At 44.6% G+C, this 144,179-nt stretch overlaps 2 protein-coding genes and 1 long non-coding RNA gene across 3 annotated transcripts; 1 reads left to right on the forward strand and 2 right to left on the reverse strand.

Moving 5' to 3' along the window:
- Positions 1-22,530: 22,530 nt before the first annotated feature.
- On the reverse strand, positions 22,531-61,748 carry LOC138754627 (complement C1q subcomponent subunit C-like). Its single transcript, XM_069919174.1, has 3 exons — positions 61,648-61,748; positions 31,509-31,721; positions 22,531-25,181 (listed from the first exon to the last, which is right to left on the reverse strand). Exons 2-3 carry the CDS (start codon positions 31,675-31,677, stop codon positions 24,628-24,630), a joined length of 723 nt encoding a protein of 240 aa, XP_069775275.1. The 5' UTR covers positions 31,678-31,721; positions 61,648-61,748; the 3' UTR covers positions 22,531-24,627.
- LOC138754628 (uncharacterized) lies at positions 42,513-65,668 on the forward strand. Its single transcript, XR_011351860.1, has 2 exons — positions 42,513-42,600; positions 65,235-65,668. It is a non-coding gene; the product is annotated as an uncharacterized lncRNA (long non-coding RNA).
- Positions 65,669-78,039: 12,371 nt separating this feature from the next.
- On the reverse strand, positions 78,040-89,179 carry LOC138752525 (complement C1q subcomponent subunit B-like). Its single transcript, XM_069915328.1, has 3 exons — positions 89,025-89,179; positions 85,581-85,775; positions 78,040-79,540 (listed from the first exon to the last, which is right to left on the reverse strand). The coding sequence occupies exons 2-3, from the start codon at positions 85,762-85,764 to the stop codon at positions 78,996-78,998; spliced, it is 729 nt and encodes a 242-aa protein (XP_069771429.1). The 5' UTR covers positions 85,765-85,775; positions 89,025-89,179; the 3' UTR covers positions 78,040-78,995.
- Positions 89,180-144,179: the final 55,000 nt, after the last annotated feature.

The following is a 144,179-nucleotide window of genomic DNA, read 5'->3' on the forward strand; positions in this document are numbered from 1 at the left end:
TAGCAGCCAGTAGTTCCTTTTCCAGGCATGGGGTGCATCAGGTGGGCAATCTGGTATGCGCCTGTGTTGACCATGTTGTGTCGTCGATCTACCATTGGGGCCCAACTAGTCCAAGATGGCAGTGCTCTGCGGGCACACGTGACGTTGGCCTGGTCAGGCATCCTTGTCGTTTTTCTTGCTGGTGGAAGTGGCATTTCCCATACTGGCGGAATTGACGTTGGCAGTCCTGGTGGAAGTCGCCAAGGGAAGATGGCGGCGCCCGGGGTGAGCACACTGCAGCTGTGCCAGTCAGAGGCACTGCCGGAAGTGACAATGACGGTGCAGGTGGAAGTGATGGGGTGAGTGATGGCTTCGCCCGGTCTTTGCATGTGGCGATGTTGAAGGGGGCTACCGGTTGATTGCTGTGGACCACTGCGGGTCTGGAGAGGCAAACTTTTGTGTAGTGGCCTTTCTTTCCACATCGGGAGCAGAACGAGTTCCTCGCCAGGCAGCCTTTGCAGGATCGCCTGTCTGACCCACACCAGGACCCATAGTACTTACAAGGGTGTGGGGTGCCCATGGCAGCATTGGTCTCCGCCACGTGTGATCCTTTGGCTATAGCAGTCGTCTGTGTTGGCCAGATGGGGTGTTGGGGGAGACAGGAGTTGAAAACTTTGGCATGGAGGGCTGCAGCCTCCAGGTTGCAGACTACCTCCATAGCCCTGGTGAGCAGTTTCTACTGGGTGCTACTTGAGCGCAGTCTTCGCAGGCAGGCATCTGGGATCAATTGTTCGACCTCCCCTTCAGTCACCCCGGTTTCGGTCAGGCACAGGTGAGCTAACTCTCATAGGACCCCCATCTACCATCTCACCTGGCTGCTGAGACCAGATGCTGAGCAGGTACCTGTTGTAGACCACGTTCTTCGGGGGTTTGTACATGGCCTCCAAGATGGCTTGTAGTCGGTTCAGTCCTTGATGGCCTGGAAGGCTAGGGTACCTGGTTTCGTGCGGAAAACCATGAGGCGTTTCTTGTTCGTGTTGATCACCTCAGACTGCGTTAGGATGACTGCCTCAACTGCGTGCCTCTAGATCTCGAAGCATGTTTGGGCTTCTGGGTGCTGAGGATCAATCTCCAGGTTCCCGATTGATAGGAACTTCTCCAGGGTCGTTCTTTAAATTTTTACCTGAATAAATTGTGGGGTGCTGAGGTAGCAGCGAGCAAGCACAAAATTCAAAAGACTGTTAACAGGCTTTATTCAGGTAAAAGTCTGAACATCAGTGTTGGGCGCTATCAGTAGCCCCAATAATGACCTGGCAAAGACTGAGGGGAACGATAGACTTTATTGTACTAGAGAATGCTGGCTCAGGTCCAAGGCAAGGAATGAGTGGGAAGGAGAGGGGACTCGACCTTTATGGCCCAGGGTCATATGGACAGGACTGAGGGAGGAGCCAAAGTAGAAGGACACCCGGAGGGTGGGGCCAGCCTGTATATACAATCGTATCACTACAACCAATTCATGCTTCGGTGGCTTCAGGGTAACTGGCTCAGGTCTATATTCGTTTCGGCTGATTGACATCCGGTCTGTCAGGGTGATCCCTGGGGCCAACTGGTCACTGCCCAGGGGTATTGGGTTCACCTCCCGTACCGGGGCCCAGATGGAAACTGTATTTTTCTGTCTGTCCGGGTACTTCAACAGCACATACTGGGGGTTTGCATGCAGGAGGTGCTCTTCCTCGACTAGTGGGTCTGTCTTGTGCCTTCTAACATGCTTCCAGAGAAGTACCGGCCCTGGGGTTTTCAGTCCCAGTGGTTCCCGATGTTGACCTTCTAGGGAAGGAGAACAATTTTTCATGTTCCGTTGCGTTAGCTGCTGTGTAAAGTAGGGACCTGGTGCCATGCAGCACTTCTGGAAGGATCTATTGCCACTGGGAAATGGGCATCCCTTTCAACGAGGGCCAAAAGGACTGCCTTCCAGATTGTACCATTCTCCCTCTCCACCTGCCCATTCCTACGAGGGTTGTAGCTGGTGGTTTTGCTTATAGCTATGCCCCTGGAAAGGAATTATTGCTTCAACTTCTCACTCACGAAGGCCGATCACTGGTCACTATGGACATAACTGGGGTCCCCAAACAGAGTGAATACTGTGTGGAGGGCTTCAATGACCGTGGATGTGGTCGTGTCGGGGCAAGCGATGGCAAATAGGAAACATGAGTACTCGTCCAATATGCTGAGGAAGTAGATGTTCCAAATCATGGACGCGAGAGGCCCCTTGAAGTCCACACTGAGACGCTCGAAGGGGCGAGTGCCCTTGATGAGTTTGGCTCTCTCTGGTCTGTAAAATTACGGCTTGCATTCCACACAGACTGGACAATTGTGAGTCAGCTCCCTGACTTCCTCCACTGAGTAGGGGAGGTTACAGGCCTTGTGACCCTGGGGTGGCAGAGGCTATCGTGGATGGCATGGAGGCGATCAACTTGCACCCTGGTGCAGGTTCCCCAGGACAGGGCATTAGGTGGCGCATTGAGTTTGCCCGGTCAGTACAAGATCTCATAACTGTAGGTTGTCGCTCAATTCTCCACCTCATGATCTTGTCATTTTTGATTTAACCCCATTGCTTATTGTTAAACAAAAGTGACAGCTCTCTGGTCAGTCAGCAGGTGAATGGTCTGACGGCCAAGTATTACCTCCAATGGTGCACGGCCTCCACTATAGCCTGTGCCTCTTTCTCAATGGCAGAGTTTCTGCATTTGGGGCCTTGGAGGGTGTGGGGAAAAATGCCACTGGCCTGCCTGCTTGGTTCAGTGTGGCGGCCAGAGCGAAATCGGTGACATCACTTTCCACTTGGAACAGGACAGATTTATCAATGAAGTGTATCCCCGCCTTGGCAATCTCATCCCTGATGCCCTTGAAAGCCTTACGGGCCTCTGCTGACAGGGGAAAGGTAGTGGTTTTCACCAGGGGTTGGGCCTTATCTACATAGTTGGGGATCCATTGGCATAATATAAGAAGAGTCCCAGGCACCTTCTGAAAGCCTTGGGGTTCTGTGGCAGAGGGAATTCTAGAAGGGACCACATACACTCGCATCCTTTGGATCAATCTCCAGCTTCTCCAGTAGGATCGTCTTGTCCTTGGCACTTTAAAATTCTGATCAATAAATTGTGGCGCAATCACTGGCCACTCACAGACACGAGGCAAGAGTCAAAGGCTTTATTGATTAGAAGACCCAGACATGCTTCTACATGCTACTGGCTCACGTCCAAGGCAGGTGTGAGGGAGGAGACAAGGGCTCTCGGCCTTTATTAGGGGATCTTATGGGGAGTGGCTACAGGTACAGAAGGTGGGCCTGCCTGCCCAGCCCAGTGAAGACATGGTCGGACGTGCCCACAGTATTGTGTTCCATTATAGTGTAGTACGGTTGCTGCAGAGAAATGGATCGAAGGTCAATTCACAGGACCATAAGAGTGGCATCGACGTGATCTATGGGGATTGTTGTCTGAAGAGGGCGTGCAAAATCAACTGCTCCTGTTGGGGAAGAGATCCAGGAGTATCAGAGCCCACACCATCAGGCTGAGGAACAGCTTCATCCCACGGGCCGTGAGAACGTTGAACGACTAAAGGAAGGTTACACTGACACTCCGAGACTCGCATATTAATGAAACTGTATTTATTTATTTATCTCTTGTAGAGCGCGTCGAAAGAACCAAAGACTTCTTGATCCAAACCAAGGCTTTTATTAACTAAAAGACTGGAGCATATCACTAAGAGGTTGACCAGTCCAGAATGACCTGGTCATCCTACACTACCATCTGTACATATGTACATATACACATTGGTGATAGAATCTGTACTATCACATTCACCCCTTCTTTGAGAACCGACCCCAGGGTGGATGGAGGTTAGGAGCTGTATCGGTCAGGGAGCCTGACCATCTGGCGTGACCGCCGTGGTGCCGGGATTGGGGTCGCCGGAGTCGTGTCGCCGGCAGGCCCGTAGGGTGCGGCCACTGCTTCGCTCAATTCCCCAAAGGCATTGTCGACAGTCTGGCATGAGCTGGTGGGATGGTGTTGGTCCCTCTCTTCAACCACATGACCAGGTCGGCAGCATCAGGGTGACCCCGGTCGGCAGCGTTGGTTTGTCCCCGGTCGGTGGCGGCAGGTCCCTGGTCGGCAGTGGCGGCGGCCATTGAGGTCGGGGCTGGGGCCTGGTCGGACGTTGCTTCATGAGGTAGGGTGAACGTCATTGTGGCGAGGGTGGGTTGTACCTTCCGCGCTCAGCGTCAGGCGCTGCCGCGCGGTGGAGTCCTCACTCTCATTGGACGAGAACTCTGAGGAAGAAGTGTTTGAAATGGAGAGTGGTGATTTGGCTTCACACGAGGCACTGTGTTTGACGGTGGCCACTTTGGAGCGACCGACTACAGCAAAGTGACCATTTTAAGGCACTTCTGGCACCTCACTTTTCTCGCTGGGCACTGGGACCTGCTGTGCTTGTTTAGGGTTGCATCGGGCAGCATAGCGGCAGTAGTAGGGTAGAGGGAGGGCATCCTACTCACATCAGAGTGTGGGGTCCATCCCCAAGAGCGCATGTCCATACTTAAGACCACAGCCTCCATCGTCTCTGTGATCTAGATCACGTCCTCTAGGTTTTCTCCCCCGTGCTCTAGCAGGCGCTGCCTCACCTCATTCAATCAAACCCCTGCCACATAGGCATCCTGAATGAGATCGTCTGTGGTCTCCGCAGCAGTTCTGTCTGTGCAGGCACAGTCTCTGCCCTTAGTGCCTGAATAGAGGCTCTACAGGACTCACTGGGCTGTTGCCTCCTTGTAGCAAGTTTGTACCGAGCATAGACCCTGTTCACCGGTCGCTCGTAGAGCCTTTTCAGCACCTTCATGGCTGCAGCGTAAGTGGTCGCATCCTGGACACCCTGGTAGACTCTCGGGGACACCATAGTCATCAATATTAGTAGTTGTCCTCTATCACGGCAGGATCAGAGAGCAGTAAGTATGTTTCGAAGCATCTCACCCAGTGCTTAAAGTCATTTGAGGCTGTAGCTGACTGTGGGTCGAGGTTGAGGCATTCCAGCCGTAGCATACACTCCATCCCTTCAAAATTTTTTTTAGTTAATAAAATTGTAGAGCGTGTCGAAAGAACCAAAGGCTTGTTGATCCAAACCAAGGCTTTTATTAACTAAAAGACTGGAGCAAATCGCAAGTAGGTCGACCAGTCAAGAATGACCTGATCTGGCTAGGAGCAATCCTTTAAGACATGCCAGTAGGTGTGGCTACACTCTCAGCCAAATACAGTCATCCTACACTACCATCTGTACATATGTACATATACACATTGGTGATAGAATCTGTACTATCACATCTATGTAGAGGAACCCTTGTCCACATTTCTATTCTTTGTCTCTATGTGTGTTATGTCAGGTTGTGTGTCTGCGTGTTTGTACCGAGGACTATTTCGTCAGGTTGTACTTGTGCAGTGACAATAAACTTGACTTGACTTGGCCTGCCTTGAAATGTATATTTTGCTTTATTTTATGCACAGAGTGTAACAGATAAAGTAGATGAATTAACATGACTAGCATAAATTTAATTTACACTGAGACTCTGGAGGACGTGCTGAATTCTACTCCATATCCTCGGTTCAGCATGGCAGGGTTAGCCTAGCGGTAGCGCAACGTGGTTTCAGCACCAGAATCTTCCTTTGTCTGTCAGAGGTTTGTACGCTCTCTCCGAGTTGAAATTAAATACCAACTTTAAATTAAAAGGGAAGAGATATTATCTATTGGTCAAAGATATTATTAATTCAGTATGGCTCGAGCAGATCCCAGAAGGCATCTCAAATGAGGCTAGATGTGTAAAGATTGCGAACAAAAAGAGTACCATCCTTTTCTAGGGGTTTATATGAGATCTGGCAGTCAACAGAAGACAGATGTGCAGGGAGATATCAGAGAGAAGGGTGGCCCGGTTGTTGTAGCAGTTAGTAGAGATTGGGCCAAGTGTTCAAATCCCACGCTGTCTGTAAGGAGTTTGTACGTTCTCCCCGAGTCTGCTTGGGTTTTCCCCTACCATTAGAAATGCACTGGGGTGTAGGTTAATTAGGTGTAAATTGGGCGACGTGGGCTCGTGGGCCGAAATGGCCTGTTACATTTCTAAAAAAATACATTAAAAATAGAGGAATTTTGCAGATGATAGGTCCCTAAAAATGGCCATGCACGGACTATGAACAGTAAAGCAGTATGAGGTCATACTACAGCGATATAAAACTTTGGTTTGGCCACACTTTGAGAACTGAGTGGAATTCTGGTCGCCCCATTTCAGGAAGGATGTGGCGCTATTGGAAAGAGTAGATAAAAGGTTTACCAGGAGGTGGCCTGGTTTAGAGGGGATGAGTTATAGGGAGAAATTGGACAAAATTGGGTGATTTCTCTGCCACATCAGAGGCATGATAAAAGTTTATAAAGTTATGAGAGGCATTGATAGGGTGGACAGTCAGAATCTTTGTTCCCGTGTACAAACAACATCTACTGTGCCCATGCCTTTCAACATTCAAAATGTTTCAATGAGAATACTTTTACTCCTGGACTGTCTGTATTTTGATGCTGCAAACCTTTCCAGTGGAAGGAGAAAACCCTCAGAGAGCCTTCAATTCTTGGAATGCTGCTTCCTTCATTATATTACTCTGGGCCTCTGTAACCCCTCCAGGAATAAGATCAAACAGCTCGTTGGATGGTGTAACAACAAAAAAAACCTTGCACTCAACATTAGCAAAACCAAGGAGATGATTGTGGACTTCAGGAAAAAGTCAGGGAAACACCACCCTGTCCTCATCGAGGGCTGAGTAGTGGAGAGGGCCAAGAACTTCAAATTCCTGGATTTCAACATCTCCGAGGTTCCGTCCTGGAGCCTCCATGTTGATGCCATCATGAAAAAGGCCTGCCAGTGGCTATACTTTATGACCTGTTTGAGGAGATTCAATAAGTCACCAAAGATTCTCATAAACTTCTACAGGTGTACCATGGAGAGCACTGTAGCTGGTTCCATCAGTGTTTGGTACAGAGGCACCAATTCTAAGGACAAGAAAAAAATCCAGAGGGTTGTTAACTCCGCCTGCAACATCACAGGCACCAGAATTCATGAGGCTGTGCCTTAAAAAAAGGAGCCTCTATGCTCAAAGACCCTCACCACCCAGGCCATGACTTCTGCATTCTGCCACCATCGGAGAAAAGATACAGGAGCCCAAAGACGAGCACTCAGTGGCACCAGGACAGCTTCTTCCCTGCTGCCGTCAGATTCCGGAATAATCAATGAACCAAAGACACGGCCTCACTTTTCATGCTCTATTTTAAAACAAAATGATTGTTGCAAGGTGACTTATGCTGACACACAAGACTGAATTTTGTGACTTGATGGTTACAATAAATTCTGATTCTGAGATTCAAGGCTGGCTGCATGACTTCTGGGTCAGGAAGGCATCAAGTGCCTTGGAGAGAAGGCAGGACATTGGAATCAGAAGTCAGTCCAACCACGAATGATAGGATCGACACATGGGGATTCATGGCCTTGGCTGCCTCCAGTTTCTGATGTTCTTGTGGAATTCTTCAGGGACTGTCCCTCACTCATCTGCATTCTGACATCCTTTAATGTTATGAAGACTAAATCTTTTGTGACTGTGTGCTGAATGTACAGAATTGTTTCTTTAACTGAACAACCGCAAACTCTCACCAAGTGGCAGCTGATGTGGGGATTGCTTTAAATCTGCTGGTAAATCATTCTGCTTCCTCACTTGGCTGACAATGTGCAAATATCCCAGGGACTGCTTTCTCTCCCTTGTCCTTTATGTAAATGAAGGGGGAAACAGATGGCTCTAGTCGGTGGAGCGGTGACTTGAAGAATCATTTGCCACGGATGTCCTTTGACCCACGAGACACTGTGAGGAGCTGATGACTAAAAGGAGCCAAGGTGCCAACTGGCAGTCACTCTAGAACCTGATCGGCATAACAAGCCCGCGCGTGTTCAGCCATGGCCGGTGTGTGGTTGCATTTAAAGGTCGATGTGCTGAGTGTTCCTGGCACATCTCAGGACCCCTCCAGTGAAGGCCAAACACACAGTGGATGAGTGAGTGGCTCGTTGTGAACCCACAGGGGCTAAAGCCGAGTGGGAGCCCCTCAAACAACGGGGGGTGGGGGGGGGGAAGTCACGACCAGGTGCCACAGTGGGGGCAATGGCGTAAATAGAAACAAATGTAACAATACAGAGATGGAAATAAATGGATACAAAACTAAGGGACTGAACCGTTTTCCTTTTGGAATTAATTCATTGTGAAGAAAGTCTATTTTTGCTTTAAAAGAGAGTGGCGTTGCTCTGAATACCCCTACTCTCTCATGTCACTTGAAGCAAGATGATGGCAAATTCTGAAACAATAGTGAAGAAATTGGGAAGAGATTGAGAACAAGATTTAGAGTTATTGTCAGGGTCGAAGGAGAGAAAGAATTTGCAGAATGTCGAGGAAATGCATAGGTTTGCAATTAAAAGGGAAAAGTTAACCTCCCACTCCCATCTGCGACCTGATTGTTCCGGATGAGTGCTCAGGTTTAAACCCAAGTGCAGTCAACTCAGCCGCCCCTGGCCGCAGAGAACTGACCCGCTTCGACCATTGATTCAGTGTGTGATATTTTACACAGCAAAACCTTTCATTTTTCTATTCTCGTTTCTAATTCAGCCAAGAGGGGCAATTAAGGCAGTGATTGAGGAATACCCTGCCCATCAGAACAGAGTGGGGACAAAGGAGAGGTGAAATCAATGAGGGTGGATTACCAAGTTCGTGCTCACCAACCACTCCACGCCCACCCCATGATAAAGGGGCTGTGCCATGGAGTTTCCACATTTCCAAAATGTTCACTATTAAAATTGCCACCAGGTCTTTTGAATAGTGGCTGCACATTAGCGTTGTGGTTAGCTCACGTCGATACAGTGCTGGGTTTGAGTCCCGCACTGTCTGTAAGGCGATTGCACGTTCTCCCTGTGTCTATGCGGGTTTCCTCCGGGTGATCTAGATTCCTTCCACCTTCCAAAAATGGATGGGGTCTGTTGATTAATTGGTGCATTTAGATGGCATGGGTTCATGGGCTGGAAATGTCCGTTCCCGTGCTATATGTCAAAAAAATTGACTTTATGTTTGTGATTTGTATTAGTGATTTGTTACAGCAACCCTTCAAATAAAAGCACATGACAGACCACGTTAGGGAACTGCAGCTGGAGCTGGAGAAACGCTGAATCTTTGGAGAGACAGAGAGGGTGATAGACAGGAGGGAGTCACACCTAAAAGGCAGGTGACAAGTAGCTGGGCGACAGTCAGCAACAGGAAGGGAAACAGTGTCAGTGTAGTTGTTCGCCTCAATAATGCACATCCCATTTTGGATACTGTTAAAGGGGACAACTACTAGAGACAAGTCAAGTCTTTGGGATGGAGTCTGTCATGTGGCTCAGCAGGGAAGGGAGGAGAAGAGGGAAGCAGCAGTGATGGGGGATTCAATAGTTTGGGGAACAGATAAGAAGTGGTGTAGAAGAGATTGAGTTTCCTGGTTAGGAATGTTGCCTCCCTGTGCCAGAATGGGAGATCACTTGGTTGAGCACAATGGTGTGGATCTCCCAGTGACCACTGATTTCAATTCCCCATCCCATTCCCTTGCCGACATGTCTGTCCAAGGTCTAACGCACTGCCAGACTGAAACCACCCACACATTGGAGGAACAACACCTCATCTTCTGCTGGGTACCTCTGACTGGATGGCATTAACATCGACTTCTCCGAATTACGTGAGTCCTACCCCTATCTTTCCTCATGTCTCCTTTCTTCTAGCTCTGTCATTTTCCCTCAACTTCTTTCCCCCAGCTTTCCATTCACAGTGCCAACCCCCCTCCCAATTAATTCCCACCTTTCATCTTTCCTGACCTCCTCCAAAAACACCTTTTGTCTGTTGGTCTGTCCTCCTCCACCTGCCTTTTTTTTCTCATTCAAACACTTCCCTGCTTTTTACTTAAACTTCTTTTTTAAATTTTATTTTTCATTTGCAACAATACATACATATAATTCTTCATTATATAACAAAACAATGTGATAAAAATGATACAAAATGATATATAATTTATTTTCTTTTTATCCCCCTCCCTCCCTCAACAAAAGTAAATGAGAAAGAGAAAGAAAAGAGAGAAAAAAGAAAAAAATCCCTGAATTTATTATCATTCATTTTCATATAATTCCTAACATATTGTTCTATCTCTACATATTAATTGGGAGGAGCAGGTGTTATGGACAATGTGGATGGACTCTTACTGATGATATCCACATATAGTTTCCAAATCATATAAAAATTCTTAGGTTGATTCCTTAAATTATAAGTAATCTTTTCCAATGGTGTACAGTTTTTAATTTCCGTATGCCATATATCCAACCGTATAAAATTATCTGACGTTAATGTTACTGCCATACATTTCCATGTCGTCACTATTGCAACATTCAAACATTTTCATTGATAATTTGTCTAAATGCAATTTAGTATCAGTGACATATAAATATTCTGGGATCTTTTTGATAACTGTATCTTCATAATTTGTCCCAATAATATATTCAAGTCTTCCCAAAATTTTCCCACTTTTTCACAAGACCAAACTTCATGTAATAAGATTCCTGTTTCTTTGTTACATCTGAAACATTTGTCAGTACAATTTGAATTGAGTCCATGTAATTTATACGGAGTGTCGTATAATTGGTGTAAAACATTATATTGTACCATTTGATATCTAACATTAATTGTATTAGTTACACCCTCCTCGCAATCAGGGCACTCACTCTCACACTCATTTGTGAAAAACCTATTTCTCCCTTCTGGAACAAAGACCTTCAAAACTTCAAAACTTCCAGATACCTTAAGACAAAGGCATAACTTTTCTTCCATAACACATTTTTAACTACATTGAATTCTTTCCTCTTTTCAACAACTCAAAACTTATTTCAGGATTAAAAAAAAGCTTTGTTCCCATTGTAAATCATGGGTGACTCTCGTTCTTTTGCCATCTCTAAAATCTTCTCTTGCACTTCATATCGAAGAAATCTGATATCGGCTTCTGGTCCAGCTGTGGCTTTGGACTCAATGCTTCATGTGCTCTCTCAATTTCAATGTCTCCTTGAAATTCAGTCACTCCCAAAGATTGTGGAATCCAATGCTGTAAAAACTTTTTAAATTTCTTGTCCTTCATCACCTTCTTTAAGTCCAATAATCTTTATGTTGTTTCTTCTGCTAAAGTTCTCTAAAATGTCTGTTTTCAGCATTAACTGATCTTTTGTTGCAGCCTGCTTCTACTTGTGCCACTTTCATTTGCTCCTTAATGCCTTGAATTTCAAATTCATTTCCTTTAATTTTCTCATAAATAACTTCAAATGTTTTATCCACCTGCTGCCTCATTTTCTCAACTTTCTCTGTAAAAGTCTTGTCTTCAGCTATAGTCTCTCCATATCTCTTTATTTCTGCCATTAGAAACTTCCTATCTTGGTGGGAAGATTCCATGTATTTTTTTTTCATTTCTGCTGCAGAAATAAATGATTCTTTTATTTTCTCCAGCTGTTTGGCCTTGGAACTTCTTCAGATGCAGCCCTGGCTGCTACCCTTAACCAGATGGGCAGGCCGGTTGCATTATTTTCACAGACATTACAAGGCCACAAGCTCCAGAACCCATCGGTGGAAAAGGAGGCTCAAGGCATTGTAGAAGCCCTGAGGCACTGGAGACATTACCTGACTGGTAGGAAATTTATGCTCCTCACTGACCAGCGCTCAGTCGCATTCATGTTTAATAATGTCAAGAGGGGAAAAATCAATAATGACAAGACTGCCAGGGGGAGGATCGAGCTCTCCACCTACAATTATGACATGGCCTATTGGCCAGGAGCCTTAATGACCCTCCAGATGCCTTATCCAGAAGAAGCTGTGTCTCTGCACACACTGGCCAACTGCGGTCTCTGCATAATGAGCTCTGCCATCCAGGGGTTACCTGCACGGCTCATTTTGTCAAGGCGTGCAATCTGCCCTTCTTCATGGAAGACGTCAGGGAAGTGATCAAGTCTTGCCAGGTCTGCGTGGAGTGCAAGCCGCACTTCTTCTGCCCCGCAAAGACGCATCTGATCAAGTCATCCAGGCCCTTTGAATGGCTCAGTATCAATTTTAAGGGACCTCTCCCCTCCACGAACAGGAACACATTCTTCCTCTCTATCATTGATGAGGACTCCCGCTTCTCGTTCGCCATCCCATGTCCAGACACGTCCACTTTATCAGTCATAAAGACTCTAGATTCAATTTTTGCCTTGTTCAGGCATCCCAGCTATATTCATAGCGACCGGCGCTCATCCCTTATGAGTGACGAGCTACGACTGTACCTGCTGGCAAAGACCATCACATCTAACAGGACTACTAGCTACAACCCTCGTGGGAATGGGCAGGTTGAAAAGGAGAACACCACGGTCTGGAAGGCTATCAAACTGGCCCTGAAGTCCAAAGGCCTTCTGGACTCACGCTGGCAGGAAGTCCTCCCCGTGGCGCTCCATTTCATCCAGTCACTACTATGTATCGCAACCAATGTTGCTCCTCTTATTCAATTTCGAAAGATGGTTGGCATCGGGAATGACACTCCAAACCTGGCTCATCACTCCTGGTCCAGTCCTTCTTAAGAAGCACGTGAGGAGAAGCAAGACCATCCCCCCGATAGAAAGGGTGAAACTGCTCCACGCCAATCCCACGACTGCCTATGTGGAGTACCCGGATGGCAGGGAGGACACTGTCTCCATCAGGGACCTGGCACCTGCGAGTCACAGAGCTTATTCTCCCCGCCTCCAGTCAGGGGATCTGGTTCAGGAGGAGAGTGTAGCCCCTCCATCATTGAGCAAGAGACCCAGCCCACCTCTCCTCCTTCACAAGGGTCCCAAGGAGCCCAGGTACTAAGGCGTTCCACCAGGATCTCCAGAACCCCCCGGATCACTTAAATCTGTAAATTTGTAAATACTGGTGTATTTTTTTACTTTTTTCTGAATCCATGTTCTCAGTTCAGAGACCCTAAATTCGGCAGGAAGGGGTGAATACAGTGAACTGGGATTCACTGGTAGTGTGACCCCACCTCCTGGCTCAACCCCCATCTGCTCACATATAACCCTGGTTTCCCACCTAAACCCAGAACCTTTCCAAAGACTATTGTAAGACCCTACCCTTAGTTATAAGCTAAATAAAGCATTTGTTCTTCCTCCAGTCATTTATTTTATTCTTGCTACAAACAGCTGGCTTTTCTTTCTTTGGTACCATTTTAAAATGTTCTGCAGGTCATCCGATACTTCTTTCTTCTATTTTTCTTTAAGTTTTGATAACTTTTTTGATTCTTTTTTTCAACTTTTTCAAGGAGAGTAGGGATTCGCAGTCCAACCCCACGTCATCACGTGGCATGCTCCTGTGGTGAAAGGCATTTATATAGATGTAGGGATTGGCCAGTCCAAACCCTGCTGACCTTCCCTGACCTTCCCTAACCTCTCTCTTGGCTCTTTCCCAGATTTCCTAATAAAGGCTGGCTTGCCTGGACTCGCACCCTCTTGCTCCTGTACCTGGAACCTGGCCAAGTCGTGTATCAGTAATGCGCAGGTTTTTGGTAATTAAAGCTGTTTAATCACTTCATCATGTCAATGTGATTATTGTGTGCTCCACAATTTAGTTATGGAAACAAAAGCCATGGAATCTCAGCACACTGGACAAGGCAGCAGTGATCAGGAAGATGCCTGGTCAACCAGCCTACACACAGAGGAGTCGACCCAGCAACCTGGTACACTAGCGGATGCACCCCTGGGGTCTGCATCAACTCTGCAGCGGGTAATGGGAGAAGTTTGCTAGCTGACTACTGTTACGGAGTCCAGAGGACCCCAAAAACCAGCAGGAATAGATATGCACCACAACACAGGGTTATTTAAACAAAATTAGTTTTTAATTATATATGAACAAGAAAACAGAATTGAACTTTAACTTATTACTTAACCTACCTAACCTACTTAATCCCCCCTCTAATACTAAGCTCAGGTGTGTGCAATATATATTTAAGATTAGAAAAGTTCTTTGGATCACAGTCCAATCTCACTGGTTGCAGGCAATTCTTGTGCTGTGCACAGAAGTTAGCATTAACAAAGTTCACCAGACTTTGGTGCTTAACAGGCAAATGGTTACCACTCAGGTGGGTTCTTGCTGGTTTTCAGAGAGAGATTCCTTTTCCAGGACATCCGCAACTGATTCCTTCTCAATCAGATTTGCTGACGAAACTTACCCCCTTCAGGGTTCTCCAGATGATCCTCTTTCTTTCCGGTCACATTTCACACCACCAGTCTTCTCCTTTGACCAGGCAACCTTCCAGCGTTTGCCAGCTTGTCCCCCTGGAACTGATTTCTGTCTCTCTCCTCTGTTTCACTCCCTCTCTGAGAGCAAAACTGTTCTCTGCTTCCTGCAAAAATCAATCTCCCAGGCAAGCTGTATGCTGCAACTTTGATGCTTTCTGCAAAAGGCATTCTGCAAAAGTCCTGCAAAGATTCTGTGTTTTAAAATGTTTGCGAGCAACCTGTTCTAACAACTCCTCCCAAACCACCTCTAACTATTCAGTCACACTGGAAGTCTGACCCCAGGATAACCGGCACACAGTTTGAACCCAGGGAGCCCAACGCAGACGTTCCCTTCTAAAGGTGGCTGCACGGGATGCAGATGTTCATGCATCGCCACAACCTAAGGGATGTGGAAGATAAGTATGATCTCCTGTTTGCATCCATGGGTGAATGGGCGTTTCAAATAATTAGAGACGGCCGAATGTACGACAAGGCGTAGAAGCAGTATGGGACCCCGACAAACACATGGTTCTCAAGGTACAAATTAATGACAAGCCCCTGGGGAACCCTTCACACAGTTTGCGCAGGCGATGAGAAAGTTGGTTAGAGCCTGCGGGTGTACCACAGTGAGTGCCTCTGTGTATAACGGATTGCTGACAAACGTGCTATCCAGCCAGGTCCATCAAAGACTCCAGGTAAAAGGTGACTGCACATTGCGAGAAGGGCTGGACTTGGGGGAGACAAAAGAGACTATGGTGCAAAGCTGTGAGGCTTACACCGCCAGCGGTCCAGCGTCCACATGGGGAAAGAGGGGGCCGCCATGTTGGAATATGGCATTAACGGCAGTGGTAGCCGGGACTGGCAAGTACAGATTCTGTGTGCTGGCCAGGCACTCCTGGAAGTCCTGCCCAGCCAGGAATGCAGTGTGCTCAAATTGTAAAAAGAAAGGGAATTATGAGAAGGTGTGCAGGGGGCAGCCCACTACCTGTAGTTCCATGTGCGATCCGAGGGATGGGTGGCCATCTTTGGGGGAGCAGTCACCAAGATGACGATTGCTGACATCACTCCTGGCTTCAGATCAGCAATCACTAACTACACCTCCAGTCCCAGCCATGTGTGAGTACTGGGGGTAGCCATCTTCTGAGGCGTCGAGTCCAACATATTACCGAGAGGAATGGAACAATGGTGATTCTGAGTCAGACCTAACCCTGGCTTCCATGACACTGGATCAGAACAGGCCTCACAAGCTGGCGATCGAGATGAACATTGAGGCAAACGGTCGCGTCATGGATTGTTTGTTTGACACAGGAGCACCAAAAGTTTAATAAAGAGCTGTGCACTGAAGGTGTCTCTGGAAAAGTGCTGAATATCCCTAGCATCTAAAGCCCAGTCTGCAGAGATGTGTGGATACTGTTAGGTAGACTTAAGGGTGTGGGGCAGGGAGTACAGGGATTTTTAAATCATGGTAATGCCCAAATTCTGAGTGCCGGTTATCCTGGGGTCAGACTTCCAGTGTCAGCTGGAAAGTGTAACGATGCAGTTTGATGGTCTGCACCCCCTGACCACAGTGTAGAATGAGGAATTCAGCCCAGCAAATGAGAGCAGGCTGGGTAGTAGGCATGGGCTGTCCACCCTTCGGGTCCCTCCGCCCCCACAATTTGAGCACATCAGAGAATTGCAGACCAATAGCTGCCAAAAGCAGGAGATATAGCCCGGAGGGCAGACGTTTCATTAAAACCAAAGTCCAGAGGCTGTTGGCCAAAGGCATTGTCAAGCCCAGCAACAGCCCCTGGTGAGCGCAGGACTTGGTGGTAAAAGAAAGGGGGGGGAATGAGAAGAACTGGATGGTAATAGAGTACAGTCAGACTGTGACTAGATTTAATTTACTGGATGCCTACCCCCTACCCCAAATTGCTGACATGGTGAACGGGATAGCCCAATATAGGGTCTTCTCCACCACAGACCTTAAGTCAGCATACCATCAGATCCCAACCCACCCAGAGGACAGAACCTACACGGCTTTGGAAGCCGACAGCCAACTGTATTCTGCAAGGTGCCATTTGGTCTGACGAATGAGGTATCAGTGTTCCAAAGGGAGATGGGTCGCAAAGTGGATGATCACAAACTAAAGGCAACGTTCCTGTATTTGGATAATGTCACCATACACGGCATGATGTGGAGGAATATGATACGGCAAAAACCCTAAACTGGACACATAATCAGAAGAAGTGCATGTTCCGCCCCATGGCTGGTGATTCTAAGGTACATGGTGGAGGGAGGGATTGTGTCCCCAGACCCCGAGAGAATGCACACCCTTAGGGAACCCCTGTTGCCCCAGAACATGAAAGCCCAGAAAAGGTGCCTCGGGTTCTTTTCCTATTATGTCCAATTACGCAAACAAGGCCCAGCCATTAGGGCATCAAGGATGAGGTTGCCAAAGTGGTGATTCATGCGATTGATGAATCCATCCCATTCCAAGTAGAAAGTGAAGCCTCTGATGTTGCCCTAGCAGCCATGCTGAATCAGGCCGGCAGGCCAGTGGCATTTTTCTCTAGAACACTCCAGGGCCTGGAACTCAGGCACTCGGCATTTGAGAAAGGAGCCCAGGCTATAGTAGAAAGTGTGTGCCACTGGAGGCATTATTAGGCTGGTAGACCATTTACCCTGCTGACAGACCAGACAGCCGTCGCATTTATGTTTAACAACGAACAGCAGGGTAAAATAAAAAATTATAAGATCATGCGATGGAGAATCGTACTATTATGAGATCCTATACCGGCCCGAGAACCTTAATGAGCCACCCAATGCTCTGTCCCGGAGAACATGTGCCAACGCACAAGCAATCTTCCGAAGTTCCTGCATGACAAGACCTGCCACCCTGGGGTCACAAGGCTGTATTACTTTGTGAGGATTGGAAAATTACCCTACTCAGTCGAAGAGATTCAAGAACTGTGCCGTAACTGCTCGGTCTGTGCCGAATGCAAGCTGCATTTTTAGAGACCAGATAGAGCCCCTTCGATCATCTTAGTATGGATTTTGAGGGTCCCATCCCATCTAATAACAGGAATCTCTACTTCCTGAATGTAGTGGATGAGTACTCCCAGTTCCCATTTGTTATCCCTTGTCCAGATATGTCTGTAGCCACGGTCATCAAAGCACTCCGGACCATATTCACTATACTCCAGCTACATACACAGTAACAAGTGTTCCTCATTCATGAGTCAGGAGGTGCAATAGTGTCTACAGGCGGCAGGGGTAGCCACAAGCAGAACTACTAGCCACAAACCCCACAGGAATGAGCAAGTGGAGAGGGACAATGGTACAATCTGGAAAGCAATTCTGCTGGCCCTCGTTTCAAAAGGGATGTCCGTCTCCCAGTGGCAAGAGGTATTACCGGACATGCTGCATGCTACCAGGTCCATGCTGTGCACAGCTACTGATACCACCCCCCACCCCAAGAGACTCTTCTTTCCCCAGGAGGTCAGCCACTATGCCAGTCTGGCTGATGACATATTAGACCCCACAAGACAGATACCCTGGTGGAAAGATTGCATCTGGTGCACGCGAACCCACAATATGCATTTGTGCGGTACCAGAATGGGAGGGAGGAGACGATGTCAGTCTGAGACCTAACACTGATCAGGTGACCCCAGAGAACCAGGCAGTCAATTAACACAGCACCTATTCACGTCCCAGGGTTTTGCCGTACTCCCACCCCCCCCCCCACCGGGTAATCTGGTTACCCGTAAAACCTCCCCCACCAGTTCCAGTCATAAGCCAAGTACCTATGGCTTATGCTGGTGAGCATGAGGCCCACTCCAACAGGCAGCGAAGGGTCCTGTAACCGAAATTCCACCCACACAGATACACAGTCCTGCGAGCTCGGCACAGGAACAACAGGGGCCTTGCCCAGGGCCCATGAAGACAGAGAGGATCATGAAACCACCAGACACTATGAATGATGTATATATGTAATAAAGTACAGTATGTGCTCCATCTCGCCACATTTCCACGCCGGGTTTTATCTCAAAGAAGGGGAAAATATGGTGAAAGGGATTTGCATAGATGTATGGACTGGCCAGTCCGAACCTACCTGACCTTCCCTAACCTCTCCCTTGTCTCCTCCCTGGATTTTCCAATAAAGGCTGGCGTGCCCCGACTTGCCCCCTCTTGCTCCTGTACCTGGAACCTGACCAAGTCGAGTATCAGTAAATGCTCAGGTTTTTGGTAATTAAAGCCATTTAATCACTCCATCATGTCCACGTGATTATTGTGTGCTCCACATACTCATTACCTTGAAGTAGGGCTCAGGCCTGAATCATTGCTTATGCATCTTTTCCTCCTGTGGATGCTGCATTTCCATGTTTTTATTATAGACACGTTTCACTCCCAGGTGCCAGGGTCTGGGATATCTCAGATCAAGTTCACAGCATTCTTAAATGGGAGGGTGAGCATCCAGATGTTGTGGTCCCTGTAGGGACCAATGATGTGGGTAGGAAAGGTGATGAGGTCCTGCAAAGGGAGTTCAGGGAGTTAGGTGTAAAGTTGTTGGCAGGACTTTCTGGGTTGTGATCTTAGGATTGGTATCCTTGAATGGCTTATGGACAAGTTTTCAGATGATACAAAGATAGGTGGAGGAGCAGGTGGTGTTGAGGAAACAGAACAGCTGCAGAGGGACTTAGATAGATGAGGAGAATGGGCAGAGAAGAGGCAAATGAAATACAAATGTTGGAAAGTGTACGGTCACGTACTTTGATGGAAAACAATAAATGGGCAAAGTATTTTTTAAAATACAGATGCAAAAGGACCTGGGAGTCCTCATGCAGGATGGCCTGAAGGAAAACTTGTAGGTTGAGTCAGTGGTGAAGCAACCAAATGCAACGCTGGCATTCATTTCAACAGAATATAAGAAGAGGGATGTGATGCTGAGAGTTTATGCGGCACTGGTGAGACCTCACATGGAGAATTGTAAGCAGTTTAGGGCTCCTCATTTAAAAAAGGATGTGATGATGTTGGAGAAGATTTGGAGGAGTTTCACTAGTATAATTCTGGGAATGAACCGGTTATCATATGACGAGTGCTTGACAGCTCTTGGCTTGTGATTGTGAGAATGAAGGGGAATTTAATTGAAACATGCTGAATGTTGAAAGGCGTGGACAGAGTAGATGTAGAAAGGTTATTTCCCATTGTGGGAGAGTCTGTGAAAGAGGGCACAACATCATGATTGAAGGGCCTCCGCTTAGTAGATAAATATGTAGGAATTTCTTTAGCCAGAGGCTGGTGAATCTGTGGAATTTGTTGCCACAGGCAGTTGTGGAGGCCAGATCATTGGGTGTATTTAAGATTGATAAGGTTTTGATTATCCCAGGCATCAGTGTTCATAGGAGAACGCCAGGAAGTGGGGCTGAGTGGAAAAATGGATCAGCTCAGGATTAAATGTGAGGGCAGACTTGATGAGCTGAATGGCCTGTTTCTGTTCCTATATCTTATGTTCTTATTCATGCAAGCCTTATTTGAAATATTGGCTGCTACTCCCAAAGGTCCTGATTAAAGTTGCCTCACAATTCCCAATACTCCAGCCAAGTGGTTGCTAACGGACCACCACCTCATGTATCCTGCCCCAGCCATCTGGCACTGGTGACTATGGTGCAGCCAAAACAGGGTTATAATCTTCCCAGAATTCGAGCAGAGGATCAGAGGCGCATTTGCCATTATTGGTCACATTGATTAGTCTGTCTGTCTTCAGTTTTGAGCATCAGTGGACCTTATGAGTGTCTGGAGAAACGTCATTGGAAAATTGTTGTTGCTATCTGATGGCCCGCAAATGACTTCATCTATATTGGAACTTGTTGGTCAGAATATCACCCTGCACGCCATGAATATAAGAGGTCATCAGCTGACAGTCAACTTAGTAAAGATCCACAGGTGCTCTGGATGAGTGCATCAATGTGGTAAGTTGCTGTAGAGAAATAGGTCCATCCACAGGAGTGGCAGGGAGGATCACTGGAATCTTCCTCCCCCCCGTCGACATCATCTACTGGGGTCGTTGTCTGAAGAGGGCGCGCAAAATCATTGAGGACCCCTTCCATCCTGCACACAGCATCTTTCAACTTCTCCCGTCGGGGAAGAGATACAGGAGGATCCGAGCCAGCACCACCAGACTGAGGAACAGCTTCTTCCCACAGGCAATGAGAATGCGGAATGACCAGAGGAACTGCTCGCACTTAACCATTCAAGACTCTCATATTCACAAAAGAATATTTATTTGTATCTATGAATATTTGTCCTGCATATGTATTGTTTGTCTGTATGCGTATTATGTCTGGCTCTGTGTCTATATTTTACACCAAGGATCGTCGCATTTTACTTGTACAATAAACTTGACTTGACTTGAAAGACCTGAAGAAAACGTTCAATGTCATAAGAATGATTTCATGTAGATATTCAAGGTTTTGGGAGGCCTTCACAAGGGAGATATTGAGAAAGTATTCCTCTGGCAGGAGATCCCAGAGCAGGGCAGATACTCGGTGAATGGTGCTGTTTAGGACCGAGATGAGGAGAGATTTCTTTGTGCAGAATGTGGTAAATCTTGAGAATTCTTTTTGGTGGTTCGGATGGTGTCCAGTCACAGACAGGACTGAGCAAGAAAAAGAGTGGGGGCTCTGAACTGAAATGTTGGACAGGCTGGAGAGCTTTAGGAGAAGCTCAGCAAAATTCCACCGCTCCCTCACCTTGTCCATCAGGACAATTCCTTGCTAACAGAGTCACCTCCCTCCCATCTGAACATCTGCAGTGAAACTCTCTGTTCACATGTGCAAGGAAAGAAAGTTGCCCATGCTAAATGCATCAACATCTTTTGGAAGCATCTTCCTCCATGAATTCCACTGAAATGGAGACTGCAAAATCTGAAGCTTCTCTCATCCTCACTGTTCAGTAATGCAACAAATGTGTTGATGTGGGATCAGCTCCTCAGTTAATGTTTTAAAGGCCACATCGGGTATTCATTGCCATGACCTGCAATCTGCTGCACTCCGTCAAGTTTTTGTACTCTTATTTTCACTAAATATTTACCATACAGTATGACCTATATAAACCTACTCCATCTTATTTTTCCCTCCCTCACACCCATAGTCCTCTATTTTCCTTACATACCACAATAAACCTACTCCATCTTATTTTTCCCTCCCTCACACCCATAGTCCTCTATTTTCCTTACATACCACAATAAACCTACTCCATCTTATTTTTCCCTCCCTCACACCCATAGTCCTCTATTTTCCTTACATCCACGTGCCTGTCTAAGGGTCTTTTAAATGCTCCTATTGTATCAGGCTCCACCATCATCCCGGACAAATGCATTGCAGGTACCCAGTACTCAGTGTGTAAAAACAAACTTGCTTCTGACATCTCCCCTAAACTTCCCTTCACTCTCCTTGAATGGATGTCCTCTGGTATTTGGTGTTGTTGCCCGAGGAAAAAGGTGCTGGCTGTCCACCTTATCTAAGTCCATAGTAATTTTTAATAAGTCACCTCTCATCCTTCATTGGTCTAAGGAGATAAAGCCTCTGTCAACCTTCCTGCAGATGATATGTTCTCCAATCCAGGAAATATTCTGGTAAATCTCCTCTGTCCCCCTCTCTGAAGCTGATATATTTTTCCTGTAATGAGACAACCTGAACCATATGTGGTCTAACCAGAGCTTTATGGAGCTTATATCTCTTGGACTCAATCCTCTAATTAATGAAGGTCAGCACACAATACACTTTCTTAACCACCCTGTCAACTTGTGTGGCAACCATGAGGAAACCCAGAGGCCAAGGTCCCACTCTTCCTCCACACTGATAAAAATATTCCCATTAACCCCATTCTCTGCCTTCAGGTTTGATCTTCCAAAATGCATCCCTTCACCCTTCTCCGCCACTTCTCTGCTGAACTCTGCATCCTGTCTATATCCTGCGGTAACCTATGACGACCTATTCACACTCCTCCTACCTTTGAGGGAGATTTTACTATCATCCACTTGCTGACTCCTATTTTAAGACTCCAGTCAGTGTCATTTTGCACATCCTCAGTTGCTTTTATCTTGAACAATTGAACTTGGGATTTCTGAAGCAGCTGTGAATTGGATTCAGAATCATGAGACAACAAAAGAAATCCTCAATCTAAGACATTTTTATTGAACATTTTCTCTCATGTCCTCATGTATATTTCATATGCAGAAATAGAATTTGGTTATAAGCAATAAAAATACAAGTAATTATTGACCTTTTCTCCATTTCACTCAACATTATCAGAGAGAATTCCCACAGCTATTTGTGAGAACTAGCCTTTCACACACACATGATGCTTTCCTCTTGAAATATGCAGGTACAGTAATAAAAAAAACAGTATCCAGCACTTATAAGGATTAATAGGTGCCAAATAAGTGAATTTTCTGGTTGCTTGAGATTGCATGTTGAGTGGATTGACAAACTAATTGCCACCAGTAAGGGTGGCAATTGTAAGCTGCTGTATTTTTTTACCTCTTTATTTGCCACATTTTTTTTTTGCCAGTTGTTTGAATTCCAGATAACAGGGATTTTACTGCTTTCACTTTCAGAATATTCCAACATTTTATGTTCAGCAAATGACATGATTGTTCAAAAAGTTGACAGTTTGATTGAGAGGGACAGCATAGCTTGTAAATTGAACAAAGATTGGCATATTTGAGGATGGTCAAAGTTGTCACCTGCAACCATTGGACAACAAAGTGTTTCCAAAAGGTTTGCTTCCTGAAATTTAAAAAAAAATAGGAATTATGATAGACAACTTCAAGCTGAATACAATGATAATTTCACAGAAAAATGGAGAAGCATTAAATTAACTTTCATTGAATTTAGCCTGTTTAATCGCATAATGATGTTGACGCATTGCATTAATTCAACTGACCTAAACATGTTTAGTCTCTGATTTTCGTTTGTACTTGGCATCTGATGCCTCTCATGTCATAGAGTCAGCCAGGACTGATGATTCCAATTGCCCTGATATTGCATTTCCATGGTAACAATGTCCCGGTGAAACCTTTCACCGTGTTCGTCACTGACTGCACCAAGATCAGCAGGGGAAGAAGTTCAAGTGTGAATCCAGAAAAAGAATCTTCAATGACAAGTTTTTGTACGTAGACTTAAAATATGGCAGGAAACTACAAAAATAGATTATGTCTAAAAAAATTATATGTGATTGGAAAATTTTAAGGTGATTTTCTTGATCAGTGGCCCAAAATCCACAAAATACAAACAAAAGTGTTCTGGAAGCAAATTGTCCAGTGTAATCATTCCCTTCATCAGCCAGAGAAATGACTTTTAGTCCAAAAGGCAGAGGAACATTGTGTGAGGCTTACTATCCAAACCTCTGAGTGAGAATGGGAATGTATTGGCTAAATGTCGTGATTTCCTTAATCTAGATTTATGGAACAGATATTAACAAATCTATACTCTGGTCTCAACTCAGCAAGGTTCATCTAACTCCAAAATACTAAACCACAGAGCAGTCAATGCTTAGCGAAATTCAAATCTGAAGGAACTCAGTGAGTCAGGCAGCATCTATGGAGGGAAGTGGACAGTCGATGGTTCAGATATAAGCCCCTTCCCCTGGATTCAGGGAAAATTCTTCTGTAAAGTTGACAAGACCTTGATGAGATTTCATAGTGGGGCAGTTAGACGGAGGCACAAGAGACAGTAGATGTTTGCTTAATGTCTCAGCATCGGCACTCTCTTGTGCCTCCAAACTACTTCAAAGTTCAATCCCCTAGACATGGAACCTGCCATACCCTGGGCCACGGCCTGAGCTGGCTTCACGTGTCTGTATCTTGCAATGAATGATTATGTTGTTATCAGTCAGTTCCAAGGCACAATTTCCATCCACCTGATCCCATTTCTTGTGGCATATACAAAAAGGGTCAACAATGCATACTTAGACTGAGGAGGAAATGAATAGACCAAAGTGCTGGAGAGCCTCATCAGGTCAAGCAAAGGGATATAGCCAGCATTCTGGGCCTGAAATGTTTGCTTCCCAAACTGCATGATCTGCTGAAGTTCTCCAGCGCTTTTGTGCATTGCACTGCAATCACAGTGACTGCAGACTTTCCTGTTGAAATAAAAATAAGAAGCTCATATTATGGCAGCTTTAATAGGCAAATGTTGTACTGGGTAAAGACAACCCCTTATAATTTTCAACAAAATGCTTGGACAAAGATTTGCTTCATTCTTTGCATCTTAATCTGGAAACAAAAGAAACCCACTGAAGACACTGTCGTGGTTTTCTATTCCCATCATGGCATTGTAATCTGTTGATGTAATCCAGACCTTGTCACTTGCCTGCAAATGAAGCACGATGCCTCCTGAACTAACCTGATCGAACGAACCATGGCTGCAGAACATAGCTTCCTGATAACTGTTCTTCATCATAGAAACACACAAGTTATTATCTGAAGTAGCATAATAGACAAAGTAATAAAAGCCCGTGATGTTGCAGGTGAACACACCCGTGTTCATGTCGTAATGGTTTTGATCATTAGATATGACGTCACTGAATCTGATGGGTTTAGCTGCAACTGGGTACGAATATCCACCTCTTTTTGCAGAGAAGGCAGATTTCAGTGTGATCTTATGGTCTCCTGATCTTCCCTTCTCCCCCTTCAGTCCTTCCATGCCAGGAACTCCTTTGTCACCAGGCATCCCTCTGCGTCCTCTTTTCCCGATCTGGCCCAGGACTCCTGGGTCTCCCTTCTCTCCGCTTTCACCCCGTCTGCCAGTTGAGTCAGGGATCCCTTCACAAGAAATACATCATCAGATTGTTCAAGTTCATTATTCATCACATTACATCTGGTGCAGAGAGAAAAGGCTTTTATTTTCCCAGGATAAAGTCTAACAGGTCAACCTAACAGCTGTTAAAAAAAAACTAGAAGAGGACAGAGTGCCACTGGGGAAAGGTCCGTCAGTACCAAGGGACGAGCTGGTTTGCAACGTGACGAGATTTTTTTATCAATGTAAACATTTCTCCTCTTGTCAAAGACTGTCACGGAAATGAAAATTACTGTGATAAAACGGTGTATGGACACTGAGACGGCTGCTGTGAAATTTTGTTGTGCCCTTATCCTTACATGACTAATATTATGGAACCCAAGGCCTTTCCATCACACATTCACACAATCTACCCACAGTCGGGTGGCACCATGAGTGTAGCGGTTAGCGCAATGCTATCATAACTAAACTTCTCAGCAGTCTGACAAAGTTAATGATGGGGTCATCTCTAAATAATGCCCCCCTGAAGGATGATCAGTGATGCTACTCCCACAATGAGAAATTACAACAAAAGATTCCATGAGGATTTGGATTCAGGGATCTAAGCTGTTGCCAAGTCAGAGAGTTGAAAGTTACAGACTACTAAAGAAATCGCTGGTAAGAGCAGAGTTGGAGATCCTTTCATTGCAACTGTGCATTGTACTTATATATGTAACCTTCACTCATTCACCTTGAATGGATTCATTATTCTCTTGTCAGCTTGCTTTGTGTTCCTCACCATATCTTTTTCCATAGATCAGCACTGGTATCAGCCAAGAAAATTCTGCAAGAGTTGTGCAGAAGAAGATTTTGATGGGATGAAACTACACCAGAATCCATCGCACAAGATTGGATAAATTCGATTGAGAGTCTTTAAATGTTAGAAAGTTTTGAAGTCAACAGATGCTTGAAGCCAACAGACTTTGGAATTGTCACATTTACTCAATTACACCACTTTGCTGATGCAAGCGAAGGTGGTTTTGGTCCTGTCAGTTATTTGGTACTGCGAAATAACCAAGAGCGAGTACATTGTGGATTTGTAATGGGAAAAGCCAGAGTGGCTCCATTAAAGCCAGTCACCAGACCTCGAATGGAATTGACGGCCGCTACTATGGTGAGCAAAATGGACACTTTGTTAAGAAGAGAATTACAAATGGAGTTAGCAGACTCTTTGTTTTTGTCTGTTAATACATTAATAATAAAACCATGAGGTTTCATACCTTTGTGACCAACAGAGTTAATGAAATTGAAAACATTTTGTATGCTAATCAATGGAGATATGTTAAAACAGTGGATAATCCAGCTGATACGGCTTCACAAGGATCAAAAGTTCAATCTTTTCTGAAAAGAGCCAACACATGGGTGCTGGGTCCTCAATTTCTTTCGCAATCTCAGGAAGAGTGGCCTCGAAATCCAGAAGAGTTAAAAGAAATTTTAATGGAGGATCCTTAAATCCAAACACTAATGTAAATACTATCCAAATATCTAATGAAGATGACCCAATCACACAATTCATTTGCAATTACTCTTCATAGTTTCATTTAAAAAAGACTGTAGCACAGATTCTTTGGTTTTTTTTTGTCAGAATAAAAGACGTTTGATAATGAGATATCAAATTTGAAAAAGAAACTGAATGTTACAAAAACAAGTCATGTTTACAAGCTAAATCCTATTTTTGTAAATGATATATTGAGAGTAGGAGGAAGATTGGAAAAAAGCAATAATTCCAGAAGTGAAACATCCAATTATATTAGCTAAGGAATTTCATATTTCTGAATTTATTGTTCGACATATACATGAGAAAACATGTTTAGGAATGAGATAGGGCAAGTGACGGAGGTTTGTGTTGGAGAGCACTTCGGATCCAATGATCATGGTACTATTAGATTCAACATAATTATGGAAAGGGATAGGTCTGGGCCGATGATGAAGGTCTTTGAGTGGGGGAAAGCCAGATTTGATGAAATGAGAAGAGATTTGCAGGGAGTGGTTTGGGCTGATTTGTTTTATGGGAAGGAGGTAGAGGAGAATTGGAGGGCATTTAAAGGTGAGATTTTGAGTGTGCAGAAACTTTATGTTCCTGTTAGGATAAAAAGCAAGGCCAAAAGTTCGAGTGAGCCGTGGTTTTCAAGGGAGATTAGAAAGTCGGTTCGATATAAAAGGGAGGCCTACATTAAATACAGGAAGCAAGGCATGGACGAGATGCTTGGAAAATACATGGATAGTAGAAAGAAGCTTAAGAAAGAAATTAGGAAAGTGAAAAGAAGGTATGAGGTGGCTATAGTGAACAGGGTGAAAGTAAATCTGAAGGGATTTTACAAATATGTGAATAGCAAAAAGAGAGTGAAGGATAGAAATGGAGAATCAGAGCAGACAAATATGTGTGGAGCCAAATGAGATGGGGAAGATATTGAATGAGTTCTTCTCTTCGGTATTCATTAGAGAAAAGGATTTGAAATTGTGTAGGATAAGAGAGGCATAAGTGGTAATTATGGAAAATGTAGGGATTAGGAAAGAGGGGATGTTGGAACTTTTGAGGCATATAAAGGTGGATTTCTCCGTGTCCCCACGGGATTTTCCCGAGGACCTTGAGGGAAGTCAGAGAGGATATAGGGAAGATTCTGACAGTGATTTTTCAACAGTTACTGGAGGAAGGCATGGTGCCATGGGATTGGCATGTCACAAAAAGGGCGCCAGGTTTAGGCCTGGCAATTATCGGCTGGTAAGTTTGACGTCGGTGGTTGGAAAGTATTCTTAAAGATAATATGTATAAGTATCTAGAGGGGCAAGTACTGATCAGGGACACCCAACATGGGTTTGTGAGGGGAAGGTAATGTTTGACAAATCTTGTTGAATTTTTTTAGGAGGTGACTAGGAAGGTTTATGAGGGTAGAACAGGTGATGTAGTCTATATGGATTTCAGTAAGGCCTTTAATAAGATCCCATCTGGAAGGTTGGTGAGGAAGGATTAATGATGAGATAGTCAAATGGGTTCAATGGTGGTTAGAAGGTAGATGCCAGAGGGTCATGGTGGATAACTGTCTCAGGATGGAGGATGGTGACAAGCAGTGTGCCTCAGGGCTCGGTGTTGTTAATGATTTGCATGGTGGAGTGATAAATTGGCTTAGTAAATATGCGTACGATACAAAAATAGGAGGAGTTGTGGATAGTGAAGATGGTTTTCAGAGACTGCAGAAGGATTTGGACTAATTAGAAGAGTGGGCTGAAAGGTGGCAGATGAAGTTTAATGTAGATAAGTGAGAGGTGCTTCATTTTGGGAAAAATAACCAAAATAGGACATATGCAGTAAAGGGGAGGGCATTGAGGAATGCAGAGGAACAGAGAGATCTTGGAATAATGGTTCATCATTCTTTGAAAGTGGATTCTCATATAGATAGGGTGGTGAAGAAGGCTTTTGGTATGCTAGCCTTGATAAATCATAGCATAGAATATAGGAGCTGAGAGGTGATGTTGAGACTGTTCAAGGAATTGGTGAGGCCAAATTTGAAATACTGTGTGCAGTTTTGTTCCCCAAATTATTGGAAGGATATCAGTAAGGTAGAGAGGGTGCAGAGAAGATTTACTAAAATGTTGCCTGGATTGCAGTATCTAGAATACAGAGAAAGACTGAGTAGACTGGGTCTTTATTCGTTAGAGCATAGAAGATTGAAGGAGGATTTGATAGAGGTATATAAAATTATGAGGTGGATACACAGAGTAGATGTGAATAGGTCTTACCCTTGAGAGTAGGTGAGATTGGAACAAGGGGTCATAAGTTAAGGGTTAGGGGGCAAAAGTTTAGAAGTAACATGAGAGGAAGCTTCTTCACTCAGCAAGTGGTGGCTAAATGGAATGACCTTCCGGAAGAGGTGGTTGTAGCAGGGTCAATTTTGTCATTTAAGAGAAGGTTGGATGAGTGCATGGATGTGAGGGGATTGGAGGGTTATGGACTGGGAGCAGGTAGGTGGGACAAGAGGAGGTCACTTAGATTGGTGTGGACTAGATGGACAGAGATTGCCTGTTTCCATACTGTAATTGTTATATGATTATATGGTTATATATAAAGCTAAATGCTATTTTGTATACGGAGACATTGTGATTATCTTCACCAATAAATTCTTGGTTGCTGGGGAAAATCGTGGATACAGCTCCAGACAGGAAAGATTTAATTCGGCAAGTGTGGATTAAAATGTAGACTGGTTACTTAAATAGATCTATTACTAATATCTGTCTTTTACAACAGCACCTGGCCTGTGCTTGTTGGAATTCAGAAGAAGGAGGGAGGATCTCATTGAAACATTTTGAATGTTGAAAGGCATGGTCATAGTAGATGTAGAAAGGCTATTTCCCATGGAGGGAGAGACAAGGACAAGAGGTACAACTTCAGGATTGAAAGGCCTCTGCTAAAATACAGAGGAATTTCTTCAGCCAGAGGGAGGTAAATCTGTGGAATTTGTTGCCACAGGTGGATGTGGAGGCCGGGTCATTGGATGTATTTGAGGCTGAGATTGGTAGGTTCTTGATGAGCCAGGGCATCAAAGGTTATGGGGAGAGGGCAGCCAGTGGGAAAAGGTATCAGCACATGATTAAATGGTGGGGCAGACTGAATGGGCTGGTTGGCTTATTTCTGCTCCTATGTCTTAATGGAAAGATTCAGGTTGATCTTATCGAGGCTTTTAAACTGAAGAAGGTTTGATTGAATGACAAATGATTGTCTTTTACATGTAACTGTGTCATTAAATATGGCTCCTCGTCACTGCCAGATCTTGTGATTGTGTTTCAATATTACGAAAAGGAAGCAAAATAGAATAAGGAAAAATCTGTTAAAATTGTCAACAGATTCAAGAAGCTAAATCAATGCAGGTTGTGGAAATCTGAAATAAAAATAAAAAATGGGGAGGGGGTGTACAGGGAGGAAGGGGGAGTACAGGGGGGAGGGGGGTCAGGCAGCATCTGTAGGGAGAGGAATAGAGATTACAATTAAAATTTTTAATACAGACATACAGCATGGAACACAGGGAGCATGGGAATCCCATGCTATCTGTCCTCACAGACAGTGCAGGATTCGAACCATGGACCTGGTCGCCGGCGCTGTAAATGCATTGCTCTAACATCTAAATTAACTGGAGATGGTCGGTCTTATATCATTTGGCTTTACAAAGAAGTCCAACAATCAAGCAGGTTCAGTTCACAATCTCCAGAAAGAACAAATGAGGATCCGGATGAATGATGAAAGATCTTTACGGACTTTGTTGAGGTAACAGGTACACATGAGGGCAAGTTAGAGTGTATGAGGAAGAGATTCAGTTTTCAACAAGTCTAAGAACTTACCACCACCCAACCCAACTCCCCTATACACCCCCTCCCCCCTGTACACCTCTCTCCCTGTGCACACCCTTCCCGTACACTCTTCTCTCCCCAATACACCCCTCGCCGTACACCCCTTCCCCCTGTACACCCACTTCCCCCTGTACACCCCCTCTCCTCTGTACACCACCGCCCTTTGTACACCACCGCCCCCTGTACACCACCGCCCCCTGTACACCCACTTCCCCCTGTACACCCCCTCTCCCACTGTACACACCCATCTTTTATACACCCCCTCTCCCCATACACTCCCTCTCCCCATACACCCCCTCTCCCCATACACCCCCTCTCCCCATACACCCCCTCTCCCCTTGTACACCCCCTCCCCTGTACACCCCCTTCCCCATACACCCCCCTCCCCATAAACCCCCCTCCCCATACACCATCTTCTCCCCCTGTTCACCTCTGTCCCCTGTACTCTCCTCTCCCCCCTGTATACCATGCCCCTATACATCCCCTCCCTGTTCACCCCCTCTGCTGCACACCCCTTCTGCTGGACACCCTCCTCTTCCCCTGTACACCCCCTCCCATGACACCCTCCTCTCCCCTGTACACCCCTTCCCCTTTACATACCCCCTTCCATGTACACCCCCCCTCTCTCCCGTACACCTTCCTCTACCCCTGTATACCCCTCTTGCCTGTACACAACCTCTCCCCAGTAAATCCCCCTTTCCCTCTGTAAACTTCCCTGCCTCCTCCCCCCTCCCACTTCACCACCAAGGCAACTGTTTCAAGGAACCAGGAGAGGATGGGTCAGTGTGGTCCCACAGTGAGCCTGAATGGGTGAACATGGTTCTGTACTGTGGTCACATTTTTTCACTGAAGGAAGAGTATTGTGTCAGTGGGCAACAGTGCTACAGTCGTCCCTATCTCTCACTGTCTCACCAACGTATAGAGTGGAATGTCAGGCTCATTGTCTGACTCAGAGAATTTGCTGCAGACTTTACCTGGTTCTCCCTTTGCTCCTTTGATGCCGTCTCTCCCATCTTTGCCGGGTAGCCCTGGCACCCCGTGAGGACCGGGTACCCCAGGGAGTCCAGAGATCATATTGAAACCAGACACCAATGAGCCCAGTGCTGCCAACAGCGGGATCAGCCAGATGCAATTGGATTCCATGGTGTTTCTGTCAGAGTCTGCGGAATCCAATCAGATCGGAAAACCTAAAAAAGTGAACATGGCAGAAAGCACAGACATGAGGCATCGTTAATAGAGTGGACTGGGCAGCATTACATTGGGCATTACATTTCTGTGACGATAGGTGGGGAGCAGGGTATGACGGCTTTATCTGATGTCTCTCTGTCCGTGGTGCAGGAAACCGAATTCTTCCACAGAATAGGTTAAAATACAATGCTGTAAAAACTCAGCAGTACTTTATACTGCAAAGATAAAGATGCATAACCGATGTTTCGGGCTTCAGCAAGGTATGAGCGGGTGCTCGAATGGTGTCGGGAGGAGCACAGTGCCACAGACAAGAGGTGGATAAGGGAGGGAGACCACACCAGCAAACAGGAGGAGGGGAGATGTCTCTGTGAATGGAGAAGGAAGGGGGTGGGAACTGGAGGAAAGGAGACAGAGGGATGGGGAAAAGAGGGAGGCCAGGGAGTGGGCTTGCAGAAACTGGAGGTCGATGTTAATGCCATCCAGTTGGAGAGGGCCCAGACCTCCCTGTGTTCCGTGCTGTATGTCTATATTAAAAATTTTAATTGTAATCTCTATTCCTCTCCCTACAGATACTACCTGAGCCTCCTCCCCCCTGTACTCCCCCTTCCTCCCTGTACACCCCTCCCCCATTTTTTATTTTTATATAAGATTTCCATAACCTGCATTGATTTAGCTTCTTGAATCTGTTGACAATTTTAACAGATTTTTCCTTATTCTATTTTGCTTCCTTTTCGTAATATTGAAACACAATCACAAGATCTGGCAGTGACGAGGAGCCATATTTGATGACACAGTTACATGTAAAAGACAATCATTTGTCACTCGATCAAACCTTCTTCAGTTTAAAAGCCTCGATAAGATCAACCTGAACCTTTCCATTAAGAAATAAGCCAACCAGCCCATTCAGTCTGCCCCACTATTTAATCATGTGCTGATACCTTTTCCCACTGGCTGCCCTCTCCCCATAACCTTTGATGCCCTGGCTCATCAAGAACCTACCAATCTCAGCCTCAAATACATCCAATGACCCGGCTCCACAACCACCTGTGGCAACAAATTCTACAGATTTACCTCCCTCTGGCTGAAGAAATTCCTCTGTATTTTAGCAGAGGCCTTTCAATCCTGAAGTTGTGCCTCTTGTCCTTGTCTCTCCTTCCATGGGAAATAGCCTTTCTACATCTACTATGACCATGCCTTTCAACATTCAAAATGTTTCAATGAGATCCTCCCTCCTTCTCCTGAATTCCAACAAGCACAGGCCAGGAATAGAAGGAATATTAGGGCTCCTTCAATTTACAAGCAGTCTTAGTTTGACAGTGCATGAGGCCATGGACAGACAGCGTTGGAGTGAGGTGGACATTTGAAATGGTTGGCCACTGGAAGATCCCTGTCATTGATATGGGCCGAGTATCGTCTGCATCCAGTCTCTCCGATGTAAAGGAGGCCACAACGGGAGCTCCAGTGGATGGATTCTGGCCAAGAAACCATGAGCAAGGTTTCCAGTGTATCTGCGCAGACTCACAGTGAGTGCCTTTGACATTCCTTCCACAGGACTGTACACTGGAACTGAGTTTTGAGGAATTTTGAGGATGGTGCTGGGATTAGAAGACTGTAGCTTTGGAAGAGGTTGGATTTGGGTTGGAATAGACGTGATTGGGGGATTGTGTAATAATAGATGAGGCTCATGTATGGAACGAAGCCATTTCTCTTAGCTGAGTGGTCAAAAAGTAATTTGATCTCCAATAAGATGAGTGGGGAGGTGAGGAAATATGGTGAGGTCTGGAACTCACTCCTGAAAAGGTGGGAATGGCAAAGCCCGCTTCCCCCCCCTCACCCCTCCACCCCCCACCCTCTTGGCTGCAACCAGTGTTCCTTGCAGCAGAGGCTTAATGGTCCGGAAAAGAAGAAACAAGGTGGAGCTGCTGTAATGGCAGCTCTGCTGCAGACCCATGGAGAGAGAGGGGAGTGATGTCTCAAGGCATCCATCCGCCCTGTCCGACTGCCGTCAGCTCTGATCAAACAGCCTATTAAAGGAGTTGACGGTGTCTCATTTTAAAATCCCACCACCACGGGGTCAGGGCCCAAGATGGCGGTGTCTCCGATTGGCAGCACCCATGAGAGGCTGCAGACTCTGAAGAAGTCAAGGACTGGTTCAGGACACCAATAAACAGAGAGACAAACCCTCTGTTTGAGAAGACCCTATGGGATGGTGACCATGGTGACGGACTAGTGGAAGTCTCTGAGGGTGGACAACACACAGGCAGCAGAACCAAGTGTGACATGCTGTGGTAGCAGCAAGCAGACACAAAACACAAAAGACTGTTCTACAGGCTTCATCCTGCTAAAAGTCTGTACACACCCATTTCAGCTGTGGTGGCTCCTGTGTGACTGGCTCAGGAGGGGCCAGCTCAGGCTTATAGTTGGGTCGGCTGATTGACAGCTGGCCAGGTGGAGTCAGCCCCCAGGGGGTCCTTCTGCAGGTACAGAGATCGCCCCCTGTAGTCGGCTAGTGGTCATATCACCACACTAAGGCAAGTGCCCACGTAGGCTGTGGGAGACTGCAATCAAGGAACTCACACCAGGCTGCGGACTGCTGGAGATTGGCTGAAAGGGTACCAGGTATCGGACCCGGGATGTGAGCGGGTGCTAGAGGATTCCTGCTGGTGTCAGGATTGTGCAGCTGGAGCCCGGTTGCTGATGGTTTGGTCTGAAGGTGGTGTGGCTGTGGAGGCTGTGGGAGTGCTGGATGCGAAACCACGGATATTCAGTGTCTCTGGGTCTCTTTCTCTGGTTGTAAGGTGACACTGGGTAATTTTTGCTGACAGTAAATCTTTGATTTACAGAAGATGAAAGGAAATTTTGTGCAATATCACTTTTTCTGTTTTATCGCATGAGAACAAAGGAATCTTAAATTTTGAAAAGTCTCCTTGTGTGACATAACATTGCTGTGGCTCTGTGACTGTCTGCTCATTTACCAGCAAGTACGGGAGGAAAGAGACCTCATAATCAAATAAAACACTGGTTTGTGGTGCAGGGAGGTTATGTTAATGTTGTGGGGGCTGGGGGTAGTATAGTGGGTTGGGAATAGACAGTCTATGTGAGGCATCGATGTTGTCTGACTATGGGGAAATCAGTGGTGCAGAAATTACAGTGATCAGAGGAAGATTGCAGATAGATAGATGGGTGGGAAAGACATCAGGTGGTGAAGTCAGATCATGAAATCTGGTGGAGATCGAGTGGTGAAATCAGGTGGTGATATCTAGTAGAGATCAGGTGATGAAATCAGGTGGAGATCTAGTGGTGAAATAGGTGGTAAAATCCAGTGATGATGTGGTGAAATCAGGTTGTGATCAGGTAGTGAAATCAGATGGAGAGCTGTTGGTGAAATCAGGAGGTAAAATCCAGTGGTCATCAGGTGATGAAATCAAGTGGTTGAATCAGGTGGAGATTGGATGGTGGAATCAGCTGGTAAAATCTGGTGGAGATCAAATGGAGAGCAGATGAACTCAGAGTCTATGGTGTCGCGTCGTGGACATTGCAGTGATTAGGTTGGAGGAGTGGCATGGGTAAATGGGTAGAGATTGGGAATGAGAAAGGTACATCTATTACAATGTTGTATGAAATCCAAGCTGTGAAAAGAGGAGAAGGATGTCAGTAAAAGCAACTGAATGGTTGTAGTGAGAAACAGAATTCGTCCAATATTGACTGGGACTTCATGCAAGAGACTTAGAAGATGGGTAAAACTTAGTCAAAGAGGCCTAAAGCACAGAAACAGGGCCACAAGCCCACCTTGTCTATGTTGAACACAGTGCCCTTCTGCTTAAGTCCCATTTGCCCCAACAAGACCCAGACACCTCCAATCCCCTCCCATCCATGGAGTTATCCAAGGGTTTCCAAAGATCGCTGGCCGTCCTGCCTCAACCGCTTAGTTTGTTCCATGTGGCCTCCACCCTGTGAGTGAAGACCTATTCCATCTCCCCTCTAAATTCCACCCCTCACCCCAATTTTGCCCTCTGATCTTAGATTCCCCCACTCAAGGAAACAGTCTGTCACCATAATCTTATCTGTTCCTCTCATGAGTTAAGACTTGTTTTTCCAATTTCTCAACTTCCCCAATGCAGCGAACAATTTTACATAGATACATAGAAGATAGGAGCAGGAGTAGGTCATTCGGCCCTTCGAGCCTGCTCTGCCATTAAGTGAGATCATGGCTGATCTTAAAGTTCAGTATCCCGACCCTGCCTTCTCTCCGTAACCCCTAATTCCCTTATACTGAAGAAATATATCTAATTCCCTCTTAAATATATTCAATGAACCTGCCTCTACTGCCCTCTATGGCAATGAATTCCACAGATTCACCACCCTCTGGGTAAAGAAATTCCTACTCATCTCAGTCCTAAATGGTTTGCCTATTATCCTCGAACCGTGGCCCCGGGTTCTGGACTCCCCCACTATTGGAAACATCCCTTCCGCATCCATTCTGTCCAGTTCTGCCAGAATTTTATATGTCGCTATGAGATCCCCTCTCAATCTTCTAAACTGCAGCAAGTACAATCCCAAATTATGCAATCTTTCCTCATAAGTTATTCCTGCCATTCCAGGTATCAGCCTGGTGAATCGCCTCTGCACTCCCTCCATTGCAAGAACATCCTTCCTCAGATAAGGCAACCAAAACTGCATGCAATACTCCAGGTGTGGTCTCACCAAGGCTCTGTACAGCTGCAGTAAGGTATCCTTATTCCTATACTCAAACCCTCTTGATATGAAGGCCAACATACCATTTGCCTTTTTAACTGCCTGCTGTACCTGCATGCTTGCCTTCAGTGACTGGTGCACAAGAATCCCTAGGTCTCTCTGAACTTCCCCATCTCCCAATCTAATGCCATTCAAATAGTAATCTTCCCCCCGGTTTATTCACATTGTAGTGCATTTGGCATGTATCTGCTCAGTCCTCCAATTTATCCAAATCACACTGGAGCTTCCTGACCCCCTCTTCAGTGCACACAACCCCTCCTAGCTTAGTGTCGTCTGCAAATTTGGAGATATTACATCCAATCCCCTCAGCTAGATCATTAATGTAAATTGTGAACAGCTGGGGTCCCAGTACAGATCCCTGTTGCACCCCACTGGTCACCGCCTGCCACTCAGATAACGAGCCGTTTATCCCAATTCTCTGTCTCCTATCTGCCAGCCAATTCTCAATCCACATCAATACCTTGCCCCCAATCCCATGAGCCTTGATTTTGCATGCCAGTCATTTATGTGGGACCTTATTGAAGGCCTTTTGGAAGTCCAGGTACACCACATCCACTAGCTCTCCCCCATTTATTTTACCTGTCACCATCTCAAGAATTCCAATAGATTTGTCAAGCGCAATTTACTTTTTGTAAATCCATGTTGACTCTGTCCGATCCCTTCTCTGCTAGTCATATGCTCCACTATTACATCCTTAATAATGGATTCCATCATTTTGCCCACTACTGATGTAAGGCTCACCAGCCTATAATTCCCCACTTTTTCTCTACACCCCTTTTTAAATAGTGGGGTAACATTAGCTACCCTCCAATCCATGGGTACTGATCCTGAGTCTATCGAGCTCTGTAAACTTCTGTACCCTTTCCAACTTGATAATATCCTTCCAACAGCCAGGTGACCAAAACGAACACAACATTCTATGTGCTGCCTCACCAGTATTTTGTACAACTGAAGCATGATGTCCCAACGCTTATATTCAATGCATTGACCAATGAAGGCAAGTGTCCCGAACACTATCGGTAAAGAGCCATTTACCTACACTAACCACTTTACTAAAATCCACATGAACCACATCAATTTACCCTTATCTACATTTTAATGCTACTTCTTCCAAACCTTCTGCTTGGTTTGTGAGACCAAATTTCCCACACACAACCCCACACTAATATACCTTGAGGATTGATAGATTCTATCCTCAGCAGTTCTCTACCTCTGACATCAGACTAGTAGGTCTGTAACTAGCCAGATTATCCCAAGGGCACTAATTTAACAAGCTAGCATTTGCCATCCTCCAGTTCTCAGGAAACTTTCCGGTCCTCAGTGAAGAGTTAAGAATGTCCATTAAGGGCCCAATAATTTCCTTCTACTTTCCCATAATGCTCTGGGATGTACCTGGTCTGAGGCTGGAGATTTATCCACCTTGATACTGATTTAACTGTAATTTGAAAATACAGCACAGTAAAAAGCTCTTATGGCAACCGAGCCCATGCTGCCAAAATGCACTTAATTGACCGACACCCCCAGAAGGGTGGGAGGAAATCGGAGCACCCGAAGGAAACCCACAAAGAAATGGGGAGAACGTACAATCTCCTTACGGACAGCGCCAGATTTGAACCCTGGTCACTGGCGCTGTAACAGCCTTGCACTAACCATGCCACCCTTAAATCTGTTATGATCTCAAGACTGCTAACACCTCTTCACTACATAACCCTGGCTACCTTACCTCCCTTCCACCCACTCCTGCTTATCCTGCTCCACTGTAGACACATTCACAAAATATAAACTGACAAAGGCAAAACTTCTCAACTCTCCAAATGATGACTACAGTGATGCTGTCTTCGGTACATGACAGCCCATCATGAGTTCATTGACTTTATCCATTTTGCTTCCAACTTCCATCCCAAACTCAAATTCATTTAGTCCATTTCTAGTAACACATTCCCTTTTCTCAATCTCTATGTCTTTATCTCAGAAGACAAACTCACAACACACATTTTCCACAAGACCACCAACTCACACAGCTACCTCAATTATTCCTCTTCACACCCTATCCCTATAAGGTTTCCATTCCTTTCTTGCAATTCCTCCATCTCCAATGCACCTGCCCCGAGGATGAAAATTTCCATGCCAGAACATCTGAGGTGTCTTCCTCTTTCCGTTTGACTACCATCAACCTGGCCCTCACCTGCATATCATCCATTACTGATTGGTCCTGGTCCCCTTTGCCTCCACACACAAGGACAAGATTTCCTTCATCCACACCTACCATCCCATCAGCCTCTGTAACTAACATATTATCCTCCATAATTTCTGCCATTCCTCCATGGTCCAAGCTCCTTTCCCTCATCTCCTCTCTCCGTCTTCCACAGGAACTGCTCCCTCTGTGATTCATTTAACCATTCCCATCAATCCCCATACCTCCTTGGTATCTAACCCTGTGACCGCAGGAAGGGCAACATTTGTGCTCGCACCTTCTCCCTCACCACCATTTGGGGGACTGCATTTGGTTCTCCCCTTGTGGTCTCCTCTACATCAAAAAGACTGGACCCCAACTGGGAGACTGAGCACTTTCAATCTGTCTACTGCAATAGTGGGGATTCCCAGTAGCCTCCCATTTTGATTCCCCACACATTCCCTTGTTCAGGGTCTCATGTACTGCCAGACTTAGACCATCCGCAAATTGGAGGAACAACGCCTCATCTTCTGGCTGAGTAACTGGATTGCGTTAATATTGATATCTCCTGTTCCTGTTATCTCCCTCTCCCCAATCGCTTTCATTCACTATTTCTCCTTTCCTCTATCTCCATCTCTGTCTCTCTCCCTTTCCCTCTATCTCCTCTCCTCCAGCTCTGCATTCACAGTCACCCCCTCCCTGATCAATTCTCACCTTTTCTCTCCCGTCCTCCCATCAATGTCCAATTATTGCCTCTTGTCTATAGGGTTTATTAAGTTTAACTGTTGGGAAGACATATTGCATCTTTGGTGAGGCTACATTTGGAGTAAGGATCACAATTTCAGAAAGGATGTCAAGGCTTTGAAGACAGTGCAGAAGAGTTTAACCAGGATTAGTATTGGCTATAAGGAGAAAACTGAAACAAAAAACACCTTTGATTTTTACTCTGAACATCAGAAGCTGAGGATCAACCTGGTCAAAGTCTAGAAAATGATGCTACACCCCTCCCCTCCTTCTCCCTGTACACCCCCTCCCCCTGTACACCCCTTTTTCCCCTGTATTCCCATGGGGTATTGTGCTCAGTTCTGGTCACCTCATGACAGGAAGTATGTAGATGCTAAAGAGAGGGTTTACAAAGTTGCTGCTGGGATTAGAGAGCACACCCTATCATGATAGGTTGAATTAATTTGGTCTTATCCCCTTGGAGTGACGGAGGATGAGGGGTAACCTGATAGAGTTTGACTAGACGATGTGAGGCATTGATCGTGCAGATGGCCAGAGACTTTTCCCCCAGGGCTGAAATAGCTAACATGAGAGAGCAGAGTTTTAAGGTGCATGTGAGTGTGTACAGGAGTGATGGAGGAGGTAAGTTTTCATTCAGAGAGTGATGGATGCATGGAATAAGCTGGCAGCAGTGGCAGTGAATACTAGTACAATAGGATCTTGTAAGAGACTATTAGATACATATATGGAACTGGGGAAAATCAAGGGTTATGCAGTAGGGAAATTCTAAGCAGTTGATTATCAAGTCAGCACAAAACTGTGGGCTGAAGGGCCTGTACTGTGCTGTAGATTTCTATGTTCCACAGCTGCAGCGATCACGGGGCAGTGCCCACATGTGGAGTGATTAGTTAGTGGGCGTGTGCCAAGCGGAGAGGTGGTGTGTGTGGGAAGAATTGATGATGGAAGTTCAAGAGCCTTGGACGCTGGAGGATTGGCACGTGAAGAGGTAGCCAATGGACAGACTGTGAGTTCTGTTTCAGATTTTAGATTTCATATTTATTGTTAGAGTACACACATAACATCACATACCACCTTGAGATTCTTTTGTCCTGGGGACAAGGCAGAATTACCACTTATTGGTGGCGCATAAAAACTGTACTCAGGTACAAATGTAAACAAATAAAGAAATGTAAAGAATGGATTGTGCAATACAGAGAGAAAACAAAACAATAAAGTGCAAAGGTAAGAGCCCTAAAAAGAGTCCCTGATTAAGTTTGTTGTGGAGGAATCTGGCGGTGAAGGGGAAGCCGCTGTTCCTGAACCTGGTTGAGAGAGTCTTGTGGCACTGATACCTCTTTCCTGATGGTAGTAAGGGGTGGGGGGGGGGGGGGAGGCAGCAGCTAGAAGCTGAATTGAGAACGAAGTGAGGGATTGTGTAATGGAGGGAGTGGTCATCGAGCGAGCGATCATCAAGGGAGTGGTCACTGGGGGTGCAGTCAATGAGGGAGTGGTTATTGAGGTAATGGTCATAGGGGGACTGGCCATGGAGAGATTGGTCATTGAAGGAGTGAACATCGAGGTAGTGGTCATAAAGGAAGCAGTCATTAATGGAAATATCATAGAGGGAGTGGTCACAGAGGGAGTGGTCATAGAGGGAATGATCATCGAGTGAGCGGTCATTGAGGGACCAGTCATAGAAGGAGCCATCATTATGGAGTGGTCATTGAATGGGTGATCATAAATGAAACAGTCATAGAGAGAGTGATCAAAGAGGGATTAGTCATAGAGGGAGTATTCTTTGAGGGAGTGGTCATTGAGGGAGTGGTCATTAAGGGAGTGGTCATTGAGGGAGTGGTCATTGAGGGAGTGGTCATTGAGGGAGTGGTCATTGAGGGAGTGGTCATTGAGGGAGTGGTCATTGAGGGAGTGGTCATTGAGGGAGTGGTCATTGAGGGAGCAGTCAGAGGGAGTGGTCAAGGGAGTGGTCATTGGGGGAATGGCCAAAGAGGGAGTGGTCATTGAGGAGCAGTCATAGAGGGAGCAACCATAGATGGACAGTCAATGAGGGAGTGGTCATAGAGCGAGTGGTCACCTTGGGAGCAGTCATCAAGTAAGCAATCATTGAGGGAGAGTTCATCAAAGGAGTGGTCATTGAGGGAGTGGTCATAGATGGAGTGTTCATTGATTGAAAGTCATAGGGTGAATGGTTATTGATTGTATGGTCAGAGAAAGTGGTCATAGAAGGTGTGGACATCAAGGGAGTGGACAGCAAGGAACTGGTCATTGAGGGAGTGGCCATTGATGGAATGGCCAGAGAGGGAAAGGTCATTGAGGGAGCTGTCATAGAGGAAGTGGTCATTGGAAAAGTCATGGGTGAATGGTTATTGATCATGAGGTCATAGAGAGAGTCATCAGAGAGGGAATGGTCATCAAGGGAGTGGTCATCGAGGGAGTGGTCAATGAGTGAATGGTCATCGAGTGAGTGATAAACGAGGGAGTGATCATCGAGTGAGCAGACATTAAAGGACTGGTCTTGGAAGGAGCAGTCATTGAGTTAATGGCCAGAGAGGGAATGGTCATTGAAGGAGCTGTCATAGAGGAAGTGGTCATTGGAAAAGTCATGGGTGAATGGTTATTGATCATGAGGTCATAGAGAGAGTCATCAGAGAGGGAGTGGTCATCAAGGGAGTGGTCATCGAGGGAGTGGTCAATGAGTGAATGGTCATCGAGTGAGTGATAAATGAGGGAGTGATCATCGAGTGAGCAGACATTAAAGGACTGGTCTTGGAAGGAGCTGCCATAGAGGGACAGGTCATAATTTCAAGGGAGTTGTCATAGTGAGAGTGTTCATATAGGGAGTGGTCCTAGAGGGAGTGGTCATATTGGGAGTGGACACAGAGGGTGTTGTCAATGAGTGGGTGGTCATAGAGAGAGTAGTCATATAGGGAGTGGTCACTGAGCAAGTGGTGACACAGGGAGTGGTCATCAAGGGAGTGGTCATTGAGGGAATGGCCAGAGAAGGAATGCCCATTGAGAAAGTGTTCATAGATGGAGTGGTCATAGTGGGTATGGTCATTGGGGGAGTGGTCATAGTGGGAGTGGCTGTAGAGGAATTGTTATTGGGGGAGCAGTCATTGAGGGGGCAGTCATAGACGAGTGGTCGTAGAGTGAGTGTTCATCATGGGAGCGGTCATCAAGTAAGCAGCCATTGAGGGAGTGCTCATTAGGTGAGTGATCATTGAGGGAGTGCTCATCAAAAGAATGGTCATGGGGAATGGGCCTCAAGGGAATGATCATTGAGGGAGTAGTCATAGAGAGATTGGTAATAGAGGGAGTGGTGATTGAGGGAATAGTCATAGGGTGAATGGATATTGATGGTGCAGTCATAGAGAAAGTGGTCATAGAAAGAGTAGTCATACAGGGAGTGGTCAACAAGGAAGCGGTCATCGAGGGAGTGATCATCAAGGGAGCAGACATTAAGGGACTGGTCCTGGAAGGAGCAGTCATTGAGGGACCGGTAATAATCTCAAGTCAGTGGTCATAGAGAGAGTGGTCATAGGGGGTGTTATCATCAAGGAAGCAGTCAATGAGGGAGTAGTCATTAAGTGAGTGCTCATTGAGTGAGTGGTTGTCATAGAGGGAGTGGTTGTCATAGAGGGAGTGGTTGTCATAGAGGGAATGGTTGTCATAGAGGGAGTGGTTGTCATAGAGGGAGTGGTTGTCATAGAGGGAGTGGTTGTCATAGAGGGAGTGGTTGTCATAGAGGGAGTGGTTGTCATAGAGGGAGTGGTTGTCATAGAGGGAGTGGTCGTCATAGAGGGAGTCGTCATAGAGGGACTGGAATTGGGGGAGTGGTCATTAAGGAAGCTGTCAATGAGGAATGGTCATCAAGGGAGCAGTAATTGGGGTAATGGTCAGAGAGGGAATGGTCATAGATAAAGTGGTCATTGATGGAGTGGTCATAGAGGGAGCAGTCAATGAGGGAGTGTTCATAGAGAGAGTGGTCATAGAGCAAGTTGTCATCATGGGAGTGGTTATCAAGTAAGCAGTCATCAAGGGAGTGATCAACAAGGGAGCAGACATTAAGTGTCTGTTCCTGAAAGGAGTAGTCATTGAGGGTCAGGTCATAATCTCCAGGGATTGGTTATAGAGAGAGTGTTCAAATAGGGAGTGGTCCTAGAGGGAGTGGTCATATACAGAGTGGTTACAGAGGGTGTTGTCATTGTGTGAGTGGTCATAGAGAGAATGGTCATCAATGGAGCAGTCATTGTGGGAATGGCCAGAGAGGGAATGGTCATTGAGAAAGTGGTCATAGTGGGAGTGGTCATAGTGGGAGTGGTCATAGTGGGAGTGGTCATAGTGGGAGTGGTCATAGTGGGAGTGGTCATAGTGGGAGTGGTCATAGTGGGAGTGGTCATAGTGGGAATGGTCATAGAGGAATGGTCATAGAGGAATGGTCATAGAGGAATGGTCATAGAGGAATGGTCATAGAGGAATGGTCATAGAGGAATGGTCATAGAGGAATGGTCATTGAGGGAGCAGTTTGAAAGGGAGCAGTCATAAAGTGACCAATCATAGAGTGAGTGGTGATCATGGGAGTGATCATCAAGCAAGCAGTCATTGAGGGAATGATCATTGAGGGAGAACTCATCAAGTGAGTGGTCAATGAGGGAGTGGTCATCGAGGGAGTGGTCATCGAGGGAGTGGTCATTGAGGGAGTGGTCATTGAGGGAGTGGTCATTGAGGGAGTGGTCATCGAGGGAGTGGTCATCGAGGGAGTGGTCATCGAGGGAGTGGTCATCGAGGGAGCAGACATTAAGGGACTGGTCCTGGAAGGGGCAGTCATTGAGGGACAGGTCATAATCTCAAGGGAGTGGTCATAGAGAGAGTGTTCATATAGGGAGTGGTACTAGAGGGAATGGTCCTAGAGGGAGTGGTCACAGAGGGTGTTGTCAATTAGTAAGTAGTCATAGAGAGACTGGTCTTTGATGTAGTTCTCCTTGAGGGAGTGGTCATCAAGTGAATGGTTATAGAATGGTCATAGAGAGAACAGTCATAAAGGGAGTGGTCATTGAGGGGGTGGTCATCAATTGAGTGGTCAGTGAGGGATTGGTCAACAAGGAAGGGTATGGCCATAGAGGGAATGGTGATAGAGAAAGTGGCCATCGAGGGAGTGGCCATAGAGGGAATGGTGATAGAGAAAGTGGCCATCGAGGGAGTGGCCATCGAGGGAGTGGCCATCGAGGGAGTGGCCATCGAGGGAGTGGCCATCGAGGGAGTGGCCATCGAGGGAGTGGCCATCGAGGGAGTGGCCATCGAGGGAGTATTCATAGAGTGAGTGGTCAGAGGGGGTGGTCATTGAGGGAATTGTCATCAAGGGAGCAGTCATTGATGGAATGTTCATTGGGGGAATAGCCATAGAGGAAATGGTTATTAAGGGAGTGATCATTGAATGAGAGGTCATCAAGGGAATGGCCATAGAGAGAGTGGTCATAGAGGGAGTGGTCATCAAGAGTGTGGTCCTTGAGGAAGTGGTCAACAAGGAAGCAGTAAACAAGGGAGTGGTCATCAAAGGAGCAGTAATTGAGGGAGCGATCAAAGAGGGAGTGGTCATAGAGTGAGTGGTAATCAAGTGAGTGGTCATAGAAGGAGTGGTCATCAAGGGAGTATTCATAGAGTGAGTGGTCATATAGGGAGTGCTTATGGAGGGTGTGGTCACTGAACAAGGGGTCATATAGGGAGTGGTAATTGATTGAGTGGTCATTGAGGGCATGGTCATCAAGGGTGTGATCAACGAGGGAGCTGATATTAAGAGATTGGGCCTGGAACGAATAGTCATTGAGGGACAGGTCATAATCTCAAGGGAGTGGTCATAGAGAGAGTGGTCATATAGGGTGTGGTCCTAGAGGGAATGGTCATTGAGCAAGTGGTCACAGAGGGAGTGTTCATCAAGGGAGTGGTCATCAAGGAAGCAGAAATTGAGAGAATAATCATAGAGGAAGTTGTCATAAAAGGATTGGTCATCAAGGGAGTAGTCCTAGAGTGAGTGGTCATTGAGCAACTCGTCACAGAGGGAGTGGTGATCAATTGAGCAGTCATTGAGAGAATGGCCAAGAGGGAATGGGCATAGAGAAATTGGTCATAGATGGAGTAGTCATAGTGGGAGTGTTCATTGGGAGAATGTTCATAGAGGGAGTGGCCACAGAGGAATGGTCATTAAGGGAGCAGTCATACAGGAACAGTCAATGAAGGACTTTTCATAGAGACTGGTCATCATGGGAGCAGTCATCAAGTAAGCAGACATTGAGGGAATGATCATTGAGGGAATGTCAGTCAAGTGAGTGGTCATTGAGGGAGTGGTCATATAGGGAGTGGACCTAGAAGGAGTGGTCATAGAGAGAGTAGTCATTGGGTGAATGGTTATTGATGGTCCGGTCATAGAGGGCGTGGTCATAGAGGGCATGGTCATAGAGGGCGTGGTCAACAAGGGAGCAGTCATCGAGGGACAGGTCATAATCTCAAGGGAGTGGACATAGATAGAGTGTTTATATAGGGAGTGGTCCTAGAGGTAGTGGTCATATAGAGAGTGGACACAGAGGGTGTTGTCAATGAGTGAGTAATCATGGAGGGAGTGGTCTTTGATGTAGTGGTCATTTAGGGAGTGATCATCAAGAGAATGGTCATCGAGGGAGTGGTCATCGAGGGAGTGGTCATCGAGGGAGTGGTCATCGAGGGAGTGGTCATCGAGGGAGTGGTCATCGAGGGAGTGGTCATCGAGGGAGTGGTCATCGAGGGAGTGGTCATCGAGGGAGTGGTCATCGAGGGAGTGGTCATCGAGGGAGTGGTCATCGAGGGAGTGGTCATCGAGGGAGTGGTCATCGAGGGAGTGGTCATCGAGGGAGTGGTGATAAAGTGGTAATAGAAGGAGTGGTCATCAAGGGAGTGGTCATAGACAGAGTGTACATTGAATGTGAGTTCATAGAGGGAGTGGTCATAGACAGAGTGTACATTGAATGTGAGTTCATAGAGGGAGTGGTAATTGATTGAGTGGTCAAGGAAGTGGTCTTCAAGGGAGTGGTCATCAAAGGATTGGTCATAAAAGGAGTGTCATCAAGGTAGTGATCAACAAGGAAGCAGTCATTCAGGGAATAATCATAGAGGAAGTGGTCATAGAACGATTGATCTTCAAGGGAGTGGTCACAGAGGGAGTGGTCACAGAGGGAGTGGTCACAGAGGGAGTGGTCACAGAGGGAGTGGTCACAGAGGGAGTGGTCACAGAGGGAGTGGTCACAGAGGGAGTGGTCACAGAGGGAGTGGTCACAGAGGAATTTTCATTGAGGGAATGGTCATCAAGGGAGTAGTCACACAGAGAATTGTGCTGCTCTATAATAATTATTAAAGTTTGCTAGCTGTAAGCCCCCTTTTTTGTACCATTCTGTTAATTTATCTAGTGCTATCCTCGGTTTCTCCCCTTTCCATAAGAATTTCCTTATCATTTTCTTTAGCTCCTTGAAGAATTTCTCTGTTAGGTGAATTGGTAACGATTGGAATAGGTATTATATCCTTGGGAAGATATTCATTTTAATGCAATTTACCCTTCCTATCAGTGTTAGTGGTAAATCTTTCCAATGTTCTAAATCTTGTAATTTCTTCATTAATGGCTGATAATTTAATTTGTATAGATGGCCTTGATTATTATCTAGTTGAATACCTAGGTATCAGATTGGTTGTGTTTGCCATCTAAATGGTGATTCTTTCTTAAACTTTCTGAAATCCGCATTATTCATTGGCATCACTTCATTTTTATTTGCATTGATCTTGTACCCCGATACTTCTCCATATTCCTTCAATTTCTTATGTAATCCTTTTATTGATAATTCTGGTTCTGTTATGTATACTGTGACATCATCAGCAAATAGACTTATTTTATATTCCTTCTCTTTTATTTTTATCCCTCTTATTTTATTTTCTGTTCTTATCAGTTCTACCAATGGTTCTATAGCTAATGCGAACAGTGAGGGAGATAGTGAACATCCCTGCCTAATTGACCTGCTTAACTTAAATTGGTTTGATATATATTCATTTACTGTCACCTTCGCCAATGGTCCCTTATATAATGCTTTAATCCAATTAATATATTTCTCTAGTAGGTTGAACCTCTGTAGTACTTTGAATAAATAATTCCATTTTACTCTGTCAAAGGCTTTCTCTGCATCTAAGGCATGCACCACTGTTGGTGTCTTGTTTTCTTGTACTGCATGAATTAAGTTAATGAACTTACAGATATTGTCCATTGTTCGTCTTTTCTTAATAAATCCAGTTTGATCTAGTTTTACTATTTTTGGTACACAGTCAGCCAATCTGTTTGCTAATAGTTTAGCTATTATCTTATAACCTGTGTTGAGTCAAGATATTGGTCTATATGATGCTGGTGTAAGTGGATCTTTCCCCATCATTGGTATTACTGTAATTATTGCTGTTTTGCATGAATATGGCATGTTTTGTGTTTCTTCAATCTGGTTCATTACCTCCAGGAGAGGAGGATTTAATGTCTTTAAATGTTTTATAGAATTCTATTGGGAGTCTGTCCTCTCCTGGCATTTAATTGTTTGGTAGTTTTTTTAAAATATATCCTGTATTTCCTCTATTTCAAATGATTTTATTAATTTGTTTTGCTCCTCTTCTTGCAATTTCGATAGTTCAATTTTAGCTAGAAACTCATCTATTTTGTCTTCTTTCCTTCGTTGTCAGTTCGATATAATTGCTCGTAGAATTCCTTGAAGTTTTCATTGATCTCCGTTGGGTTATATGTAATTTGTTTGTCCTTTTTCCTTGATGCTAATACCATTCTTTTAGTTTGTTCTGTCTTAAGCTGGCAAGCTAATATTTTGTGCTTTTTTCTCCTAGCTCATAATACTTCTGTTTTCTCTTCATTAAGTTCTTCTCCACCTTGTACATTTGTAGTGTTTCATATTATATTTTTTTGTGTGCCAATTCTCTTCTTTTTGTTATATCTTCCTTTATTGCTAATTCTTTTTCTGTACTTGCTATTTCCCTTTCCAACTGTTCTATTTCCCAATTGTAGTCCTTCTTCATCTTATTATCTGCCCTTTGATGAAGGCTTTCATTACATCCCATAATATAAATTTATCTTTCACTGATTCTGTATTTATTTCAAAGTACATTTTAATTTGTCACTCAATGAATTCTCTAAAACCCTGTCTTTTAAGTAGCATGGAGTTCAATCATGTTCTCGGTGGGATGTCCTCCAGCCCTATTGCTAATAACAGGGGTGAGTGATCTGATAACAATCTAGCTTTATATTCCGTTTTTCTAACTCTCCCTTGGATGTAGGCTGACAACAGGAACATGTCTATCCTTGAGTATGTTTTATGTCTACCCGAATAATATGAGTATTCCTTCTCCTTTGGGTGTTGTCTCCTCCATATTTCCAAAGGTTGCATTTACTGCATCGATTTAACCATAAATTTGGTTACTTTGTTCTTCCTGCCAGTCTTTTGTCCAGTTTTGTCCATCTTTGAGTCCAAATTAAAGTTAAAATCCCCTCCTATCAGTATATTCCCCTGTGTGTCTGCAATCTTCAAAAAGATATCTTGCATAATTTTTTGATCTTCTTCATTAGGTGAGTATACATTGAGCAAATTCCAAAATTCTGAATATATCTGACACTTTATCATTACATACCTCCCTGCTGGATCTATTATTTCCTCCTCTATTTTGATTGATACATTTTTATTGATTAATATAGCTACTCCTCTGGCTTTTAAATTATATGATGCTGCCATTACGTGCCCTACCCAGTCTCTCTTTAATTTCTTGTGTTCCACTTCAGTTAGATGTGTTTCCTGCATGAATGCTCTATCAATTTTTTCTTTCTTCAGTAAATTTAACAGCCTCTTCCTTTTGATTTAGTTATGTATTCCATTAATATTTATAGTCATATAATTCAACATGGCCATTTCATACATTGTTTATCTCTCATTTCCACTTCCTCATCACCACCTTTCCTCCTTATCCATTTCTGTTTTCTTGTTTTGAACACACTGTAAGACAACACTTCTAAAACATAAAGCATTTCCACTATTCCCACATCTAAAATTCCCTTAACCCCCAAATGTCCCCCCCTCTCTGAGTTCCCCCTTGTCCCTTGCCGGGCAACCACAACTCCCCTCTCCATTTGGATTGCGAACCTGCTCGCAAGGAATTTGGAGAAGTATCGAGGTACAAGATCAACGCAAATAAAAGTGAAGCGATGCCAATGAATAATGCGGACTTCACAAAGTTTAAGAAAGAATCATCATTTAAATGGCAAACACAAGCAATCCAATACCTAGGTATACAACTAGATAATAATCTAGGCCATCTATACAAACTAAATTATCAGCCATTAATGAAGAAATTACAAGACAACTTAGAACATTGGAAAGATTTACCACTAACACTGATAGGAAGGTTAAATTGCATTAAAATGAATATCTTCCCAATGATACGATACCTATTCCAGTCGTTACTGATTCACCTAACATAAACATTCTTCAAGGAGCATGAAAATAATAAGGACATTCTTATGGAAAAGGGGAAAACCGAGGATAGCGCTAGATAAATTAACAGAATGGTACAAACAAAGTGGCTTACAGCTACCAAACTTTAAGAATTATTATAGAGCAGCACAATTAAGATACCTATCAGATTTTTATCGAACAAGGGTAAAACCAGATTGGACCAGATTAGAGCTAGTTAAAATAGGGGAGAAACTACCTGAGCATATACTATATGAGTAGGATGAAAAGCTGGTGCAACATAGGAATTCACCAGTACTGCACCATTGCTCAACATTTGGAAGAAGATTCACGTTGAAAGGAATAAAATTATCAACTTCCAAAATTAATATTGATGCAAAATCAACGAATCCCTTTCACAATAGATAACCTTTCCTTTAGAGAATGAGAGAGAAAAGGGATCAAAAGAATAGAAAATTGTTTTTCAGGAAATAAATTATTATCTTTTGAACAAATGAAGTACAAATATGATATAACTCATGGTACAATGTTTGCATACCACCAACTGAAAACCTACTTGAAGGACAAATTGGGAAGCAGGCGGAGGTTACCAGAAGGAAGCAATTTTGAATATGTGATTACAGACACAATGATAATTAAAAGATTTATAACAAACATGTACATCAAACTGCAAGAGAAAGAGAATGAGGAAACAAGCTGTAAACACAAACAAAAATGGGAACAAGATCTAAACATAAAGATAAAGAATGAAACATGGGAAAAGTTATGCTCCGGAACTATGAGAAATATAATAAACACGAGGTTATGCATGATACAATATAATTGGTAACACAGGCTATACACCATGCCCCAAAAGTTAAATAAATGGGATACAACAGTATCAGATAGATATTTTTGCTGTAAGAAAGAAACGGGGACAACAGTACATGCAATTTGGGCATGTGAGAAAGTGGAAAAGTTTTGGGAAGATCTAAACCAGGTATTAAATAAAATCACAAAAAGCAACATACCAAAAAATCCAGAGATCCTTCTAAGCAATATAAGAAGTCAAGAACTTGGGCTTGATTTGGATGGAGCACAAAAAAGATTTATTATGATAGCCTTAGCTGTAGCAAAAAAATGTATTATGTCAACCTGGAAATTAGAAGATAGCCTGAGAATACAACAATGGTACATAAAAATGAATAAATGTATTCCATTGAAAAGAAATAACATATAATTTAAGAAATAACATCACAGTATTCGAACAAATATGGGAGCCATACATGACAAACAACAGAGAAGTCCTACCATCGACCTGCACCACCTAAAATAACAGAAGGAGAAGAAGACAAAATGAACTGACCCAGTATGTAGAAGTAGAAGGCACAAATTTCTTGTTTATTTTCATTGTGTGATGACATTGTTTAATGGGTTTAATATATCATATAGATTGAATGTTGAGTGAATGGGGAGGGGGTGTGAGGGAGGGAGGGAAGGGAGGGGGAAAAGGAGAGAAAATGACACTGTGTATATTCAAGAGGGAAATGTTTGTGTGTATTTTGGTCAGTAGGGTTCATAGTGCAAAAATTTTTTAAAAATTTAAAAAAGAAAGCAGTCATAGTGGAAATGATCATAGAGGGAGTGGTCATAGAGTGAGTGTTCATTGAAGGAGTGGTCATCAAGGGAGCGGTCAATGAGGTCATGGTCATCAATGGACTTGTCAACAAGGGAGTGGTCATTGAGGGAGTGGTCATCAAGGGAGCAGTCAATGAGGGAGTGGTCATTTAGGGAGCATTCATTGAGGGAATGGCCATAGTCAATGGTCATTGAGAAAGTGATCAAATAGGGAGTGGTCAGAGTGGGTGTGGTCATAGTGGGTGTGGTCATAGAGGGAGTGTACATAGAGGGTTTGGTCATTGAGGGAGTGGTTATAATGGTCACATAGGGAGTGGTCATTCAGGTAGTGTTCAATGAGGGAGTGGTCATAGAGGAGGTGTTCATCAAGCTAGTGGTCATTGAGGAAGTGGTCATCAATGGAATGGTCAAAGAGGGAGTGGTCATCAATGGAGTGGTCATTGAGGGATTGGGCATAGAGGCAATGGTCATAGAGAAAATGATTATGGAAGTAGTGGCCAGAGAGTGAGTGTTCATAGGGGGAGTGGTTATTAAGGGAGTGGTCAATGAGGGAGTGGTCATCAAGGGAACAGTCAATGAGTGTGTGGTTATTAACAGACTGGTCAGCAAGGGTGTGGTCATTGAGGGAGTGGTCATCAAGGGAACAGTCAATGAAGGAGTGGTCATCTAGGGGGCATTCATTGAGGGAATGGCCATAGTCAATGGTAATAGAGAAAGAGGTCATAGTGGGTGTAGCATAGTGAGTGTGGTCATAGAGGAGGTGGTCATAGAGGAGGTGGTCATAGAGGGAGTGGTCATGAAGGGAGTGTTCATCAAGCTATTGGTCATCAAGGAAGTCATCAATGGACTGGTCATCGAGGGAGCATTTGTTGAGGCAATGGCCATAGTCAATGGTCATTGAGAAAATGGTCATCAATAGAGTGGTCATTGAGGGTGTGGGCATCTAGGGAGCAGACATCAAAAAGCAGTCATAGAGGGCATGATCATAGATGGAGTGATCATAGAGAAAGTGGATTAGAGGAAGAGGTCATAGAGGGAGTCATCATAGTGGGAGGATTCAAGGGAGTGGTTATATAGAGTTGTCAAAGAGGGAGTGGTCATCAAGGTAGTGGTCATTGAGGGAGTGGTCAGAGAGAGAATGTTCATCAAGGGATTGGTCATGGAGAAAGTGGACATAGAGGGAGGTGTTATCAAGTGAGTGGTCATAGAGGACGTGACCATAGAGGGAGTGATCAACAAGGGAGTGATCAACAAGGGAGTGGTCATAGAGGGAGTTGTCATAGAGGTGGTGGTATTCAAGGAGGTATCATCAAGGGGGCAGTCAACAAGGCAACAGTCATTAAGGGAATGGTCACTGGAGGAAAGACCATTGAATGAGAGAGGTCATAGAGAGAGTGGTCATAGAGGAAGTGGTCATAGAAGGAGTGGTCATTGAGCAAGTGGTCATAGAAGGAGGGTTCATAGAGGGAGTACTCATAGAGGGACTGGTCACAGATGGAACGTTCATTCAGGTAGTGGTCAATAAGGCAGTGGTCATCAATCGAGTGGTCATTGAGTAAGTAGTCTTCAATGGAATGGTCAACAAGGGAGTGGTCATCAACAGAGCAGTCATTGAAGGAATGGCCATAGAGGCAATGGTCATATAAAAAGTGGTCATGGAGTGAGTAGCCATAGAGAAAGTTGTTATAGAGGGAGTGTCATCAAGTGAGTGGTCATTGTGAGTGGTCATATAGGGAGTGGTCACAGTGGAAGTGGTCATTGAAGGAATGGTCATCAAGAGAATGGTCATATAGAGAGTTTTCATAAAGGGAGCAGTCATATAGGGAGTGGTCACTGAAAGAGTGGTCATCAAGGGAGTGGTCATTGAGATTATGGCAATAGAAGGAATACTTAGAGAAAGTGGACATAGAGAGAATGGTCATAGAGGGAGTGATCATCAAGGGAGTGGTCATTGAGAGAGTCATCATCAAATGTGTAGTCATAGAGGGAGTGGTCATCAAGGGAGTGGTCATCAAGGGAGTGGTCATCAACAGACTGGTCAGCAAGTGAGTGGTTATTGAGTGAGTGGTCATCAAGGGACAGTCAACAAGGGAATGGCCATCATTCAAAGTGTGGTCATTGCAGGACTGATCATAGAGGGAGTGGTCATAGTGATCAGCAATGGAGTGGTCATTGGGATTATGGCCATAGAGGGAATGGTCACAGAGTAAGTGATCATAAAGGGAGAGGCCAGAGAGGGAGTGCTCAGCAAGGGAGTGGTCATAGAGGGAGCAGTCATAGAGGGTTTGGACATTGAGAGAGTGGTCATAGAGGATTTTTGTATGAAGGGAGTGGTTATCAAAGGAGTTGTCATTTAGGGATTGGTCATCAATAGCGATTGCTAATGGAATAGCCAAAAAGGGAATGGATATAGAGGTAATGGTAATAGAGTGAGTGGTCAATGAAGGAGTGGTCATAGTGAGAGTGGTCATAGAATGAGTGGACATCATGGGAGCAGACATCAAGTAAGCAGTCATTGAGGGAATGATAATTGAGGGTGTGCTCATCAAGGGAGTGGTCATTAAGAGTGTGGTCATGGGGGAATAACCCTCAAGGGAATAGTCATAGAGGCAATGGTTATTGATGGAGTGGTCATAGATAGAGTGGTCATCAAGTGACTGGTCCTAGAGAGAGTGGTCAGAGGGAGTGCTCATCAGCAGAGCAGTCAATGAGGGAATGGTCATCAAAGGAGCAGTCATTGAGGGACCAATCATAGAGGGAGTGATCATGAAGTTGTCATCAAGGGAATGGTCATAGTGGGAGTGGTCATAGAGGTAATGGTCAGAGAGGGAATGGTCATTGAGGGAGTGGTCATCAATAGAGCAGTCAATGAGGGAATGGTCATCAAAGGAGTGGTCATTGAGGGTGTCATAGAGGGAGTAGTCATAGAGGAAGTAATCAGCAAGGTAGTGGTCATTGAGGTTTTGGCCATAGAGGGAATGGTCATCATGAGAGTGGTTATAGAGGGAGTGGTCATCAAGGGAATGTTCATTTTGTGAGTGGTCATTGAGTGAGTGGTAAACTGAGAAGTAGTCATTGAGGGTACTGTGTTAGAGGGAGTGATCATAGAGGGACTCTTCATCAAGGGAGTGGTCATTCAGGGAGCAGTCATAGGAGTGATCATCAAGGGAGTGGTCATAGTGGTCACAGAGGGAGTGATCATTTAGGGTGGTCAATGAGGGAGTGGTAAATGAGGGAGTGGTCATCACATTGTGGTCATTGAGGAAATGGCCATAGAGGAACTGGTCATGGATGGAGTGGCCATAGAGGTGGTCATAGAGGTGGTCATAGAGGGAGTGGACATTGAGGGAGTGGCCATAGTGGCAATGGTCACAGTGGAACTGGTCATTGAGTGAGTCATTGAGGGAGTGGTCATCAAGTGAGTGGTCATACAGAGAGTTGTCATAGAGGAAACAGTCATATAGGGAGTGGTCATTAAAGGATTGGTCATCAAGTGAGATGGTAACAAGGGTGTCATCATCAAGGGAGTGGTCATTGAGGTTATGGAAATAGAAGAAATGATCATAGATTGAGTGGTCATCAAGGCAGCAGTCATTGAGGGATATGTCACAGGAGGAATGGCCACTCAATGAGAGAGGTGGTCATAGGTGGTCATTTGGTCATCAATGATGTGGTCAGAATGAGAGTGGTCATAAGGGATTGGTCATCAAGGGAGGAACATTGAGCAAGTGGTCAACTAGGGAGTATTCATCAAGGGAGCAGTCGTTGAGGGAACTGTGTTAGAGGGAGTAATCATAGGTGGAGTAGTCATCGAGTGAGTGGTCATTCAGGTAGTGTTCAATGAGGGAGTGGTCATCAAGGGAGTAGTCATAGAGGTAGTAGTCATAGAGGGAGTGGTCATCAAGGGACTGTTCATCAAGTGAGTGGTCATTGATGAAATGTTCATCAATGAAATGGTCAACAAGGGGGTGGTCATCATGGAGCAGTCATTGAGGGAATGGACATAAAGGTAATGGTCATAAGAAATGGTCATGGATGGAGTGGCCATAGAGGCAATGATCACAGAGTAACTGGTCATTGAGTGAGTGATCATTGAGTGAGTGGTCATTGAGTGAGTGGTCATTGAGTGAGTGGTCATTGAGTGAGTGGTCATTGAGTGAGTGGTCATTGAGTGAGTGGTCATTGAGTGAGTGGTCATTGAGTGAGTGGTCATAGAGGGAGTGGTCATAGAGGGTGTGGTCATCAAGGGACTGTTCATAAAGTGAGTGGTCATTGAGTAAATGGTCATCAATGAAATGGTCAACAAAGGAGTGGTCATCATGGAGAGGTCATTGAGGGAATGGACATAAAGTCCATGGTCATAGAGAAAGTGGTCATGGATGGAGTGGCCATAAAGACAGTGGTCACAGAGGAACTGGTCATTGAGTGAGTGGTCATTGAGTGAGTGGTCAATGAGGGAGTGGTCATCAATGGAGATGGTCAATGAGGGGGTGTTCATCAAAGGAGCAGTCATTGAAGTTATGGCAAGAGAAGGAATGGTCATAGAGAAAGTGATCATCCAGGGAGTGGTCATAGAGGGAGTGATCATCAAGGGAGTGGACATAGATAGAGAGGTCAACAAGGCAGCAGCCATCAAGGGATTGGTCACAGGAGGAATGGCCATTGAATGAGAGAGGTCATAGAGAAAGCAGTCATATAGGGAGTGGTCATAGAGGGAGTGTACATTGAGGGAGTGGTCATAGTGGTTGCAGAGGGAGTGGTCATTCAGGTAGTGGTCAACAAGATAGTGGTCATAGAGGGAGTGGTCATCAAGGAGGTAGTCATAGAGTGAGTGGTCTTAGAGTGAGTGGTCATGAAGGAAATGTTCAAGTGAGTTGTCATCGAGGAAGGAGTCATCAATGAAATGGTCAATGAGGGAGTGGTCATCAACAGAGCGGTCATTGAGGGAATGGCCATAGAGACAATGGTCATAAAGAAAGTGGTCATGGAGTGAGTGGTCATAGAGGGATTGGTCATTGAGGGAGTTGTCGTCAAGGGAGCAGACAATGAGGGCATGGCCATTAATGGACTAGTCAGCAAGGGAGTGGTCATTGAGGGAGTGGTCATCAAGGGAATGGTCAGCGAGGGAGTGGTTATCAAGGCAATGGTCATTGGGGGACCTTTCATAGCGGGAGTGGTCATAAAGAATGGTAATAGAGGAAGCAATCTTAGAGGGTTTGGTCATTGAGTGAGTGGTCAGCGAGGGAGTGGTCATTGAGGGAGTGGTCATCAAGGGAATGGTCAGCGAGGGAGTGGTTATCAAGGCAATGGTCATTGGGGGACCTTTCATAGCGGGAGTGGTCATAAAGAATGGTAATAGAGGAAGCAATCTTAGAGGGTTTGGTCATTGAGTGAGTGGTCAAAGAGGGAGTGGTTATCAAAGGAGTCATCATCAAGGGAGTGGTAATTTAGGGAGTTTTCATCAATGCACTGGTGTTTGATGGAATAGCCATAAAAGGGATGGTCATGGAGGGAGTGGTCATCAATGGAGTGGTCATAGAGGGAGTTGTCATGGAGGGAGAGGTAATCGAGTGAGTGGTCATGAAGGGAGTGGACTTTGATGGAATGGCCATAGAGGAAATGGTCATAGAGGTAGAGGTCATAGAGGGAATGGTCATCATGGGAGTGGTCAAAGAGAGAGTGGTCATCAAGGGAGTGGTCATACAGAGAGTTGTCATAGAGGGAGCAGTCATATAGGGAGTGGTCATTGAAGGAGTCATCATCAAGGGAGCAGTCAATGAGGGCATCATCAACAGACTGGTCAGCAAGGGAGTGGTTATTGAGGGAGTGGTCATCAAGGGAATGGTGAAGGTAGTGGTTATCTAAGGAGTGTGAGGGAATGGCCATAGTTAATGGTCATAGAGGGAGTGTACATAGAGGGAGTGGTCATTCAGGTAGTGGTCAATGAGGGAGTGGTCATAGAGTGAGTAGGCATGAAGGGAGTGTTCATCAAGCTAGTGGTCATCGAGGAAGTGGTCATCAATGGAATGGTCAACTAAGGGGTGATCATTAATGGAATGGCCATAGAGGGAGTGGTCATAGTGGTAGTGGTCATAGAGGGAGTGGTCATCACAGGAGTGGTCATAGAAAGAGTTGTCATAGAGGGTGGTCATCAAGGTAGTGGTCTAAGGGAGTGGTCAGAGAGGAATGTGTATCAAGGGATTGTTCATAGAGAGTCATCTTAGAGGGAATGGTCATAGAGGGAGAGGTCATAGAGACAGTGGTCATGGAGTGGTCATCACAGGAGTGGTCATAGAGAGAGAGTTGTCATATAAGGAGTGGTCCTAGAGTGAGTGGTCAGAGAGGGAGTGGTTAGCAAGGGAGTGGTCATTGGTGTTATGGCCATTGAGTGAATGGTCATAGAGAAAGTGGTCATAGAGGGAGTGGTCATCAAGGGACTGGTCATGGAGTGAATGGTCATAGAGGTAGTGGTCATTGAGGGAGTGGTCATCAAGGGACTGGTCATGGAGTGAATGGTCATAGAGGTAGTGGTCATTGAGGGAGAAGTCATATTGGGAATGGTCATTGTCAGAGCCCTTATAGAGGGAGTTGTCATTGAGTGAGTGGTTATTGAGGGAGCCCCCATAGAGGGAGTGGTCATCAATGGAGTGGTCATAGACGGAGTGGTCATAGACGGAGTGGTAATAGAGGGAGTGGTCATTGAGGGAATGGTCATTGAGGGAGTGGTCATAGAGGGAGTGGACTGAGTCAGTGTGGAGTGAGTCAGAGAGGCAAGGCTTTGGCTCCCTCAATGATCACTCCCTCTATGAGGGCTCCCTTAATGCCACCCTTTCTAAGGAACAAAAAGGATTCACACAAGTAGAGACAGGTTTTAGATATCATATATTTTGTTCCTCTAGTCACAAACAGTGGGGATGGCTGCCAAGGAAAGGGGAATACTCCTCTTACAGAACATGGAAGCCAGTGGAATCCCTGATGACTTCCTCTGTGAGAAGTGCATCCAACTGCACCTCCTGACAAATGGAGTTAAGGAATTGGAGCTGGAATAGGATGAACTCTGGATCATTCAGGATGCGGAGGGGGGTATAGACATGAATTATAGGGACACTATTACAGGAGAGTAGCTGGGTGACTGCCAAGAGAGGGCAGGCAGTGTGGGTCACCCCTGTGTGTGTTGCCCTCAATAACATTTATACCATTTTGGATAATGTAGGGGGAAATGAAAAAAGCCACAGCGATCAGGTCTGTGGCACATAGTCTGGTCCTGTAGCTAAGAAGGAAAGGGAGGAGAAGAGGCGAGCTGTAGTGATAGGGGATTCCATAGTTAGGGGGATAGATAAGAGGTTCTGAGGAAGAGATTGAGTATCATGAGTGGTTTGTTGCCTCTCTGGTGCCAGGATCCAAGATATCACAGATCGAGTTCATGGTATTCTCAGGAGGGAGGGTGAGCAGCCTCCATGCAGTCATGGTCTATGTAGGGCCCATGATGTGGGTAAGAAGGGTGAGGAGGTCCTGCAAGGTAAGTTCAGGGAGTTAGGTGCTATGCTGAAGGATAGGGAATCCAAGGTTAGTGATCTCAGGATTGCTGCCCATGCCACATGCCGGTGAGGTTATCCTCCTATTTTTAGGAGGATAATGCAGTTCAACACATGGCTAAAGACATGTTGCAGGAGGGAGGGCTTCAGGTTTTTGGATCATTGGGCTCTTCCAGGGCAGGTGAGAAATATATCCGACATGATGGTTTGCATCTGAACTGAAATGCATCTGAGCCTGGACAGGAAGGTTTGCTAGTGCAGCTCCAAGGGGTTTAAACTAGATATACATGAGGATGGGATCTAGAGTTTTGGAGTAGATAGAGGAGTGGAGGAGGGAAGATGATGTGAAGATAGCATGCACCATTAGAAGTCAATGGGTTTTACGTGGTGGAAATGTTATTGTAGGAAAGGCAGACATTCCACCACAAATCTACAGAAATTTTCCAAGGATTCCAATTTCATGCCAAACCTCCACAAACTCCTAAGGAAGTAGAAGCACTGATGTGTTTTCTGCACAACGCCATTAATTTGTTGGATCTGAGATAGTGATTCCCAAGAGCTTGAATTGGCTCACCCTCATCACCACGGATCACCAAATGATCATTGGATCATACACTTCCGGTTTTATCTTCCTGAACTCAACAGTCAGCTCCTTTGCATTGGTGACATGGAGTGGGAGGTGGTTATTGGTGCACCATTCAGCCAAGTTTTCAATGGCTGGAAATGTTGGCATAAAATGATGATGGGAAGGTTGGGAGAAGTGAATGATCATGTGTGAAGTAGAGCAGATTCAAAATGGACAAGTGGTCCACTCCTGTACTACACAGATGTGTCTGTGGGGACTCTGTGCCACACAGATGTGATGTTGGAATCACAGAGCCACACAGATGTGAACTTTGGAATCTCCATGCCATACAGATTTGACCTTTGGAAACTCTGTGCCACACAGATGTGAATGTTGGATTTTCTGTACCACACAGATGTGACCTTTGGAATCTGTCTACCACACAGATGTGACTGTTGGAATCTCTGTACTAGATAGATGTGAACATTGGAATCTCTGTGCCACACAGATGTGAATGTTGGTGTCTCTGTGTGACACAGTTGTGAATGTTGGATCTCTGTGCCATGCAGATGTGAATGTTGGAATCTCTATACCACACAGATGTGAACATTGGAATCTCTGTGCCATACAGATGTGACCTTTGGTATTTGTGCCACACAGATGAGAACGTTGTAATCTCAGTACCACACAGATGTGAAGTTGGAATCTCTGTGCCAAACAGATGTGAATGTTGGAATCTCCCTGCCACACAGATGTGACATTGGCATCTCTATCCCACACAGATGTGAATGTTGGAATCTCCCTGCCACACAGATGTGATGTTGGCATCTCTATGCCACACAGATGTGACATTTGGAATCTCTGTACCATACAGATGTGACTATGGGAATCTCTGTGCCACACAGATGTGAACGTTGGAATCACTGTGCCAGACAGATGTGAATGTTGGAATCACTGTGCCACACAGATGTGAATGTTGGCATTTCTGTGCCACACAGATGTGAATGTTGGAATCTCCCTGCCACACAGATGTGATGTTGGCATCTCTATGCCAAACAGATGTGAACATTGGAATCTCTGTACCACACAGATGCCACCTTTGGAATAACTGTGCCACACAGATTTGAACGTTGGAATCTGACCACACAGACGTCAATGTTGAAATCCCTGTGCCACACAGTTGTGAACATTGGATCTCTGTGCAACGCAGATGTAAATGTTGGAATCTCTGTTCCACCCAGGTGTGACCTTTGGAATCTCTGTGCCATACAGATGTGATGTTGGAAATCTGTACCACACAGGTGTGACCATTGGAAGCTCTGTGCCACATAGATGTGAACGTTGGATTCTCTGTGCCACACAGATGTGACATTTGAATTTCTGTGGCACCCTGATATGAACATTGGAATCTCTGCCACACAGATGTGAGCTTGGGAAACTCCATGCCACACAGATGTATATGTGTGTTGCCACTTAACAGAGAGGATAACTGACTGACTTCAAGTGTAACTCTGGGGTAGAAGTCATAAAGATTTGGCGTGTTGTTGACATTCACGATTACATGCTATAACAATGAATAATCTGTCTCTGGGGAATGTATCACTTCTTGTACTGCACACTGATGAACCCCTTCTGCTTCACACCAATAAAATTTTCCCTTCTTTCTAAGTCAATATTTTCAGTTGTCGATCTTTTAAAATGGTTCAGACAAATTGTATTTTTCATGACCTATAGACAAAGTCACATTTTAATACTAATTCATGTAGCATTAGTCTGAAGTCAGATCAATTCACTCCAGATTTAACAACAACGATAAAATAAACTCTGCAAGACTTTTTTAAGTTTAACTTAACATTTCATACAACATTTTCTGAGAAAATACTTCATAGAATTTGCTCATGGGAAGGGGTTAATTTAAAAAAATACATCATGACTAATTTTAAAAGTTAATAAAATATAGGTTTAATTGAACAGCTTTCATTTTTTGAAATTTTATACAATAATTTTACTTCTTACCTGAACAATTCTTGAAGCTTTAGAAACAGAATACTATAACAGACTTGAAAGAAGCCCAGCGACTTTGAACAATTCTCAATTTTCGAGAGGAGCATGTAGTTTTTGAGAGGAAGGGGGGGGGAGGGGGAGCGGGAAGGAGGGAGGATCTCGGCTGGAACTCTGATGTAACCCAGGCTGATGAAGAATGCCAATTTTCAGTTCCCCTTTTATTCTTGGCACTTAATTTATTTATGAAACATTTATTGTCCGATGAGAGAATAGGATGACAGGAATATGAGTTCAAGCCAATCTCGTTATTTAATTGAGTAGAAATCAGAACTGATTCACACAAACAAAACATTGATTGATTTGTAAAGTGCACAGTCTGAAACCTTTAATTAACAGCAGATATTGCAAAAATGTTTGCGGAGTTTGTTATGAAACTCGGAAATAACCTTAACCCTGGTTCACAATTTCATAGAGCACAGAACACTACAGCACAGTACAGGCATTTCAGCCCTTAATCTGCCAACCTAAATATCCCTCCCCAAAAATACAAAACCCTTCCTACCCTGTAACCCTTTATTTTTCTTCCATCCATGTGCTTGCCTAAGAGTCTCTTAAATGCCCCTATTGTTTCAGCTTCCACCACTACACCTGGCAATTCATTCAAGGCCCCCACAAGTATGTGTAAAGAACTTACCCCTGATGTCTCCCGTAAACTTCCCTCCCTTCACTCTGAACACCCATCCTCTGTTGTTTGCTATTCCGCCCTGGGAAAAAGGCTTTGGCTGTCTACCTTAATCATGAATCTCAGAATTTTGTCGACCTCTATTAAGTCACTTCTCACCCTTCTTCACTCCAAAGAGAAAAGTCCCAGCTCTGCTAACCTTGCCTCATAAGACTTATTTTCCAATCCAGGCAACATCCTGGCAAATCTCCTCTGGACCCTCTAAATAGCTTCCACATCCTTCTTGTAAGGAGGTGGCCAAACCTGAACCCAATACTCTCAGTGTCAACTCACCAGAGATTTGTAGAGTTGCAATATGACCTTTTGACTCTTAAACTCAATCCCCTGACTAATGAAGCCCAGCATCCCATAGGCCTTCTTAACTATCCTATCAGCCTGTGCAGCGACCTTGACAGATCTATGCATTTGGACCCCAGTCCCTCTGTTCCTCCACACAGTTAAGTATCCAACCATTTACCATGTACTCAGCCTTCAGGTTTGACCTTCCAAAATGCAGCACCTCATGCTTATCTGGATTGAACTCCATCTGCCATGTTCCTGCCCAACTCAGCATACTGTTTACATGCTTATATTCTTTTATAACCTATGACAACCTTAAACATAAACCACAACTCCTCTAACCTTCATATTATCTGCAAACTTTCTGCTTCTTCATCTAGGTCATTTATAAAAATCACAAACCAGAACACACCCCTGCAAAACTCCACTAGATACTGACCTCCAGGCAGAATACCTTCTGTTGTCTACTACTCTCTGCTTTCTACAGGCAAGCCAATTTTTAAACTACACAGCCAAGTTTCCATGGATCCCATGCCTCATGACTTTCTGAGTGGATCTTTCATGGGGGTCTTGTCAAATGTCTTCCTAAAATCCATATAGACCACATTTACCACCTTACCTCCTAAAAAAAAACACTATTAGGCTCTCTCACAAGGCCCTACTGTCTATCCCCGAGAAGAAGGTACCTCTCTAAATACTCAGAAATCCTGTCCTTAAGAATCCTCCCCAATAGTCTGCACACCACTGATGAAGACTATAATTCCCAGGATTCACCCATTTATCTTTATTTAACAAGGAGACTACATTTCCCATTCTTCAATCCTCTGCATCTTCCCTGTGGCCAAAGTCATTGCAAATGCCTCAGTTATCTCTTTCCTCCCTTCACACAGCAACCTGGGGTATATCAGATCTGGCCTCAGGGACTAATCATCTTAATGTTTTTAAGAAGATCCAACATTTCCTCTTTCCTAATCACAACACAAGCCTGTTCTATTTCAACCTCATCCTTATTCAGGTCCTCTTGTGAATACTGAAGCAAGACCTCTGCAACCCCCTCTGCCTCCAGGCTCACGTTGCCTCTTTTATCCTTAAGTTCCCCACCTTCATTCTCGTCAGCCTTCTATTCTTCACATAAGCATAAAAACACCTTGGTGTTCTCCTTAATCCTACTTGCTAAGGCATTCTTATGCTCCCTTCTAGCTCTCCCAAGTCCCTTTTAAGCTCCTTCCTGGCTACCATATACTTCTCATGAGCCCTTCCTGTTTCCTGCTTCCTATATCTAATGTATGCTTCCTTATTCCATTAACTTGCTGCTTTAACTACCATCTTTTCCTTGTTCCAGTAGTAAAAACCTTTTCAGAGCCTAATAGCCTGAATATGCCTGAGATCGTCTGACCACAGAAGCTAAGCAGGCCCAAGCCTGGTCAATACTTGGAGGGGGGATGTCCACGGAACACAAGGTGCTGTAGGTTTCTGTGAGGGACGCTGGACAAAGAAGCAACTCTCCGTCTTCCTTACAATAGACAAAAGTTAAAGTATTCATGTATGTTACATTCTAAATGTAGTAATATGTGACAATAATGGAACCTTTAACCTTCAACACAATGTAAGTAGTCCCTAAAAACACTCTGTGCTTTCTCCTGTGAACATCTGGTCCTAATTTACTTTCGCTAGTTCCTGCCTCATTGCATCACAATTATCCCTTCCCCAATTAAACACTTTCCTATTTTGTCTGCTTTTATCCTTGTCCAAAGCTATGCTGGAGTTGTGGTTGCCATTACCGAAATATTCCCCCACCAAGAGGTCCACCACCTGATCAAGCTCATTACCCACTACTAGGTGGAGTATGACATCTCCTCTTTTCAGCTGGTCCACATATTGAATCAGAAAACTTTCTTGGGTACACCTGAAAAATTCCACCCCATCTGCCCCTCTTGCAATCGGGAGGTGCCAGACAACACTTTGGAAGGTGGAGTTTCCCATAGCAACAACCTAGCAATTTCTGCACCATTCCAAAATCTGCCTGCTTATCTGCTCCTCAGTGTTCAGGGGGCGACTTGAGGGCCTATAGATGACTCCCAACAAAGTGATAGCTCCCTTCTCATTTCTGACTTCCACCTACACCAACTAAGCGGACACTCCCTCTACAACGTCCTCCCTTTCCACAGCTGTGATACTATCTTTGACCAGTAATGCTACTTCCCCCACCTTTCTGACCTCCCACCCTATCCCTTCTAATGCACCTAAACCCCAATACCTGCATCAGCCAATCTTACCGGTTCCACCAGCCAAGTCACTGTAAAGGCCACAACATTGTAGTTCCACATACTGATCCATGCTCTGTTCATCCTCTTTATTCCTAAACAGACATATTTCACCCTCCAAATGACTACATTTATGTTTCCTCCCCTGCCTGTCCTTCTGCACAGACCCACAGCACATTACATCATCCTTTCCCGCTTCTGGTTCCCATCCCCCTGCAAAACTAATTTAAATGCTCTCCAACAGCTCTAGCAATCCTGCCTGCCAGGATATTGGTCCCTTTTCAGTTCATGTGCAATCTATCCTTTGTGTACAGGTGGACCAACCTGTGGACCAGTTATAGACCAAGCTGTGGACCAGATGTACCCATTTGTGGACCACGCTGTGGACCAGCTAAGGACCAGCTGTGGACCAAGCTGTGAACCAAGCTGTGGACCTGTTATGGACCAAGCCTGTGGACCAGATATGAACCATCTATTGACCTAGCTGTGGACCAGCTGGAAGTAGCTTTGCCTCATTGACGGAGACAGCAGAGTTTGAATCTGATGCCTCCACATAATTCAAGTTCACATTGCAGGAACATGATGGAAACTGTCTTGCTCTGAAACTGGTGGCATTAAATTCATGATCAGCATCGGATGAAAAAGGAGCTGAAGAAGGTGATATGGAGGGTCAAAGCTCAAACAACAGCACAGGTGTAATGTTTTTCAAAACTTGGAACACAAAATAAAATCCATTTATAGCCTTGAATTTTCCAGCATTGATCTGTGCTGTTGCACCTCAAGGTCCAGAGAAACATTATTAGCAGAATCACATTTGTTGCATCTGGCTGTGTAAAATATGTAGACTTGATGGATGTGCTCCCCACATTGGGCTTTGGGGAGGGCAGCAGAAATTGAATGAAACTGCTCCCCTACATATCCATCATGCAGTTCAAATCAATGGGTGGGAAATGGATAGTTTACCCATAAAGTCTGGATTCAGGTTTTCTCTGCTGCTTTGTTTGTGTGCTGCATACAGCCCTGCCGAATCCTTCACGAAGCACAAAGGCCCAAAACTGCTCACAATGCTCCGGTGCCTCAGCATCACATCCCTGCTCTTATATTCTCTTCCTCTTTAAATGAACGCCAGCATTGCATTTGTCGTCTTCACCACCAACTCAACCAGCAAGTTTACCTTGAGGCTATTCTGAGCGAGGACTCCAAGCTCCCTTTACATCTGGGTATTTTCAATTTTCTCTCCATTTAGAAAATAATCTACCTGTTTATTTTTTTCTGCCAAGGTGCGAGACCGTACACTTTCTAACATAATAGTTCATTTCCCACTTTTCTCCTCATCTATCTAAGTCCCTCTGCAGCCGCCCTGTTTCCTCAACAGTAGCTGCTCCTCCACCTACCTTTGTATCATTTGCAAATTTGGCCACAATCTAAATTATTATTATCCACATAAAAAGGAGCGGCCCCACACTGACCCCTGTCAGCCAAAATGATCCCCGTGTTCCGAAAATGCTTCCTGTCAATCTGTCAGTGTTTACTGCTACATCATGGGCTCTTATCTTGTAAAGTAACCTCATGTGCTGTAACTTGTCAAAGGCTTCTGAAAATCCAAATACACAACATCTATTGTATCTCCTTTATCCAACCTTCTTGTCAATTTCTTCAAAGAATTCCAATTGGTTTGTCAGGTAAGATTTTCCCTTAAGGAAACCATGCTGGCTTTGGCCTGTCCAGTCATGTGCCTCCAAGTTTTCCATAACCTCACCCTTGATATTCGACTCCAACATCTTCCCAATCACTAGGCCAGGCTAACTGGACTATAATTTCCTTTCCGCTGCTTCCTTCCCTTCTTGAATAGTGGGGTAACATTTATGATTTTCTAGTACTCTGGGACTGGGCCTAAATCTATTGATTCCTGAAAAACCATTACCAGTGCCTCCATAATCTCTACCGCTACTTTCAGAACCCGAGGGTGCAACCCATCTCATCCTGGAGACTTAGCCACCCTTAGACCATTCAGCTTTCTGAGCATCTTCTCCCTTGAAATAGTACCTGCCCTCACTTCCTTCCATGATACCCTGATGGGCTCATATCTACTCCCAGCTTTTTAAATGCTTTGATATTATTTGCTAACCTACTTTCATTCTTCATCTTATCCCTCCTCTAATTTTTTCAGTTATTTTCCATGTTTTTAACAACCCAGTTTTCTCTTTTTTTCCATTAATTTTTGCTTCCTTGTATGCTCTCCATTTTGCTTTCAAGTTGGCTTTAACTGCCCTTGTCAACCACATTTGTGACATTTTTCCGTGCAAATATTTCCTCTCTTATGGTATGTATTCATCTTGAACCTTGGCCATTTCTTGTAAAAACTTTATTTATTGCTGCTCTAGCGCCTTCCCTACGAGTGCCCCTTCCAATCCACTTTGGCCCATTCCTATCTCGTGCCACTGTAATTCCCTTCACTCCCCACATTTAATTTTAAGTAATGGACACAATCAGGGTCAAGGCCTGCCTGTGTGTAGATGACATCACCGTCTTCTGTTCAGACACACAATTGGCCCACAAACTGAACTGCATGTGCACCCATTTTGTGTCTGCTTCTGGTGCCAGGGTAAACTGGAAAAGTGAGGCAATGCTCTTCAGTAAGTGATCTGACCAGTCCACCATCCCCTTACCAATGGAGTCCTGAAAATGTTTGGATCTGGTTTGGAGGGGCTGAGGCATGAAACAAAAACTGGTTAGAATGAATCGCAAAAGACCACCAGAAATTGGCTCTTTGGGCACGGCTTCTCAATAACTGGGAGGAACCTGGTCATCAGGTGCAAGGTGTGTGATACTTTCAGTAATGCAGGTGTGGTCTATCTCCCACACCTCTGCCTTGGCTGTCACCAGAGTGGTTTTATAATTCATATGGGGATCCAAGATTGAAAGGATCTGAAGGATCACCATGTACAAGTCACTAGACAATGGGGGCAAGGGCGCCCTCAGCATGGTCCTCACGCAGTTGACCACCTTACAATGTGGCTGCATCAGGCTGTCTGTAGAACCAAAGTATGAGGGCACCAAGTGCTGCTATCTTCAACCTGTTCCAGGTGTTCTGAAGGGTGGGCCTGGCCCTGATGCCGCGCAGTGCCCCAGTCAGCTGGATTTTGCCACTCCAGCTATCCTTCAGACAAATGCCTTTGACCACAGGCAACAGAGTGTCCTGCAGAAATTGACAGATGAGGACTGAATGGACACAGTTCCTGGAGTGAGACATGCAGGTCATCTGGTGGAATCCCTCATCACCAGTGCTCACAAAAAATAGCACCAGGACTTGGCCTGGCTGGTTGTAAGAGGAGTCCTCCACTCCAATCCTGTCCAAATAGAATATCACCCACAAGATGAATGTGGAGACAGCCACTTGCCTCTTTGCAGAACGCAGATTCACCAAGAATGTGCGGAGAAGGATGCAAGGGTCCTGGTCAGAGGATTCTCTGATTTCTGAGCAGTTCTTAGGGATGTGCAAGAGACAGACGTCCAGCCCTGAGATGTTGATGAGGGAACGCTGCCGACTGTCACATTCTCGGCTGCAGGAGTATGTGCTGAGGGACACACTGAGGCTTGACTCAGCCGGCGCAAGCACATACTGGGGAAGGACCGCAGTCTAGACCTCTACCCCATTGAGGGTCTGAGCTGGTGGGGAAGCCCCTCAAGCAACAGAGGGTGAATAAACCTGGGATCCACTTAAGGTGTTGTGAATAGTCAATGCTACTGTGTGCCATCAGAGAAGGGGCAAAGGATGTGATACTGTGAATGTGAAAAGATGATTTTTACATTTTGTAATAACATTTATGCATAGTGTCATAGAGGGAGAGAGGACGGGGAGTGAGCACCAGAATGGCAGATCTGCTCTGGTCATCATGGCTTGTTCTATACAAGACCACTAGGCTACCCACCCCCACAGTAGCTTCATCCACACCTATACTCGCAAGCAACTCCCACCTCCCCCCACCGCTCACCACTCACTTCCCCAACCCCCTCACTCCCCACTCACCACCCCTTTCCCCACCCTCCCCCAACTCTCTCCTCTACTTAGACACAGTAACAGAATGGCCAGATTACATGTTCCAAGAAGTATTTAAAAGAGGCTGCAGAATCCTGGATAAAAGGTCCTGTGGACAGATGAGCCCGATTACCCATTATCAGAGTGATGCCCAGAACGAAGTGTGAAGCCGTAAAGGAACTGCCCAAGATCCAAAGCAATAGCACCTTTGCCGTGGTTTGCATCTGGCAGTGTAGCCTCTGCATTTTTGTTCACGAAGTCTCTGTGGACAGTGGTCATTAACACATCGCACCTAACTCCTGAAGAGTGTTTCTGACCTTCGGGGATTTTTCTCCATCACGATGAGAATTCTTCTCTCATCAGCAGTGGGACGTGTTGCTTGGCCGACCAGTCCCTGCACGATTACTGAGCTCATCAGTGCACTCTTTCTTCTTAATGATGTTCCAAACTGTTGCTTTTGAACATTTTATTTTAATATTTTGTTCAAACAAGTATCAAGAATTAACTATCATAAATTCATGGAATAAATGAAAAGGAACCATTGATACAGGTTATCCAAATTCCAAAAACAGAACAACCCCAGCCCTTATTCTCTCCGCCCTACCAATCAAAAACCCCTTGATAAGAAAAAGAAAGAAGAAATTGAAAGGAATGAAATAGGAAGAAAATAGAATGAGGGAAAAGAAAAAGCGAGATAGAAGAAAGAGACTCTCGAGGTCTGGAATCCAATTTAGAAAATCCAACTCTGTTTCTTACCTGGATCTCAAATATGGAAACAAAAAGGATAGAAATGTCAAAAATAGAATAAGTGTCTTAAGTATTAAATATTCAGCCCTGCCTTCTGCAAGTACGGCTGCAAAACCTGCAAAAACATGTTGGTCTTCTTCCTTCGACTGTAAGTGATTTTCTCCAGGGTAACACAACCCTGAATTTCCTCATTCCATCAGGTTATGAGCAGAAGGGAATGAGACTTCCAGATAACTGCAATACATTTCCTGGCCACCTCCAGGGCAACTTTAAGAAATTAAGAAATAGTTGGTACTTAGACAGCCTCATTTCATGTCTTATGTCCACAATATTTCCTAAGAGAAACGATTCTGGACTTGGTAGCAATTATTTCCCATTAATAAAATTCTTAAATTTTCCCCAAAACATTTCACTTTAGACCATGACCAGGTGGAATGTAAAAAGGTTCCCATTTCTTCATTGCATCAAAAACATATATCCGATATATTGGAATTTAATTTATGCAACTTCTGTGGGGTAAGATATAGCAGAAGCAAGATGTTATATTACATCAGTCTAGATCTTACATTAATTGTGTTGGCCATGCAGTCCTGACATAAATTGGACCAGTCCTAATCACCAATAACTAATATTCAAGTCTGATTCCCATCTTTGTTTTGATTTGTATAACTCCCACTTAGGAGTGTCTGACTGAATTAAAAACTACATTACTAATGTAAATGTCTTTGTGTTCTCCTTTTGAATCAGAGTCTCTATTTCACTTCACTCTGGTAGAATCATGGTTGGTCCTAATTCGTCTCAGAGAAAAGCTCTTACTTGAGAGTAGCAGAAGATTGTATTAATATGAATATTGTATTTAATTTTTAACTGTTCAAATGACATTAATTTCCATTGTGCATAGCAATCTTCTACATATCTGATCCCTTTATGGGACCACGCATGTAGAATTAAATGATCCATTGTGAAAAGAATTAATCTATTTTTAATCAAGGGTGTTTTTGAAGTTAGTTTTTTTTCTTGATTCAATGAACTTGTTCAATTTGTGCCAAATATTCAAAATATGCTTCATTAATGGTGCTTCCTTTCCACCAGAAATAGAGTTAGTGTCCCATTTACAGACAAAATCTTCTGTTACTTTCTGTCCGACTTTGTGCAGCTCAATTTCTGTCAAAGAGGGAAGTAACAAATTTCACCCAATAGGAATATTTGAAATTCGGGAGTGAAGAGTCGACAGAATTTAATAGATTGCAGCAGGCCCACTAACTGGAACACGACCCAGTACACAAGATGGCCGATGAACGCGACAACCGTGCAGACCCCACAGGGGCCAATGACCTTCATCCCAGGTGACAACCCTCATGGAAGGAAGCAACAAGTAATGCTGGGATCATCGACCAATTGGAGGCCGGCGCTGCCATGACATCACTCCTGTTGTCAGCAGTGAGGAGAGAATATAAGCAGAGCTGCCAGGGCAAGAAATCAGTTTTCAACTTTGGCTCTTGTGTAGGTGTCTCCTTTCCACACGTTGCGGTAGCGCGCACACTACATGGGTGATCCTTAAAGGTCCAACCAGCTGTTGGACCCGAAGATGATGGACCAGGCAACTTGACATGTGGTTTTGTTGAAGTTGCCGACCTTCTTGGAGTTGCAGCCACATGTGTGGTCCGAGGCCCAGTTTCACGTCTCACAGGTCAATGCCGACAACACACGTTACTACTACGTGGTGAGCTCGCTTGATGAGGAGATGGCAGCAAGGTCAATGTTTTCTGTGGCAGCATCCGGAGCAAGGTAAATATGATGCCCTCAAGGAGCTATTAACCTCACCTTAGGGCTCTCATGGGGCAAGCGCTCTGCCCAATTCTGGTTTGGGGGAGAGGGCCACATCTGCCCTAATGATGGCACAGGCCTTGTTCTTCGAACAGATTTTCCTGGAACAGCTGCCCAAGGATTTTTGACTCTGTTCGCTGATGAGGACTTCAGCGACCCCAGGAAAGTCACAGTCTGAGGGAACGTACTCGGGAAATCTAAGAAGGAAAGTGTCACCTCAGTGGAGCTGGTCAGTAGGCCCCACACTCAGCCAGAAACAAGGCCACAGAAAATGAAGAGGCAAGTGGACCCCTGACCCAACAGTGGGGTGCGGGTCCTATCGATCCACCCACCTTGCACATTAGGGTTAGGGTTAGGTTACTTTAAAGGGTGGTAATTGGTTCACCCCAGGACTTTTCAAACAATGCCCCTGGGGTAAGCCAAGTTACTTGCCCCCCTCACCTTGACTCCGTTACGCTATACAGCAATGCATTTCCCATTAATATTGCATTAATATTAATGCAATTCCCTTTAATCGTGGCATCACAGATTTCCGCTGCTGAGCCAAAGCATGAGGTAAAGCACCACATTATCACTGAAAAGGCCTCCCACCCCATATCAGGTAGCGCCACCTTCTTCCCGAAAAGCTCACCTTCGCCAAGGGGGAGTTTAAAAGAATGGAAGAGCTTGGGATAATGCGGGGCTCTGACAGCCCCTGGGCCTCCCCCTGCACCTGATCTGAAGGTAGCAGGAGCGTGGAGGCCATGTGGTAACCATCCCTGCCTCAATGAGGCCACCACACCCGACAGGTACCCTGTGCCCACATCCAAGACTTTAACGCTAACTTACAATGAGTAGGGGTATTTTCAAAAGTTGACCTCATCAGGGGCTATCACCAGATCCCAGTCCATCCTGATGACATCCCTAAAACTTCCTTTTGGACTCTTTGAATTCCTAAAAATCTCCTTTGGATTTAAGAACCCAGACCTTCCAGAGGTTGATGGCTATGGAGGGCTGGGATCTCCTTTTCGTTCATCAAATTGGATGATATTCTCATCGCCAGCCGCAACAACATGGAGCACACTGCCCATTTAAGGCAATTGTGCGCCCGGCATACAGGACGGCTCAGGCCGGAGGATGTCACCATTGGCCTTGGTAACCTCTGTGACGTCTCCACTGGCAAACCCCGCCCCATTATGCTGGCAGCATGGAGATGGCAGGTTTTCAATGCTGTGCACAACCTGGTGCACCCAGCCATCAGAACTACTGTCAAAATAGTGGTCAGTAGGTTTGTCTGGCACGGGCTCCGGAAACAGGTCAGTCAGTGGGCCAAGACCTGCATGCTCTGCTAGACATCCAAAGTGCCGACACATGTCAAGGTGCGCCGCCCACCCAAGACTTTTGAGCCAACATGACATATGTTCAGCCATGATCACATTGACATAGTAGGCCTGCAATTGGTCTCCCATGGAGTGAGAAACCTCATCACCATAATGGCCTGAAGCAGTCCTGCTGGCCATCACAACCACTGAGACCTGCACCAAGGTATCGAGATTTGGAGTTCTAGAGGATATGACCTCCATAGAGGTACACAGTTCACTTTGGGACTCAGGACAGCGCTGGCTAACTTGCAGGGAACTGAGCTCCACCAGACCACGGCTTAACATCCTCAGGCCAACGGCTTGGTGGAGCACCTAAAGGTGGCCTTGATGGTTCAGCTCAAGGGGCTGAACTGGGCAAACAAGCTACCCTGTATCCTTCTGGCAATCCGCACTGCACTGAAAGAAGACCAATGCCTTAACAGCTAAGATGGTGCACGGCACATCGTTAGTGACACCAGGGGAATTGTTGGCTTCTGCCAAAGACCTAGGGGACACCACAGCCTCATTGATTAAGCTGAGGGAAAGATTGGGTACTCTAGCCCCTCCACAGCCTCTACCACATGGCCAGGCCTATGTCCCCAAGAACTTAGAGAACTGTGAGTATGTCTTTGTTTGGAGGGAAGCACACTAAACACCTCTGCAAAGGCTGTATGAAGGGCCAGATAAAATAATCAGACACAGCAGGTCAACATATGTGCTGGATATCGGTGGTAAGGAAGAGACTTACATTATCAACTGCCTCAAGCCAGGAATCCGGACATTAGCCAATAGGTCTCCAAACAGCCTCCACGATGCAGAGGTAGGCCAAAGAAATTGGCAGACAGTGTTCTGATCACTGGTTCTGGGATGAGATCCAGTACACAAGATGGCTGAAGAACATGGCAGGAGCCAATGACCTTCATCCCGGGCAACAACCCGTAAGGCAGGAAGCAATGAGCAACAATGGGATCACCGACCAATCCAAGGCCGTCACTGCCGTGACATCGCTTCTGTCATCAGCAGCGGAGCGAGAATATAAGTAGAGCTGCCAGGGAAATAAATCAGTCTTCAACTTTGACTTCTTGGGTGTGTGTCATTCTTTCCACACTTCGCAGTAGTGCTTGTTACAGATGATAATATAGTTATTCTTGTATAACTGCTATTCTATATCAGATTTACTCCTCATAAGTAAGAGACATAAATTATAAGAATTTAATGTCAATTTCTGGGGGTTTGAGAGTTCAAGGTTTGCCTGCATCACATCAGATGTATGTCCGTGCATCAGCCACAGCCCATACTAGTATTTTGAATAGTGTTTTGGATTTTTTTTCTTAACGCTTATGGGGTGGGAGGGGGCGTGTAAATGTTTTTGATTGTTTTCCTATATATCTTTCAACTTTATCTTATTCTCTTTTATGGAGCTGTTACCTGGTCTGGGTCCAGTGTTGGTAAAAAAATAATATTGGGATCTCTGTGAAAAAGTGTTGGAAGGATGTGAATAAGATTACAGAAATGGGTATAATTAAAATTTGTGATGATGGTAAAGTTCATTAGTGTTAACATAAATAGTTCAAGCAACCCTGTTAAAAGGAAGTAGATACTTTCTGATATTAAAAAAAAGTGGGGGAAGACCTGGCATTCCATCAGGAAACACATTTAACTGATAATGAGCATTGGAAATTAAAAAGAGACTGGGTGGGCCAGCATCATCCTTCAATTTTATAACAAGAGGAGTGGTGATTATAATAAAGAAGAAACCTCCAGGTGTAATTCAAAATGTCACAACTGACCTGGCAGGTAGACATAAAAGGTACACTGTCAGATGTACTCTGAATCTTGGTCTCTGTTAAATTTGTATGGTCCAAGTATAGATGATGAAAAGTTTATAAAAGAAACCTTTTTTCATTTGGCAGATGCACATCAAAACATAATAGTAACAGAAAAATTTAATTCTTTTTTGAATCCAGTTTTGGATGTCAATAATAACTGTGGCCAGGACAAGGATGGCTAACGCCACTCTAGTTTCAATAAGAGAACTGAAATTTAGTAGACACTTGGAGGATATCACATCTGAGATGAAGAGACTACTCCTTTTACTCTAATAGACATGATTCATACTCCAGAATAGACTTATTTTTACTATCTGCACATTTAAAGGATAGAATCATGGAAATTAAGTATAAGTCTAGGACCCTGTCAGACCATTCACCTCTTTTGTTATCAATTCCTATGCCTCATAAGAAGAAAATGCTATAGAGGTGGTGTTTCAGTCCAATGTTGCTGAGAAGATCTGAATTCTGTAATTTTATGAGGAGACATATTGGATTTTTTTGTGAAACCAACTGTCATCTATTGCCAATAAATTTATTATATAGGATAACTTAAAAGTTTAGTTAAGGGGTCAAATAATTAGATACACCAAAAATTATAGAATGAATATATAAGGGAAATAGACAAGAAATATATTATTTGGAGAAGGACCTACGATCAAGAAGCTCAGAACAAAAGTGAATGCAATTGAAACAGAAACCAATAGGATCTCTTATAAACCACAAGAAATCAATGAGGCCTTTAAATCATTTATTCTAAACTACATAAATCGGAATCACAAGGAGATGTTAATAAAATAGATGATGATTTGTCACAATTGACTTTGCCTAATTTTGATTTGATTGAACAGACGGAACTGAATGGATCCTTTACTCAATTTGAAATAGAAGAGGCATTGATTTCATTACATATTAATAGATCCCCCAGTGAAGATGGCTTTCCACCAGAATTTTTAAAAGAATTTAAGGATTTATTAATGCCTCTTTTTATGGAGGTATTGAATCAGGTGGTTGGATCACATACTCTCAACAGCAATAATAATGGTGATTCCTAATAAACACAGGAATCCATTGAAACTGTCATCATATAAGGTTGATTTCTTTGTTAAATATAGACTATAAATATAGACAATAAATACTAACCAAAGCTTTTGCAAATAAGTTGGCAACTTTATTTCCCCAAATTGGTAAATGAGGACTAAGCAGGATTTGTTTAAAAAAAAGGCAATCAGCAGATAATGTAACAAGACTGCTTAGTATAATTCATTTGACCCAGACAGGAGATTAATTTAGTGTGGCAGTTACTCTGGATGCAGAAAATGTCTTTGATAGATTGGAGTGGGATTTTTTTTTATTTAAAAGTATTGGAGAAATTTGGATTAGGTCAAAATTTTATGTTGGATTTGAGCTCTGTATAATGAACCCAAGGCTAGAGTTGTGACCAATGGTCAAATATCTCTGACATTCCCACTCTCTAGGTCTAGTAGATTGGGATGTCCACTATCGTTGGCTCTCTTCGTATTGGCCATAGAACCTGTGGTGGAAACTATTCAAAGAGATCCAAACATTTAGGGGTTCAGAGTGGACCAAGATAAACATAAGATTAGTCTTTTTGTAGATGATGTATCAATATATATGACAGAGCCTGCAACCTCTCTACAAAGACTGCACTTGCAATTGGAAGATTATGGGAGGGTCCCTGGGTATAAAATAAATTGGAATAAAAGTGAGATCATATCCTTACAGACAGGGATTATACAAATTAGAAAAGAAATACACAATTTAGTTGGTCAATAAATGGGATCAAATACTTGAGGATTAAAGTAGATAATGATTTCATAAAAAATATGTAAATTGAACTCCCTCCCTTTGCTTAAAAAAGTTGAAGAAAGTTTAAATAAATGGGTAACTCTTCCAATAACTGTTTCAGACTCTTCTAATACCATTACCACAAAAATTATTTCAAAACATGAATACATTAATTAGGAAGTTTCTCTGGAAAGGTAAGGCAGCCAAAATCTCCATCGAAAGATTAACTTGGAAATATCATATGGGAAGTTTCCAACTTCCGATTTTGGTAATTCTTAAGGCTTGGGTGATGTCTCTTACTGGTTTCTTCATGTTTTTCATCCTCATAATGACTTTGTTGACTTTTATTGGCACAATTCTGGTCCTCATTGAAAAATTGAACTACTGACGCCAAACGTGATGAAAAGTTTAGCCTGCACCGATGAAGGAAATGAACATACCTGAGTGCTCACAAACACCTGTGAAGCCAAACATTATGGTGTCCTGAAATGGGGGAACTGTGCATAAAAGGTGATATAAGTATGCAAATAACCTTGAATATAATCTGGAATTTGCACTTTAATTACATGCAAATTGTTTGATTATAAATTTAAAACTGTGGAGCACAGGGGTTAATAACTGAAGAAAAGTATCTTTGTCCCAAACATGATGGAGGGCCCTCAATTAATTATACAATTAATGTATAATTTATCCAGCATTTGTGTAGTTGATCTTTATTTGGGTTGCACCATGGACTGGAGAAGGTGGGTTGTGGGTTGTGCAAGAGAATGACAATAAATTTAACCCCATTGCCTCCTCTCCAGCTCACTCCCCTCCCCCACCCCCTCACCCCCTCCCACTCCCCAACCTTCCACACACTCCACAATTGAACAGTTTAATTATAACCCATATCGATAATTTTCCCTGGCTCCTTGTGCATGCACCCATGACCTTCTTATGGAAGATCTCCCCTCTTACCTCAAACCCGTGTGTTCTAGTTTAGATACTCCTGCCCTGTGATGATCCAGCCTTCTCATCCTTGCCTCCTGTCTCAAGCCATCGAGCCCTAGCAACATCCTTGCCAATTGTTTCTGTGCCCACTTCATCTTCATCACATCCTTCCTAAACATCCACAGATGAAAGGAAAAGCCTCTATAACAATAACCCCCCGCTCTGACTCTCTCTTCCCTTGTCCCTCTGTCTCCTTTCACAGAGCCCAAATCAATCCTCACCTCTCCTTAGATCGTCCAATTAACACCTTTAGTTGGTCCAGACTCTGCCCCCCCCCCCATTCGTCAGTCTTCATTCTGGGATCTTCCTGTTCTTTTCCTGCTTATACCCTGAAGAAGGGCTCAGGCCCAAAAAGATGGTCATATATCATTGCCTCCCTCCTGTGAACGCTGCGAGATCAGGTGAGTTCCTCCAGCATTTCTGTGTTTTTACCACAATCACAGCATCTGCAGATACTGTTTCACTCCGTGGGTTCTGTAGACTTGAGTGATTCTTGAGGGGTGTTATTTCTGACACAAAGCCGCATCACTTCATCATGTTTTATTTAAATTTGATTTATTTTCTTTCCAAATAACACTGAATAATAAGATTTGAATTATTTAGTTTTTGAATATACTGAAGCCTTGCTTAAGTAGCAGAATCTAGCCCTTTGTAACAAGCTTGAAAGATCCTTGTTTACAAAGATAGATGTAGGATAATGAACACTGTTAATGATGGTATTTTACAATGACCTTTACTCAATGTTCAAACTGAATTATTACAATAAGATTCCATAGAATATGAGTATCTATACACAACATTTAGGGGTTGTGCATGACAAGAAATCTCTAATTTAAAACAAAATCATTTGATTAAACAAAACTTCCTTCAACTGAAGTGGTCAACAAACAGCCAGTTTTTGTGGGGTGATTACCAAGACCTTGTAATAAAATTGTGGAGGTTGGGGACAGCAGTGCTACAACAGTTAACACATTGGTGTGAAATTTCTTCACCAAAGGCACTAACTTTCCATCTTCAGCACATTTGGCATTCTCTTTAATACAGTAAAACCCCTGGTATCCAGCACCAATGGGGATTGGTAACATAACATAACAATTACAGCACGGAAACAGGCCATTAGGCCCTTCTAGTCCGCACCGAACCAAACATCCCTTTCTAGTCCCACCTCCCTGCACAATGCCCAATAACATAACATAACATAGCCGGATAAGTAAATTTTCTGGTTGCTTAAGATTGCATGTTTTGTGGATTGGCGAACGGACAGCTAGGGGGTGCCAATTTAAAAATTTCGTATTTTTTACTCATTTACTTTCTGTGATTTTTTTTGTGCCATTTGCTTGAGGCTGCTGGTTGCTTGAGCTCTGGATAACAGGGATTTTACTGTATTAGTTAGATTTCAGACATGCATTAATTGTGCACTGGGGTTCTTGTTTTTGAAATGGAATTTCCAACTCTACCTCCACAGAAACAAAGCAGATCAAGCTAACCCTCTAATCAGATGAGGAAGCCACTGAATATGCTGTCAACTCCCTGAAATCCTTGCATTGAATTGAACTTGTTTGTTTGCAGAGTGACAACATCATTGGTATTCAATTGAAGGATGACTCCCCCTGAACTGACTTGGAATGTGTTGTAAGTTTTATCACAGAACGTGACCACCTTTTCTTTGTTCAACATGAAGCTGATGCAGAGGGAACCCTTGGAGGTTGCGTGATACGTAAAGTAGTACAGGCCAGGTATTGTACACTGGAACTTCCCATCCTGGGTCATCACATTTCTGAATTCATTGTTGATCTTTCCAAACGATATTGTGGTTCCACTTTTAGGTTTATTATTTGTGGACCTAGCTACAGAAAAGGCAGCCTTCAAGGTTTGAGTGTGTTCACCTATTTCTCCTTTCTGTCCTTTCTTTCCCATTGCCCCCTTTTCTCCCTTCTCTCCTTTCTCACCATCTGGTCCGCTTCTTCCGACTGTGCCTTCGATGCCTTGCTCTCCCTTCTCTCCCTTTCTGCCAGCTATCCCAAAGGATCCGGGGACACCTGTCAAAAGCATAATTGAGGTCACCAAATTAACCAAATATTTATTGCATAGTGTTACGAGCCCAAATGACCCCAAAACCCAACAGCAATAGATATTCACCACGACAAATGGTTACTTAAACAAAAGTTGTTTTTAATTATCTTTAAACATGAAAACAGAATAAAACTTTAACTTATCTCTATTAACTTAACTAACCCAAATTAACCCCCTTCTAATTCTAAGCGCACGTGTATAATGTGTGTGTGTAAATTTAAGTAAAGTTCTTTGGTTCACAGTTCAATCTCACATCTCATTCTTCCAAATTCACTGGTTGCAGGCAATTCTTATACTGTGCACAGAATTTAACATGTATAAAGTTCACCAGGCTTTGGTGCTTGAATGGTTGACCACTCAGGAAGGTTCTTGTTGGTTTTCAGAGAGAGATTTGTTGTTCCAGGATTTCCATAGCTGAGGTACCACCATTAGTCACCTCAATGTCTTGCTGATAAAACTTGCCCCATCAGGGTTCTCCAGATGATAACCTATTTCTTTCAGACAACACAGAGTTCCTTTCTGTTCCACTTATTCCAAGAGAAACATCAGACAAATAGCACTTCCAGCCATCCACCACTTGGAGCTTTCTGCTTCAATTCCCACAAGTTTCCTGATTGCTTCAACTGTGACTGTTCACTCTCTCTCCCTCTCTTCATCTTCCAACTGCTCGAAAGCCCATGTGACTCTCTCACTTGTCACAAAACCCCCACCTTCTCCAGCAAACAATAGGAGTTAGTCTTTTGCTCCCATCTGTTGTTTTATGTGAACAAACTTCTCAGGATTGACCTTTCTGTGCACTTTGCAGAAAGGTCAGAAGCCTTGTAAACATGTTCAACACAGACAACCTGTCTCCAGTCGATTCATTTGATGAAATCATTTCAATTAGCAGCTACTTGTGGAATGTGCACAGCATTCTCCATAAAGTCACTGAATATGAATTCTTCAGTATTTCAAATAAAATCTGTTTTAAAATGTGTGTATGTATGTAACCTACTCTAATTTCACCAATATTTGTCTACATTACAATAGAGAAAACCAACACCAAAATTGGGGACTGAGTGGAAGTCTCACTGTAATGGCTCTCCCTTGTTCCAAGAGGACAGGTGAATCTACAAGGGAGAGGTCCAACAGATGGCAGAATGGCTGACCCACCGGGCAGCGCTGACAAGATAGATGTCAGGGTGAGAAACTGGAGATGGTGTCAAATGCCCAGCAGGTTGAGCAGCAGAGGCAGAGGGAGACAAGCTGACAGCACAAGGCCAAAAGATCATGAGGAAGAGTGCCCAACTTAGCAATTCCAGTGTCTGTGAAACCTGTGGCCATCATCATAGCACTGCACCGGGGCATATCACCACTAACACAATATGTTGGCTCCCATTTACTCCCACTCATACCTTGAAGAAGGTCTCAGGACCAAAACGTCAGTAATAGATATTTACCTCCTATGGGCACTGCGGCATCGGCTGAGTTTCTCCACACAGTGTCTGTAGACGGACTCAGCAACTGGTGGTGCATTTTAAAAGGGCAGCAGCGCAAAGTGGACCATTCGACTCACAGAGTGAGAGAACCACGCACAGAAGCCGGAGTGAATGTGTGTAATGTGGCAAATTGCAACAGCAAGTTTGCAGATGACATGAAGATTGGAGGCCATGTGGACAGTGGGGAAGGTTTTCCAATCTTCCAGCTGGAAAAATGGGCTGAAAAGTAGCATTGTGGAATTTAATGCAGACAAATGTGAGGAGTTGCATTTTGGAAGGAAGTACATGGTAAATAGTAGGGCACTGACAAGTGTGGTAGAAGAGGGATATTGGGACATAGATACATAATTCCCTGAAGTGGTGTCACAGATAAATAGATTGTAAAACAAAGTATTGAGTACAGGAGTTGGGAAGTTATGGTAAAGTTGTCTAAGACATTAGCGAGGCCATATTTGGAATATTGTGTGCCGTTTTGGTCACCTAACTACAGGAAATATATCAATAAGATAGAAAGAGGGCAGAGAAGATTTACTAGGATGTTGCCTGGACTTCACAGACTGAGTTACAGGGTAAGATTAAACAGATAAAGATTTTATTTCTTGCAGTGTAGAAGAATGAGGGGAGATTTGATATACAAAATTATGAAAGGTATAGACAGAATAAAGCAAGTAGACTTTTTCCACTGAGAGTAGATGAAACACAAGGCAGAAGACATGGGTTAAGGTTGAAAGAGGAAAAGTTTAAGGGCAACATCATGGAATATTTCTTCACACAGAGAGAGATGGAAGTGTGGAATGAGCTTCCAGCTGAGGTGGTGAATGTGGGCTCAATTTTAACATTTTTTTAATTTTTTTTTATTTTTCACACTATGAACCATACTGACCAAAATACATACAGACATTTTTCTCTTGAATATATACAGTGTCATTTTCTCCCATTTTCCCCCCCTCTCTTCCCTGCCTCCCTCACCCCCCTTCCCATTTACTCAAAGTTCAATCTATAAGATATATTAAACCCGTTAAACAATGTCGTCACTTAATAAAATAAACAAGAAATTTGTATCTTTTACTTTTACATACTGGGTCAGTTCATTACGTTGGCTTCTCCTTCTGTCATTTTAGGTGGTGGAGGTCCATGGTAGGATTTCTCTATTGTGTTTCACGTATGGCTCCCATATTTGTTCGAATATTGTGATGTTGTTTCTTAAATTATATGTTATTTTTTCAAATGGAATACATTTATTTATTTCTATGTACCATTGTTGTATTCTCAAGTTGTCTTCTGATTTCCAGGTTGACATAATGCATTTTTGTGCTACAGCTATGGCTATCATAATAAATCTATTTTGTGCTCCATCCAAATCAAGTCTAAATTCTTTATTTCTTATATTACTTAGAAGGAAGATCTCTGGGTTTTTTGGTATATTGCTTTTTGTGAATTTTATTTCATATCTGGTTTAGATCTTTGCAAAATTTTTTCACTTTCTCACATGCCCAAATTGCATGTATTGTTGTTCCCGTTTCCTTTTTACAGCGAAAACATCTGTCTGATACTGTTGGGTCCCATTTATTTAACTTTTGGGGTGTGATGTATAGCCTGTGTAACCAATTATATTGTATCATGCGTAACCTCGTGTTTATTGTATTTCTTATAGTTCTGGAGCATAGCTTTTCGCATGTTTCATTCTTTATCTTTATGTTTAGATCCTGTTCCCATTTTTGTTTAGGTTTACAGTTTGTTTCCTCATTCTCCTTTTCTTGCAGTTTGATGTACATGTTTGTTATAAATTTTTTAATTATCATTGTGTCTGTAATCACATATTCAAAATTGCTTCCTTCTGGTAACCTCAGTCTGCTTCCCAATTTGTCCTTCAAGTAGGTTTTCAGTATGGAAACATTGTACCATGAGTTATATTATATTTGACAGAGTAGAATAGAATTATTTATTCAAAGTACTACAGAGGTTCAACCTACTAGAGAAATATATTAATTGGATTAAAGCATTATATTAGGGACCATTGGCGAAGGTGACAGTAAATGGATATATATCAAACCAATTTAAGTTAAGCAGGTCAATTAGGCAGGGATGTCCACTATCTCCCTCACTATTCGCGTTAGCTATAGAACCACTGGCAGAACTGATAAGAACAGAAAATAAAATACAGTGGATAAAAATAAAAGAGAAAGAATATAAAATCAGTCTATTTGCAGATGACATTATAATATACTTAACAGAACCAGAATTATCAATAAAAGAATTACATAAGAAATTGAAGTATCGGGGTACAAGATCAACGCAAATAAAAGTGAAGCAATGCCAATGAATAACGCGGATTTCACAAAGTTTAAGAAAGAATCGCCATTTAGATGGCAAACACAAGCAATTCGATACCTAGGTGTACAACTAAATAATAATCTCGGCCATCTATATAAACTAAATTATCAGCCATTAATGAAAAAATTACAAGACGACTTAGAGCACTGGAAAGACTTACCACTAACACTGATAGGAAGGATAAACTGTATTAAAATGAACATCTTCCCAAGGATACAATACCTATTTCAATCATTACCAATTCACCTAACAGATAAATTCTTCAAGGAAATTCATATGGGAAGGGGGGAAACCGAGGATAGCGCTAGATAAATTAACAGAATGGTACAAACAAGGAGGCTTACAACTACCAAACTTTAAGAATTATTATAGAGCAGCACAATTAAGATACCTATCAGATTTTTATCAAACAAGGGAAAAACCAGATTGGACCAGATTACAGCTAGATAAAATAGGGGAGAAGATACCTGAACATATACTATATAAGAGGGATGAAAAATTGGTGCAACATAGGAATTCACCAGTATTGCACCATCTGCTCAACATTTGGAAGCAGATTCATGTAGAAAGGAATAAAATAAATTATCAACTACCATAATTAATATTGACACAAAATCAACTAATCCCTTTCGTAATAGATAACCTTTTCTTCAGAGAATGAGAGAGAAAAGAGATCAAAATAATAGAAAATTGTTTTTCGTGAAATAAATGATCATCTTTTGAACAAATGAAGGACAAATATAATTTTAACATTTAAGAAGAATTTGGAGAGGTACATGGATGGGAGATGTATCAAGGCCTCTGGGCTAGGTGCAGGTCAGTGGGGCTAAGCAAAAAAAAATCATTCAGCACAGACCAGAAGGGCCAAAGACTCCTGTTTCTGTGCTGTAATATTTTATGGTTCAATTAAAAGTAAATCAGGGATAGAGCAGAGAGGTCAATAGGAGTGGCCATTATGGGAGTGGGAACTTAAGTCTTTGGCTCAAGGCTTCAGCAAGGAGACATGGATGAGGAACAGGTAAGGCTTTCTAGTGGTTATATAAATGTCACTAAATTGGAGGTATGCAGGATCAGGTAATGTGTTGTAGCTGCAGGATGTGGGAGCAGATGGATATCAAATGGTTCCTGCAGACTACATCTGCAGAAGTGCTGGTTGCTCAAGGAATTCGGACTTAAAATTGATGACCTGGAATTTGAGTTTCAAACACTGCGACACATCAGGGAGGGGGTGAGATACCTGGGCACTTGGTTTCAGGATGCAGTCTCACCCATTAGACAGTACAGATTCCTTACAGACAGCGTGAGATTTGAACCCCGGCCCTGATCGCAGGTGCTGTAACAGTGTTGCACTAACCTCTATGCAAACCATGCCATCTTACCTGAGGAAGGAGATGGAAATTGCTTCATTAGAATCATGTTTCTCATACCAATCTCATTCTTGGACATTCACTGTTCATAATCTTAATGCCTTGACAAGCTCTATTTTAGAGCTTGGCAGTGCCAAGGAGGTCCACCAGATTGATTCCAGAAATGAGGCCTTTTGTCTATGTGGAGAGATTGATTCTGGGACTGTACACACTTAAATTTAGAAGAATGGGAATGGATCTTCTAGAAACATTTAAAAAATTATGAGACATAGATACGATAGAGGTAAGTAAGTTGTTTCCATTGGTGTGGAAGATAAGGACAAGGAGACATAGCCTCAACATTCAGGATAGTAGATTTAGGACAGAGATGAGATGTTTTTTCCAGAAGCTGGTGAATCTATGGTATTCTCTACCCATTGAAGCAGTGGAGGCGAATATATTGAAGACAAGGTTGGACAGATGTTAATAGAGGAGGAGTTTTAAGGGATATAGGAAAAGGCAGGTTGGTGGAGATGAGCCTATCATCAGATCATCCACAATCTCACTGAATGATGGAGAAGACTCAACAGGCTGGATGGCCGACTCCTGCTCCTATTTCTTATGTTCATGTTCTTGTTTCACCCCTACTGACTCTTCACTAGATCTTCTCAGGTATGTGCTTGGACAGTCCTCTGAGATCACACATTGCCGAAGGGAAACCTGTTTTAGATTCTAATCCTGAAATGTGCTGGTGAAACTCAACAGGTCATATAGCATCCAAGGGAAGATTCTACAGTTTTATCATTCTAGCTCAAGAAGGTTTGGAAAATTGGTCATTCATGAATTACCTGGAATTCCTTTCATCCCCGGTAACCCATCCAATCCATCTTTTCCAGGAGATCCAGGAATTCCGGGCAAACCAGGAATCCCATGAATTCTGGAAGAGGCTGGGCAAGTGTCTTGAGCTGATGACACCATCAGGAGGAAAAGGAGAACCAATCCCACGTGATTGATTTGATGTGACATCATCATGTTGGACTGCACTGCAAATATAAAATAGTTGTGTCAGAGTCTGAAGAAAACATCATATTATCACGCAGGTCCTGCCAAAAGCACATCCAAAACATTTTATACTGGCAATGCCTGGAGATTTAAATTTAACATTTTAAATAGAGCAAGGTTACAAGCCCTTTCGGCCCACAAGCCCATGCCAATCAGTTACATCCAATTAACCTCCACCCCCGGTAAATTTTGAATGGTGGAAGCAAACCAGAGTACCTGGAGGAAACCTACGCAGACATGGAGAGAACGTATAAGCTCCTTACAGACAGCGCCAGATTCGATCCCTGGTCGCTCACATGTAACAGTGCTGTACTAACAGCGAGGCTTACCGTGTCACCTCATGTCTCAGACATTGGCACGATTTCATTAACCGTAGGAGAGAGGTATTAAAATAGAGCTTGTCAAGGCATTAAGATTATGAACAGTGAATGTCCAAGAATGAGATTGGTATGAGAAACATGATTCTAATGAATTTTCATTTAAAAAAGATAGCATCCTCAGGAAAATAAGATGCTCACAAGAGTATGTGGGTTAATCTGAGAGGTCAGAGAAGACCCGTGAATCATCTATGATGTAGATTCCAACCTGATCCCCAAAGATCAGTTTCTAAGGAGCAGTGTGAGTGGCTATTACAACACAGAAAACAGGCTCATCGACCCATCTATTCTCTGCTGAACTATTCCCACTGACCTGCACCCAGTCCACATCCCTCTCTACCCCTCCCATCCACATACCTGTCCAAATTTTTCGTAAATGTTAAAATTGAGCCTGCATTCACCACTGCAGCTGGAAGCTTGTTTCACACCCCCACTGCTCTCTGTGAAGAGTTCCCCCTGAACTTTACCCCTTTCACCTTTAACCCATGCCCTCTGGTTTGTATCTCACCTAACTTCAGTGAGAAAGGTCAACTTATATTTGCTCCGTCTATCTCCCTAATAAATTTGTAAACCTCTATCAAATCTCCCCTCATTCTTCTACACTCTAGGGAAAAAAAAGTCCTAACCTGTTTAGCCTTGCCCTGTGACTAAGTTCCTGAAGTCCTGGCAATATTTCTATCATTGATATCCTTCCTGTAGTTAGGTGACCAAAACTGCACAAAATATTCCAAATTTGGGTTCACTAATATCTTAAACACAATGCTGTTACGGTGCCAGCGATCAGGACTGGGGTTTTAATCACACGCTGTCTGTGAGGAGTTTGTATGTATTTGCCATGTCTGTATGGGTTTTCCTGAGGGCTCTGGTTTCCTCCTACCATTTGAAATGTACTGGGGGTGTAGGTTAATTGGGTGTAAATGTGGCGGGGGGGGGCACAGACTTGTAGACTGAAATAGCCTGTAACTGTGCTGTTTCCCTAAAAATATAATTTTATAAATTAAAATTTGCTACAACACCCCAACTCCTGTACTAAATACTTTGATTTATGAAGGCTAATGCCAAAAGCTCTCTTTACAACCCTGTCCACCTGTGAACCCACTTTCATGGAATTATGCATCTATATTCCCAAATTCCTCTGTTCTATCACACTCCTCAGTACTCTACCATTCACCGTGTGCATCCTTTCTTGGTTTGTCCTTCCAAAATGCAACACCTCAGACTTATCTGAATTAGTCCGCCATCTTTCAGCCTTTTTTTCGAGCTGGTCCAGTTCCCCCTGTGCTGTAGATAATCTTCTTCGCTGTCCACAACACCTCAAATCTTTGTGTCATCTGAAATTTTGCTGATCCAATTTACCACTTTGTCATCCAGATGAGAAACAATAGAGGTCCCAGCACCGCTCCCTGAGGCCCACCACTAGACACAGGCTTCCAGTCTGAGAAGCATCATCCACCCCTAATCTCTGGCTTCTCCCATGTAGCCAATGTTGAGTCCAGTCCACTACTTCACCATGAATACCGAGTGTCTGAACCTTCCTGACTAACCTCCCCGTGGAAGAGCCATGTCTCTTGATGGGTTTGTCCGCTGGAGTCATTACTGTGCATCCACAATCTGGAAGGTCTGGGGAAACAGTGTTAATGGACCAGGTTGTTGGTACTGTTCAGTTGGTGATGTGAGCCTGGTGAAATGTCCAAGACAAGGGAAGTGCAAGTCCTCTGTTCTTGCCACCAGTGAGTACTCTGCCACATGGATAGACAACCTGAGAGAGACAGGTACACATGGCAACCATGAACATTGCCAAAGTGAAGCTCCAAGGATCTGGCCTGATCTTTGCACAGAGAGGGAAAGAGGTGCTGTCTCTACTGCCCACTATCATGCTTGACTCCCCCGCCCCCCGCTCACATTATCACTCAGTTCAGGTCCTGTTCAAAACCAGATTACTGTTGGGGAGAGTGAGGAGGGGACATCAGTAGGTGAGTGAACCATGTGTTATTTTAGCCCTTCGCCTGATGGGAGGTGTGAGGATGGTTCAAGCCCTCACAAATTGGTCAAATGCAAGCACCTGCAGACCTTTAGCTGTGCACAACCTGGGGAATGCCATGGCTTTTCTGGAGATTTCCATCCATGCTATTAGCTGTGAGAAACACACCAATCAGCTGCTCTCTTCCAGCAGGCAATCTCATATCGCCAGTAGAACAGATCCCTCACTTGAAGCACTTATCTCTCCAACGCCACAGAAGGAATGTGTGCAAGGAGATCGGACCCTGAAGGACAAACCAGGCCATCTTCTCCTGTTACCTGTGTCATCTCCTGACAGCTGATGGTGTGAGGGCCCCTGAAATCAGCTGTGGATCCAATTTCCAAGTCAGTACCAGAACAGGCATGATGAAGCCTCCAAATCTTCCCCAGTCAAACAGTCTGTCAGGGTTCACCCTGGAGCTCATGCATGAACAGCAGGAACTTTCTTCTTGCATTAGTCTGCAGGGAAAGGGTCTCATCCCAACCCAGTCTCAACATTACAACAGGAATAGAACAAAAGCAAAACTACTTGAAGGAAAAAAATGTCATTGCAATTATGGGTTCGGAAAAAAAAATCATTTACAAAATTACAGAATAAAGCAATTTTCATTTCATTTCTGGCTGTTTTTAGGACAAAGGCTTCTTACAAAATGTCATAGATATTTTGGCAAAAACGAAATTCTGAACAAAAGTCCGAATCAACATGGTTTTATCTATAAAAAAAACAACCAATACAATACTTCTCAGCAAATAAAGAGTTAACCCTGGATTCATTGATTAAGCTGGTGGTTTAAACATAAAATCACATCTGATGAAAGATGGAAGAGTTGGTACCTGCAAGATCCTGCCTTGTACTCTGTCCGAAGAATGAAGAAATTAATCCAGTGGAGTATCTAAATTATCTTCACAAAGAAAGACGCAGCATCGAGAAGGAATGATTGAGCTGCTTGCATGAAAAATAATCTGGCAGAGCAAAGCCTTTCAAATGAGAGCTCGCATTCCACCAGGGTCACTGCCAAGTTTTACTTCCCCATCCACTGAAGTGTGGGCTGAGAATTGAACTTCATCTGCACTTTGGTGTTGGTTTTCTTCCCTTCCAGAAAAACATGTATCACTTGAAAAGTTGTCTGAGACACAGAACCATTAACAAGTAATGATACCTCTTGCTCCACAGCAGATTCTGTCTTCATGTGGAGCTTTCAAAGAGAATCAGCATCATGTTGAAATGTCTACAAATTATTGAACTACATCGGGAAGAGATGGTCCCATGTGCTTGGGGAGAGATGGTCCCATGTGTGTGTGGTGGGGGAGATTGTCCTGTATGCATGTGGTGGGAGAGATAGTCCATATGTGTAAAAGTGGTGGGTGGAGATGGGTGTGTGTGTGTGTGTGTGTGTGGGGGGGGGGGGTGGGGTGGGGGATTGGAGATAGGCTCCAGTGCCTCTGGTGAATGGTCTCTGTGTGTCTTGAGTGCCCACGTGGTTCCCACCCTTTCCACTATCAGGACAAGCTATGTGTAGTTCTGTCCACTTAGTGGGGGGTGCAGGGTCACTCTCTATCCAGGACAAGACAGGCTATTTCTATGGCATTTCAGCCAACACTCTCTGCATCCCATGTTGTTATCCATTGAATGGCCAAATGATGTATTCTCTGGAAGATGCACCACAGGAAGTCTCTGATCCACTTCAACCATTCTTAACAAATCTACTACCTTTATTGCCAAAATCACTCTATTCACTCCCCTCCTGTAACCCATCTGTTTGCAGATGAAATACTGTCTTTACTAAGAGACCAATAGGAATATTTACCTGTATATCATTTGGTTGGTTTGTGTATTTATAACACGGTAGAAGCTGATTCCAGCTATTGAAACCTGGGCTGCCTAACTACATACAATTAACCTACAGCCCCAGTACACATTGAACAGTGGGAAGAAACCCACACAGACAGGGAAAGAGCATACAAACTTTTTATAGACGGCGCCAGATTCGAAACCAGATCGCAGGCACTGCAACAGAGTTATGCTATTTCATGAAGATCTTCATCAAAGGACAATTAGATGTGGGCATCAATTGTTGGACTCACGGTCAATGCCAACATCCTGAAAAATCAACTCTTGGCATTGCAGTACACTTTCAATTTGCCCAGAGCCAACAAGTGACACCTCCCCCCTCCCCTGCTGTCTGTGGAGACACCAGTGCCGAATCTGAACTAACAGTCCTGTGTCAAGGCCTAGACCTATTGATGAGAGAGTGCGAATCCCATCACCGCAGTAGATGATTAAATAAATCCAAACCACAGGTTAATCCGAACAATAGCGAACATGAAATCACAAGTTTGTTGTAAATCCTCACCTGGCATAATGTGTGGCTGAAGACAGGTCAGCCTTAAACGCCTTCAAACTTAGAAAGGGAATTGCTGAAAATGTCCAAATGTGAGTTCAAGAAAGATCTTTCTGATTGCAGCTGTGAATATTCTTCAGAAGCATCTCAGTGGCTGTAAAGTGCTTTGGATGTACTGGGAGAGTGAGAGATGCTGTGGATAGGTGATTCACCCTCATCATGTTCCGTTACAGGAACATAAGAGCTATTAGGGCACAGAATCACCAGAGCCCTCAGTCATTGCACGTCTGTCCATGGTCTCATGCACTGAGACCACCCGCAAATTGGAGGAACAACACCTCATCTTCCATCTGGGCGCCCTCCAACCAGATGGCATTCACATCGACTTCTCCAATTTCTGTTAAACTGCCCCCCTCCACAACTTTCCATCTGTCGTCTTTCCCACACCTCTGCCTCTCTCTCAGGGCCAGTGCCAGAACGAATATTAGAGGGGGCACAGTGCACAGTGCAGCTCTCATAACCTCGATCAGCAGGGCTGGGGGGAGGGAGTGGTGATGCTGGTCCTACATGCCAACAAACATTAACATACTCCATCCCTCCGACGTAGCAGATGAAAGAGCTTCTTTTATTGTGCCAAGTGTCACAAGCTGGACACTAGTGACCCTTGACGAGGGGCAGGGGCGGATCTGATGGTGAGTGACAGCCATAACCGTTTGGGGGGCACAGCACCTTGCTGGGGGGCAATGCCCAATAATACCCCCCTTTGGCACTGACTTTTTTCTCTCTCTCGCTCTTTCTCTCCCCCTCATCCCTCATCCCTTTTCTATCTGTATATTTCCTCTTATCATATCCAGTTAACACATTAACATCTTTTGGCTGTTTGTCTGGCCTCCCCCAGGTGTCCTTCAGTCTTTAATCTGGCACCTTTTGTTTTTCGCTCATACTTTGAAGAAGGGCTCAGGCCTAAAACGTCAGTATCTTTCCCTCCTGTGGACGCTGCGAGACCGGCTGCGTTTCTCCAGCATTTCTGTGTGTTCCAGACCAGGGCCAAATTGAATACCGTGATCTTCTTATTTAAAGAAGTATTTGAAGCAATTCAGAAAATGTTGCCCGAATGCTGGTCATCTGCAGGCTGAAAGGTCAACTGCCTTTCACTTCCTAGGGATGGTTTGTGACCTGCTGAGTTTTCGTCTTACACTTGAACCCAGCATCTGTGTTGAAGGGAATCCTCCTCTCTCAGAGTATTCGGAATTCTCTTCTTCAATGAGCCTGGATGGAGATGGAATCTTTTCAAAGCAGAATTCGGCAGATGCTTGGTAGGCAAAGGGAGACAGGAATGCAGAGGTGAGTTCCCCTCAGCTCAATGATCTACAAAACAATCTGCCAAAGCCTCCAACTGGTTCATACAATTAACACCATTACATGTAGGGAGAGAAGTAGGCCATTCGGCCTGTCGCGTTCACTCCCTCATTCCATCGTGAGCTGATTCATTCTCCCACTCAGCCTCACTCCCCTTCCCCATGGCCTTTGATACCCTGACCATCTGTCTTAAATACACCCGAAGACCTAGCCTCCAGAGAATCCTGTGGTAGCAAATTTCAGAGGTTCGCCACATCTCTGTTTTAAATGGTCACCCTTCAATCCTGAACTTATGCCCTCTTGTCCTAGACTCCCATCCACATTGATGCAAAATTTATTTATTTTTATTTTAATGACTGCTTTTTGTTTAAATTTAGACACACAGGATGGCAACAGGTCTTTTCGGCCCACGAGCCCAATTACACTCAATTGACCTAAAAGCCCAGTAAATTTCGAACGGTGGAAAGAAACCTGAGCACCTGGAGGAAACTCGAGCAAACATGGGGGAGAACGTGCAAACTCCTTACAGACAACGTTGCGCTGACCTCTATGCAAACCAGGCCACCCAAACCTAGATGCACACCAGCAAATAAAGCAGGAAATGTTGGGCATCTGCAGCAGGTCAGCCAGAATCAGTGGAGGAAGGAAAGAGTAAATGTTCTGATGTTAACTTGAGATACTAACTGCAGTGTGTTTATGTGTGGTTGAATGTGTCTCTGTGTGTGTTTGAGCATGTGTGTGTGGGCCAAGGAGCCTATATGTGTGAATATCCTGAATGATCTGCCCGAAGAGGTGGTGGAGGCAGGAAGAGGAAGACCACTTCAGAAGTATCTGGAGATGTACTCAAATGAGCAGGGCACAGAGGGACATGGAATGGATGCAACAGTGAGGTTTTTATGGATAGCACGATGGTGGGTGGATACCTGATGGGCTGTAACTCCATGCGAGTAAAGGGTTTCTCCATACCTTCAGGAAAACGTTTTCCGTTTCTTGAGAACTATCCACAATATAAAATATTAATTGCAAACAGCTGAGAGTGATCAGGAACAACATATATTGCAAAATATTTACAAAATATTGGGAGTTGGCAGAGTCTGGTAAAATGCAAGAAGAAGGAACTTCCTGTGACCAGAAAAACAGCAACATAAAAGACCTCAAGTGGCCAACGAGGAGAAAAAAAAAGACCTATTCTTGCGGGAAAGTTTGTTCAGTTGCTTAATATTTTCCAAAATGTAATGTTATATAGTCAATCATGTTTTGAAAGCAATTTGATTTATGTGGCAAGCCATTCCATGAAGTTGCAGCAAAAACACTAGTGCCAAGTGAGAATCAGAAGGTCAACCAAAAGCTGGAGCAACTTTTCAGAGGTCTTAAAGAGGGCAAGGAGAGGAAGGGGCCAGGCAATAAACAATTGCTACAGTGAGCTGGAAGGTTAATGCAGTGATTGGTGCAATGCAATACTTGGGTTTGTATGTTCTTCCTGTGATCTGCATGGGTTTTCTCCATGTTCTCTGGGTTCCTCCCAAAGTATACGGGATTGGCGGGTTCATTGTGTGGCATGACTTTTAACATGTCCCTATTGTGCCGTCTGACTCTATCATTGCAGAGAACAGCCTGGATGGTCAAGGGGAAGACAATGCAGATTCGAGGACCCTTTATTCAGAGCATCTGTACTCTATCCCCATAACCATCCTGAGCTCTCAGTGGCTATCATTTCACCTCCCCTGCTCATTCTCACACCGATCTGTCTGTCCTGGCAAAGTGCCACTGGGGAATGATTGTATTAAATACTGAGTCTTTGCTAGAGCCTTTCTCCCATTGCCAGAGTGGGGCCCAGTGTAAACCAACTCATTTTTCATCTGGGCAGTGCGCTGCCCAATCGCATGGATATTCAGTTTTCCATTTCCATCTGAGGAGTCCTCTCCCTTTTCATCCAATCTATTCCTGATCTTCTCCCTACCCCACCACCAATTTTGTCCCCTTTCCCAAACACCCCATCGCAGTTCCTCACCCATTTCCACTCCCTCTTCCTTCTTATGGTCCAATCTGCCCCTCACCTCTCCCCAATACTATCCATAACCACCATTCTCACCCACTTTACCCACCTTAGTGATGAGTTACTACCCTTTTGCCTCATCTTCCTCCACCGGACCTTCTTTCTCATGCCTCTCTGTTTGACAGCTAGCAATCAACTGCCTCGGTCTCCAAACTGCATCTCTCCCCCACCCCATCTGTCCATTATCCATCACCTCCTTCCCTGGTTCACCAATCCCATTCAACACAAGGCATATGTGGCCAAGGATCAAGACTATAACAAATCACAAGTCAACTTTGCGAATTAAGGATGACAACACCTCCCTTCTGGACGGACTGAATAATTTCTGTGCACAGTTTGAAAAGAACAGGATGATGTCAAAGAAAGTTCGGTGTCCCCCTAATAAATGGCCCCCTGCATAGCTGTAGCCAAGATGAGAAGAACCTTATCCAAGGTAAACCCACACAGTGTGCCGGGACCAGACAACATACCTGGTCGGGTACTGAAGGACTGTGCAGACCATTGACGGAGATCTTCACAAACATCTTTAACACCTCACTGCAGCAGTTCATTGTTCCCACAGGGTTCAAGGCAGCCACCGTTATCCCACTACCAAAGAGAGTGACAATAACAAGCCTCAGTGACTACCTCCCTGTGGCACTGACCTCCACCATTATTTTAATGTAGACATACAGGCCATTTCAGCCCACGAGTCATTTCCACCCAATTTATTACCCCATTAACCGGTACATTTTTGAATGGTGGGAGGAAACCAGAGACGCCGGAGAAAACCCACACAGACGCGGGGAGAATGTACAAACTCCTTACAGACAGCATGGGTTTGAACCCTGGTCCTGTCCTGATCGCTGGCACGGTAAAGGCATTGCGCTAACTGCTACGCCAACTGTACCACCCTTGAAATGCTTATGAATTGCTTCAAGAGTCTTGCAATGGAATGCATCAAAGCACACCTTCCAGACACGATGGACCCATTTCAATTCACCTATAGAAGAAAATGTTGTATGGCTTTGTCCCTTCTCTCTTTCCTGATCCACCTGGAGAATGATGCCTCATACGCCAGGTTGCTGTTCATCGACTTCAGCTCGGCATTTATTATGATCATTCCCTGGAGGCTGGTGGAGAAGCTGTTCTCGCCGGGACTCAACACCCCTCTCTGTAATTGGATCCTGGAATTCCTAACGGAAAGATCACAGTCTGTCTGAGTTGATAGCAGAATGTCAAGCACTGGCGCTCTTCAGGGCTGTGTGCTCAGCCCACTCCTCTTCACTTTACTGACCCATCACCAGATCCAGTCCCCAACATTGTCATCAACTTTGCAGATGGCACAACAGTTGTTGGCCTCATCAGCAACAACGACGAGACCACTACAGAGAAAGGGTGTAAAATCTGGTCAAATGGCGCAAGAGTAACAACTTGAGTCTCAATGTGGACAAGATGAAGGAGATGATCAGGTATGATCACCCTCCACTATGTATACATAACTCAAAGAGAGTGGAGAGCACCAAGTACTTGGAGCTCGCTTAACTAGTGACCTATCATGGACACTCAACATCTCCTCACTTCTCTGGAAGGCGCAACGGTGACTGCACTACCCAAGAAGACTGAAGCTACCGGCTACTCTCATTCTTTCTTTTCTTCTTTCCTCCTTTCTCTCAAATCCATGTCATTACTTACAAAGACAATCCAAGACACTGCAGGTCAGTGAGGCCAACATCAGTGATGGGAAAATTCCTGGACAGGATTGTGAATAACAGTATCCACTGCATTTCCAAAAGCGAGTTCTGACTCAGGGTCGTCAGCATGGCTCTGTACATGGGAAATTCTGCCTCACAAATATTTTGACAAGGTGACCAAAAGGATGAAAGAGGCCAGGGCAGTAGATACTGCCGACAAGGATATTATTATTTGACAAGGAGCTGATCAGTAGATGTCTGCAGAAGGTTAGAACGCACAGGATTCAGGATGAGTTAGCCAGCTGGATCCAACATTTCTTGGTGTCATGAGGCAGACTGTTCTAATGGAGGGTTGCTTTCAGATTAGCGGTCTGTGACCAGTGGGGCCTATGTCTGGGCCTCTGTTCTTCATCATGCACATTAATGACATGAGCAAGAATGGAGCAGATATGATCAGCAAGTTTAGTGGGACAGGGGTAAGAGAAGGTTAGAAAATCTTCTATCAAAAAGATAAATGCCATCTCACTGGCCCTGCACTCTTCATTAGATCACGTGGACACAGAACCTTTATGTCTGGCTATTGTTCATTGATTACTGCTCAGCATTAGACTCTCTCACTACTGGAAACATGCTTTGCATATCCACTCTATCCAACCCTTTCAATATTCAATATGTTTTAATGAGATCCATCTCATCCTTCACAATTCCAGCGAGTCAAGGCCCAGAGCCATCAAATGCTCCACACACATTAACCCTCATTCTCATAAACCTCCTCCAGACCCTCCAATGCCAGGACACCCTTCCTTCGATACGGGGCCCAAAACTGCTTATTGTAAACATTGGGAAGGAGAGGCTGAGGAACCAGGCCCCTATCTTCTTTGGCAAGACACCAGTGGAGAGGGTTAGTCGTAGGTGTATTGAGGGTATGGCAACAAGAGCACATGCCCTGAATGCCACTTGAAGGGGGGGGGGGGCGGGGAGGCACTCCTGTCCTTGCCTCGCCCGCCCAATATCAAACTCCCGAGCCCAACAAGGAACCTTCATCTGACAAAAGAACTTCGAGGTATGGAAATCAAGGTGGTGTCTGTGAACTGATCTGTAAGCAGGCGACTCAGAGACCCACGAAGCTAATCAACTCGTAAAGCTAATTCTAGCTATGAATAGATCAACATCCACTAGATAAAACAAAGAGCTGTGTGTCAGCGTTCCTCTGTGATTGTGCAAATCTGCACACACTTTGTGAATCACATTTATTTGTAAATATAATTGTCACAAGAGCACAGCTGAATAGGTGACTTTTCTTAAAAAGCTATTAGATTAATGACAGACCACACACTGTCTCAAAAAAGCAGTTCCCAGGGTTAAACTGCACAGCAACTCCAACTGGCCCATGCCAATAATCTAACACCCGAAGCCCGACCACCTTGGCCTTCTAGGGTCAGCAAGGCCAAGCCTGTTGGGAGTCAGGAATTAGATAGGGGAGGGAGGACGACAGACATGTTTAGGTAGAAATCCTCTTGACACCCAACTGCCTTGGCCTTACTGAACCCACTGTACTGTGCCACTGTCCCTCACTTTCTCATCTCCTGTCTCCCCCTCTATCCCTTCTCTTTCATCTCTCTCCCTCCTACCTATCCCCCTCTCTCCCCTCCCAACTTTCCCCTCTCTCACCTACATATCCCCCTCTCTCTCACCTCTCACCCCTCTCTCCTACCTATCCACCACTCTCCCCTCTCTCTTCCCCTCTCTCTCCCCCTTCCTCACTCTCTTCACCATTTATGTCGGTACCTTTCCCCCAGCTGTCAGAAGAGCATCAGTTTGTGTCAAACTCATTTCCTCGGGCCTTGGGAAACCTGTGCTTCAGAATCATCCCAGGACAGAGAAAAAGAGAAGCCCCACCCCATCCCCAGAAGCAGGTGAGCCAAACCAAACCATGCTGCCCCCAGGGACAAACACCCTTCCCACCACCCAGAAAACTCTAAAAATAATTGTTTCAGATGTTCAAGAAATGTTTCCCAAGACCTTTTGAAACATTTTTCCCTCGCTCTCAGATTTTGTCCTCCTGGTGGATCTTTTGGGACTGTTGGAGGGGGATGGAGGGTTTGGGGATGGGGAGGGGGGCTGTGTACCCAGGGAGTCGGGGTTGAAACAATCCCAGGAGTTGATCTTACAGCAAAGTGCAGACAAGCACGTGGGTCGATTATAACACATTGCACACACAGTCTGTCCGTCCTGGAATGCAGTGTTCACTCTTCTTCCCCCGTCCATCTCTCATCCTCCCCATCCCCTCTCTCACCCCCTCTCTCCCCCTCCCTTCTCCTCTCCCCTTCTTCCCCTCTTCCCCTTTCCCCTTTTCTCCTCCTCCCCCTCCCCCTCTCTCCCTTCCCCTCTTTTCCATTCTCTCCTCTCTCCCCTCTCCCTTCCTCACTCCCCCTCCCCTTCTCCTCTCCTCTCTCTCCTGACCTCTCTCCTCTCTCTGTCTCACCCCTTTTCCCTCTTTTCTTCCATTTTCTCCCCACCCCTTCTCTTCTCCCCTCTCTCTTCCCACACTCTCTCTCCCTCATCCTTCCTCTCTCCCCCTCCCTCCCCTCTCCCCCTCCCTCCCCTCTCCCCTCTCTCCCTACCTCTTTTCTCCCTCTACTCTCTCCCCCTCTCTCTCACCCTCGGATGCTGGGTGACTGGTGTCTGGGATTAAATGTATGTGGGCTTCTCCCCACTGTCTCCTGGAATTAAACCCCATCCAGGATAAAGGGTCCATCTATAAATCAACAGGTTCGTGGTTCTGTTCATAACGTCATAGTTTCGTCAAGGAGAATCATCCTAAATAACGCACACATTTTTCTTAAATGTAGCCCAAATCCCAAACTCACAGGTGTTCAGAATTTCCCACGGCCGATCTTCAAAACTATACCAATTGTGCATAGAAATTGCCCAAATGGCAACTTTATTTGCGATTTTTTTAATGGGGGAGTGCAATTTCAGTGCCTCTGGGGTTAGTACTTTCAACTTGCTGGGGATGTACATATTGAACCTCTCCTAAGTCCATCACATCAGGGCAACTGTGAAAAAGTCATATCAACGCTTCTACTTTCAATGAAGTCTGAGGAGATTTAGCAAACTTCCACAGGTGCACGGTGGAAAGTATGTGGACACATTTGGAAATTGTGTGCTCAGGGGTGCAGAATATTGCATAGAGTAGAAACGTCCGAGTCAGGTCCATCACGGACCATAAGCTTCCCCCACCAAGACTCACTGCTTCAAGACGTCAGCAGGCATTACAAAGGATTCCCATCACCCTGGTCGTAACCTCCTCTCACTGTTCTCTTCAGGCAGAGGTGCAAAACTTCCTCCCAGAGACTAAAACTAGAAGGCACAGGTCTATGTGAGGGAAGGGGGTTCAGTGACAAGTTTCCACACAGAGGGTGAAAATGAGCAGCCAAAGGATGGAGCAGAGGTTGGTACAATTCCAATGTTTAGAACATAGAATAGAACAGCACAGTACAGACCCTTCAGCCTACAGTGTTGTGCCAACCCTTAGACCCTGCCTTCCATATAACCCTTCACTTTAAATCCCTCCATATGCATGTCTAGTCATCTCTTGAATTTCCCCAATATACTTGCCTCCACCACTGACCCAGGTCATGCATTCCATGCACCAACCACTCTCTGGGTAAAATAACTGGCCTCTAATGCCTCCCTTGAACTTCCTCTGCATCCTTTCTAATGTTTTCATGTCATTCCTATACAAAGCGACCAGAACTGGACATGGTTCTCCAAGTGTGGTCTAACCACAGTTTTGTAGAGCTGCATCATTACCTGGTGGCTCTTAAACTCAATAAGCTTTCTTAATTACCATGTCTACCTGTGAGGCAACTTTCAGAGATCTGTGGAAATGGACTCCCCAGATCCCTCTGCTCTTCCTCATGACCAAGAATCCTGCAAATAACTTTGTTCTCTGCCTTGGAGTTTGTCCTTCCAAAGTGTACCACCTCACACTTCTCCGGATCGATCTCCATCTGCCACTTCTCAGCCCAGCTCTGCGTCCTATCGACGTCCCTCTGCAATCTTCTACAATCCTCTACACTATCCAAAACACCACCAACCTTTGTGTCATCTGCAAACTTGCTAACCCACCCTTCCACCCCCTCATCCAAGTCGTTAATAAAAATCACGAAAAGCAGAGGTCTTAGATCTGATCCTTGAGGGAATCCACTGGACACAACCCTCCAATCCAAATGTACTCCCACCACAAATCCCCTGCTTTCTACGGGCAAACCAATTCTAAAACCACATGACCAAGCTTCCCTGGATCCCATGCCTTCTGAGTTTCTATATAAGCCTACCATGTGGAAACTTGTCAAATACCTGTCTAAAATCTATGTAGACCACTTCCACTGCACCACCCTCATCAATTTGTCACTTCCTTAAAGAACTCTATCAGGCTTGTGAGACAAAGCCATGCTGACTGTCCCTGATTCTCTAACTGCATAGATCCTATATCTACAAATCCTTCCCAACAGCTTGCCCACCACAGATGTAAGGCTCACTGGTCTACAATTACCTGGACTTTCCCTACTGTTTTTTTGAACAAGGGGACTACATTTGCCACCCTCCAATCCTCCGGTACCATTCCCGTGGATAATGAGGACACAAAGATCCCAGCCAGCAGCTCAGCAATCTCCACCCTCACCTCGTGGAGTAGCCTGGGGAATATTCCATCAGGCCCCTGGGACTTCTCTGTCCTGATGCATTTTAACTGCTCCATTGCATCCTCTCTCTTAATATCAACATGCTCTAGAACATTTACCCCACCCATATTGTCCTCACCACCATCAAGATCACTCTTCTTGGTTAATACTGAAGAGAAGTATTCATTAAGTAAAGAATGCCTTGGGGTTTTCCTTAACCCTACACGCCAAGGCCTTCTCGAGTCCCCTTCTTAAGCTCTTAAGCTTCTTAAGTTCTTAAGCTCCTTTCTTGCTACCCAATATTCCTTAAGAGCCCAATCTGACCCTTGCTGCCTAAATCTCATGCATGCTGCCACCTTCCACCTGACTCGATGTTCCACCTCTCTTGTCCACTCTAGCATTCTTTCTCAACCTCACCAGGGCAATCCCTGACATCCTGCAAGAGATCTCTAAACATCTAAATGTCATCCCAAATCACACCTGCAAGTTCAAGCCTTGTAGCCTCATAATTTGTCCATCCCCAATTAAATATTTTCCTGTCCTCTCAGACTCTGTCATTGTCCATGACAATGTAAAAGACACGGAGCAGTGGTCACTGTCCCCCAAATGTTCTCCCACTGAGCAGTCTGTGACCTGACCCGGTTCATTGCCTAATATGGCATTCCTCCAGTCGGCCTGTCAATGTACCGTGTCAGGAATCCATCCTGGACACACTTAACAAACTCTGCCCTGTCTACCTTTGGTACTAAGAAGGTGCCGGTCAATATTGGGGAAGTTGAAGTCACCCATGATAACAATCCTGTTACTTTTGCACCTTTCCAAAATGTGCCTCTCAATCTTCTCCTTGATATCCCTGCTGCTACCGGGGCCTATAGAATACTTCTTTCTTGTTCCTAACTTTTACCCACACTGACTCTAATAGAGGACCCTGCTACATTACCCACCCTTTTGGCAGCTGTAATAGTATCCCTGGCCAGTAATGCCCCCTTTCCTCCGCACCTCACTACACCTTTTAAAACACTGAAATCCAGGAATATTCAGAATCCATTCCTGCCCTGGTGCCAGCCAGGTCTCTGTAATGGCCACTACATCATAGTTCCACATATGTATCCAAGTTCCCTTATCCCTAATGCTTCTGCATTTAAGTACATACACTTTAGCCTTTCTACCTTACAACTTATATACCCTATATTCTGCTTCTCCTTCCTCAAAGACTCTCTATATGATAGACCTGGCTTTACTCCATACACTTCCTCACTGACCTATAGCTCCAGGTCCCATCCCACTTGCAAACTAGTTGAATCCCTCCCGAACCACACTAGAAATCCTTCCCACAAGGATATTGCTCCCCCTCATTGATGTGTAAGCCATCCAATCTGTATAGGTCCCTCCTTCCCCAGAAGAAAGCCCAATAATCCAAAAATCTAAAACCCTGCCTCCTGCACCATCTCCTCAGCCACGCATTCATCTGCCATCTCCTCCAGTTCTTACCGTCACCATCATGTATCACTGGCAGTGATCCTGAGAATGCTTCACTTTAGATCCTGTTCTTCAGCCTTCTTTGCCTAACTCCCTAAACTCACTCTTCAGGACCTCGTCCCTCTTCCTACCTATGTCGCAGGTTCCAACGTGTGCCACAACGTCTGGCTGCTTTCCCTCTTGCACCAGAATGCTGTGGACCTGATCAGAGGCATCCCTGACCCTGGTACCCAGGAGGCAACATACCATGTGGGTGTCTTTCTCATGCCCACAGAATCTCCTGTCTCCCCCCTAACTATAGTCCCCTACTGCATCACAGGGCCAGACTCAGTGCTGGATGCCCTGCCACTGGGACTCCCTCCTGGTAGGTAATTTCCACTCCTCCCCACCCCCACCAGAGTTCAGGATGATTCACCTTTGCTTTCCTTTCTCTAACTTTCATCCAACTACCCACTTCTGTCAGCTTAGGTGTGACTACCTCCCTGTAGCTCTGATCTGTGAGCTGAAGATCTTCCAGCTGCTGCCACAGATTCCTACCACACTCTTCCAGTTTGCCCATCTTCATACACTTCTGGCAGATGTGGCTCTCTGGGAAAGGGAGATCTCCATTAGTCCCGGAACACCACAGGGCTGTTTTCTTAGCCCCCTGCTCTACTCACTTTACACCTATGTCTGAGTGGCTCAGTATGACAATAACACCATCTACTAATTTGGCAACGATCCCTCAGAGGTGGGTTGTATAAAGGAAGGGGATGAGTCAGTATACAGGAGGGAGATTGAAAACTTGGCTGAATGGGGCATCAATAACAACGTTGCACTCAATATCACTAAAACTAAGGAGCTGATGGTTGACTTCAGGAAAGGAAAGCCAGAGGTTTACAATCCAGGTGGAGAGGGTGAGCAAATTTATGTTCTTGGGAGTCATTATCTTGGACGATCTTTCCTGGACCCAACACAGCAAGTCCGTCAGCGTCTCTACTTCTTCAGGGGGTTTGGTGTGACACCAGAAACCCTGGCAAATTTCTGGAGGTGTGGCGTAAAGTGTGCTGACTGGCTGCATCACAGTCTGGTATGGGGACACTAATACCCCTGAGAGATAAGCCCTCCAAAAAGTAGTGGGCACAGTCCAGGACATCACAGGCAAAGCCCTCCCCACTATTGAGTACATCTACAGGTAATGTTGCCATTGGAGACTAGCAGCAATCATCAAATACCTTCACCACCCAGCACACGCTCTGTTGTCGCTGCTGCTATCAAGTAAGTGGTGTAGGTGCCCCAAGACTCACACCTCCAGGTTCAGGAACAGCTGCTGTCCCTCCACCATCGAGGACTCATTTAAGAACTCCTACTTGTGCAATTTATTGATTTTTCTACTTGTTCTCTATATGTTGCATAGTCAGTTTGTTTACAGTTTTTTGTTTGTTTACATGTTTATGTTATGTGCAGTTTATTTTTTGCTCTATAATGAGTGGTAATTCTGGGAAAAAATTACCAGAATTTTGTGCCCTCAGGGAAAAAGAATCTCAGGGCTGCATGTGATGTCAATAAATCTGAAATCTGAGGGGAGTTACCCTAGGACTGATGCATCTCACATGAAAGGGACATCATTGTCTCAGGAGTCATTTTAAATTATCTAATTACTGAGGAAAGAAAGAACATACTAGATGCTCACCTCAGACTCTCCTCACCTAATTGAGCCAGAGCCTCAACTCCCTGTTCCTATTCCAGCCCGCTCCCACAATGACCACCAGCTGGGTCTCGCAGCTGGGTCCCAACAGCCAAAAGGATATTTGGACAGGAGCATGGAGAGGAAAGGAGTAGAGGGACATGGGCCAAATGTAGGGAAATGGGACGATTCTGGATCAGAATCTTCTTCAGCAGGGATGGACTTGGGGGAATGACCGTTCTAATCTGCTTATTTCTCAAAGGCGATGACTCAAAAAATGCGATTGACATGTTCAAAGATAACGCACAAGTGATCCAAGACCCAAAATAGTGGGCAGAAGGTGGAAACGTCTGTAACCAGTGATGTTCTGCAGATATCAATGCTGGAACCATTGGCATCTGTGTTGTATAAATGACGAATGAGAATGTTGCTGATTTAATTTGTAAGTCTATAGATAATACAAAACTGAGTGGAGTCATAAACAGCAAAGACATTTGACTGAAGATAAAACTGGACATCTGGAAAGTTTGGCTCAGTGGTGACAGATGGAATTGAATCAGGACGAGTAAGATTCTGGTGGGACAGAATTGGCCTACAAAGCGAGGGCGAACACTGGAGACGGCTGTGATGCTTCATTACCTGATGAGCTGAACACCTTCTATGCCCCTTTTGAGAAGAAGAACCAAACAGTGACAACCAGAATCCCTGGAAAGGATGAGCACCCTGTGATACCTGTCTCTAAGGGCGATGTCAGAACATCATTCAAGATGGTGAACCCTTGCAAGGCATCAGGCCCTGCTGGCATACCTGGCAGGGTAATGAAAATCTGCACCAACCAACTAGCCGGAGTGTTCACGGACATTTTCAACTTCTCATTGCTGCAGTCAAAGGTTCCCACCTGCTTCAAAAGGGCATCACTCTTCCCAGTACCCAAGAAGAGTAGCGCGGGCTGCATCAACAACTACCACCCAGTAGCACTAACTTCTACTGTGATGAAATGCTTTGAGAGACTGGTCATGGCCAGAATTAACATGTTCCTAAGCAAAGATCAAGACCCACTGCAATTTGCCTTTCACCACAGTTGTCCCACAGCAGACACAATATCGCTGGCTCTCCACTCAGCTCTGGATCACCTCAAAAACAGCAATTCATAAATATGGCTGCTCTTCATTGACAACAGGTCAGCCTTCAACACCATTATTCCCTCAGTGCTGGTCAAGAAGCTACAAACTCTAGGCCTCTGTAACCCCCTCTGCAACTGGATCCTTGACTTTCTCATCAGAAAACCAGTCAGTATGAATTGGAAACAACATCTCCTCCTCACTGATTATCAACACAGGCATGCCCCAAGAATGTGGGATTAGCCCACTGCTCTCCTCATTATACACCCATGACTGTGTGGCCAGGCACAATTCCAATGCTATCTACAAATTTGCCGTTGACACCACAGTTGTCGGCAGAATCACAAACGGCAATGAGGAAGTGTACAGGAGGGAGATAGATCAGCTCGTTGAATGGAGTAATGCCAACAACCTTGTGCTCAACGTCATCAAAACCAAGGAGATGATTATGGACCAGGAGGAAGTCAGGGGAACATGACCCAGTCCTCATCGAGGGCTCAGTAGTGGAGAGGGTCAAGAACTTCAAATTCTTGGGTGTCAGCATTTCAGAGGATCTGTCCTGGAGTCTCCATGTTGATGCAATCATAAAGAAGGCTGTCTGAGGAGTCACCAAAGGCACTTGTAAACTTCTACAGGTGTAACGTGGAGAGCATTCTGGCTTGTTGCATCACTGCCTGGTATGGAGGTGCCAACTCTCAGGACAAGAATAAACCACAAGGTTGTAAACTCGGCCAGCGACATCACAGGCACCAGACTTCACTCCATAGAGGATATTGACATAAGGTGGTGTCTATCTTCAAAGACCCCCACCACCCAGGCCATGCCCTCTTCACTCTGCTACCATCAAGGAAAAGGTACAGGAGCCTAAAGATGAGCTCTCAGTGGCACAAGGTCAGCTTCTTCCCCGCTGCTATCAGATTCCTGAATAATCCATGAACCAAAGTCACTGCCTCACTTTCATGCACTTTTTAAAAAATAGTAATGTTATAATATGGTTATAATATGAATGTTTGCCCTATCATGCTGCCTCAAAACAGCAAATTTTGTGACTTGTTTATAACAATAAATTGTGATTCTCATTCTGATGTCAAAGGCAGCTCCCTTAGAAGCACTGATATACATCAGGACCTTGGGGAGCAAGTCCTCACCTCACTGAAAATAATGATGCAGGTGGATGGAGTAGTGTAAAGGCACTTGCTGTGCTTTGTGTCGGAGCTGAGGCATTGAATACATGGGATGTCATGTACAAATCATTGGGTTAGATCACACCCAAAATATTCTCCACAGTTTTGGTCTCCACACGACCAGAAGGATGTGGTAGCAATAGACAACTTGCAGAAAAGATTCACCATATTGTTTTCTGGATTGGAGAGTTATAGTTACACTGAGAGATTAGGCAGGTGGGTCCCAGTGTGGGTCCAATCGCCAATCGTGCCAAAACTGCCCGGCAAAATCCCAGTATTGCTTGAGGTGCGGCAAGAAAGGCTACTTCGCAAAGGTGTGCCTCTCAAATCCAGTTGGCAGCTCAGCGGCCCTCTACGATCTTCCACCCTTCCTCACAGCCCCCACCACGTGCGATTGCCATGCAGCGCCATTGTCCCCGTAGCCACTTCCAGCCTCTCCAGCCCCAGCATCCCAACTTCCGGCCTCGCCAGCAACAATCACCGCGTGTGTGCCATGCGCCCGGCCCAGCCCTCGCTCTCGCTAGTGCCGCCTGCCAAAGACTACAATGATGACACGTCCGGTCTATAGAATGACGTTACTTCCGTTGGCCGTGATGACATCACCCTCCCTGACAGCCACGGATGACTTCATTTCCCCCGACGCACTGAGCGAAGCCAATGAGAAGGCCGCCCATGTATCACCCTCCCATGCGGTGCCACCATCTTGGGCCAGACAGGCGCAGATGCCACATTCACCAAGGACCCCCCAGGCCTCCAGCGATGATGATGTGGTCAACACAGGCACTGACTAGACCACCCTACCAAAGCACCCTAAGCCTCTGGACACCACCAACCACCGCACACCAAACCCCACAACTACAGAGAGCATCACCGGTCAACACTCACCTCTCACGACGTCTGCAGAGGACACCAATGACCACACTTCACCTCCACCATCGGGAAACGACGACTCGGATCCCAAGATAGTCCTAGCAGCCACCACCCTGACCAGGAACATTCCTCACGACCTCAAGCGCTCCATGATGGACGTTAAAATCAATTGACAGGTAATCGACAATGGCAGCACCAAGACTTTCATTCACCTGAGCGTAGCCCACTCACTAAAGCCAAAAATCCACCCCACCACCTTCTCAATCACCTTCGCTACCAAGGATTGGACTATCAATACCCTTGGAAGCTGCTCGGCTGATCTGACTGGATTCAGACTCCTGGTTATGTCGAAACTCTGCGCCCCAATCCTCCTGGGCTTAGACTTCCAATGCCACCTGCAGAGCATCACCCTCGCATTTGGGGGGCCTCTACCCCCACTCACACTCCACAGTGTGCCTTCCAACAAGCCACAGCCAACCTGTGGCCTCTCAACCCTGCACATCACCCCTCCCACGCTCTTTTCACACCTCACGCCAGACTGCAAGCCGATTGCGGCTAGAAGTAGGCACTATTGCGTAGCGGACAGAGTTCATCAGGGTGGAGTGCAGCGCCTTCTGGTGGAAGGTGTTACAGAGCCCAGTAATAGACCTTGGAGAGCCCAGATCATCGTGGTCAAAGGGGGGAAGCAAGCCGAGGATGGTCATGGTCTACAGCCAGACCATCAACCGGTACATCCAGCTGGACTCCTAACCCCTATCAAGGACGTAGCTGGGTCTTCTCCACAATTGACATGAAGTCGGCCTATCACCAACTCCCCATACAACTGCAGGACAAGCCCTACATCGCCTTCGAGGTGGACGGGCGACTGTACAAGTTCCATTTTGAGTCATGAATGGGGTCTCCAACATCCAGCGGGAGATGGATCGGATGGTAGACCAGCACAAGCTAAAGTCAACTTTTCCATACCTGAATAATGTCACAATCTGCGGCCACAACGAGCAGGTCCACAATGCCAACCTGGAGAAATTTCTCTGGACGGCCGAGGAGCTGAACCTAACAAACAACAAAGAGAAGTACATGTTCAGCACCACCCGCCTCGCCATCGTGGGGTACATCGTGGCACATGGTGTTATCGGCCCAGATCCAGGATGGAGCTGCCCCTCCCCACCACGTTCAAAGCCCTCTGCAGGTGCCTTGGCCTGTTCTCTTATAACTCCCAGTGGTTCCCTGCTTCTCGGACAAGGTTCGCACACTGGCCCAGGGCACCACATTTCCCCTCCCACCTGAGGCGCTTTAGGCAGGACATCGCAGACACCATAATGCATACCGTGGATGAGGACTCCCCCTTCCAGGTGGAGAGCAATGCCTCCGATATAGCCCTCGCCGCTACCCTCAACCAAGGGGGGCACCCGGTAGCCTTCTTTTCCAGGACACTCCATGGCTCTGAGCTAGGACACATTCCCATTCAAAAGGAGGTCCAGGTGATCATGGAAGCAGTCTGTCACTGGCGCCACTACCTGGCCAGCAGAAGGTTCACCCTCCTCACTGACCAGCGGGCAATGGCGTTCATGTTCAACACCACATACAGGGGCAAGATTAAGAATGCCAAGATCTTGTGCTGGAGAGTTGAGCTGGCAACATACAGCTACAACATCCAGTATCATCCCTGGAAGTTTAACGACTCCCCTGACGCCCTCTCCCGTACTTGCGCATCGCTCCACGATGATCAGCTGCAGGCACTGTATGAGTCCCTCTGCCACCAGGCATCACCCGTTTATATCATTTTATTAAGTCCCTGAACCTCCCGAACACCATCAGGGATGTCAGGACAATGACCGAGGCATGCCAGGTCTGCATGGAATGCAAACCTCGTTTTTTCCGCCCGCCCCAGGCTCATGTCATGAAGGCCACTTGGCCCTTCGAGCACCTTGGCATGAATTCAAGGGGCCCCTGCCTTCCATGAATCGCAACGTCTATTTCCTCACGGTCATAGATGGGTACTCACGCTTCCCTTTTGCCATCCCTTGCCCAGACACCTCCATGGCCACCATCAGCAGGGCACTGACACAGATCTTCACCATGTTTGGCTACTCCACATTTATCCACAGTGACCGGGGGTTTAGCTTAACATAACATAACATAACATAACAATTACAGCACGGAAACAGGCCATTAGGCCTTTCTAGTCCGCACCGAACCAAACACTCCTCTCTAGTCCCACCTACCTGCACAATGACCATAACCCTCCACCTTCTTCTCATCCATATACCTGTCCAGCTTTTTCTTAAATAATATAATTGACTCTGCCGCTACTATTTCTCCTGGAAGCTCATTCCACACCACTACCTCTCTCTGAGTAAAGAAGTTCCCCCTCATGTTATCTCTAAACCTCTGCCCCTTAACTCTTAACTCATGTCCTCTTGTTTCAATCTCTCCTACTCTTAACGGAAATAGTCTATCCACATCCACTCTGTCTATCCCTTTCATAATCTTAAATACCTCTATCAATCCCCTCTCAATCTTCTACGCTCCAAAGAATAAAGTCCTAATCTGCCCAATCTCTCCCTGTACTCTAGATGCTTAAACCCAGGTAACATTCTAATAAATCTTCTCTGCACTCTCTCCACTCTGTTTATATCCTTCCTATAATTAGGCGACCAGAACTGCACACAGAACTCTAAATTAGGCCGCACCAACGCCTTATACAATCTCAACATCACTTCCTAACTCCTATATTCCATGCAATGATTGATGAAGGCCAGCATACTAAAAGCCTTCTTCACCACCCTATTCACATGAGTTTCTACCTTCAGGGAACGATGGACCGTTACTCCTAAATCCTTCTGCTCTTCTGTATTCATCAATGCTCTCCCATTTACTACGTATGTCCTGTTCTGATTCTTCTTACCAAAATGAAGCACCTCACACTTATCAGCATTAAATTCCATCTGCCATTTTTCAGCCCACTTTTCTAAGCAGCCCAAATCCCTCTGCAATCCTTGAAAACCTTCTTCATTATCCACTATTCCACCTATCTTAGTATCGTCTGCATATTTACTAATCCAATTCACCACCCCATCATCTAGGTCATTAATGTATGAGTGAATGAGGAACTACGCCAGTACCTGACAGCAAGGGGCATTGCGACTAGTCGCATGACTAATTACAACCCAAGAGGTAATGAGCAAGTGGAATGCGAGAATGGGTGATCTGGAAGGCAGTTCTTTTGGCTCTTAAGTCAAAAGGGTGGTCTGTAGAATACTGGCAGGATGCACTTCCGGAGGCGCTCCATGCCATTCGGTCACTTCTGTCCAGAGCTACCAAAGTGACCCCTCATGAACGCTTGTCTTCGTTCCCCAGGAGATCAGCGACGGGAATATCCCTCCTGGCATGGCTCGAGTCCCCAGAACCGGAGCTCCTGTGTAGACACGTGCGGGCGCATGAGGCTGAACCTCTGGTCGAGCAGGAATTCCTCCTACATGAGGTTCGGCAATGGCAGGGAGGACACTGTCTCAACCAGGGACCTGGCACTGGCAGGAGCATCCACCACAACACAGCATCCTCCAGCCCAGGACCACCGGCCTGACACACATCCTCGACCCCGAAATGCTATGGGGCACTCAAGACCTCCTTGGGCACCAAGGACTTACTACAATCGTAGGGGATGAACCCGCCCCCTGCTCACGACTCAACCCCAGCCTCCCCAGCCACCACTCCACGCTGCACCACACCAGCCGCTCCGGCCCCTGCCCCCAGCCCCCCTCACACCCTCACCGATAAGTGTCCAGGAGCCAGTCCTGCAACGGTCGCAGAGACTCCGACGGCCGCCGGACCATCTTAATCTCTAAATATTGTGTATATGTTGTGTTGGGGCTTTTACTGCAACTCCCCCCTCCCCCACCCCGGGTCAATTTTAAAGAAGGGGGTGAATGTGGTGGTACACTGCTGGCCTACTCTGGACCTGCAGAAGAGCATGGGGACAAAACAACACCTGGCTGGCTGTCAATCATCCTCTGGGATATAGGCCTGAACCAGCCCTTCGAAGTCACTCTCAGGGCTCACAGCAGCACATCTCACAGATGGCTCTGTGGAGTTTTGCGTCAAATACAGCTTGTAGTGCAGTCTTTTGGTTTTGTGTGTTTGCTTCTGACTGACAGGCACACCACACCCCTCCAGCCCCAGTTCGAACCAATCTCCAGCAGCCCAAAGCCTCCACGGGTTCCTCTCCTTGATTGGTTAACAGCCCTCCGGATGCATTGGTCTGTTAGCAACAGAGCACTCTTGCTGGTTTCTTGCTGTGGTCACCATCCTGCCTGTCTTCAACTCCACTTCTCCCTCCAGACCGGGGTGGGGGGGGACGGTTGGTTGGTGATCTTCCCATCTTCTGGCACCCTGTTCCAGTCCTCCACTTCCCCAGAGTCTGCAGCCCCTTGTGGCTGCTGCCAATTAATAGGCACCGCCATCTTGGGCGCAGACCCGGGTCACAGGATTTCAAAGAAAGCCAGCGTTGGCTCCCTCAATGGGCCATTCAAATCCTGTGGAGAGCCAACGGCAGTTGATTGGGTGGCTGGACCATGGGGGAGCGCTGCATCCCTGCTCCCTCTCACGGGCGGCACCACTGCCGCGGCAGTAGCTCCAGCAGCATCTCCTCTCATTCTTCTGAATTACAGCAAGGAAAGTCCCAGGTGATTCAATCTCTCCTCATGGACTAACCCTGTCATCTCTGGATTCGACCTTTGCACCATGTCCAAAGTCATTCTCAAATTAGGAGACCAGAACTGCACGCACGGCCTAACTAGGACCTCGTACAGTTGACGCAGAACTGCCATGCTCTTAAATTCAATCCATTCCAGCGATGAAGACCAACATTCCATTTACCTGGTGCACCTACAAGCCCACCTTTTGCAATTCATTCGCGAGATCTCCCAAGTCCCTCTGCACAACAACGTGCTGCATCTTCCACCATTTAAATAACGGGCTTCTATTTTTCCCTCCAAGATTGTTCACCATCTGTCAGACAATTGTCCGCTCACTTAAGACATCTGAATCTCGCTGCAGAATCTCCACATGCTTTTCAACTTCATTTAGTATAATCAGCAAATTTATATAAACAAACAAAATCTGAAATCACCCATTGCCAGATTCAAAGACAGTTTCATTCCTGCTGCTATCAGGCTCTTGGTTGAACCTCTCATTAGTGTAACAATGTTTCCCTTTCTCCATTCCAAATGATTCCTGCCTGTAACTCTTCACAACTTGATGGGCTGAATAGCCTTTTTCTCCTCCTCTATCTAATGGTTGCATTATGCTTAAATTCTGGAGAGTATGCAAATAGATCTTTTCACTGTCAATCAGTACACATGATAATAAAGCTGATCTTAAACCATCAGGGTGGTACGATTAGCATAGCAGTTAAAACAAGGCTGTTATAGTGCCAGAGACCTGGGTTCGAATCTGGCGCTGTCTGTAAAGAGTTTGTACATTCTCCCTGTGTCTGCATGTGTTTCCTGTGGGTGGTCTGGTTTCATCCCAGCTTCTAATCTATGCCCTCTAGTTCCAGTAGGGTGAGGGAAAAAAAGGCTATGACTATTTACTTTATTGCTGCCCTTAATGAGTTAGAACATAGACCATTACAGTACAGTACAGGCCCTCAATGTTTTGTCCTAACATAAAAGTACTAAACCCTCCCTACCCCGTGACCCTCTATTTTTATTTCATCCGTGTGGGTGTCTAAGAGTCTCTTAAGCACCCCCAATGTTTCAGCCTCCACCATCTCTGTGAGAAAAACCTTATCCCTAAACTTCCCTCCCTTCACTTTTTACAGATGTCCTCTGGTGTTTTCTACTCCCAACCTGGGAAAAAGGTGCAGGCTTATCTGTGGCATTCAGTATCTTGTAGACCTCTATTAAGTCACCCCTCATCCCCCCACCTTTATTGGTCAGCCCCATCCCCACCCCCGGACCTCCATCTTAAACTTGAATACTCCAAGTGTGGTCTAATTCTGCAAATTTTAGAATTCGAAATGTTTCCATATCAAACCGAGAGTTTGTGTTAGAACTGTGATTCATCCAAACTATTGAGATGAATGTGTGAATTTGGAGTTGATTTACTAGAAAAAGCACAGAGTCCTTTTACAGTCCTTTTCCCTGCCTAACAAATTTTAGTTTGAGAAATGCGTGGCAAAGTTAGCGTAGCGGTTGCACAACGCTGTAACGGTGCCAGCGACCTGAGTTTGAATCCAACACTGTCTGTAAGGAGTTTGTCCTTGTGTCTGTGTGGGTTCCTTCGGGTGTTCCAGTTTCCTCCCGCCCTTCAAAACATACCAGGTTTGCAGGACAATTGAGTGGGTGTAATTGGGTGGTATGGGTGGGATGGGCCTGTTATCAGGCTGTATGTCTAAATAAAAAATGTGAACATGCAAGACGCTTCTATGGATTCATTGAAAAATCACACTAACTAACTGAAGCTCAGCCAAAGAAACAAGAATAAAACGAATGGTGTGTAACTGCGATGAATTTCTTGAGAACAGACAACGTGGAGCAGAGTACACTTGGCCACATTGCAGGCAAGTAGACAGAGATCAACTGCACAAGCATATTTGTCATTGGCTGTGACTTTTCTGCACTTGTTGCCAATCTTGGACAGCAATGGTCTCCAGGAGTTCGGTGGGAATACTTTTTGTTGCAAGAGAAGCATTCCCAGAAGGAAAATTGGGACTGGGTCATCAAGCTGCAGGAAGGATGGAGTCAAACTCAAGAGGGAGCAGACAAGATTTCTGAGGACGTTGCCAGGACTCGGGGGCCTGAGCAATGGGGAGAAGTTGAGCAGGCTGGGGCTTTTATTCCCTGAAACTCAGGCGTGCCTGATCTTGTAGAGGTGTACAAAATTATGAGAGGAGTAGATCAGTTGAACACAGAGAGATTTAGCCTAGAGTCGGCGAATCAGTCATGGGTTTAAAGTGAGCTGGGAGAGACTTAACAGGAACTTTAACTACAGAGCCATAAAAAAAATTACAGCACAGAACCAGCCCTTTGAGCCTTCTAGTCTGTGCTGAACTATTATACTGCCTGGTCCCAGTCATTGCCCTCTATACCCTCCCATATATGTACCTGCAGAATTTGTTCTTAAATATCAAAATTGAGCCGGCATTCACCACTTGAATGGCAACTCGTTCCACACTCCCACCACTCTGTATAATATTCCCCCAAAACAACTGTCTGCATTAAATTCCATTTGCCATTTTCCAGCCCATTTTTCCATCTGGTCGAGATCCCTCTAATTGACCACCTCCTTCTAATCTACCCCCCTCCCTCTAATCAACCCTCCCTCTAATCTACCCCATCCCTCTAATCTACCCCCCCACTAATCTAGCCCTCCCTCAAATCTATCCCCCAATCTAACCCCCACCCTCTAATCAACCCCTACCTCTAATAGACCCCCTTCTTCTAATTATGGGTATCTTATATAATAAATAAAAATGAAAATGTGGATCCAGATATTGGACAGTGAATCTCCAGGGCACATAATAATCCTTAATTCTTCCAATTAGAATAAAATTCTAAGAATGGGCTCCATAACTTTACAAACTTTAAACTTTCTATCTTTATTATTATATATGTTTTTCTCCAAATTTCAATAGGTCATTACATCATGTATGAGTAGGGGATGAATTGTCTTTCCATTTCAGTAAGATTGCGACTGGCTATCAAACATGGTAAAAACTAAAACATTTTTCCTGAAAAACCAATAAAGGTTTATCTGAATCATGAGAAAAACCAAACAATTAATGGACAAGGTCCTAAATTAATCTTAAGAATTGTTGATAAAGTTTAGGAAATGTCTTTCCAGAATCTTTCTAAATTTGGGCACTCCCAAAACATATGGATCAGAGAAGCTTCAAAAATTTTACTTTTCTCACATAGTGGATCAATATCTGCATATAAACAAAATCATTTGAGTTTGGACATATGATATGTTAAAATTCCATCAACCACTTGCCCAACCTGAACAATATCCTTCTGCAACCTTTGACAACCAACTTCACTACCTACAATACCAGACACTTTTATGTCATCCACCAACTTGCTTGTCATCCCATGTATGCTTTCATGTTAATCATGGATATCGATGACAAACAACAATGGGCCCAGCGTCGAACCCTGTGGCACACCACTGGCCACAGCCCTCCAGTCTAGGAAACAACCTTCCACCATCACCCTCTGCTTTCTTCCATGAAGCTAATTTTCTATCCATTCTGCTATTTCTCCCTGGATCTCATCCAATCTAACCTTCCAGCGCAGCTCATCATGTGAAGCCTGATTGAAAGCCTTGCTGAAATTAATATATACAATGTCTACAGGTCTGTCCCCATCAGCTTTCTTTGTCTCATCTTCAATTAGGTTTTGTGTTTCAAAACCATGCTTAACCCTCCTTTATCTATCCAAGTGCACATACTGTATCTCTTCTACCTCAGAATACTTTCTGGTAACTTAACAACCTCACTGGCCCTTCTTGAATAGAGGGAAAACAGTGGTCATCATCCATTCTTCTGAAACCTCAATGGCAAATCTTAACTCTCAGCCAAGGCTGCTGCAATTTCCTCTCTGGCTTCTCACAGAGTGCTTGGACATCTGAGCAGGCGCAGGAGAATTGCCCACTTTTATGCGTCGGAGACTCCCTGGCTCAAAATATGCCAGATTATCCTTATTTCCCTTCTTGAACAAAGGTGCAACATTAGCTCCTCTCCAGTTCTTTGAGATATAGTGAGGATGCAAAGTTATGGTCAAGGCCTCATCAAACTCTTAGATGGTTCAGTGGGTAGAGCACTGGTCTTGTAAACCAGGGGTTGTGAGTTCCTTCCTTGCTGGGGGGCTCCTTTCTGTGAGGGGTGCTGGACAAAGAGGTGACTCTCTGTCTTCCCTATGGTAGAGAAAGTTAAAGAATTTCATGTGTGTTACATTCCAAACCTTTAGCTTTCCTTTACTTCCGTATCTGGAGATGTCCTCCATCTGGTCCTGGGGACTTATCCACCTAAGAACCCTCAAAATATCCAATCTCATCTCTTCATCTCAAACTGCTCTGACACCCAAGCTTCCTTCACATTATACCCCCCTTCCACTCTCCTCCACATCCTTCAGCTTGGTAAAAATCATTTAGTATCTCACCCACTTCCTCTGACTGTGCAAGGTCTTTACCTCTCCCGAGTTAACCTTTTGATTTCAGTATACAGTAAAACCCCCAGTATCTGGCACCTAGGGGATTGGTAGATGCCGGAGAAGTGCATTTTCCAATTGCTTGAGATTATGTGTTGCATGGACTGGTGACCAAACCCCCTGGGGAGTACCAATTTTAAATTTCATATTTTTGACCTATTTATTTTCTGTGATTTTATTGTTTGAGGTTGCCAGTTGCTTGAATTCTAGACAGCAGGGGTTTTTACTGTAAATGCAATAAAATAGAATGTAACCATTGTTTTTGTTATAAATGAACAGAGTTTGGGCTGGTGCATTAATCAGTTGGACAGGAAAATGTTTTGCTGTGTGTTTTGTTTTGTTTGGTTGTGAATCCAACTAAAAAAGTCCCACCACCCACCAGATGTTGGCAATTCTCTGTGCTCACCGGTGAGGATTAAAAGCCAGCAATTTCTGCCATAGTTATGACATGCTTAAATGACTCAAGATATTTAAATAAAGAAAAAAATATGGTAAGGATCACTTTCCGATTTACTCTTTCTTGAAATTCGGGGCAAGACGGAACAGTAAATGGAACAGATTCCATCTTACCCCAAATTTCAAGAAATCACAAAATCACAAGATCTAGGAACAGAAAGTGGCCCATCGACACACTGAGTCCGCTCCTCCATTCTAATCATGAGCTGTTCTATTCTCCCTGGCCTTCTCCCCATAACCCTAGATGCCCTAACTGATCAAATACCAGTCAATCCCTGCCTTAAATATAGCCTGTGACCTCGCCTCCATAGCCGCCAGTGACAACAAGTTCCACAGACACAACCCTTTGGCTAAAGACATTTCTCCGGATTTCTTCTTTAAATTGACATCCTTTTATCCTGAAGTGGTACCCCCCCCAAGCCAAGTTTATTTGAGAATTCAAATTCCATCATGTTCAGCTGGACTTGTCTTGCACTGAATGAGTTGTTGGCAAGACAAGCAGACTGTTTTGTTCTCTGTGGCTTAATTAAAAGTTGAGCAACTCTGGAAAGCCAGGATCATGTTTGACAATTTCTCGACAGATCAAGTGGACAGGGTCAAGTTCTTGATGAACCTTCAAAAGAATCTCACTGAAACTGAGATTTCGCACGAAAACCATAAATTGGACTGCAGAATAGATTGAAGTTTTTTGGAAATGAAGGTGGGGTGGAAAACATAGCTGAAAGTGGAATGGACATCTTGATTTGGCCAAATGCAAGATTAAATGTGAAAGTGAATTCTGCACAAGTTCATTTTGATTTAGGTAAAAGTAAAGTTTCCATATTTATATTTTGAATTTTGATTTTCAAAGACTCATTCAGACAACAATACACTTTCTTTAAACAGCTATGTATAACATACAGAGTCCTTTTTTCCCTCCTTACCCCCTCCCCCCCCCCCACCCCGTGCCCCAAAGCACACATACCAGTTAAGTCAACAACCTTGTGAAAAACTAAAGAAAGGAAACTCCAGGAACTTCAATAAAAAGGAGTCAGGGACAAAAAAAAAGACCTCGTCATCTGCACCACCATCCACTTATTTGATCCCAATCATCTCCCTGCTGGGACGGATCATTTCATTTCCTTAATATCAGTGCACCTGTGTAATTCAGATGGGGTTGATACATATGCCACGTTAATTTGTCCAAGGGAATGCAATTCTGCATTTCCACATTCCATTGCAAAATATTTAGTTCCATTCTTGTCATGTAACACTACATTTAGAACGTAACATACATGAGGCAGAGAGAGAGGCGCAACTTTGTCCAGTGCCCCTCACAGAAACCGACAGCACCTGGGGTTCCTAGGCAGTTTCCCCTCACTTTCCAGGCCTGGGCCTGCACTGGCTTAGCTTCTGAGGTCAGACAATCCCAGGCGGATTCAGGCCATTAGGCCTGTGTCATGATTCGGATGGAAGTGGAGCAGGCAAGAAATTTCATGTCAGTGGGATTCAGAGATCATCTGCTTCTCCCAGCCTGGCCAATCAGGGTTCTCCAGTTTACAGCTTTATAATTGTCCCTGTGATCTGTCCTGCTAAACAGCCAAAGCAATATATCAGCATGTCTGCAGGCAATCTGGAAGGATGGGGGCTCGGTAGACTATGTACCCAAACAACAAATCATTGCCCCTGCAGAGGGCAGAGGATCCTTGAATTACAAGCATTGCACTCTCTGAAAGAAGGCAAACTCTTCAAGAAGGTAAAACCAGAATGATAGAGTAGAGAATAGGGCAGATGGTGGAAATGTTCTGGGGGTTTTTGCAGAAGGACAGGTGGGGAGGAAACATAAATGTAGTAATTTGAAGGGTTGAAATGTGTCTATTTCAATGTAAGGCATATTAGGAATAAAGGGGATGAACAGAGCATGGATCAGTACGTGGAACTACAATGTTGTGGCCGTTACAGAGGATTGGCTGATGCAGGAGCTAGGGTTTAGGGGTTTTAAAAATAATAGGATGGGAGGTAGAAAAATGAGGGGGTAGCATTACTGGCAAGGAATAGTATCATAGCTGTAAAAAGGGAGGATGTTGCAGAGGGAGTGTCCACTGAGTCGGTGTGGGTGGAAGTTGGAAACAGGAAGGAGCTATTCTTGTGCTGGGAGTGGTTTATAGGCCCCCAAATAGCCCTCAGGCCACCAAGGAGCAGATAAGCAGGCAGATTTTGGAATGATGCCAAAATGACACTGTTATGGGAGACTGACAACTCCAGACTGCAAGAGGGATAGATTGAGCAAAATGTGCCAGGTGACACATTTTGTGGACCAGCTGGGGAATGACACTAGTCAGGTGGCGGACCTCTCGGTCAGGGATAGTTATGGACAAGGATAAAACCATGAAAACGTGTTTAATTGGGAAGGGCTCAATTGGGAACAGCTGTTCATGGGAGAAAACACAGAACTAATGTGCATGAAATTTAGGGACCACTTGAGTCGTGGTCTGGATAGATTTGTCCCACTTAGACAGGATGGTAGGAAAAGGGAACCGTGATTGTCGAAACAGGTGAGGCAGCCGGTGAAAAGGAAGAAGGAAGCATACGTTAGATTTAGGAAGCAGGAAACAGGAAGGGCTCATGAGAAGTATATGGTAGCCAGGAAGGAACTAAAGAAAGGACTTGGGAGAGTTTGAAAAGGGCTTGGCAAGTAAGATTAAGGAGAACCCCAAGGTGTTTCTCACAAAGGCAAAGAGCAGAAGGATGTAAAGATTGTAACACTGTGAGATTATCGCGTCTCCTTATGTTTGACTGTATGAACTGAAAATGGGATGATCTCTAAGTGTGTCTTCTTCTACGTTCTTCCTCTTTTTAATTGGACATATAGAGGGGAGGGGATGTTTTGTATGTGATCGGATTGTTGATTGTTAAATATATTTAAAATGGCAAATAAAATATTACAAAAAAAGAGTGAATGTAGGGTCACAAGGATAAAGGAGGCAATGTGTGTCGGGAGGCGAAGGAGGGTGGGAAGGTCCTAAATGAACACATTTTGCTTTAGTATTCACCAGCAAATAGGACCTTGATCAAGGTGAGGTCAGAATTGGACAGGCTTGTGTGCTGGATCATGTCAGAATTAGGAAAGAAAAAGTGCTGGATCTTCTTAAAAGCATTAAGATTGATAAATTCCGGGGCCAGATGAGATATACTCCATGTTGCTGTGAGAAGGGAATGAAGAGATAACTGGAGCAGTAGCAATGACCTTTGCATCCTCCTTGACCACAGGGGATATACTAAAGGACTGGAGAATGGCAAATGTAGTCCCCTTGATTTAAACCAGCGAGCCTTAAGTCAGTGGTGTGCAAATTATTGGAGAGGATTCTTAAGGATAGGATTTCTGAGCATTTGGAGAAGGATACTCAAGGATAGTCAGCATGGTTTTGTGAGAGGAATGTCATGAGCCATGAACCTGAGGAAATAACAAGAGAAATTGATAATGGGTGGGTGGCTGATGTGGTCATTATGGATTTTTGTAAAGCATGTGACAAGGTCGCCCATGGTGGACTCATTCAGAAAGTCATGAGGCATGAGATCCATGGAACCTTAGCTGTGTGGATTCAGAATTTGCTTGTCTGTAGAAAGCAGAGAGTAGTAGTGGATAGAAAGTGCTCTGCCTGGGGTGCGGGTCAATGACCAGTTGAGTTTCACAGGGATCTGTTAGGCAACCTCCTGGTCTTTGTGATGTTTATTAATGACCTAGATGAAGAAGCGGATGACACAAAATTGGAGGAGTTGTGTATCGTGCTGAAGGTTGTCAAACGTTACAAAAGGATATAGACGGGATTCAGAGTTGAGTGGAAAAGTGGCAGGTGGAGTTCAATGTGGATAAGATGAGGTGATGCATTTTTGAAGGTCAAACCTGAGGACTGAGTATAGGGTTAATTGTCAGATACTTAACAGTGTGGAAGAACATGTGGGACTTTGGGGTCCAAACCAATCATCTCTGAAGGTTGTCATGCATTTTGATTGTTGATAGGACAGTTGAGAAAGCCAATGGGATTCTAGGCTTCATTAGGCAGGGGATTGATTCCAATAGTTGAGTGTCGTGTGGCAACTCTACAAATCTCTGGTGAGGCCAAACTTAGAATGTTCAGTCTCATCACCTCATTACAGGAAGGATGCGGAAGCTTTAGAGAAGGTGCAGAGGAGATTTACCAGGATGTTACCTGGATTGGAAAATGTCTTATGAGGCAAGGTTAGCAGAAGTGGGATTTTTCTCTTTGGAAGGAAGAAGGATGAGAGGAGACTTAATAGAGGTCTACAAGATTCTGAGTCCTAGATTAGGTGAATAGCATGGTGGAACCACTGTTAATTCTGTCTATATGTATGGCTGGCCTGGCTCTTGCTGATTCCCCTAATAAAAGCAGCAATACCATAACCGGACGCCCAGAACAAGCTCGGGTCTCAGGTCAGCAATGTGACATGTGCCATCTGTTTATGGTAATAAAAGCCTCTCATTCAGGTAGCTTCTAGTCTTTGGAGTGCATCAGACAGCCAGCACCTTTTTACCAAGGCAAGCACCAGAGGACATCTGTAAAAAGTGAAGGGACGAAAGTTTACGGGAGACAACAGGGGTAAGTTCTTTTTTACACAGTGAGGTGTGGGTGCCTGGAATGCCTTGTCAGGGGTAGTGGTGGAGGCTGAAACACGAGGGGCATTTAAGAGACTGGGACACATGGATGGAAAAAAAATCAATGGTGATGAAGTAGGAAGATTTTGGTTCTTTTTGGTAGGAATATATATGTCAGGACAACATTGAGGGCCAAAGGGCCTGTACTGTGATATAGTGTTCGATGTTCTATGTTCAGTATGCTGTCCTTCATTTGCCTGGTCATAGAATGGTCCAACTTTATAAAACATTGGTATGGCAACCTCTAGTATTCTGTGTGCGGTATTGATTATTGGAATGTGGAAAACACACAATTGTCCTGGACCGTTGTCCAGCAAAATACTGTTTCTTCTGGTTGTACATGTACAGTCTGAAGATAATAAATGCGAAACTTGAAACTCAGTGGTATGGCCGAAGGGAATTGTCCTGGAAGCTCACATGCATGTGCACCTCGAGGGCGTCTTGTCATTTTTGTCGTGACCGTATCCTTAGCATTATCAAACTCCAGTTGCTCAAACTCTCTCGTTACAATGGAAACAGGGCTGGATTCAGGCAGGAGTAGAAGACTTCGCTGGCCTGCATCTCTCAGTCCAAACTGCGAGAAGAGATTTTGTTAACGATTTATCGCCTCACTGCTTAAAGAAACTTGCTGCGCATAAATTAGCTGCCACAATTCCTGCAATGGTTAGACATCAAATGCAGAGAAACACGAACCTCAGATGTGGAATCGAGAGTAACAAAGAGGAGCTGTAGGGGCCCAACAAATGCCAACACCTTTTCCTCCAATCAGGTGCTTTGAACATGAGTAACAATGTGAAGTTTGCGGTGTGTAGTGTGTCAGGCAGCGTCCATGGAGAGAAATGATCAGTCAACATTCCGCATCAGGATCTGTTGTGGTGTCTCGACTGGCCGTTTCTCTCCATGGACGCTGCCTGACGCACTAAACCCCTTAAACCTTTCTTTGTCACTCATGTTCAAAAGCATTCATGGCTTTGGGATTTTCACCAAATGTAAAAAGTGCAATACTAATGAAATGAAATTCCCACGGAGAATAATATGATGTTCCCTCTCCCACCCTGTGGAATTACAAGTTCAGTCAAGATCGTGTTGCCATGTTCGAAATGAATCAGCTGTGATTATAAGAAGACATTTTATGACTTTTGTGTTTCAAGATCAGTACCAGAATCAGAATTTATTGGCATGAACAAGTCATTGAAATTTGGTGTTTGCAGCAGCGTCACGGGGCAAGCATTCATTACTATAAATAAAAATAGAAATTGTAGTGCACGAAAAGTCAGGCCGTGTCTTTGGTTCATTGATTATTCAGGAATCTGATGGCAGCGGGGAAGAAGCTGTCCTTGTGCCGCTGAGAGCTCATCTTTCGGCTCCTGTACCTTTTCCCCGATGGTGGCAGAGTGAAGAGGGCCTGGCCTAGGTGGTGGGGGATTGGGTGGGGGGGGCGGTCTTTGTGGATAGAGGCTGCATTTTTTGAGACTGCATTCCCTTTGCGGCTTATTTACTCTGGGAACCCAGGGAACAGATGCTATGTCTGCCCATTCAACCAAACTGCTGTTAGAAATATTTCAGTGCAAACATTCCGGAAATAAAATGTCAGTGGCTTCACAACAAACCAATCCTGAAGAGCTTTATCAAAAAGAGTGTCTTAAAAGAATAAATGCCAATCTTATGTCACTGAAATGCATCTATATGCCTGTAATTTTATTTTGAAGTCGTCATCTTTCGTTGCCCACAATAATGTAATGGATTCATAGGAGTGATTATACAACAGCATTAATATCAAAGGAGGGATGCCGGTGTCTCATGAATGTCGTTAGTGGTCTGACACAAGCTGCCTGCTCGAAAGTCACACAGGGCTGGTTTCGCAGCGCTCCTTGGTCGCCATGGTGTGCTGCATGGGGAAAATATTAAATGGACTAGAAAGAAGAGGATATATATTCGTTCAGGTCTGCTTTGTTCATCAGATGCTTCAACATTTGGCGATCCTCATTTTATCTTTGCATAATTCATTTCTTTTTTAAAATTATATTCATCTGAAATGACATATTTCTCTCTTTACAGGAGAGATTAAATCACTTTGAGATATTAAATAATGCAGTCAATCTGCACCTCTTATGTTGGTCGTCACATTCCAAAATACCAGGCGGTATTGTTCCCCTCTCTCAGGGTAGTCCAAGCAGGTAACTGACAGAGACAATGGAAGTCTGTGATTGGAGTAAAAACACAGAAATGCTGGAGGACCTCAGCCGGTCTCGCAGCGTCCACAGGACACTTCCATGAGGTGTAAGCAAAATGGAGGCAGGCAACTCACACCTGAAGAAGGGCTGAGGCCTGAAAAGTTGGCTACATAACTTTATCTTTTTATAAATATTTTATTTATATTTTCACACAAGCTTGTCCAGCCACATACATGGTTAGTGCCATCCTGCCAGCTTGTATTCAAATTTACATACACTCCATTCTCCTTATTGACTGCATGCACCAGCTCGCATCTTTTCCAGATCCCCCCCACATCCGCCCCCCCCCCCCAACATCTAACACAGGACTGCTCATTCAGACTTTGACCAAAACCAGAAAACTTTACACCAGGATAATAAATAGCAATTAGGGAACAGGTATTGTCGCTGCTTGGTGGGCAACCGATATATAAATTCCTGACTTCCCTTGATTGGGATTAGTGCGAGGGAGAGGATACCACAGCAGTGAACGGGGGAATCAACCACCGCCATATCCTATGTGATGCATGTAAGGCTGCCAGATCCTTTGATTATATTACTTTCTCCAGGGGAACACAGCTCTGCATTTCCTTGTTCCATTGTTTGATACTAGGACTAGGGTCAGACTTCCGAGTCACCGCAATGCACTTCCTGGCCACTGCCAATGCAATTAACACAAATTGGATTTGAAATTTGGACAGCTTTGTTGTAAGCCTTATGTCCATTACATTTCCCAACAGGAACAACTCCGGGTCGTGTGGGAATCATTTACCTATGATTTTCTCTAGGACTTGGCCTAGTTTTTCCCAAAAGGGCCTCACCTTGGCACATGACCCGGTTGTATGCACGGACGTCACAGTCGTCATGCCGCATCTGAAGCATTGGTCCGAGATTTCTGATTTTGACCTGTTTATTTTCTGTGGTGTTAGATACAGCTGGTGCAAGAAATTATGCTGCACCAACCTGTACCCTGCATTCATGACCGTGGTCATGCTTTCCCGGCATAAGTCGGACCAGCATCCCTCATCAATTACAGTACCCCAATCCGACTCCCATCTTTCTCTCGATCTGTGGAGACCCAGTTTGGATCCATCCAACTGGAGCAGGAAATGCATTGCAGAAATGAATTTCTTTCCACTCCCCTTCAAATCATGGTCTCTACGGCACTGCACCAAGGTAGGGCCATACTTGGACCCAATACGTCCCATAAAAAAGATCTTATTTGAAGATAGCAGTGGAATGTCTGATTTGAAAGCATATTTATTTTTGAGTTGCTCAGACAAAATTAGTTGTCCCTGCTCGTAACAGTCCTCTATGCACCTGATGTCATTACTGCACTAGGCATCCAGGATTTTGTTACCTACCATTAATGGTATTGATTTGTTAAGAGTCAGGGGTGTTTTTGGAGACAGCCCCATATTGATGTTCAAATATTGGTTAATTTTGTTCCAGATATTAATCATTTGTTTCAGTATGGATCTGCCCTTCTTTCCTGACGGCAATTTGGCATCCCATTTATAAATAAAGTCCTCTGCTATTCTTTCACCCACCTCTTCCCTGGAAGAGAGGTGCAATGTATCTCAAATGAGCTGCTCAATAATATTTTTTAAAGTCTGGCATTCTCAATCCACCTAGACTATAGTCCCATGTTAATTTTTCCATAGAGACCCTTGCCACCTTACCATTCCAGAGAAACATTTTGACCTTGTATAGCAGCTATTTAAAGAAACCCCAGGGTAATGGCTCAGGCAATGTTTGAAAAAGATACTGGAATATTGGCAACATATTCATTTTGATGCAGTTAACCCTCCCCACCAATGTTATGGGCAGGGATATCCATCTCTTTAGATCTCTCCATGGACGCTGCCTGACACACTACACACCGCAAACTTCACATTGTTACTCATGTTCAAAGCACCTGATTGGAGGAAAAGGTGTTGGCATTTGTTGGGCCCCTACAGCTCCTCTTTGTTAACTTGTATAAATTATTCAAGTTGCCATCAATATTAACTCCAAGGTATTTGATCCCCTCCTGTGCCCAGTTTAAATTACTATTTTCTTTAAGTTGGCTATAATTCCCCTTGGGGAATAGCATCACCTCACTTTTTCCCCATTGATCTTATACCCGGTGAGTTTCCCATAGTCCTCCAGGACCACGTGCAGGCGAGGCAGAGAAGTTGCAGGGTCTGTCAGATATAGCAGTACGTCATCAATAAATAAGTTGATTTTATGCTCCTCCTGACCTACTTTATAAATTTTAATGTCTGGATCCTGGCAAATGGCCTCAGCCAGTGGTTCCATCACTAGCACTAAGCGAGCCGGTGACAGTGGGCACCCTTGTCTACTGGATCTGATAAGTGTGAAAGCTGAGGGGATTTGTCCATTGGTCATAACCTTTGCGTTGGGCACATGGTATAGCATCCTAATCCTATTTTGAAAAGTTGGCCCTAACCCCACCTTCTTCTGCACTTTAAATCAACATTCTCACTCCAGTCAATCAAAAGTCTTCTCTGCATCCTGGGAAACAGCCAATCCCCTCTCATTTCTGGTTTGTGCCAGATGCATTACACTCTGCAGTCTGGCAATGTTATCCACTGCTTACCTTTCCTGCACAAAGCCTGTCTGGTCTTTGTTTATCAATTTTGGAAAATGCAACGCCAATCTGTTTGCCAGGGCTTTGGCTAGGATCTTGTAATCAGTATTCAGCAGGGAAATTGGCATAATCGCCATTGTGAAAGATGCTGGGAGGTTTCATGTTTTCCTTGCCTGTTCTATCACCTCCATATACAGAGGCATTAATGTCCTTAAATTCTCGACAGTACTCAGGTGGGAATCCATCCTCCTCCACAGATTTGCCAGTTTGTAACACACTTAATGCTTTCCCCAGCTCTTCCTCTGTAAGAGGAAGGTCTAGTCTCTCCTGTTCCTCCGGGCTTAAATTTGGGAGACCTAATCTGGCCAGAAACTCGTCCATTTGATTAGAGTCCACAGTCAATTCAGATTAATACAATCCTTCATAAAATTATCTGAAGGACTCATTAATTTTCTTTGGTTTATATGAGATCTAGCCATTCCTTGTTTGTATTGCATTGATTATCTGGAGGCTTGTTCTGCCTTTAACTGCCAGGCAAGGACCTTGTGAGTTCTCTCCCCCAACTCGTAATACTTTTGTCTTGACCTCATAAGGGCCTTCTCCATACTATACATCTGAAGTGTATTATATTCCAATTTCTTGTTTGTAAGAGCTCTATAGAGGTCCTCTAAGCCTGATTTCTGAAAATCCTTCTCTAATTGGAATTTCCTTTTCCAATTCCTCCACCTTCCTCATCTAATTTTTCTTGACCCGTCTTTGTGTACCCAATTATCTGGCCCCTCAAGTATGCCTTAAGGGTGTCCCACAGAAAGAATTTATCTGGAGTGGAGGGGCAGTTGGCCTCACTGAACAGTGCTATTTTGGCTCTTATGAAACTACAAAACTTCAGATTTTTCAATTACTGTGAAAAAAGACACCACCTGTACACTGCCACTTGCGTATCTGGCATTTCTATAGTCAAAACCAGGGGGAATGGTCCGAGAGAAGCTTTGCCCCATGATCCTACCCTCTATATGGGCTGGAGCCAGAAAAATGTCTATACTAGAGTAGGAGTCATGTTGCTTTGAGTAAAATGAGTAGTCCCTCTCTCTTAGATGCTTTTTCCACCACACATCTATCAAATTCAGTTCCCTCATGCAATCAATGGTGATTTTTGTCATTCTTGTCCTAGTTATTCATTTTGTGGATTTATCCAGCACAGGATCCAGACATGGATTAAAGTCAACCCCATTAGAATATTTTCGTTCCCCTCTGCCAATTGCAGAGAAATGTCCTGTATAAATTTTTCATCATTATAACTGGGGGTGTAGGTATACACTATGGTCCAGGGTTCTGAATATATCTGACAGTGCACTATGACAAATGTTCCCGTTTTGACTGTAATCACCCTCTGCACCTGCACTGGAACACTGTTACCCACTAGAATTGCTACCCCCCTCCTTGTCTTTGAGCCAAACAAGGAGTATATGACCTGACTACGCATCCCTTTTTAACTTCATTTAACTGAGGTCCTGCTCAGTTAAATGCATCTCTTGGAGGAAGGCCAGATCTATCACCATCATCTTAATGTGAGCCAAAACCCTTTCTCATTTCACCGGTCCGGTTAAGCCATTAACATTGAAAGTAACATACTTTACATGTTTAGCTATTACACCAGGGCTCCCTTTCCTTCCATCTCCACCACCACCATCCCCCCCACTCTTACCATCTGCCCATTTCTCCACTCCATCAAACCCCTGGGGGGGGGGTGGAGATATCATATATCCATTCTCCCACAACACTACAACATACCCCTCCAAATAATTAAAGGGAACACATACCCCAAACACATCATACATGAGTCCCAGCTGCCCTCTGCTCACACCTCTGGCAGTCACTCTCCTTCTCTCACCACCATTACCACTTACCATGCGGTCACCATGACTTTCCATTCTCATCCTCAGCTCCCTCTACCCGTCCAGTCCCAGAACCCCCCCAGACCCTTAAATATAAGATATCTTATCATCATTTTAAAGAAACAAGGGTTCCTGTGTGCCTGTGTAACTCAGCAATTTTGGAAAATTTGGAAGACAAGTTAGGCCATCTTAAGTAACAGGAAGAGATGCAATTGAAAGAGTTAATTTTGAAATATACAAATTTGTTTCCTGATGTGCCAAAAAGGACATCAGTGATTTATCATGATGTGGATGTAGGAGAAGCAACTCCCATAAAACAACACCCATATAGAATAAACATTCAGAAGAGTACAATCATGGATCAGGAGGTGGAATATGTGTTGAGAAATTATATTATTAGACCTTCAAACTCAGATTGGAGTTTCCCTTGGATTCTGGTACTGAAACCAGATGGAACAGTTAGATTCTGTACAGATTACAGGAATGTTCATTCAGTAACTAAATAACACAGAAATCCAATTCCTCCTAGTCCATCAGTTTTAATAATTGTTAAGTCTTATTGTCCCCTTTTACCCTTTTCCACTTGGTCCACCATTTAGTGCCAGTAGGGTATTTATAAACTGATGCGCCTTCTCTTTGTCTGTAAAAAATTTCCTCCCCCCCCCCCCCCCCCCCACCAGGGCAACATAATTTTCAAGGTAGCGGGATGATGTAGAACACAATCATAGCCCTTCTGCTTTGCCAATCGCTTGACCGGTTCAAAGTCTTTCTGTTTGTAGAGCACACCTGCTCAAATATCTGGATAAAAGAACACTTCCTGTATTCTAAAGGAGCCCCCATCTGAACTGCCCCTTTTTCCACCACCCCTAATATTATTTTCATGATCTTGAGAATATTTTAACTTTATAAGGATCGACTGGGGTCTTTGTCCCAATCCTGACTTAGGGTTTGGGCCTCTAAAGACTCTTTCTATTTTAATGGGGTTCCCAGCCTCTCTTCCTAATACTTCGGGGATCCATTTAGTTAGGAACTCTGTAAGGATTCCCGCCCCACCCCTTGTCTTTTTTCAATACCACTATTTTAATGTTGCAGCATTTTGTGATGTTCTCCAGGAAGTCCAGGTTGCCCCATACCTCATCTCTTTTTTTAAGGCAACCTTTAATTTCTTGTTCCATTGTGGCAATTCTATCCTCCCCTGCCCCCACTCAGTTCTCTACCTCTGCCACCCTGCCTGTTATATTCACCAGGGCCTCCTCCATCCTGTCTAAATTTTCAGACATATCTCTGGCCCTTCTGTCCACTACCTTCTCCAACCTGTTATCCATTTGGGTCTAAGACTGTAAAATGTCTCTTAAGGAGGGTTTCACGCCCTCCTCCTCCCTTTCCTGTAGCAGCTCAGCCTTCCAACCTCTTCTGGCCTCGTGGCTGGGTCCCACACTCTCTTGACCGCCACCATTGCCGCCATTGCTTCCATCCTGCGGGCCCACGTCCTTGATTCAATGGTCCTTGAGATTGCCGTCCCGGTTGACTTCCTCCGCATCCTCATCGGAGCTCGTCAGTCCTGACCTCACACTGGCTCCACTCGAGCCCGCTGTTCCCCAACTCGATGCACTGCTAGTGGACACTGTCCATCGGGGAGACCGCTGCTTGGTGTGCGAGCTGTGAGGGAGAGGCAGCTGTCCTCCCTCAATCCTGTTCACCTATTCAAAGCCTCTTACAGCCTTCACTGCTACTCTGGACTGTTCCTCCATTCTGGGCACAGCCTGCTAGTGGAACCCCCCTTGGCGCTAAGGTCCGGGGGAAAGCTGCGTCCTCCTCGATGGCTCTGGGGTCGGCACCACCATTACTCCTGACATGAGGTATCTCCACTTGGATCCTTGTCAGGTCCTCCATTTCCTCGCTGTGTTTTTACTTTTTCTGTTGATTGAAGCTTCCTCATTCTCTTCTTGTATTCAGACAAGATTTTTTCTCTTTTTCATCACAAATTTTGGAATTTTAATGCTGTTTTCTGGTCTGGGTCTGGGAGCTCCTTGGACCTGCAACCTCCTAGACTCTCACCATCACGGGACCCCTCAAATTATTGTTACAAGATCAAACCAGCAACCACAAAGAAGGCATATCACACAGGGGTAAAGATGAACAATTACTTTATTCACAAAAAATTCACCTTCAAACTTTAATTCAAAATCCCCCCTTTTATAACAATGCCCACTGGTTACTATGCAAATCTCTATAACTGTGTAAAGCTAATAAACTCCCCAGCCTAAATATAACATATGTAATTAAAGTCTAAGTTATATTTCCAACCAGCCCACAGAAAAACAGACACAAAACACACAAGACTCACAAAACTTCAATCTCAACTGAAGCAAAGATCAGAAACAAAATTTAGTTTGTTTGGTAAACTGATGCTAAAAGATCTCAGAGAGAGAGAGAGAGAGAGAGAGAGAGAGAGAGAGAGAGAGAGAGAGAGAGAGAGAGAGAGAGAGAGGGCACAAAATTCAAAGTTGTTTTGAGTTGCTGCAGAGAGAGGAACCATGTGCTTAGCCCAGATCCTTCTGCTGCCTTCGAAACATTCATCCTTTTTGAAATCCCAACATTCTAAACTGTCCTCTAGACCATTACTCATGCTCTGCACCTCCTTCTATTCCACAGCACCACCCACTGGTGGTTTACCACCCAAGTCCAGAAATTTTTAGATCATTTTCTGCATATGCTCAGTCCGTCTCCCACTCTCTCAGCAGTCCACCTTCACCTTGGCGCTCTAAGGCAAACTGTCAATTTTTAACATAAAACCACACAACCCATAGGCCAATACACAACACAGAACTCTGTAACACCTCCCCTGCTAAAAGAAATTTTGGTCCACGAGAACAAATTTTTAACAATTAATGGAAGTATTACATAAATAAAATAAAATAAACACTCCATTTTTTATATTAAGTATGTGATTAGATTCATATCTACCCAGATTAACATCTTGACAAACAATCTGTTATTACATTATCCATCCCCTTTATGTGTGTAACATCATACTCCTGTAACATTAAGCTCCAGTTCACTAAACGTCTGTTCTTATTTTTCATTTTAGACAGAAAAACTAATGGATTATGATCAGTGTAAATTATCAATGGTTTTTGAGCAGTACAAATATACACATCAAAATGTTGCAATGCTAAAACAAGCGCTAATAACTCTTTCTCAATGGTTGAGTAATTTCGTTGATGTTCATTAAACTTTTTTGAGAAGTACGAAAAAAGATGTTCTAATCCATCACCATCCTTCTTCTGTAACAGTACAGCATCAACTGCTTCATCACTGGCGTCCATGGCTAAAAAGAATGGCTTTTCAAAGTTATGGGACAAAAGTACAGGCTGATGGGATAAAATGGCCTTTAACTTCAGAAATGCTTCCTGGCATGCTTCTGACCAGATAAAAATTTCTTTCTTTCCAAGTAGTTTTGTTAATGGGAGTGCAATTTCTGAAAAGTTTTTACAAAATCTATGATAGTAGCCAATCATATCTAAAAATCTCCGAAGAGCTTTCTTATTACCGGGGATAGGGAATGCAGTGATAGCCAATACTTTTGCTCCAACCGGTGCCATCTGACCCTGTCCTACCACATAACCCAGATAAATTACAGTGGCATGTCCAAACTCACTCTTGTGCAAATTCACTGTGAGGTGTGCTTCCACCAGTCTCTGAAATTATTGCTCTAATGCGAGCATGTGTTCTTCCCATGTATCCGTACTAATTACTAAATCATCGATATAGGCTCCTGTGTGCTCTAAACCCTGAATTACTGCATTAATCATTCCCTGAAATGTGCCAGGTGCATTTTGCATCCCAAAAAGCATAACATTACACTCCAATCCCAAAGGTGTAATAAATGCAGAAATCTCCCTGCCTTTCTCTGTCTAAGGAACACGCCAATATCCTTTTAAGAGATCAATCTTTGTAAGAAACTTAGCCTTCCCTACCTTATCTATACAATCATCTATTCTGGGAATAGGGAACGCATTAGTCTTTGTCACCATGTTTACCTTTCGATAATCTGTACAAAACCTAATTGAGCCATCTGGCTTAGGCACCAGAACACAGGGTGAACTACAATTTGAACTTGATTTTCAGATGATGTCATTTTTTATCATATAATCCACATCTTGATCCAACAATCTGCTCTTTTCCTGATTAACTTGGTAAGGATGCTGCTTAATAGGCTTAGCATCACCGATATCCTTATCATGACAAGCCACAGTAGTTCTTCTTGGAACATCTAGGAATATATCCTTAAATTTTATAAGTAATGTCTTCATTTCTTCCTTTTCTGATTTAGTCAAATGCATTAACTTGGTGTCTAAGTTTTGCAAAACTATAAAATTTTCCAGCCTGGGGCTTATCACTTTCTGTGCTCTATGACCTTCCAAAATTTATCTCCTTCTTACTTTCCTCTATAACTGGCACCTTCTTTGGAATCCTAGTCTCCTCCTCAGTCATTTTCTCAAAGTAAGGTTCACGTGACAGACTTGTGACTCTCTTCAACGATCAGGCGTCTCAATGACATAGGTGACCTGGTTAATTTTTGATTTCACCTTATATGGTCCTGAAAACTGAGCTCTCAAAGGGTTTGACTGCATTGGAAACAAAATCAATACTTTGTCGGCAGGTTTAATGTCCAATTTTTGCTTTTTGATCATACCGAATTTTCATTTTTCCCTGAGCAGTTTTAAAATTTTTCCTTGCCATCTCGCAAGCCTGATGTAATCTGTTTTTAAATTTGAAAACATAATCCAACAGATTTGATTGTATATCATTATGTATCCACTGTTCCTTCAACAATAGTAATGGACCCCTGACTTCATGACCAAACACCAACCCAAATGGACTAAAGCCAAGAGACTCCTGAGTTCCCTCTCTAACAGCAAACAATAATAAATGTATTTCTTCATCCTAATCCTTTTTATTTTCCATGCAAAAAGCCTTCATCATATTTTCAAAGTTAAATGGAATCTTTCCAAGGCCCCTCGACTTTCAGGATAATAGGCAGACAACACAATTTGATGGGCTCCCAATTCATGCACCACCTGTTGAAATATTCCAGACATAAAATTACTCCCTTGGTCCAATTGAATTTTCATTGGTAGGCCAAACAGTATGAAAAATTTTTAGCATAGTCTTCACAATCGTCTTTGCTTTAATGTTTCTCAGGGGAATAGCCTCTGGAAACCTTGAAGCTGCGCACATGAGTGTGGACAAATATTCATTTCCCGCTTTGGTTTTTGGCAATGGGCCAACACAATCCACTATCACTTTTGAGAAGGGCTCCCCAAAAGCAGGGATGGGTTGTAAAGGTGCCACTGGTGGTCCTTGATTAGGCTTGCTCACCAGTTGACAAGTGTGACAGGTTCTACAAATGTTCACAAGATCCTTTCTTAATTTTGGCCAATAAAACTGTTTCTTTATTTTTTTTCTACTGTCTTCTTCACTCCAAGATGACCTCCTAAAGGCTTACTATGAGCCAACTTTAGTATTTCATTCCTGTAAGTTTTGGGAATTACAACTTGCCTTATTACTGCTCAGTTTTCACTGGCGGATATCACTTGTGGTCTGCACTTTCTCATTAATATTCCATCTTGAATAAAGTAACCGACTGGCACAGTTTCAATTTCCTGGTAAGACAGAATCTTATCTCTTATCCCAGTAAGATCAGGATCATGCTTTTGTCTGGTTATTAATTCTTCTCTTGACAACAGCAAAGCTGGATCCTTAGGTTTGTCCTCAATGCTTGCCTCCACTACAGGATCATCACAGACTTTCTCTACCTCTACCTTTTTTCTAGACATGGCTCCAGAAATGGCATACGCAGGGTAGATTTCCAAATCTTTTTTAGACTCATAAACCAATGGTTTACTTGTGAGTTTCACTGCAGGTATGACTTTACCCTCTGCTAAATCATTTCCTAACAAAAGAGAAACTCCATCCACCGACAGACTTGATCTTATCCCTATCATAACCAGGCCATTAACTAAGTCTGATTTCATCACTATTCTATGCAAAGGTATAGGCTCTGCTTCACCACCAATACCTTTAATTAAATTCACATCTCCAGTATTGATTTCCTCACCAAAATTCAAAATGTTGCTTAATACACGCGATTGGGCTCCCAGTATCCCGCAGGATTTTAACTGGCACTTGATTGGATCCTTCTTTAACCGAAATGAAACCTTCAGTCATGAATGGTTTACAAATATCCCTAACTTTCTCACTCTGAACACAGGCAGTTGGTACAACCCCTTTCTCTTTCTTCCTTTTCAGTATAGGACAATTTGCTATTATGTGCCCTGGCTTCTTACAATAGTGGCAAATAACACTTGAAAAATTTTCCTTCACCCATTTCTCTTCTTCTCTTCCTTTAACCTCACTTCTAGATTATCTTTCTACTTTACTTAGATTATCAGCAGTATTCCTTTGAAAGGTTTTCCTTGGTGTCCACTTAGACTTGTGGGTTAAAGCATATTCCTCTGTGAATTTAGCCAATTTTGACGTTTTTATATTTTTCTCTGCCAAGTACACTTGAACATCATCAAGAACATAATTTTTAATCTCCTCAATCAGAATAATTTCCCTCAATAAATCAGTTATTTTCTAATTTCATTGCGACACACCACCGATCAAAGCACACAACCTTCCTATAAGCAAAATCGAGGTAAGATTGAGTTGCTGCTTTTTTTAAACTCCTGAACACATCAAAATGTAGTCCTCTGGGACTAGTTCATAAGATCAGAGTATAGCCAGCTCTACAAATTCGTAATCAGCTGCTTGTTGTACCATGAGACACGAATACACCTGTTGGACTTTCCCTTTAAAAACTTTGTAGCAGGAGTGATCACTGGTCTGGTGGCCATTTTAAATTTACAGCTACTTTCTCAAAATGCTGAAAATACTTGTCTATTTCAGCTTCCTCAAATGGAGGAACTAACCTCAATTCTCTACTGACCAGAAACCTCTCCTCCTGACTAGCAGGTGAGTTTTGGGCTACTCCCTCTCCTTGGGTTAGGATCTGCCTCAATTTAGCTAGTTCTAGCTCATGTTTCTGTTCTTTCTCTCTCTCCTCCCTTGTGGCTGCTCTCTCCTCCATTTCTGTCTGCCTTACTGCTTCCCATTTGACTTTCCTTTCTGCCTCTCCTTTTTCGTCTAACTCTAGTTTTCTCAAAGCCAACTTTATTTCCTCTGAAGTTTTCTCCTTTGGAAACTGTTCTAATGCAGCTTCTTCAAATACCCCCTTTCCTACATCGTGCTTAACAATCTTTTGGACAACTTCCTTTTTCATCCCAGTTCTTACTGTAAGGAGTTTTAACTTGCCAACTATAACCATCAGTTCTGATATTTTAGCCATTTTTAAATTAACCACTGACGGGTTCTCTATGAACTGGTCAATATTCATAGTTGGTGGTTTTTCTGCTGGTGATTTATACCCTCACCGTTTATTTTTAATTTCAAGCTGGAACTTGAATCAAACTCAGACGACTGACGACTAAACACAAGTCAATTGCCTCTAAAACTTCCAAATTGGTTTGATCCTGGACGATTCCCTAAAATTATGTTACAAGATCAAACCAGCAACCACAAAGAAGGCACATCACATAGGGGTAAAGATGAATAATTACTTTATTAACAAAAAATTCACCTTCAAACTTTAATTTAAAATCCCCCCTTTAATAACAATTCCCACTGGTTACTATGCAAATCTCTATAACAGTGTAAAACTAATAAATTCACCAACATATGTAATTAAAGTCTAAGTTGTATTTCCAACCAGCCCACAGAAAAACTTAGGCACAAAACAAACACAAAACACACAAGACTCACAAAACTTCGATCTCAACTGAAGCAAAGATTGTAAAAAAAATTCAGTTTGTTTGGTAAACTGAAGCCAAAAGATCTTTGAGAGAGAGAGAGGACAGAGGGAGAGAGAGAGAGAGAGAGAGAGAGAGAGAGAGAGAGAGAGAGAGAGAGAGAGAGAGAGAGAGCACAAAATTCAAAGTTGTCTTGTGTTGCTGCAGAGAGAGTTGATCCAGGGTTGGTCCAGATCCTTCTGGCTGGCTTTGGAATGTTCATCCCTTTTGAAATCCCAACATTCTAAACTGTCCTCCAGACCATGACTCCTGCTCTGGGCCTCCTTCCACTCCACAGCACCACCCAGTGGAGGTTTATCATCCAAGTCCAGAAATGTTTAGATCATTTTCTGCACATGCTCAGTCCGTCTCCCACTCTCTCAGCAGTCTACCTTCACCTCTGAGCCAAACTGTCACTTTTTAACATAAAACCACACAATACATAGGTCAATACACAACACAGAACTCTGTAACAATAACTTTATCTTCTGTGGACGCTGCGAGACCAGCTGAGTTCCTCCAGCATTTCTGTGTGTTTACAACAGATGGAGAAATCCAGTCGAGTACAAAACCTGACTGGCAGTGCACACATGAAAGCACACACACTCGATTAAGGTAAAAACGTACAGTTCCCATCAAGAGCTCAAAGAGGAAATTGGATGGGAACCAGAGGGAGCTTTTATCAAAGCAGAGAGGAGCAGTGGTAAACCAGGTCAGAAGTAGAAAGATGAGTCACTCGATGTGAGTGCCATTAGTCAGAACGAGTAAGGAACATAGATATTCAAAAGAGGAACAGACCCTTGGGACATTTGTAAATAGTCACAGTCTTTCTTTGAGGGCAGGGGGAGTCCAAATGAGAGGCTGTCAATTAATAGAGAGAGAGAGAGAGACTTAAAAAGGACCAAAGGCACACATTTCTCAAACAGAAGGCATAGGGAAAATTAAATGAACTGCAGGTGGAAGTGCAGAGGCAAGGATGGCTTTAATGTTTGAAAGACAGGGATAGGAAAGGATTAGAGGGATTGGGGCTGATCAGGGGCTGGACTGGCTTGGTCGGGATGGACAAGGTGGTGGAAGGGCTGTAATGCGGAGTCTGCATCCAAGCCAAACATCAAGCATCTATCCACATTAAAACCCTGTTATCTGGAATTCAAGCAATTGGCCTCCTCAAGAAACCATCAAAAAAAAATGAAGGAAAATAAATCAATAAACTTAAAATAAATTAGAAAAAACAAAAATGTACTGCAAATAAAAGTTTAAAATGGTAAAAGTAAATGTTCTCTGAGGTCACACAGAAACCTGTGATGAAGATGGGAGCCAATATTCAGTCAGCGAGTGCCTAGGTTGGGCTTTGCTCGTAGCAGCTGTTTGAAAATGGCGATGGCGTCGCTCAGGATGAAGAGTTGGTTGATGCTGCTCACCGTTGGGGTGACTCTCTTAAAGTGCCACTTTATCCCTACTTAGTAAGAGTCGCCCGAGTCAAGGCTATATCTGGAAACTTGGGGGAGGGGGAACTGATTATCTATAATGTTATTGTTCACCTTTCAGGTGGCTCCTGCTGATGCAGTGATGGTTAAATGTTTTAAAAGAACATGATTGAAAATAAAGTAAAATGCTGTAAGGTTTATATATTTACACAAGTAAAGTTTGTTCACTGTAAGTACAGGATAGTATTTTTGACTTTTAAACTGTTTATTCTTAATGCAGGTGTATTAGTTAGACATCATAAGAGTAAGTCTCAAGCAACCGGAAATTACACTTATCCAGTATCTATCAGTCTGTAAGTGCTGGATACCAGGGGCTTTACTGTATATTAGCAAACACGCAGAAAGGGCTACAGGATCTCAGCGGGTCAGGCAAAAGCCTTGGAAAACAATAGACAGTCATTGTTTCAGGTCAAAAATCCTTCAGGAGTAGCAGATATCAGCCTGAATAAAAAGTTGGGGTGGTAGAGGAGAATGGGGAGGGGCAGGAGCACAGGCTAGCAGGTGAGAGGTGATCTTCTGATCCCTTCAATCCCCCTTCCCCTCACCTTAAAATGGTGCACTCTGGTCTCAGGGATCACCGTTTCGGGAGAAATTATCCATCCGATCAACGTCCTCATAATACCGTGCCATTCTATCACCTTCTCCTGCTCAACTTGGCTTCAAGGGGAGCAAGCCCAGCCTAGCTCACCTCTTCTCATGCATTACTCAGTTCAAGGCAACATCCCTGTGAATTTCCACTGCCCCCTTTCCAATGTAGTCATATCCTTCCTTTTAATCTAAGCTTTGGGACACTTTATCACAATTTCTGTTCTCTTGCTATGGCTAATGAAGGGCAGCAAACCTTGTGCTTCTTCCCACCTAATCTCCTCACCTTGTCCTGGTTTTAACCAAACAAATCTCCGTGTTACATTCGATCTGCTATTCCTTGTCCCACTTTTCCAGTGGATCCAGATTTTCACACAAGCTTTGGCAACCTTCCTCACTGTCCACCACACCACCAATTTGGTGGCAATCACAAAGTTGCCACCTTTGTCAAATACCTGGTTTTGCAAGTAATGAATAGAGATGACAAACCCCAGAGGGCCCAGAATAGATCCCTGCAGTAAACTACAGATCATAGGCCCTCAATCAGAACAAAATACCCTCCACTACTCTCTGATACATTCAATGTGGTGTAGTGCCCACTAACTGAGAAAAAAACAGGTACACAACATGGCTGACGAACACAGCAACCGCGCAGACCCCATGAGGGCCAACAACCTTCGTTCTAGGTGACAACCCTCACGCCTTCTCTGCGGAGCCCCAAATTAATGTGCGACATGTCCACCGACTTCCCCAGACCCATCCTACCAGCAACCTGGCGATGCCAGGTGTTTGACCAAATCCACAGTATGTCACATTCTTCCATAAGATTCCTGGTCTGCCAGCTCTCCGACAAGGTTTGTGTGGCATGGCCTCTGTTGTGACATCACTCTGTGGGCTAGGACTTGCATGGTCTGTCAACATGCCAAAGTGCACAGACACATCAAGGCCCCTTTCCAGATTTTCGTCCTCATGCAACGCTGGTTTGACCACGTGAACATGGTCATTGTTGGCCCGCTCCCCGTGAGCCAAGGTATGCGGTATTTATTCACAATAGTTGACCATTTTACCCATCGGCCAGAAGCGATACCCCTTCCCACATATGACACGGAGACTTGCACCAGAGCTTTCTTGTCCACTTGGATTGCACACTTTGGAGCCCTGACCCACATCATGTCGGACTGAGGGTCCCAGTTCACCTCATTGCTCTGGGCAAACCTAACCAATTTCTGCACCATACCATGGCCTACCATCCTCAGGCAAACGGGCTCGTCAAATTGTTTTCACCTCCATCTGAAAGCAGCCTTGAAAGCTTGACTACATGGCCTGAATTGGATGGACGAAATCCCATGGGTGCTGTTGGGAATTCACACAGCACCAAAAGAAGACCCGCCAGTGTTGTCCGCAGAGATAGTGTATATCTCCCTGCTTAACATCCCGGAAATATTCACTTCAACCCTTTCGGCCCATAACCCAGTGCTCTCGACGCCCTCCAGCGACTGAGGGAACAAACAGGTAGACAGAAACCTCCGCCACCTTCCTCCACACATAACCGGCAACAACACTACAGCAAACAGAGAGGCAAGTTAATGGCTGCAGCAGTTGGCCAACGTGACAGCATCCTCCTCATGTGGGACTCTCTGTCAGGAAGGTGCTTGCTCATTGACACTGGCACCGAAATAAGCACCTTGAACAACAGCTGGAATGGCAAGCTGGGCCCAGCACTGAGGGCAACAAACAGCACCACCATATGAACTTCAGGCACCCGCACCTTCCCCCTCCACTTCAGCAGCACCGGTTCATGTGCACGATAGCTGCTGTGGCACAACCGTTCCTGGGAGCAGACGTCTTGCGACCCCACTGCCTGCTAAGGCCGGGCATTGATGCATGCCAGAACTTTTCAAACCACGACCCTGGGGGAAGCCATATTACCTGCCCCCTCACCTTGACTCCATTACTCTATCCAACAATGCATTAATGCATTCACGCAGATCCTAGCAGAGTTATCCTCAATCGTGGTGTCACAGTTTTCCACCTCCGAGCTGAAGCACAGGGTGAGCCAACACATTATCACCGAGGGCCTTCCGCTCCATGCCCAGGTAGCTCTGCCCCCTTTCTCCACCCCCCCCCTACCAAGAAGCTCACCTTCGCCAAGGGGGAGTTTTAAAAAATGGAAGAGCTGGGGATAGTGTGGCATTCCGGCAGCCCCTGGGCCTCCCCTTGCACATGGTACCGAAGGCAGCATGAGGGTGGAGGCCATGTGGTGACGATCGCTGCCTCAACCATGCCACCACACCCGACAGGTACCCTATGCCCCCCATCCAAGATTTTACTGGTTATTTTCAAAGGTCAACCTCATCAGTGGCTATCACCAGATCCCAGTCCATCCCAATGACCTCCCTAAAACCCCCATCATTCCCCTTTTGAACTTTTTGAGTTCCTGGGAATGCCCTTTGGACTTAATAACATAGCCCAGACCTTCCAGAGACTGACGCATGCAGTGGGCCAGGAACTTCCATTCTATTTGGATGATATTTTTATCGACATCCACATCAACAAAGAGCATGCGGCCTGTCTAAGGTGAATGTGCGCCCGGCTGCAGGTATTCAGACTAACTATAAACCCTGCTAAGTGCAATTTCAGGTTCGAAATTATCGACTTACTGGGGCATCGGATCAACAGGCAAAGAGCAATACCCCTGCTCGAAAAGAAAGAGGCCATTTGGCTTTTTGCCAGGTCCCCCAAAGTGAAGGGGCTGCAAGAATTCACCTGTACAATGAACTTTTATCACCGATTCATACTGGCAGTGGCCCGCATCAGCACCCCCTGGCAGAGAAAGGTAAAGTCATTACCTCGGACAATGAGGCCTTGAAGGCATTCCAGAAGGCCAAGGACACTCTGGCCAACACCACCCTTCTGGTGATGCCAGGCCAGAGGCATCAACCACCCTCACAGAAGACACATCCAGCACAACAGTAGGGGACACACTGGAACAATTCATCGAAGGGCAATGACAACCCCTGGCCTTCTTTAGCAGGCACCTCTGGCCACCCGAACTCAACTACAGCGTCTTTGACCGGGAGCTATTGGCTTTGTACCTAGAAGTCAGGCGTTACCAGTATTTTCTGGAAGGTAGACAATTCAGGGTCTTCACGGACCATAATCCTTTAACCTTTTCCTTGCATAATGTGCCGGACCTGTGGTCAGCCAGGCAGCAGTGAAACCGCTCATACATGTCTGAGATCACCACGGACATCCAACACATTGCAGTTAAGACCAATATGGTGGCTGACGCACCTTCTCGGCCTGTGATTGAGTCCATCTAGGCTCTGTCCCAGAGAATAAATTATTCTGTCCTCATCAGGGCACAGCAGGAGGACCCTGAGATCCTGGCAAACAGAACAGCATACTGGGAACCCAGATTCTCCACACCATGGTGTATCATCCTTGGGCCAACGGATTTGTGGAGGAGTTCCACTGGCACCAAAAGGTGGCCTTGATGACTCGGCTCAAAGGGTTGAACTGGGCAGATGAGCTACCCTGGGTCCTCCTGGGGATCCACACTGTGCCAAAAGAAGATTTCAATGCCTCAGCAATTGAGATGGTGTACGGTGCACTATTGGTGATACCAAGGGGAGTTCTTGCTGCCGCCAAGGACCTATAGGACCTAATGACCTCATTGACAAGACTGAGAGAAAGACTGGGTGCCCTAGCCCCTCTGCATAGCCTATGTCCCCAAAAACCTAGAGACCTGTGAATATGTTTTTGATCGGAGGGGGCACACTGAACACCTCTGTATTGTCCGTACAAGGGACCGTATGAAATAGTCAAACACAACAGGGCGACATGTGTGCTGGATACTGACTGTAATGAAGAGACTTTCACCATTAACCACCTCAATCCAGCACATCTAGACATTAGCCAACCGGACTCCACTTAACCCCCACGATCCACAGGTATGGCAATGTGTAGTGGCCTGCTAACCTGGATGCAACCCGCTACACAAGGTGGCCGATGAACGTGACAACTGCGCAGACCCTGTGGGAGCCAACGACCTTTGTCCCAGGTGAAAACCCACACGGCAAGAAGCAACGAGCAATGGTGGGGACGCTGACCAATCCAAGGCAGGCACTGCCATAACATCACTCCTGTCATTAGCGGTGGAAAAAGAATATAAGCAGAGCTGCCAGGGCATTAAACCAGTTGACTTCGAATCCTCGTGTGTGTGTGTGTGTGTGTGTGTGTGTGTGTGTGTGTGTGTGTGTGTGTGTGTGTGTGTGTGTGTGTGTGTGTGTGTGTGTGTGTGTGTGTGTGTGTGTGTGTGTGTGTGTGTGTGTGTGTGTGTTCTTTCCACACTTCGCAATAGCACCCACGCTACAGTGTAAACCAATTGGCTCACTTACTGGACAGCAAGGGATCGAACCTTCCAGACCATACTTTCATGTCAAAGGCGCCAGTAATGTCCACAAAGACAAAGTTCACTAATCAGCCATGAGGAACATTTTTGATGGCCTCTTCCAAAGAATTCCATCAAATTTGTGACCCAATTTCCCACACACAAAGCCAAACTATCTTTGCCGAAGCAGTCCTCAAGTCAGTTCAAGTTGTCAAGTTGATTATCATCTGATTGATTATACAACGCAACCCAACAAAACAGCGTTCTCCGGACTTCGGGGGAAAAAGCAGATGCATAACCAGACTTTACACACATACAGACAAACAATACATAATGCGGACAAGTATTTATATATACAAATGAATAAATATTGTTTAGTCGATTTGAGAAGCTCAGATGTGAGCCGTTCCTTTAGTTGTTCACCAGTCTCACGGCCCATGGGAAGAAACCATATAACCAGTTGTTTCTCAGCCTGGTGGTGCTGGCTCTGATATTCTTTCCTGAAGGGAGCAGCTGAAAGATGCTGTGTGTGTGCAGGGGTGGACGTGGTCCTTAATGATTTTGCACGGCTTCTTCAAAGAGTCTCGGTGGATAGTGTGAACAGTTCCTTTAGTTGATCAGCATTCTCACTGCCAAATGCTGGCATCATTTTACTCAGAAACCCCTTCAGTAACTTTCCCACCATTGATGGCAGATACCCCCCATCCATCCCCCACCCCAGGTGGTCCATGCACCCCTTATTTTATTAAAATGCAACTTTAAGTAACACCCCTTAATATTAAGTACCTCTCCAGCAGCGGATAATGATGCAGGCATGGATGTGAAAAGTCAGTGAGCAGGAGAAAAACAGGGGCGAGGGAGGACCATTGGTTCAAATTGCAAGGTCAGGGAAGGAGGATGAGATATCCCCTAGGTTGCTGTGGGAGGTAAAATAAGAAATTGTGGGAGCACTAGCTCTGGTCTTTGAATCCTCTTTGACTACAGGGGAGATGCCAGAGGATTGGAAAATAGAAAATGTTGTCCTTTTGTTTTAAAAAGATAATAAGGGGAATCCTGGAAATTGTACTCCGGTGAGTCTAACATCAGTGGTGTGTAAACTATTGGAAAGGATTCTTAAGGATAGGATCTACCAGCATTAGAGAGATATGATTTACTCAAGAATAGTCAGCATGGCTTTGTAAAGGCAGCCTGATTGAGTTCTTTGAGGAAGTGACGAAAGAAATTGATGAGGGTAGGGCGGTAGATGTGGATATGGATTTCAGAAAGATGTTTAATAAGGTTCCCCAATCATCCAGAACGTCAAGAGGCATGGGATCAGAGGAACACTGGCAATCTGGATAAAAAATTGGCTTGCAGGAAGAAGACAGAATAGTGGTGGAAGGGAGGTCCTCTGCATGGAGGGCAGAGACTAGTGGAGGGCCACAGGGATCAGTTCTCAGTCCCTTGACCTTTGTGATTTTTATAAATGATCTGGGTGATGATACCGAAGATTGGGTGAGTAGGTTTGTGGATGACATGAAGATTGGAGGAATTTTAGATGGAGCTGAAGGTTGTCAGAGGTTGCAAGAGGGCATGGACAGATTGCAGTGTTGGGCAGAAAAATGGCAGATGGAGTTCAATCTGGACAGTGATAGGTGATGCATTTTGGCCGGACAAATCGAAAAGTTGAGTACAGGATTAACAGTTGGTTAATTAAGAGGATGGATGAACAGAGGGATCTTGGGGTTCATGTCCATACATCCCTCAAGGGAGTTGTTCAGATTGATAGTTTAAAAAGCCTCTGTGATTCTGGGCTTCATGAATAGGAGGATTGTGTATGAGTAGAAAAGTCATGTTGCAGCTTTATAAGTCTCTGGTGAGACCACAGTTAGAGTATTGTCTTCAGTTCTGGTTGCCTCATTATAGGAAGGATGTGGAGGCTATGGGAAGGGTGCAGAGGAGATTTACTAGGACATTGCCTGGACTGGAGGGCATGTCTTGTTGGCAAAGCTGAGACGTTGGAGCATAGAAGGATGAGAGGGGACTTGATAGAGGTCTACAAAATTATGAGAGGCATAAATAGGTTGGACAGCCAATACCACTAGAGGACACATGTATCAGATTAAGGGAGGAAAGTATAGGGGAGACAACTGGGGGAAGTATATTTTTAACCACAGAGAGTTGTTGAG

The sequence above is a fragment of the Narcine bancroftii genome, chromosome 2 (genome assembly GCF_036971445.1).
Source record: "Narcine bancroftii isolate sNarBan1 chromosome 2, sNarBan1.hap1, whole genome shotgun sequence".
NCBI lineage: Eukaryota > Metazoa > Chordata > Chondrichthyes > Torpediniformes > Narcinidae > Narcine > Narcine bancroftii.

What these genes read in the sequence shown, in the direction of transcription:
- LOC138754627 (XM_069919174.1), bottom strand. Translation starts at nt 31,677, where the DNA reads ATGGAATCCAATTGCATCTGGCTGATCCCGCTGTTGGCAGCACTGGGC. An exon ending in AGGAGCAAAGGGAGAACCAG is followed by an intron (nt 25,182 to 31,508) that starts GTAAAGTCTGCA and finishes TTTCTTGTGAAG; the next exon opens with GGATCCCTGACTCAACTGGC.
- LOC138752525 (XM_069915328.1), bottom strand. Translation starts at nt 85,764, where the DNA reads ATGATGATGTCACATCAAATCAATCACGTGGGATTGGTTCTCCTTTTC. An exon ending in GGGGATGAAAGGAATTCCAG is followed by an intron (nt 79,541 to 85,580) that starts GTAATTCATGAA and finishes TGCTTTTGACAG; the next exon opens with GTGTCCCCGGATCCTTTGGG.